The sequence below is a fragment of the Triticum urartu genome, chromosome 3A (genome assembly GCF_056163025.1).
Source record: "Triticum urartu cultivar PI428250 chromosome 3A, HENAU_Tu73, whole genome shotgun sequence".
NCBI lineage: Eukaryota > Viridiplantae > Streptophyta > Magnoliopsida > Poales > Poaceae > Triticum > Triticum urartu.
In genome coordinates, this window is record NC_141875.1 from 549,034,492 (window position 1) to 549,178,670 (window position 144,179).

The window sequence follows — 144,179 nt, forward strand, 5'->3', positions numbered from 1 at the left end:
GATGTGTTATTCTCACGATGAGTGTTTATTCACTTGTCATTGCACGAGAGTAAGGCAAAGGTATTAGGGATGCCCAGTCCCGAAATGAAAAGTGAATTTACTTTATGTTGTCAAATAATAAATTCCTTGGAAAGTGTTGGTATGGAGGGCAACTGTCGATACGGCTAGCCATGGAAAGTGAAAGTATGGTCAAAAAAGGAATAAACCTTTTTTTGTTTGGGAACCGCCTATGATATAGCTAAGCATCGAAAGTGTTGGGAACTCTAAGTCGTTTTCGTTGGTGGGATGGATACACCTCCCAAAATGTCTTTACCTCTAAGTTTTTCGCTTTGAGCTCTGGCACCTCTACAAATCCCTACTTCCCTCTACGAAGGGCCTTTCATTTACTTTATGCAATTTTTATTTTTGAATTTGAGTCTCCACCTTCTCTTATAAAAGCACCAACTTGGAGGCAATATGATGGTACTTAAGTATTCAATGTAGCTAATATGCGAGTGTGTTTCATGAATGGATCAATGTTGAGCATGATGGGCTAGGGATAACTTATTTTAGCGTTGATATTTTGAAAGACATGGTTGCTTGTTGATATGCTTGAGTATTTAAGTTAACATGTCAAAACTAGACTATTGCTTTGAACAATGTAAAAGTCCAAATATCCATGCTATAAAGAAAAGAATATGATATGACATGTTAGGCAGCATTCCACATCAAAAATTCTGTTTTTATCACTTCTCTACTCGAGGACGAGTAGGAGTTAAGCTTGGGAATGCTGATACGTCTCCAACGTATCTATAACTTTTTATTGTCTCATGTTGTTATATTATCAATCTTGGATGTTTTATAATCATTTTATAGTCATTCTATATCATTTTTGGTACTAACCTATTGACATAGTGCCAAGTGCCCATTGCTATTTTTTCCATGTTTTTTACATCGCAGAAATTCAATTTCAAATGGAGTCCAAATACCATGAAACTTTAAGAAGATTTTTTGGGACTAGATGGAACATAATGGGACCTGGCTGCGCTGGGGGGGGATGCTCCGAGGAGAGCACAACCCACCAGGGCGCGCCAGGAGGCCCAGGCGCGCCCTGGTGGGTTGTGCCCACCTCGGGTGCCCCCGGACCGCCTCTTTGCTCTATAAATACCCTAATGTTCCCAAAACACTAGGGGAGTCGACGTAATATTGATCCAGCCGTCGCAGAGTCCAGAACCACCAGATCCAATCCAGACACCATCTCGGATGGGGTTCACCACCTCCATTGGTGCCTCTCTGATGATGCGTGAGTAGTTCTTTGTAGACCTTCGGGTCCGTAGTTAGTAGCTAGATGGCTTCCTCTCTCTCTCTCTCTTGATTCTCAATACAATGGTCTCTTGGAGATCCATATGATATAACTCTTTTGCGGTGTGTTTTTTGGGATCCGATGAACTTTGAGTTTATGATCAGATCTATCTTTTTATATCCATGGAAGTATTTGAGTTTCTTTGATCTCTTTTATGCATGATTGCTTATAGCCTCATATTTCTTCTTCGATATTTGGGTTTTGTTTGGCCAACTTGATCTATTTATCTTGCAATGGGAAGAGGTTCTTTGTAGTGGGTTCGATCTTACGGTGCTTGATCCCAGTGACAGAAGGGGAACTGACACGTATGTATCGTTGCTACTAAGGATAAAACGATGGGGTCTATCTCTACATAGATAGATCTTCTCTACATCATGTCATCATTCTTATTGCATTACTTCGTGTCTCCATGAACTTAATACACTAGATGCATGCTGCATAGCGGTCGAAGTGTGGAGTAATAGTAGTAGATGCAAGCAGGAGTCGGTCTACTAATCTTGGACGTGATGCCTATGTGATGATCATTGCCTGGATATCTTCATGAGTATTTGAAGTTCTATCAATTTCCCAACAATAATTTGTTCACCCACCGTTTGCTATTTTTCTCGAGAGAATCCACTAGTGAAACCTACGGCCCCCGGGTCTCTTTCTCATATTATTTGCCTTTGCGGTCTAATTTTCCTTTGCGCTTATTTTCAGATCTACTAAACCAAAAACCCAAAAATACCTTGCTGCAATTTATTATTATTTATTTTATTTGGCATTCGATCTATCAATCTACTACAAATTTACCTCACGTCCGTTTGTCTATTGAGGCATCGTACCCCGGAAGGGATTGACAACCCCTTTAACACGTCGGGTTGCGAGAAGTTGTTATTTGTTTGCAGGTGCTGTTTACGTTGTGTTGCTTGGTTCTCCAACTGGTTCAATAACCTTGGTTTCATATCTGAGGGAAATACCTACCGCCGCTGTGTGATAACCCACAAGTATAGGGGATCGCAACAGTTTTTGAGGGTAGAGTATTCAACCCAAATTTATTGATTAGACACAAGGGGAGCCAAAGAATATTCTCAAGTATTAGCAGCTGAGTTGTCAATTCAACCACACCTAGAAAACTTAATATCTGCAGCAATGTACTTAGTAGCAAGGTAATATGAAAGTAATGGTAACGGTGGCAATGGTAATAGTAATAGTTTTTGTAGTGATTGTAACAGCGGCAATAAAAAAGTAAATAAGCGAAGATCAATATGTGAAAAGCTCGTAGGCAATGGATCAGTGATGGATAATTATGTCGGATGTGATTCCTCATGCAATAGTTATAACATAGGGTGGCACAGAACTAGCTCCAGTTCATTAATGTAATGTAGGCATGCATTCCAAATATAGTCATATGTGCTTATGGAAAAGAACTTGCATGACATCTTTTGTCCTACCCTCCCATGGCAGCGGGGTCCTATTGTAAACTAAGGGATATTAAGGCCTCCATTTTATAGAGTACCGGACCAAAGTATTAACATATAGTGAATACATTAACTCCTCAAACTATGCTCATCCAATTATTGTCACTTCAGGGTTAACGGATCATAACTCATAATAGGTGACCATTGACTTGCAAGATAGGATCAAGAACTCACATATATTCATGAAAACATAATAGGTTCAGATCTGAAATCATGGCACTCGGGCCCTAGTGACAAGCATTAAGCATAGCAAAGTCATAGCAACATCAATCTCAGAACATAGTGGACACTAGGTATCAAACCCTAACAAAACTAACTCGATTACATGATAAATCTCATCCAACCCTTCACCGTCCAGCAAGCCTATGATGGAATTACTCACGCACGGCAGTGAGCATCATGAAATTGGTGATGGAGGAAGGTTGATGATGACGATGGCGACGGATTCCCCTCTCCGGAGCCCCGAACGGACTCCAGATCAGCCCTCCCGAGAGAGATTAGGGCTTGGCGGTGGCTCCGTATCATAAAACGCGATGAATCCTTCTCCCTGATTTTTTTCTCCCCGAACGTGAATATATAGAGTTGGCGTTGAGGTCGGTGGAGCACCAGGGGGCCCACAAGGTAGGGGGCGCGCCCAGCGGGGTAGGCGCGCCCCCCCACCCTCGTGGATAGGGTGTGGGCCCCCTGGCCTTGATTCTTTCGCCAGTATTTTTTATATATTCCAAAAATATTCTCCGTTGATTTTCAGGTCATTCTGAGAACTTTTATTTCTGCACAAAAATAACACAATGCAATTCTGCTGAAAACAGTGTTATTCCGGGTTAGTTCCATTCAAATCATGCAAGTTAAAGTCCAAAACAAGGGCAAAAGTGTTTGGAAAAGTAGATACGATGGAGACGTATCAACTCCCCCAAGCTTAAACCTTTGCTTGTCCTCAAGCAATTCAGTTGACAAACTAAAAGTGATAAAGAAAAACTTTTACAAACTTTGTTTGCTCTTGTTGTTGTAAATATGTAAAGCCAACATTCAATTTTTCAACAAAGATTATGAACTAACCATATTCACAGTAGCATTTAGATCTCATGTTTACTAATACATCTCCAACGTATCTATAATTTTTGATTGTTCCATGCTATTATATATTCTGTTTTGGATGTTTAATGGGCTTATTTATACACTTTTATAGTATTATTTTTGGGACTAACCTATTAACCCAAGGTCCAGTGCAAATTGCTGTTTTTTTTGCCTATTTCAGTGTTTCGCAGAAAAGGGATACCAAACGAAGTCTAAATGGAATGAAACCTTTGGGAACATGATTTTTGGAACAAACGTGATCCAGAGGACTTGGAGTGGACGTCAAGAAACAACCGAGGAGGCCACGAGGCAAGGGGTGTGCCCTCCCCCCTCGTGGCCCCTCGTGGCTCAACCGACCTACTTCTTCCTCCTATATATACTCTTATACCCTGAAAACACCGAGGAGCACCACGAAACCCTATTTCCACTGCCGCAACCTTCTGTACCCAAGAGATCCCATCTTGGGGCCTTTTACGGAGCTCCGCCGGAGGGGGCATCGATCATGGAGGGCTTCTACATCAACTCCATGGCCCCTCCAATGATGTGTGAGTAGTTTACTTCAGACCTTCGGGTCCATAGTTATTAGCTAGATGGCTTCTTCTCTCTCTTTGGATCTCAATACAAAGTTCTCATCGATCTTCTTGGAGAACTATTCGATGTAACTCTTTTTGCGGTGTGTTTGTTGGGATCCGATGAATTGTGGGTTTATGATCAAGTCTATCTATGAACAATATTTGATTCTTCTCTGAAATCTTTTATGTATGATTGGTTATCTTTGCAAGTCTCTTCGAATTATCAGTTTGGTGTGGCCTACTAGATTGATCTTTCTTGCAATGGGAGAAGTGCTTAGCTTTAGGTTCAATCTTGCGGTGCTTGATCCCAGTGACAGAAAGGGAAACGGCACGTATTGTATTGTTGCCATCGAGGATAAAAAGATGGGGTTTATATCATATTGCTTGAGTTTATCCCTCTACATCATGTCATCTTACCTAATGTGTTACTCTATTCTTATGAACTTAATACTCTAGATGCATGCTGGATAGCGGTCGATGTGTGGAGTAATAGTAGTAGATGCAGGCAGGAGTCGGTCTACTTGTCATGGACGTGATGCCTATATACATTATCATGCATTGATATTCTCATAATTATTCGCTTCTCTATCAATTGCTCGACTGTAATTTGTTCACCCACCGCAATACTTATGCTATATTGAGAGAAGCCATTAGTGAAACCTATGGCCCCCGGGTCTATTCTCCATTATATTAATCTTCCGTTAACAAGCTATTTCAATTACCTTTTATTCTGCAATCTTTACTTTTAATCTTTATCATAAAAATACCAAAAATATTATCTTATCATCTCTATCAGATCTCACTCTCGTAAGTGACCATGAAGGGATTGACAACCCCTTTATCATGTTGGTTGCGAGGTTCTTATTTGTTTGTGTAGGTACGAGGGACTTGCGTGTGGCCTCCTACTAGATTGATACCTTGGTTCTCAAAAACTGAGGGAAATACTTACGCTACTTTGCTGCATCACCCTTTCCTCTTCAAGAGAAAACCAACGCAGTGCTCAAGAGGTAGCATTTACTCATATCAATGGCATAATTAACTAGCGAGAAAGTTGCCGGGGAGTCTACGCACAAGTCAAGACATACCAAGTACCCATCACAAACTTTTATCCCTCGCATTACATTATTTGCCATTTGCCTCTCGTTTTCCTCTCCCCCACTTCACCCTTGCCGTTTTATTCGCCCTCTTTTTCCTCCCTGCCTTCTGTGTGCTTGTTCTTTTTGCAATTTGTTGGAATCATGTCTGAAATTGGGGAGGTTATCGTTGATAAGGATAATAATATGGAAAATTTTGATGCTATCGATGATCCTCTTGAAAATCCTATTATTTTACATACTAAATTTTTTCGGATTGGTAGTGGTAATATTATTGCGAAGGGAGTTATTCAAGATTTCTTTACTTGTGCCGGTTCTTTGCCCACCATGAGCGAGTCTATTCTTCATAAAAGTAGTAGTCTCGCGGATGTTATATCCTTGCTCATAGTTGAACTTGAAAGACAATTTTTACATATGCATCCTTCCATACAAAGGATTTTCCTAGAATTTTCCAATATTGAGCATTCTTCTGTTAAGCAAGCAGCGACCATCTTTTTAGCTCATGAGTTCAGATTTATAATAAAAGAGGCAAACGAAATTTTTGTGCATTATAGGGTGGATGACGGACATCCTCCCATAGAAGCAATTCTTTTTTATCAAGACATTATGCATTTACGATCTTTAGATCATGTTGCCTTTAATGAAAACATTAGAAAAATGGTTCCTACCGATGTTCTTCTTGACAGGGTCTCTGAAGTTAATGATAATCTTACTATCTAGAATAGTGGGTTAGGTTTTTCCCTTGAACAAAGGCTCATGACTTTTTGCCAAAAGAATGGTTATAACGATGAATTGGTTGTGCAATATGAGGGGCAAAAGGAGGAACCAATACCTCCCGAGCTTGATCTTGGGGACTTTTGTCCCATTAAATTTAGCCCTTTTGATTACTTTTGCTTGCCACAAAGAAAGCTTGCTGCTGAACGTAGGGATTATGAGATGAGTTTTCGCGATTTACCTTATCATTATCATGGCAATACCTAGATCTATCCTTGCTTTTATGCCTAGCTAGGGGCGTTAAACGATAGCGCTTGTTGGGAGGCAACCCAATTTTATTTTTGTTTCTTGCTTTTTGGTTCTGTTTAGTCTCTCCTCTCTCCCTAATAATAAAGCACGGATTGAGTCTCCGGGTTCACCGTCACGGTAATTTTACAAATGAGTCCCTTCTGTTTTCACTCTTCAATCCGCAGTCCACAAATAACGTTTGCTAGCCGGAAAAAACGGTTCAACATCCCACCGACAAATGAAAGCGAGGCCCACGGGTCGTCCTATCTCTCCCCTGTCTCGTCGATTTCGATGAACTACGTGGACTCACGACCCTCCGCGTGCTTGCGAGGGTGACAAGCCCCCACCAGCCCAAGCGCTTGATGCGCCCAAGCGAAACAGCAGGTCTGTACCCGATGCCTCTCGCGATCTAGATTTGGAGGAGGGGTCCCCTCCCGTTCTGTCCTGGGCAGCGGATGTGGAGGGTTGAGAGAGAGAGGAGCGAGGGAGAAGCATAGAGGATTCTGCCGGCGGTACTGCTCAGAACGGGGACAAAGGAGGAGGCTATTTTGGTTCTTTGATTGATCCAATCCTTCCTACGCCCGTAATTTTCTTGGACACAAATTTCGCATCTAGCTGCGGCCATGGGATGGCCGGCAGGGACTCCGGTAGGGTCTCTTTTGGCCGTTCCACGGGCCGATGTGCTCACAAATACACATCTACTCCATCGACTGAAGTCCTAGCCCAATTGTTCCTTTCGTTGCTTGACATTGCAGTCTTGCCATTCTGCCAAACTCGTCGGAATCTCGCTGTTCTGCCAACCTCGCCGGAATTTCTCCATACTGCTGACTTCGCCAAAATTACGTCCGCCCGTGCTCTAGGTACGTCGTTCAAACTGGTTGAGCAATACTAATTCGAAGTTGTTTTGGTCAAACGGCTAAACTGAACCATGCTACTACAGAGTAGCCAAAAGGAGATTTAGTTTTTTTCCTGTGAACTGAAGCTGCTAAACCGAACCATGCTACTACACAATAGCCAACAATGTTGAATACTGATTTGGATTTGAAGTTTGGCTGATAAATATGAGTATCATCATATAATTTATGTCTGATGTTTCTAGAATATGTAATTGGTAATGTTATTTTCGGTTTGACAGACGTGGATGATAAGTTCTAGTACCACTTTGTGTGATGCAGTATTCTTTGCTTTTTGAATTTATTAATAGTTGTTGCCAAACTCGAGCAGTCGAGCTTGCTTCTTAATGGTGCCCTATCGAAACCTAAAAACTTCCTATTTATGGTTAATATAAATCGTGTTGTCGCTACTTTGTAAATAAATCACAAACTTCTTAATTCTTTGTGTATGGCTTGCTGTCAAAACACTAAACTTAATTCAGTCAGGCCATCATTATAGTAGTTTTTCTAATGTACGAAACTCATAACTTTGCTTGATGCATTCTTCAGGTTGAGGGTCTCATGATGGATGACGTAACAGCTGTTAAAGAGGAGAATAAAGGATGGAAGATGGCATCAGAGGAGGATGCTGAAGCTGGTAGATCAATTGAGCAAGAGTTCCTCACTCATGTGCGTTTATAATCAGTTTTTCCAAATTAGTAGATAATTTCTGTGAAGATGAATACATGTTGTTTGATTCACTATTTGATTGAAGTCCGCTCGGTATCCCCTAGTCCAAATAATCTGTCTACGTCCTTCCTCAGGCTACACCTTCAGGATTTGCGCCGCACCAGTTCGAGGGCTTCGGAGCCATGCTGCTGTTGTTGTCCTCTTTGCCGTTGCGCGCATATATGATTCTGACTCAGGGAGTAGGACTCTCTGACTCTGGCTCCTCTATCGATATAGGTATGACCCCGATGCTATTGCAGCTAATCTCTGTTTACGTCCTGATGCAATTCATTGACGAACACAAGTAGGAATGTAGACCGGCTTCCAATCTCCATTGATTTTCATTCCTACACTACTATTCTATGCAAGTCATTATTAGATATTAATGTAGCATCGAATTTTTGAAAGAAAAAAACTGCTAACTCATCAATCCTTGCTAGATGAGTCATTAATGATTTCAATTTTTTGATGTAAATAAGCAGACCCCATATTAAATAGTCTATTGCAAGAATTATATTATTCAATGAGGGATCCAGCCTTACTACACCGTATGGTATCCATATCGTACTTTTGATGAGCTACACTTTTCAAGAATCTAATGTTCAGGAGTCTGATGGTCACGTGTTAATTTGTTATTTAGTGTCGATTTAGTGCAGCTGCTCTCCTGACTTGCTTCCTAGCTCCCTCCCCACTTACCTGTAAGCTGAGCGTGTTGCTTTGCTTGATAATTTGATCTGGAAAAGATGACACACTAAGACGCACATGGAAACTTTCAGATCAGTTCGTATACATACATGATTGAATCTTCTCCATGCAAAAACTGACGATACACAGTTTGTATGAAAATTAGTGAGGGGATGAACTGCAGTCTTCCCTTACCACCCAGTAGTTCCCAATTTATTTTTGAATTTTTATTTTTATTTGGCAAGTATAGCACCTAATTTACAATGAAGTGAATCCATCAAGCAAATTAATTTACCATTAATACAGAGCTCCTCCGTGTCCATGTCGTCAACATGTTGCTCCCCGATCGTGTTGTTCTTGAGATCCGCCTTGAAGACGGGGGATCGGGCCTCCAGCACACATCATTCTTTAGTGTCCTCGCGATATGCTTCTATAGGAAGAGAGATCCCCCATACTTATGTTTTTAATCTGCATGTATAGTTCTACAAAAAAAATGAATATCCACTATTCATATGTGATAAGAAGTGCATGAACTTGGCTAATGTTTAGGGGCATAAACATGATCGTGTCGAAACTGCATATAAGCACCATGTTATTATGTTCTTACAGATAAAACATTCAGGTTAATGATTTCTCTTGGCTGAGGGATTTGACTGTTCCTCATTAGTACGTGTTAGAGCTATGGATGCTGAACTCGCTAGATTCCTTTTTGGTATGTCCGCAGGGAGGTCGCACCTAGCCTGTTCTGCAAGGTCAAAAGGAAGAATATCTCTGGTTGCACAGCCCTACAGGGGAACAAATGGATTTCTGTGCTCCGTCGGGTCAACACCACTGAGTTGGTTCACGAATTCACCAAATTATAGTTGTTGATCAGAGAGGTGCAAATACCAAATACATGCCAAGATGTCGTCTCTTCACGTTGGACAACGGATGGAATCTATATAGCGCGCTCAACCTACAGGGCAATGTTCTGGGGCTCATACTTGGGCACTTGCTCTCAAACTTTCTGGAAGGCTGAAAACAAAGTAAAAAAAATTATGTTGGCCCCTGTCGCTTGGGAGGATTCTGTCCGCGGACAAGCTGATCCGGAGAGGATGGCAAGGAAGCGAGATTTGTTCGATGTACGGTTCGCAGAAGGAGTCAACGGAGCATCTTCTTCTGAATAGCTGTTTCGCTCACCAAGTTTGGAGGAGGATCGCGGCTTGGTCTGGTTTCAAGACATTATCACCTGAAGATGGCCTCCGGGAGGGCATGGTTTACTCCTGGTAGCTGGAGCTAATGGTGTGTATGCTTCCAAATGTTGATATAAGGAAGATGTTATTCTGGTCAATTCTTTCTGATGCGAGCTTTAAACAGATGACATGCTAAAAACAACCAAATTAATGTGTCTTTAGGATAGTTGAATTCATGATACTTCTAATATCTATGCAAAAAAATGTGGTCGTGCGGATGCACTAGATTGTGGGCAGTAGCTCGTGGAGGGTGGACTTCAAATCCTAGAACATTCACTTGTGCTATTGCGGTTTATCTCATGAGCTAGCAGAGCTCGTTGCCTTGAGATTGATCATGTTTTAACGCATTATGATCAGGTAGACACTGTAGCCACCGTTGATGATGACGAGAAGGGGGATACGCCATGACACCAAAGGGCACTCTATTGAAATAGATGGAGCTAGAGGCGTGTGGTGTTTTTTTTCTCCTGTTGCAACGCACGGGCATGTTTGCTAGTAATAAATAATTCATCCAGCCTCTATTTAGATGTGGTTTTATGCTTTTAACTAGTGTTTGTGCCAAGTAGAACCGTTGGGGAGACTTGGGGAAAGTCTATGCGATCTTGCTGTAAAAAACAGAAACTTTAGAGCTCACGAGATTTGCTGCCATTTTTTACTGGAGAGTGCTATTTAGTTAATTCTTTTTTCAGATGATTAATAGATAAATTCCTCACGTCCATAATTTTAGAATTTTTGGGGTTCCAGAAGTATTCGAAACCTACATATTACTACAGACTGTTCTGTTTTTGACAGATTCTGTTTTTCGTGTGTTGTTTGCTTATTTTGATGAATCTATGGCTAGTAATAGAGTTTATGAACCATAGAAAAGTTGTAATACAGTAGGTTTAACACCAATATAAATAAAGAATGAGTTCATTACAATACCTTGAAGTGGTGGTTTGTTTTCTTTTACAAACGGAGCTCATGAGATTTTCTTTTAAGTTTTGTGTTGTGAAGTTTTCAAGTTTTGGGTAAAGATTTGATGGATTATGGAACAAGGAGAGGCAAGAGCCTAAGCTTGGGGATGCCCAGGCACCCCAAGGTAAAATCCAAGGACAACCAAAAGCCTAAGCTTGGGGATGCCCCGGAAGGCATCCCCTCTTTCGTCTTCGTCCATCGGTAACTTTACTTGGAGCTATATTTTTATTCACCAAATGATATCTGTTTTGCTTGGAGCGTCTTGTATGATTTGAGTCTTTGCTTTTTAGTTTACCACAATCATCCTCGCTGTACACACCTTTTGGGAGAGAGACACACGTGAATTGGAATTTATTAGAATACTCTATGTGCTTCACTTATATCTTTTGAGTTGGATAATTTTGCTCTAGTGCTTCGCTTATATCTTTTAGAGCACGGCGGTGGTTCTATTTTATAGAAATAATTGATCTCTCATGCGTCACTTATATTATTTTGAGAGTCCTTTAGAACATCATGGTAATTTTCTTTGGTTATAAATTTTAAATACTAAGAGAAGTTGGATGCTTGATAGTTGTTTTGAGATATAAAGGTGGTAATATTAGAGGTGTGCTAGTTGAGTAATTGTGAAATTGAGAAATACTTGTGTTGAAGTTTGCAAGTCCCGTAGCATGCACGTATGGTAAATGCTGTGTGAGAATTTAAAGCATGAGGTGTTCTTTGATTGCTTTCCTTATGAGTGGCGGTCGGGGACGAGCGATGGTCTTTTCCTACCAATCTATCCCCCTAGGAGCATGCACGTAGTGCTTGGTTTTGATGACTTGTAGATTTTTGCAATAAGTATGTGAGTTCTTTATGACTAATGTTGAGTCCATGGATTGTACACACTCTCACCCTTCCATCATTGCTAGCCTCTTCGGTACCGAGCATTGCCCTTTCTCACCTTGATAGTTGGTGCAAACTTCGCCGGTGCATCCAGACCCCGTGATATGATACGCTCTATCGCACATAAGCCTCCTTATATCCTCATCAAAACAGCCACCATACCTACCTATTATGGCATTTCCATAGCCATTCCGAGATATATTGCCATGCAACTTTCCACCGTTCCGTTTATTATGACATGCATCATCATTGTCATATTGCCTTGCATGATCGTGTAGTTGACATCGTATTTGTGGAAAAGCCACCATGTTTAATTTTTCATACATGTCACTCTTGATTCATCGCAATCCCAGTACACCGCCAGAGGCATTCACATAGAGTCATATTTTGTTCTAAGTATTAGGTTGTACTTCTTGAGTTGTAAATAAATAAAAGTGTGATGATCATCATTAAAGCATTGTCCCATGTGACGAAAGGATGATGGAGACTGTGATTCCCCCACAAGTCGGGATGAGACTCCAGACGAAAAAAGAGGCCATAAAAAGAGAGAGAAAAGAAGGCCCAAAAAATGAGAGAAAAAGAGAGAAGGGACAATGTTACTATCCTTTTTCCACACTTGTGCTTCAAAGTAGCACCATGATCTTCATGATAGAGAGTCTCTTATTTTGTCACTTTCATATACTAGTGGGAATTTTTCATTATATAATTTGGCTTGTATATTCCAATGATGGGCTTCCTCAAATGCCCTAGTTCTTCGTGAGCAATCAAATTGGATGCACACCCACTTAGTTTCTTTGATGAGCTTTCATATATTTATAGCTCTAGTGCATCTGTTGCATGGCCCATAGCCCATTGATTAGCACACCCACTCCTTGCATTGACATCAATCGGTGGGCATCTCCATAGCCCATTGATTAGCCGCGTCAATGTGAGATTTTCTCCCTTTTTGTCTTCTCACACAACCTCAATCATTATATTCTATTCCACCCATAGTGCTATGTCCATGGCTCGCACTCATATATTGCGTAAAAGTTGAAAGAGTTTGAAAAGGCTAAGTACGAAACAATTGCTTGGCTTGTCATCGGGGTTGTGCATGATGAGAGCATTTTGTGTGACGAAAATGAAGCATGGCCAAACTATATGATTTTGTAGGGATAAGCTTTCTTTGGCTATGTTATTTTGATAAGACATAATTGCTTGGTTAGCATACTTGGAGTATTATTATTTTTATGTCAACATTAAACTTTTATATTGAATCTTTCGGATCTAAACATTCATGCCACAATAGAGAAAATTACATTGAAGAATATGCTAGAAAGCATACCACATCAAAAATTCTGTTTTTATCATTTACCTACTCAAGGACGAGCAGGAATTAAGCTTAGGGATGCTTGATACGTCTCCAACGTATCTATAATTTTTTGATTGTTCCATGCTATTATATATTCTGTTTTGGATGTTTAATGGGCTTATTTATACACTTTTATATTATTTTTGGGACTAACCTATTAACCCAAGGCCCAATGCAAATTGCAGTTTTTTGCATATTTCAGTGTTTCGCTGAAAAGGAATATCAAACGGAGTCCAAACGAAATGAAACCTTCGGGAACGTGATTTTTGGAACAAACGTGATCCAGAGGACTTGGAGTGGACATCAAGAAACAACCGAGGAGGCCACGAAGCTGTAGCGACCAGACCTCAAACAGTCTGATCTCTGTGCTCCGGTGTCATCCCTGGATCAGTAATGCTGACACCACACAGTACTCGGAGGATTTATAGCAGAGTAGCAATCACACACTTATTACATCGAGTGTCTCAAAAGAGAACTTATTACAATAAATATGGCTTAAGGCCATCTGATAACAATAATAGTGGAAGGCTTGGAAGATAAGTGAATCCATCAACTCCAACGACATCACTGAGTATAGAACCACGACCTAAAAACTCCTTAATCGTCGTCTGAAAAATCTGCAACATTAAGTTGCAGCCCGAAATGGGTCAGCACATGGAATATGCTGGCAATGTAACACATAGAGAGTAATGGAATGAAACAGCTATACTATATGCATATTTGGCTGGTGGAAAGCTCTATGGTTACAGTTTTGCATAAAGTCAATTTTTCCCTACTTCAAAGGAATAAATTTAATTACTATCATGGTAGTTGTTAAACATTGAGAATGGTTGACAGCATTCTCAATCCCAATTAAGCATCATCATTAAACATAACCCAACAAAATTAATTTAGAGTAACATGTTGAGATTCACATGATAATCCAGGTACTAGATACTCAAGATGTCCATAACCGGGGACACGGCTAATCATGATTAGTTTGTTACACTCTGCAGAGGTTTGCGCACTTTTCCCCACAAGACTCGATCGCCTCCGTTTGGTTTCTCGCACTACAAGGTGTTTGAGAAGACGGATGACTCAGACATAGTCTTTCAGAAGCGCTAGCACCTTATGATCGGGTAGACCGTACCACCTACATCCCCTACATCTGCTAGTCTACCACTGTAAGAGTTCGCACGACTTAGTCAACTATGCTAGAGCCCATAATAGCTTGTGGCTGCACACGGAAGTTTCTAGTATGAATAGTCTCATGATCCCTTTGAGCCTGGGTGGCGGTCCAAAAGAAAACAGGCAAGTCCTGGAATATCCAGGTGCCTCAATCCACCCAGATGTGTGTTTAAGTTGCCACCTTAGATAAACCATTAATTAACAAACTCACATCTGTCATGGATATCACTCACCCAATCCACGTCTACTAGCATAGCATGGCATAATAAGCAAACGTAGAAGTAACTCCCAAAGGTTTGATAATAAACAGGTAATAGGTACTACCTCATCTATTTCCCATCCCACAATTTAATTAGATCCTAATCATGCAATGTGTGAGGATTGATCTAATGCAATAAAACTGGGTAGTAGAAAAGGTATGATCAAAGTGTTACTTGCCTTGCTGATGATCCCAGAAACCTAGCAATTCGAAGTAACAAGCGGCGCACTCCGGGTATTCTATCGCAGACAAAAAAACAAGCATACAATAAGTACTCATATAATGCACAGGTAAAAGTCAAATAAGAGATCTAACCAGAAGGTTCAACTTAAGAACTCCGGTTGGCAAAAAGAATCAAATCGAACGAAGCAACGAAAGTCAAACGGCGAAAGAAAACAACTTAGTTCTAATAATCTGGATCTAGGGCAAATTTTAGAGTAGCAAAATCTTGTTTAAGTTGGTTAAACGGATAGAGGGTTTCGAGACGAAACTCTAGGCGCTTGAATCGCCTGATTCCGATAAACGAGCGAAAAGTTATACTAAAACGAAAATCGGATCAGGAATCACGATCAGAAAAATCGCGGATTTAATCCGAGAAAAAGAAAAACGACGAACGTTCGTTAGAACGAACGAACGGACGAACGCTCTCTATTTAAATAAACAGGAAAAACCGATCTATTTAAAAAACCGAATCTAAAAAAATAAACCGACGAAAACCGACGAAAACCGATCGGTTTTAAAAAAACCGACGGCACGGATTTCGAGGCGCGGCGAACCTCGGGCGGCGGGATCGACGGCGGCGGCGTCCGGCGGGGCGGCGGGCGGCGGCGCGATGGCGGGCGACGGCGGCGCGGCGCGGCGGCTGCAGCGGCACAGGCGGCGGCGGCGGCGGGCGGGGCTTGGGGCGGCCTGGGGTTAGGGTTCGGCCTGGGGTGGGCCGGCTTATAAAGGGCGAGTCGGGCCGGAGTCCGGATAGGACACGGCCCGTAGGTCGGTTCGTTTTTTTTAAATAATTACGCGCAGAAGAAAAATAAAAATAAATACTAAACGGACTCCAAAAATTTTGATATAAATTTTCACGGGCTTCTAAAATCAGGCCGCACAAGGTGAACATTTATTTGGGACCTAAATGCAATTTTGAAAAACGCACATTTTTCCTAAATTCAAATAAAACACCAAAAAACTCCGAAATAAAATCTTATTTGATTTTATTATTAAATCCTCAATATTTCTTTATTTTGGGAAAGTCATTTTATTCCCTCTCTCATATTTTCGTAATAGAAATAATTGATGATAAAATAAATAAAATCAAATGATCCTATTCTCAAAATTTGAGAAAACTCAAATATGAAAATAACGAAACCCCCAACTCTCTCCGTGGGTCCTTGAGTTGCTTAGGATTTCTAGGATCAACCAAAATGCAAAATAAAATATGGTATGCAATGATGATCTAATGTATAACATTCCAAATTGGAAATTTGGGATGTTACAGAAGCAGGGGGCGCGCCTACCCCCTTGGGCACGCCCTCCCCTCTCGTGGGCCCCTCGTGGCTCAATCGACCTACTTATTCCTCCTACATATACTCTTATACCCTGAAAACACCGAGGAGCACCACGAAACCCTATTTCCATCTCCGAAACCTTCTGTACCCAAGAGATCCCATCTTGGGGCCTTTTTCGGAGCTCCGTCGGAGGGGGCATCGATCACGGAGGGCCTCTACATCAACTCCATGGCCCCTCCGATGATGTGTGAGTAGTTTACTTCAGACCTTCGGGCCCATAGTTATTAGCTAGATGGCTTCTTCTCTCTTTTTGGATCTCAATACAAAGTTCTCCTCTTTCTTCTTGGAGATCTATTCGATGTAACTCTTTTTGCGGTGTGTTTGTTGAGATCTGATGAATTGTGGGTTTATGATCAAGTCTATCTATGAACAATATTTGATTCTTCTCTGAAATCTTTTATGTATGATTGGTTATCTTTGCAAGTCTCTTCGAATTATCAGTTTAGTTTGGCCTACTAGATTGATCTTTCTTGCAATGGGAGAAGTGCTTAGCTTTGGGTTCAAAATTTTGCAGTGCTCGATCCGAGTGACAGAAAGGGAAACGACATGTATTGTATTGTTTCCATCGAGGATAAAAAGATGGGGCTTATATCATATTGCTTGAGTTTATCCCTCTACATCATGTCATCTTACCTAATGCGTTACTCTGTTCTTATGAACTTAATACTCTAGATGCATGCTGGATAGCGGTCGATGTGTGGAGTAATAGTAGTAGATGCAGGCAGTAGTCGGTCTACTTGTCACAGATGTGATGCCTATATACATGATCATGCCTAGATATTCTCATAATTATTCGCTTTTCTATGAATTGCTCAATAGTAATTTGTTCACCCACCGTAATACTTATGCTATCTTGAGAGAAGCCACTAGTGAAACCTATGGCCCCCAGGTCTATTCTCCATTATATTAATCTTCCGTTAACAAGCTATTTCAATTACCTTTTATTCTGCAATCTTTACTTTTAATCTTTATCATAAAAATACCAAAAATATTATCTGATCATCTCTATCAGATCTCACTCTCGTAAGTGACCGTGAAGGGATTGACAGCCCCTTTATCGCGTTGGTTGCGAGGTTATTATTTGTTTGTGTAGGTAAGAGGGACTTGCGTGTGGCCTCCTACTGGATTGATACCTTGGTTCTCAAAAACTGAGGGAAATACTTACGCTACTTTGCTGCATCACCCTTTCCTCTTCAAGGGAAAACCAACACAGTGCTCAAGAGGTAGCATTTACTCATATCAATGGCATAATCAACTAGCGAGCAATAATAGTAAATCTCGGATGCCAACAGTTTCTCAAAACAATCATAATATGATATAACAAGATGGTATCTCGCTAGCCCTTTCCGAGACCGCAAAACATAAATGCAGTGCACCCCTAAAGATCAAGGACTGACTAGAGATTGTAATTCATGGTAAAAGAGACCCAGTCATAATCATACTCAATGTAAACTAACAGTAATACATGCAAATGACAGCGGTGCTCTCCAACTGGTACTTTTTAATAAGAGGATGATGACTCAACATAAAAGTAAATAGATAGGCCCTTCGCAGAGGGAATCAGGGATTTGTAGAGGTGCCAGAGCTCGGTTTTGAAATAGAGATGAATAATATTTTGAGCGGTATACTTTCATTGTCAACATAACAGCCGAGAGATCTCGATATCTTCCATGCTACACACATTATAGGCGGTTCCCAAGCAGAATGGTAAAGTTTATACTCCCCCACCACCAACAAGCATCAATCCATGGCTTGCCTGAAACAACGGGTGCCTCCAACTAACAGCAATCCTGGGGGAGTTTTGTTTGCAATTATTTTGATTTGATTTGAGCATGGGACTGGGCATCCTGGTGACTAGCCATTTTCTTGTGAGTGAGGAGCGGAGTCCACTCCTCTTGAGAATAACCCACCTAGCATGGAAGATACAGACAACCCTAGTTGATACATGAGCTATTCGAGCATACAAAACATAATTTCATGTGAAGGTTTAGAGTTCTGCACATACAAATTTACCTGGAACGGCAGGTAGATACCGCATATAGGAAGGTATGGTGGACTCATATGGAATAACTTTGGGGTTTATGTAAGTGGATGCACAAGCAGTATTCCCGCTTAGTACAAGTGAAGGCTAGAAAGAGACTGGGAAGCAACCACCTAGAGAGCGACAACAGCCATGAACATGCATTAAAATTAATCAACACTGAGTGCAAGCATGAGTAGGATATAATTCACCATGAACATAAATATCATGGAGCTATGTTGATTTTGTTTCAACTACATGCGTGAACATGTGCCAAGTCAAGCCACTCGAATCGTTCAAAGGAGGATACCACCCTATCATACCACATCACCACCATTTTAATAGCATCTTGGCACGCAAGGTAAACCATTATAAACTCCTAGCTACTTAAGCATGGCATGAGCAACTATAATCTCTAATTGTCATTGCAAACATGTTTCATTCATAATAGGCTGAATCAGGAATGATGAACTAATCATATTTACAAAAACAAGAGAGGTCGAGTTCATACCAGCTTTTCTCATCTCAACCAGTTCATCATATATTGTCATCATTGCCTTTCACTTGCACAACCGAATAATATGGATGATAATAATAATAGTGCACGTGCATTGGACTAAGCTGGAATCTGCAAGCATTCAATACAAGGGAGAAGACAAGGTAATATGGGCTCTTGGTTAGATCAACAAAAATGCATATGAGGGCCACTCAACATTTTCATCATGGTATTCTCCACTCGACCCCCAAAGAACAAGAAAATAAATAAAACTATTTACACGGGAAAGCTCCCAACAAGCAAAAGAAGAACGAGAAATCTTTTTGGGTTTTCTTTTTAATGACTACTACTGCAGGAACAGAAAGTAAACTAGCTAGCTACAACTATTTTTTTGTTTTTTATTAAGGTTTTTCAAACACACAAGAAGAAAGCTTAAAACAGAAAATAAACTAGCATGGATGATACAATGAAAAAGTATGAGCACCGACAACTAGCATGAGTGTGTGAACATGAATATAATGTCGGTGAGAAATACGTACTCCCCCAAGCTTAGGCTTTTGGCCTAAGTTGGTCTATCGCCATGGATCAAAATGGTCCCCTCCAGTGTACTGAGGAGGATCCTCAGGGTGCCACTGGTTGGCGATCTCCTCCGGATCCCACTGATAAACAGACTGATGGTGAGGGTCAAGTGGTGGCTCCATCTCAGGTCCTGGAGATGATGTCAGGCTCCGATATGCATGAACGGCCTCCGCCAAAACAAGGTACATGCCTGAAAATATGTTGAACAAAGAGGGAGCAGGCAAGGTAATAGTCTCAAAGTAATTTTTATCAAATATCAGTCTATAGTTAAGCATCTTCTTCTTATTCTTAACAATAAAATCATGTGCTACCATACTCTTATAATCTAGAAAAATAGGAGGCAACAACTTTTCCTCTTTCTCATAATGCCTAATAGGTATGTTGAAGTGTGCAGCAAGGCGTGAGGCAAAGATGCCTCCAAAGACGGGGCCCTTTGTATGGTTCAGATTTAATCGTTTAGCAACAATGGTGCCTAAACTGAAAGTGGTATCACGAAACAAAGCATGGCGCAAAATAACAATATCAGGGGCACTAAGGTTTCCATAGTTCCCGCGACCAATTAAGCATCTACTAGCAAGTATTGCAAAGTAACATAGAACAGGAAAATGTATGCTAGTAATTCTTACATCAGAAACCTTCCTCATTTCCCCTACAGCAATCATATCAATAAACCTTTCCACATCATTACGATGTGGTTCCTCTATGATGCCCTCAAAGGACAACTTGCAAACCTCACAAAAGTCATAGAGTGACATCTCCTTATACTCATCATACAAATAAAAATCCACAGAAGGTGGTGACCTCCTAGCATGGAAATGAAATTTTTGCACAAAAATATTATTGAGTAGGAGATACTGTTCACGCTGGTCATGGAGGAAGTCGGTGAGGCCTGGATTCTCAGCCAAATAATAAAAATCTTCATAAATCCCGGCTTCTCTCAAGAACTCATCACAAGGTCATTCACACCGCTGAACCTCCGCAGTGCGAGGGAGATTATATTTGGCTTCTTATTTTCTTCACTTTGCTTATCCTTCGAGCTCCAGCTCGATGAGCCCCTCAACAATCTCTTCATCATTTTCTTTCTCTGAAAAATTTCTGAAATTTTTAGTGACTCAAAATAAAAGTGAACCAAACTCAACAAGATTGATAGCAACTACTCCTACAAGTGCCTAGAGACCATATCATGAATTAAAACTACTTGGGACCATATAAATTTGACATGCAAGCTCAAGAATAGTGTCACCTAAGCAGTAAAAATTTGCAATAAATAAAGCACTAGAACAAAAACTAATTGGACCACTGGAGGAGTCACATACCGAAGAACAATCCCCCAAAGCAGTTTTGCGAATGGAGGTTTGAGCAAGGAGATCGAGAATGGCAGCAAGATGAGCTAGAACTCGGGTTTGAGCTGGTGGATGATTTTTTTTGGAGGAAGACAAAGTGTGTGGGTGCAAGAATAAGTGGAGGGGGCCCACGTAGGGTCCACGAGGCAGGGGGCACGCCCTCCACCCTCGTGGGCACATGGTGAGGGCCCCTGGTGTGTTCTCGGTGCCAATAATTCTTAAATATTCTGGAAAAAGTCATATTTCATTTTAAAGACATTTGGAGAACTTTTATTTTCGGGGTATTTTTTTATTGCAAGGATAATTCAGAAAACAGACAGAAAATACTATTTTTACTTTATTTAATCTAAATAACAGAAAGTAAAAAGAGGGTACAAAGAGTTGTGCTTTCTAACTTCATCCATCTCATGCTCATCAAAAGGAATCCACTAACAAGGTTGATCAAGTCTTGTTAACAAACTCATTCAGAATCGCATGAAACTGGAGAAATTTCAAATACACTATGTTACCTCAACGAGGATATGCACATCCCCAAAAATAAGAATATCATATTTCTTGTTAGCAGTAGGAAGAGGAAATTCGAAACCTCCAATAGTAATTGTTGGAATTTTTCCAATAGAATTGATACTGTGGACTTGAGGTTGTTTCCTCGAAAAGTGTACCGTACGCTCATTACCATTAACATGAAAAGTGACATTGCCTTTGTTGCAATCAATAACAGCCCCTGCAGTATTCAAAAATGGTCTACCAAGGATAATCGACATACTATTGTCCTCGGGAATATCAAGAATAACAAAGTCCATTAAAATAGTAACGTTTGCAACCACAATAGGCACATCCTCAGAAATACTGACAGGTATAGCAGTTGATCTATCAGCCATTTGCAAAGATATTTCAGTAGGTGTCAACTTATTCAAATCAAGTATACGATATAAATAGAGAGGCATAACACTAACGCCGTCTCCAATATCACATAAAGCAGTTTTAAAATAGTTTCTTTTAATGGAGCATGGTATGGTTGGTACTCCTGGATCTCCAAGTTTCTTAGGTATTCCACCTTTAAAAGTGTAATTAGCAAGCATGGTGGAAATTTCATCTTCCGGTATCTTTCTTTTATTTGTAACAATATCCTTCATGTACTTAGCATAAGGATTCATTTTAAGCATATCAGTCAAACGCATATGCAAAAAGATAGGTCTAATCATTTCAGCAAAGCACTCAAAATCCTCATCATCCTTTTTCTTGGATGGTTTAGGAGGAAAAGGCATGGGTTTGTGAACCCATGGTTCTCTTTCTTTACCGTGCCTTCTAGCAACAAAGTCTCTCTTATCATAACATTGATTCTTTGATTGTGGGTTATCAAGATCAACAGCAGGTTCAATCTCTACATCATTGTCATTGCTAGGTTGAGCATCAACATGAACATCATCATTAACATTATCAGGTTCATGTTCATTACCAGATTGTGTTTCAGCATCATAAATAGAAATATCATTGGGATTCTCAGGTGTGTCAACAACAGGTTCACTAGAAGCATGCAAAGTCCTATCATTTTTATTTTTCTTCTTCTTAGAAGAACTAGGTGCATCAACATTACTTCTGTGAGAATCTTGCTCAATTCTCTTAGGGTGGCCCTCAGGATACAAAGGTTCCTGAGTCATTTTACCCCCTCTAGTCACAACTCTAACAACATCATCATTTTTCTCATTATTTAATTCATTGAGCAAATCATTTTGAGCTTTAAGTACTTGTTCTACTTGAGTGGTAACCATAGAAGCATGTTTACTAATAAGTTTAAGTTCACCTTTAACTCTAGACATATAGTCACTCAAGTGTTCAATCATATAAGCATTACGTTTCAATTGTCTACCAACATAAGCATTGAAGTTTTCTTGTTTAACAATAAAATTATCAAACTCATCCAAGCATTGGTTAGCAGACTTATTATGAGGAATATCACCTTCATCAAATCTATAGAGAGAATTTACCTTTACTACCTGTGTCGGGTTATCAAGACCATGTATTTCTTCAATAGGTGGTAAATTCTTAACATCTTCAGCTTTAATACCTTTTTCTTTCATAGATTTCTTTGCCTCTTGCATATCTCCAGGACTAAGAAATAGAATACCCCTTTTCTTCGGAGTTGTCTTAGGAGTTGGTTCAGGAAGTGTCCAATCATTTTCATTACTCAACATATTATTCAATAAAAATTCAGCTTGATCAGCAGTTCTTTCCCTAAAAACATAACCAGCACAACTATCCAGGTGGTCTCTGGAAGCATCGGTTAGTCCATTATAAAATATATCAAGTATTTCATTTTTCTTGAGAGGATGATCAGGCAAAGCATTAAATAATTGAAGAAGCCTCCCGCAAGCTTGTGGGAGCCTCTCTTCTTCAATTTGCACAAAATTATATATTTCCCTTAAGGCAGCTTGTTTCTTATGAGCGGGGAAATATTTAGCAAAGAAGTAATAAATCATATCCTGGGGACTACGCACACAACTAGGATCAAGAGAATTAAACCATGTTTTAGCATCACCCTTTAATGAGAAAGGGAACAACTTAAGGATAAACTAATAGCGAGTTTTCTCATCATTAGTGAATAGGGTGGCTATATCATTTCATTTAGTAAGATGTGCCATAACAGTTTCAGATTCATAGCCATAAAAATGATTAGATTCAACCTAAGTAATTAACTCGGGATCGACAGAGAAATCATAATCCTTATCAGAAATAAAAATAGGTGAAGTAGCAAAAGCAGGGTCACATTTCATTCTAGCATTCAAAGACTTCTCTTTCAGCTTAACTAATAATTTCTTAAGATCATATCTATCATTGCAAGCTAAAAAGTCTCTAGAAGTTTCTTCATCCATAACATAACCCTCAGGCACAACAGGCAAATCATATCTAGGGGGAGAATCTTCATCATCACTTTCATCAATATTATCAGTTTCAATAATTTCATTTCTCTAACCCTAGCAAGTTGTTCATCAAGAAATTCACCTAGTGGCACAGTAGTATCAAGCATAGAAGTAGTTTCATCATAAGTATCATGCAAAGCAGAAGTGGCATCATCAATAACATGCGACATATCAGAATGGATAGCAGGAGTAGGTATCACAAGTTTACTCAAAATGGAAGGTGAATCAAGTGCAGAGTTAGATGGCAGTTCCTTACCTCCTCTCGTAGTTGAGGGAAAAATCTTGGTTCTTTTATCTTTCAAGTTCTTCATAGTGATCAGTAGATATAAATCCCAAGTGACTCAAAGAATAGAGCTATGCTCCTCGGCAACGGTGCCAGAAAATAGTCTTGATAACCCACAAGTATAGGGCATCGCAACAGTTTTCGAGGGTAGATTATTCAACCCAAATTTTTTGATTCGACACAAGGGGAGCCAAAGAATATTATCAAGTATTAGCAGTTGAGTTGTCAATTCAACCACACCTGGAAAACTTAATATCTGCAGCAATATATTTAGTAGCAAGGTAATATGAAAGTAACGGTAACGTTGACAATGGTAATAGTAATAGTTTTTGTAGTGATTGTAACAACGGCAACGAAAAAGTAAATAAGCGAAGATCAATATGTGAAAAGCTCATAGGCAATGGATCAGTGATGGATAATTATGTCGGATGCGATTCCTCATGCAATAGTTATAACATAGGGTGACACAGAATTAACTCCGGTTCATCAATGTAATGTATGCAAGTATTCCGAATATAGTCATACGTGCTTATGGAAAAGAACTTGCATGACATCTTTTGTCCTACCCTCCCATGGCAGCGGGGTCCTATTGGAAACTGAGGGATATTAAGGCCTCCTTTTAATAGAGTACCGGACCAAAGCATTAACACATAATGAATACATGAACTCCTCAAACTATGGTCATCACCGGTAAATATCCTGATTATTGTCACTTCGGGGTTAACGGATCATAACACATAATAGGTGACTATTGACTCGCAAGATAAGATCAAGAACTCACGTATGTTCATGGAAACATATAGGTTCAGATCTGAAATCATGGCACTCGGGCCCTAGTGACAAGCATTAAAAATAGCAAAGTCATAGCAACATCAATCTCAAAACATAGTGGATACTAGGGATCAAACCCTAACAAAACTAACTCGATTACATGATAAATCTCATCCAACCCATCACCGTCCAGCAAGCCTACGATGGAATTACTCACGCACGCGGTGAGCATCATGAAATCAGTGATGGAGGAAGGTTGATGATGACGATGGCGATGGATTCCCCTCTCCGGAGCAACAAAACGGACTCCAGATCAGCCCTCCCGAGAGAGATTAGGGCTTGGCGGCAGCTCCATATCATAAAACGCGATGAATCCTTCTCCCTGATTTTTTTCTCCCCGAACATGAATATATAGAGTTGAAGTTGAGGTCAGTGGAGCACCAAGGGGCCCACGAGGCAGGGGCGCGCCCAGGCGGTAGGCGCGCCCCCACCCTCGTGGACAGGGTGTGGGCCCCCTGGCCTTGATTCTTTCGCAAGTATTTTTTATATATTCCAAAAATATTCTCCGTTGATTTTCAGGTCATTCCGAGAACTTTTATTTCTGCGCAAAAATAACACCATGGCAATTCTGCTGACAGCGTTAGTCCCGGTTAGTTCCATTCAAATCATGCAAGTTAGAGTCCAAACAAGGGCAAAAGTGTTTGGAAAAGTAGATACGATGGAGACGTATCACTGTGCTGCATCATCCCTTCCTCTTTGGGGAAATACCGACATAGCTTCAAGCGACATCAGTGTGCGTAGATAACAATGGGGACCCACATGTCAATAATGGCAGAGGCAAAAAATTTGGAGATATTTTCCCTGCATCAGAAGGAATCGAACCTGGGCGGAACTGCGGTCGGGTAGTGTCACTTGGCCACTAGGCTAGTTCAGTAGTTTCAGTACAAATAAGGCACTGCCTCAGGTGGCCTGATCTCGTCCTGCGCCTTTGTGCACTCGCCGCGGTGCCGCTGTCTGCCGTTGTGAACATGCTGAACAAACGAGAGAAATCTGGAGAGGACTGTACGTGGAGAAGCAGACAGTCGGAACCCATCAGGTCCATGGCCATACGCAAGCAAGTGCCTCATTGAAAAAAATACTTCCTCCTAATGTTGTACTGACGTTGGGGCCCACGGGTTTGTCAACATAGTTACATTTTTTAGGTGCTTCAATGTAGTTACTAAAGGAGATAAATTTACAACGAAGCCGGGGAGCTGGCAGGTATCATGTATTATCACTGGGGCAGCAAGTATCAGTTGGGTTGTGGGCTGCCCCGTCTAGGCTTTCTTTTTTAATGTGCGTAGCCCACGACATGCCGGTTTGTATTTTCTTGAGAGCCATCATGTATCGACCGGCCTGTGCACCTCCCATTCAAGGTTTTTATTTTTCCTGAAACATCGGCAGCCCAACTTATGTATTTTTTTAAAGAAAACGCAGAGGTCTGTTCTATTTTTCTATATAAGAATATGAATGCCTGGTACAGATTATGTTTCCTTCTAACTATATTATATATATTTAAATTATTTTATATGTTATTATATATTATTGTTATTGTCATCATATATTTAACAGATACTTACTCCCTCTGTTCCGAATTACTTGTCGCAGAGATGGATGTATCTAGATGTATTTTAATTCTAGATACATCCATTTCCACGACGAGTAATTTGGAACGGAGGGAGTACATATGTAAGAAAACAATATAAATAATTTCTTAACAATAAAACCCTAGATTTTTTTGGCAACGAAAATCCTGGTGATTGTGTATAAAAGCTTGGTAAGATATAAGGACCAATGTAATAATAAATCACTTATTGTTTAAATATATTTATAACAAAATGCTCAGCCCCTGTTTATTTTTGATGACATTGCTACGCCCAACCCAACATAATAATTAGAATCAGCCCAGCAAAATCATGTATTTCAAGAAAGTGCAAATGGCATGTAATTTTTTAGGAAAAAAATAAATGGGCCACATGAACGCTACATTATTTGTTCACCCAGCCAAGCAAATGGACTGTAATTTTTTAAAAAAAGATCAAAGTGACTGTAAATTCTGAAAAAATGGGTTGAATATGTGCCACGTTTTTGGAGGCTGAAATATGGTCCAATAGGTTGAAGCCAATGCAAGTCGTTGTCAACTTAGTCAACAAATGATTCTGACATCGTTAGCCGTTGGATTTACATCCAACGACTGGCATCCATCTTCAATCTCTCGTCTTCTTCCTTCAGCGCCGTCGGGACCACCTGCTCCCGCCTCCTGTTGCTAGCAGCTCTGCTTAGCACGCTTCGCTGTGAAGCGCTACCCCATGGTCGGCCAAGCCATCCCTCCACCCCTCCTGTTTTTCTCCATCGATTGCCGAACCACACTACACCAGAACCAGTTAACCCTCATACACCTCTCTGTCTGCGACTCCACTCCCGCATCTTCCCATCTCCGGCTCGTTGCCGTCCGGGGCCTCGCCGTCGTCCACCACCTTGGATGCGCTTGCCGCGGCGTGGTCAACACACAAAAAATGAATACTCCCCCTGCTAGCTAGGAACCACCATAGTGGGAGGCTGACTTGTGGGCCTACTAAGTTGATGGGGATGGAGGGCTTTGTCAACTTAGTCAATATGAACGATTCTAGCTCCAGTGACCGTACGATGTCCATCCAACGGCCATAGTGCTTCTTCAACCTCCGGTCTTCTTGCTCCAGCCGCCCAAACCAGCGCCGGTCGTGCAGCCTACTCATGCCTCCCGTGGCTAGCTAAGCTACCGCGGAGGCCTCACCGCCCCTACTACTACCACCACTGGCCAGGCCCTGCGGCAACGGCTGCCTCACACCGGAGCCGAACCAGTGGACTCTCATACTCCTCTCCGCATGGGCATCCACTGCCGCGTCTTCCCCAGCTCTGCGTCGTCCCCTTCCTAGGCCTCACCGTCGTTCACCTCCTTGGTGCTCTCGGCGCGGCGTGGTCAATGTGGTCAACGAATGAGTTCCATCGGAAGAGTGCTGTATGTGGAGAGGCTGACAGCTGGGTCCATGGCCGCAACAAGGAAGTGCCTCCTTATTACGCGAAAAATAATGATTCCTCCACCTGACAGCAGGGACCCACCGGACGGGCCACCGTATTTCGTGAAAAAAATGTTTCCCCTTGACTGCTGGGACCCACCAGCTACATCTTCGCGAGCAAGGAAGTGCCTGACAGTCGGGATCCACCGGTCGAAGCGTGCATAGCGTTGTCATTCTGGTCACAAATGTGTACGTACATACGATCGGTCTGTCTGCAGGCTGCAGCGATGAACCATGGCCGTGTAAGGAAGGGCACGTGTCGTAGTATAGGCGCGCACGTGTTGTAGTAGAGGCGCACACGTAGCATGTCACACAGTCCCGTTAATATCGTGTACACGTACGTACAACCAGGGTGCAAGAAAGTAAATATGGCCACGTACGTACATATGGTCGGGGTCTCGAACGCCTACTCGCGCATACGTACGGCCAGGGCTCGTGTACATGGCTGGGTCAGAACAGAGAAACTACGTCGTCGTGTTCATCGGGAGCCAACCGGCTTGGGCGGAACAGCCGATCAAAACAAGGCCTGGCGTACCGCAAAACAGAGGAAACAGACTTGTGTTGGAGCGCTACGCTCGAAACGGGGGTCCTGTTCATCGGGAGGGGTGAGGCGTACCACAAAACGGGACTCCACAGGATACGGTTCATCTCCACCGTCGACTGCCTCCACAGGCTACTATCCATCCACCGTCGACCTCCTCCAGCCTCCACCTACGACTATTCATCCACGACGTCTCCCCTCCTGCCTCTACTAGCTACTGTTCATCCACAGGCTCCTGTTCATCCAACCTCCGCTGCTCCTCCACCGGCTACTATTCAACCAGCCCTCTCCACGGGGTCCTGTTCAACCACCCCTCCACGGGATACTGTTCATCCAACCCTCCAGCGACTACTGTTCAACCAGCCCTCCACGGGGTCCTGTTCATCCAGCCCTCCACGGGGTCATGTTCATCCACCCCAACCGGGTCGATCAGGGTCCTGTTCATCCAGAGGCAATGGCCTCTACTACCACGGGGTCCTGTTCATCCAACCCCCCAACAACGCTCACTGTTCAGAGGCAGCATCGATCGGCTTCAGTTAGCCGTAGTAGCAAAGGAATCACTCGGGTTCAGTTAATAGTAAGGGATCGATCGGGGTTCAGTAATGTAGCTAGTGCAATCGCTCGGGTTCACTTAGAGCCCAACGCCTTGCTCGGGTTCAGTTAGAGCGCAACGCCTCGCACACATGCACGTACGTGTACAAGAGAAATGCGCAAACCTCCGTGCATCGCTCGGCCCCGACCACCCACCGTAACCGGGAACTCCCGATATTTTTCTCGCCCTCGCTTCTACCACATTTTTTCCGTCATGGACGGCCCAAAGAATGTCATGTAGCTGCGTCTCCAGCCCGCCCAGGACGAAAATCTTATTTTCTGTCATGATTTTTTGTCATAGAAGTAGGAGCCTGCCACATCTATGATGATACTGGGTTTTGTCACAATTATCGTCATAGAAGTGTCATAAGGATGACATAAAAATTTTTCGTTCGGCCCAAAATGTCACAGATGTCTTTTTTGTAGTGTTGCGCCCGCCCTCGCGGTGGTTGCTGTGTCGGTCGCCACCCTGTGGCTGCTGCTGAGGGGCAGCGGGAGGGGCGGGGGGCGCGGGCGGGAGGGGAACAACCCTGGGGGCGCGGGCGGGGTGGGGGGCGGGGGCGCGGGCGGGAGGGGAACAACCCTGGGGGCGCGGGCGGGGTGGGGGGCGGGGGCGCCGCAAGAGGTGTCGGCGGCGAGGGCGTGGTGCTGCACACACTTCTTCACCCCCTTCATCCAGCGCTCCTACAACCGCAAGTACGCCACAAACTTGGGGAAGAAGGGCTCCGGCATCAAGGTGAGGTTGGAGGTGGCGTCGCCGAAGTCCTCGTTGAGGCCGACGGTGAGCATGCTGAGGAGGAGGAGGTCATCAACCTTGGCGCTGATGTCATGGAATTCATCCGCCAACGTCTTCAGGCGGCGGCAGTAGTCATCGATAGACTGGTCATTGATATGTCTCCAACGTATCTATAATTTTGATTGTTCCATGCTATTATATTATCCATCTTGGATGTTTTATATGCATTTATATGCTATTTTATATCATTTTTGGGACTAACCAATTAACCGAGAGCCTAGTGCCAGTTTCTGTTTTTTTCCTTGTTTTTGAGTTTCGCACAAAAGGAATATCAAACGGAGTCCAATTGACTTGAAAGTTTACGGTGATTTTTTATGGACCAAAAGAAGCCCCCGAAGCAAAAGAGTTGGGCCAGAAGAGCCATGAGGCCTCCACAAGGGTGGAGGGCGGGCCCTACCCCCCAAGGTGTGCCCTCCGTCCTTTTCATTGCCTCGTGGACCCCTGACTTGTTCTCGGTGCCAAAAATTCCTATAAATATAGAAACCCCCAGAAATAAACCTAGATCGGGAGTTCCTCCGCCGCAAGGCTCTGTAGCCACCAAAAACCAATCGGGACCCTATTTTGGCACCCTGCCGGAGGGGGGAATCATCAACGGGGGCCATCTTCATCATCCCAGCGCTCTCCATGATGAGGAGGGAGTAGTTCATCCTCGGGGCCGAGGGTATGTACCAGTAGCTATGTGTTTGATCTCTCTCTCTCTCGTGTTCTTGATTTGGCATGATCTTGATGTACCGCGAGCTTTGCTATTATAGTTGGATCTTATGATGTTTCTCCCCCTCTACCTTCTTGTAATGGATTGAGTTTTCCCTTTGAAGTTATCTTATCGGATTGAGTCTTTAAGGATTTGAGAACACTTGATGTATGTCTTGCATGTGCTTATCTGTGGTGACAATGGGATATTCATGTGATCTACTTGATGTATGTTTTGGTGATCAACTTGCGGGTTCCGTGACCTTGTGAACTTGTGCATAGGGGTTGGCACACGTTTTCGTCTTGACTCTCCGGTAGAAACTTTGGGGCACTCTTTGAAGTTCTTTGTGCTGGTTTGAATAGATGAACCTGAGATTGTGTGATGCATATCGTATAATCAAGCCCGCGGATACTTGTGGTGACATTGGAGTATCTAGGTGACAATAGGGTTTTGGTTGATGTGTGTCTTAATGTGTTATTTTAGTACGAACTCTAGGGCTGTTTGTGACACTTATAAGAATAGCCCAATAGATCGATCAGAAAGAATAACTTTAAGGTCGTTTCATACCCTACAATAATCTCTTCGTTTATTCTCCGCTATTGGTGACTTTGGAGTGACTCCTTGTTGCACGTGGAGGGATTGTTATATGATCTAATTATGTTATCATTGCTGAGAGAACTTGCACTAGTGAAAGTATGAACCCTAGGCCTTGTTTCCAAGCATTGCAATACCTTTTCGCTCGCTTTTGTTACTTGCTACCTTGCTGTTTTTTATTTTCAAATTACAAAAACCTATATCTACCATCCATATTGCACTCATATCACCATCTCTTCGCTGAACTAGTGCACCTATACAATTTACCACTGTATTGGGTGTGTTGGGGACACAGGAGACTCTTTGTTATTTGGTTGCAGGGTTGTTTGAGAGAGACCATCTTCATCCTATGCCTCCCACGGATTGATAAACCTTAGGTCATCCACTTGAGGGAAATTTGCTACTGTCCTACAAAACTCTACGCTTGGAGGCCCAACACGAGTCTACAAGAAGAAGGTTGCGTAGTAGACATCAAGCTCTTTTCTGGCGCCGTTCCCGGGGAGGTTAGTGCTTGAAGGTATATCTTTAGATCGTGCAATCAAATCTTTTAGTTTCTTGTTTTATCACTAGTTTAGTCTATAAAATAAAACTACAAAAAATGGAATTGAGGTTGCCTCATATGCTTCATCTTTTTAATGTCTTTTGTGAAAATAAGGATTCCGATAATTGTGCCAAAGTGTTAGAAGAAGAATGCATTAAAATGTTTGGAACTAAATCTTTGAATGATGCGCATGATTGCAATGTTGTTAGTATGAATTCTTTGAATATCCATAGTATTAATGATGATTGCACTAGTTATGATAAAAATGTTTCCTACAAGCATGTCAATTTCTATGGAGTGCATAGAGTTTGATGTTACATACCAAATAGGGAAGATAGATTCTGCAAGAGGCATAAGTATTTAGAAACTAAATGGTTGCAAGAGAGGCTAGATGTTTGTGCTGAAAAGTTAATATTTTTAGCCATCCTTGTGACGTTTGCAATGAACGTGGTCGTTTAAGTCTCCAATGCAAATTGTTTCATGATCGAGTCGTGTCCAAAAATTGTGAGGACTTAATTTCCCTTGTGCATCATAATGAACTTAGTTTGCTTCTGGGATATGAAGAAATGAAACGTATAACTTGGTATATTCCAGAATATAACCTTGCGAGATTTCTAGCCTTTGATATAGAGGAAATTTATATGTATTGTGCGATAAATTGCATTGAGAATCCTTATATTGCCAATTACTTAAAGACAAGAGAACAAATAGAAGATGAAGAGAATACTAACGAAGGGGAAGAGGTATCCCAATATCCTCCTATTTTTTCTGATGATGAATCAGGTAATGAGGAGGAGGTTTTTATTCAACCAATCTCATCAATAAGGAGCTCAAAAAGGTTGATTAAACCCACACATGACATGAAGAGGAAAAATAAAAGACGGAAAAACAAAGATAAAAAGTTATCTCTCCCAAATGATGTTTCTCCTATTTTTATGCCTCATTATAGTGAATCAAAAATAGATGTGGATGATGATATACTTGATGATGATATTGATTCTTTACCTTATGGTACTATGTCCGAAGAAATTATTGAGGATGATTTCGTTATGCCTATTACTCATTGTGATGATTATGATTGGGAAAGTAATGATACTTGTTATAATCTTGAAAATCTTTTTGGCACCAACTTATAAAGGTGTGATGGTAATAATTGTTATACTATTTGTGCTATCCATACTATTAATGATGAGAGTGATTATGCTTATGATATGAAAAGGCCCAAGCTTGGGGATGCTATGTTTGATGAGAATGACATGTTTGAGAATTTATTTGCTGCAATTAATGTTAGTCACAAGCTTGGGGATGCTATGATTAATGAAGATGATATTTTTAGTCCCCCAAGTTTTGATGTGCAATTTTTTTATGATGATAGCATGCCTCCTACTTATGATGATTGCAATATTTATGAAAGTGGGTTCGGAAGAGTGTCAACTTTAGATAATAATTATCCCACTATTTTGGAGGGTGTTGAATCTTATTATAATGATAAAAGTGGATTTGGAGAGGTCATGACTTTATTTAGTAACAATTCCACTATCTTGGAAGAGGTTTCAATTGATTATAATGAGAACCAGGTTGCTACTTATGATGATTATTGTGATGACACTTGTGTTATAAAAAGTAGTGATGATTATATTTATAAAACTCGTCATAATTATGATTACCCTTTTTTGAACGTTATTCTTTTAATTTGGAAACAATTTATAGTATTCGAGTTTCTTATGATACTCCCACTATTCTGAATGAGAATTTTTTTACTTATGCAGAGAGTAGCAGAATTTCTATGTTTATGGATCATCAAAAGAATGTTTTATGTGATGGTTATATTGTTGAATTCATTCATGATGCCACTGAAAATTATTATGAGGGAGGAATATATGCTTGTAGGAATTGCAATAATATCAAGTTTCCTCTCTATATGTTGAAAATCTTGAAGTTATGCTTGTTCTGCCTTCCTATGCTAGTTGATTCTTGTTCCCATAAGTTGTTTGCTCACAAAATCCCTATGCATAGGAAGAGGGTTAGACTTAAATGTTCTAGTCATGTTCTTCAGGACACTCCCATTATGTTTCAATTCCTATCTTTTATTTGAGCATCATTGAAATTATCATGCCTAGCTAAAAAGGCATTAAAGAGAAGCGCTTGTTGGGAGACAACACAACATTTATACCTACTGTTTTGGTGTGTTCACATGATTATGCTACTTTAGTAATCATGTTTTATGGCTTTTGTTTCAATTAAATGCCAAGTAAGACATATGGATGATCTATGGTGATAGTTGATTTGATCTAGCTGAAAAACAGAAACTTTTGCGTTCAGGAAAACAATTCTCGTTTTTAACAGAAGCGCGATAAAATACTGATTCTTTTTGCAGAAGATCAATATCAAATTTCCCAGGTTGTCCTAATTTTTCAGAATTTTTGGAGTTACAGAAGTATTCGATAGTTATAGATTACTACGGACTGTTCTGTTTTCGATGTGTTGTTTGCTTATTTTGATGAATCTATGAGTAGTATCGGAGGGTATGAACCATGGAGAAGTTGGAATACAGTAGATATTACACCAATATAAATAAATAATGAGTTCACAACAGTACCAAAAGTGGTGATTTATTTTCTTATATTAACGGAGCTTATGAGTTTTCTGTTAAGTTTTATATTGTGAAGTTTTCAAGTTTTGGGTAAAGATTTGATGGACTATGGAATAAGGAGTGGCAAGAGCCTAAGCTTGGGGATGCCCAAGGCACACCAAGGTAATATTCAAGGACAACCAAGAGCCTAAGCTCTGGGATGCCCCGGATAACATCCCCTCTTTCGTCTTCGTTCATCGGTAACTTTACTTGGAGCTATATTTTTATTCACCACATGATATGTGTTTTGCTTGGAGCGTCTTGTATGATTTGAGTCTTTCCTTTTTAGTTTGCCACAATCATCCTTGCTGTACACACCTTTTTAGAGAGACACGCATGAATCGTGATTTATTAGAATACTCTATGTGCTTCACTTATATCTTCTGAGCTAGGCAATTTTGCTCTAGTGCTTCACTTATATCTTTTTAGAGCATGGCGGTGGTTTTATTTTATAAAAATTTATGAACTCTTGTACTTCACTTATATTATTTTGAGAGTCTCTAAACAGCATGGTAATTTCCTTTGGTTATAAATTTAGTCCTAATATGATAGGCATCTGTCAGGACCCCGATTCCAAGTCACATCGATCTAGCCGGTAACACCTCATATCACTTTGCGGCCTCACGCACGGTACCCCACGGGTGTCGCCTTACCATGGCCCGGGACCGTTTGCGCCTTTTGGCTCACGTATATGATAGTGTCGCTAGCATCCATATGACAGAGAACCCGGGCCGACATGGCTAGTCGTGAACCCAAAGCGGCACAGTCCTATGGAGACAGGCATACATGAATCACATCGAGCATGTCGGTCATCAGCGAGTGATTCCGGGCTGTAGCACTGGGCTAACAGGACTCCGGGGAACCCGGGCTGTAGCAGGCTAGGCGGGACTCCGGAAATCACCGCGTGACATTTCCCCGAAGGGACAGACATAGGAACGAAGTGAAACACATACCGGCCAGTCAAGTGTCCTGAACAGTAGTGCTAGGCTAGCAGGACTCCGGTGAACCGGGCTGTAGCGGACTACTATGGCTCGAGGAGCACTAGACTACATTTCCCCATAAGAAAGACTGCCAAGGATAAACAACTAGATTGTCGGATCCCACTCATACCAAGCATTTCAATCATACACACAATATGCCCGATATGAGTACATACAACATGGCATCACAACAAAACTCTACAATTCAAGTACTTTATTTAAAGGCTCCAGGGAGCCATACATAGCATGTTCATACAGATAGGGGTCACATGACCTGACACTCAAGTCATACAAACACACAAGCACATGCGGAAGCAGCTAGTCTGAGTACAGACTCTAGAAAGAAAGAAGGCTTCTCGAAGCCTGTCTATCTACATAGGGCCCTCCATGGCCAGGATCACCACCTGGGTGGCTAGTCACTCGTCGACATCAAGGTCTACATAAAACCCATCGGAGGGGGTGGTGTTGTCGTCTGAAAACAGTAATTAAGCAAACATGAGTACAAAGGTACTCAGCAAGTCTTACATCAGAACCTACTAAACATGCTTATTCTCAAGAAGGTGGTGGGGTTAATGCAGCAGGCCAGCTTTGACTCTTGGCTAAGCTATCCTACGGAACTTCACCAGTAAAATAGTTTTCGCACACGAGTCCACTACTCACCAACACAATACACCACCGTGGATCCTCCCTCGTCATCCTACGAGAGGGCCATCCTCGATACTCACACTTATCTTGAGTCTTTTAGTAGTATCCATTAACTTGTCTATGAACTGTATAGGCAACCAAGTAGTCCTTTACCGCGGACGCGGCTATTCGAATAGTTTTATACCTTGCAGGGGTGTACTTCGTCATACACGCATTCACCACTTACCGCCGTTTACACGACATGTACTCGGCAACCTTAAAGCGGAAGCCCAACAAGGGTGTCGGCCACGTCCTACCTAAACACTTAAGCCTCTAGTCCAGGTTTATCGCCTATCCAGGTTCCATCCGCAGGGAGTCCGGCCGAGGTTTCCACATACGGCCCCGAACGATGTGAACAGGGTTCCTGAGACACCAAACGGGTGACTCGGTACACCGTGCCACGGTGTATCTACCGTAACATAGCCCACCCCGAGGGTCAGCGCTATGCACGGCCGCCAACACATAACCTACAAGCACCAGAAACTATTTGCAACTCCTGGACAGAGTACTAGGGTGGTTAAGAAGCCGAGAGGGTCAATTAAGGATCCCAATGCATGGTAGTAGCTGAATCTTAAATCACACATACAGATCTCAGTTCTTAGGGAAGGCCTCAATGAAACAACCCACCATGTACTCCTACATGGCCTCTCATCGATACCTTTACCAAAACATGTTCCACGCATCCCTCACATTACCGACATAAGCATTTCACTCTAGCCCATCACCCAGATGAACCAGACCTGACACAACTCTAAGCATAGCAGGCATAGCAAGGTAGGAATCACATACATGGCTCAATCAACTCCTACACATGCTAGTGGGTTTCATCTAGTTACTGTGGCAATGACAGGTCATGCAGAGGATAAGGGTTCAACTACCGTAGCACACAGCAGTTTGAATCGCGTTGTCTTAATGCAATACACAAGAGCAGAAGCGAGAACATGGGTTTGTATCGGAATGATCAATGGTTGCTTTCCTGATGGAGTGGTAGCGGGATACTGCCCTTCAGTTGGATACTCGTGAATATCCTCGGAGGCAGAACCTACCACGGAGAACACATCGGAACACAATCAACACATGACGATATGCAACAATATGATGCATGCTATGACATGGCAATATGATTGTGTCTTGGCCTAATGCAAGTTATATTAGAAAGGAATGAACTCATTTGAATCAAAGATTCAAATATTAGCTCATTAAACATGGCCTTAATAGTGCATTTCCTTATTCTGCTTAAACAGCAAGGTGAACTTGTTTTATCATGCATGAAACCATTACAGATGGATAGATTGAATTTTTTTTGATAATTTTTCATATATAAATTATTTCATTTGGAGTTACGGTTGAATTTCTATGATTTTTAGAAGTTTTAAACATTTTCTGGAATTTCCTGTATAAAAATAAATCCAGAAAATGCATTACTGCGTCAGCAATGCATCAGGGTGACGTCAGCAGGTCAAAGGCGCCAGCCCAGGTCAAACCTGACTGGTGGGCCCCTGCTGTCAGCCTCTCAGTGCACTAACTACGTTTAGTTAGCCTAATTACTGGGAACGAGCCGCAGTGTTTGGTGGTGGTAGTTGGGCTCGGGGTGGCCGGAAACGTCGCCGGCGACGAGCTTGGCGGTCGCCGGAGTCGGGTGAGGACGGTTTCGAGGCTACGGTGCACGGTAGGAAGAACTGGTGGTGGCTACGGGTTCCTGGTGCTGCGCTGAGCACGGTGAGGCGCTCGGACTCGTGCTTGCACGGCCATAGCCACGACGGTGACATGGCCGGCGGCGAGGATCTCTCGGGTGCGGTGGAAACGGCGGCTACAGGGGCCAAAAGAGCACGGGGGCTAGGGGGAAAGGAAGAGGAGCTCACAGCGGAGTCGGGGAGGGGGTCAGCGAGCTCAGGGAGGTCCTGGCGGCGGCGAATCGACCGGAGATGGCTGGGGTGCCCGAGGTTGAAGACGAGGGTGAAGGCGGCGAAGCAGGGCTTCCGGCGAAGCGTGGCTCGGTGGGGAGGACGAGGGAGTCGTGGCGGAGCTAATGGGCTCGTCGGAGGGGCGAGGGAGTGGCTGTAGTGGCAACTACGGCGATCGGCGGCGAGGGACGTGCTCGGCCGTCGCGGGGGAGAGTGAGAGAGACGAGGGGGAGAGTGCGAGAGGATGAGAGGGAGACGTGGGGGTCGCGTGGCGTCCTCTGGGCGTCTCCCGGCATCGGCAGAAGCAGGAGGTGGCCGGCGCATGGCCGGCGCGCGGCGAGCACGCGCCCCTACCTCCTGGCGCGAGGTCGGGGGTGACTGGCCGAGCCAGTAGGCTGGGCCGAGCCAGGTAAGGCCCAGGTGGGCTTCTTTCTCCTCTTTTTTTTGATTTAGTTTCTGTTTTCTATTAAACTGCAACTGTTTAGCTTTATTTAAAATACTAAAACATTTCCAAAAATCCTGAAAATAAATGTGGCCTCTGTTTAGATTATTTCCAATAGGAAACATTTATTCCCAGAATTATTTGAGCATTTAGATTATTTTATAGCATTTAAATGCCCAAATTCAAATACTTATGATTTAATTCAATGACCTTCTGTTGACCTAGAAAATTGTGCACCAATTTTGCCAGAGGTTCTAACCTAAGACAAAGAGGGTGAACTTTTTAGAAGGGCATTTCAGGTTCATTGAAAATATTTTTAGTAAACCCTAGTTGTTTCCAGGGGGGTATTGGGGGTTCTGTCTTCCCCAATTCAAATTTAAGAAGAATTTAAACATGATGCACATTCTAATGCTTGAACTAGCTAGGGTGTGACAACTCACCCCCACTCAAAAGAATCTCGTCCCGAGATTTAGGATCCTCTGGAAAGAAGGTGGGGTACTCAAGTCGAAGACGATCCTCCCTTTCCCAAGTGGCTTCTTCCTCGGAATGGTGTGACCATTGAACCTTGAGAAACTTGATATTACGACGTCGAGTGGTACGCTCGGCTTGACCAAGGATACGAACGGGATATTCCCGATAAGAGAGGTTATCTTGTAGATCAAGCGTTTCGTGGTCCACTCCACGGATAGGATCCGCGAAGCAACGCCTGAGTTGTGAAACGTGGAAGACATCATGAACTCTGGAAAGATGCGGAGGTAGTTCCAATTGGTAGGCAACTTCTCCTGGTTTGGCAAGAATGCGAAAGGGTCCAATGTAACGAGGAGCCAATTTGCCTTTGATACCGAAACGATGGGTTCCCTTTAACGGAGTAACCCGAAGGTAAGCCTTCTCGTCGACTTCATAAGTCATAGGCTTATGTTTATGATCATATTGACTCTTTTGACGAGATTGGGCGGTTTTCAATTTCTCACGAATAATGCGAACCTGCTCTTCTGCTTCCTGAATCATATCCGGGCCAAAGAGTTGTCTTTCCCCAGTTTCTGACCAGTTAAGAGGCGTTCGACATTTTCATCCATAGAGAACTTCGAAAGGAGCCTTGCCTAAGCTGGCTTGATAACTATTGTTATAAGCAAACTCCGCGAATGGAAGGCATTTCTCCCAACTCATTCCGAACGAGATGACAGAAGCTCGGAGCATATCTTCCAGAATTTGATTGACTCGTTCCACTTGACCACTTGATTGAGGATGGAAGGCGGTGCTAAAGGAGAGACGAGTTCCCATAGCATTTTGGAAACTTTCCCAAAATCGAGAGGTGAAGAGACTCCCACGGTCTGAATTAATTTCCAATGGAACACCATGAAGAGACACTATCCGGGAGATGTATAAATCGGCTAGCTGGCTAGCGGTGATACTCTCACGAACAGGTAGAAAGTGGGCTACTTTGGAAAGTCGGTCGATCACGACGAAGATGGCATTATTCCCTCTCTTGGTCCTGGGAAACCCAGTGATGAAATCCATACTGATTTTATCCCATTTCCATTCGGGAATAGCCAAAGGTTGAAGAGTGCCAGCAGGCCGTTGATGCTCTGCTTTAACACGACGACATACGTCGCAATTAGCAATGTATTGAGAGATTTCTCTCTTCATCCTAGTCCACCAAAACCTCTGGCGTAGGTCTTGATACATTTTAGTACTACTGGGATGAATGGTGAGAGGGGATTCATGAGCTTCCTTAAGGATCAACTGACGCAGATGTTGTTTCTTGGGAACCACCAAACGGTTCTCGAAGAAAACAGCACCTCGCTCATCCATGGAGAAACATTTAGCAACTCCGCTAGCGATGTTTTCCTTAATCCAGGATATGCCCTTATCATACCGCTGGGCGGTTATGATTTGATCCGTAAGGGTAGGTTTCGCCACCAGGGTGGATAGGAATCCAGGAGGAACAATGTGAAGATTTAGCTTACGAAATTCCTCATGGAGAAGTGGTTGACTTTGTTGTAACATCAGGTTGTTACAATAGGACTTACGGCTTAGCGCATCAGCCATGACATTGGCTTTGCCCGGGGTGTAAGTTATTCCTAAGTCGTAGTCCGAGATCAACTCAACCCAACGTCTTTGCCTGAGATTCAAATCTGATTGGGTGAAGATATATTTCAAACTTTGGTGGTCGGTGAAGATCTCGCAACGATTACCGAGAAGGTAATGTCGCCAAGTTTTAAGTGCATGGACTACAGCTGCAAGCTCTAGATCATGTGTAGGATAATTTTCCTCATGTGGGTGTAATTGCCGTGAAGCATAGGCAATTACCTGACGATCTTACATGAGTATGCAACCTAGTCCTTGTCGCGAGGCGTCGCAATAGATAATAAAGTCCTTGGAGAAGTCTGGTGGTACCAGTACGGGGGCAGATGTCAGGCGTCTTTTTAGTTCTCGAAAACTGACCTCGCACTGTGGAGTCCACTCGAACTTTTTATCTTTCTTGAGGAGTTCAGTTAGAGGTTTAGCAACCTTGGAGAAATTTTCGACGAAGCGGCGGCAATAGCTCGCTAAGCCAAGGAAGCTCCGAACTTGCTTGACTGTCTTAGGTGGATTCCAATCAAGGACGGCTTGAACTCGCTCGGGATTGACAGCAATACCCTTAGCAGAGATTACATGGCCTAGATAGGTCACTTCTGGCAACCAAAATTCACACTTGGAGAATTTGGCATAAAGGCGATGCTCTCAAAGTTTCATCAATACCAGCCTTAGATGTTCGGCATGTTCCTCTTCATTCTTGGAGTAGATGAGTATGTCATCGAGGTATACTACGACGAATTTATCCAAGTACTCCATGAAGACTAAGTTCATTAACCGAGAGAAGGTAGCCGGGGCATTGGTTAAACCGAAGGACATGACGGCGTACTCGTATTGGCCATAACGAGTAACAAAGGCCGTTTTGGGTATGTCCCTGTTTCTGATTTTGATTTGATGGTAACCCAACCTCAAATCCATCTTGGAGAAGACTGAGGATCCAGCGAGATGATCATACAGATCGTTAATCCTGGGAAGTGGGTATTTGTTCTTGATGGTGACCAAATTGACAGGTCGGTAATCCACAACCATAAGATCCGTTCCATCCTTCTTCTTAACGAAGAGGACGGGGCAAGCCCAAGGAGAGGAACTAGGACGGATGAAACCCTTTTTCAAGGACTCATCGAGTTGGTTCTTAAGCTCGGCTAGTTCTAGGGGTGCCATCTTATAGGGTCTTCTAGAAATTGGAACGGTTCCTGGAACAAGGTCTATCACAAACTCAACATCCCTGTCAGGTGGAACACCTGGCAGTTCTTCTGGAAAGACATCCGGAAAGTCTCGGACTACCGGAACATCCTCAAGGTCTGGAAGGGGGTTGGCGTTTAGGGAGTAAAGTTGGCGCTTGGCCACTCGAGTTAAGACATTAACTGTCTTGCCTGAGGGGTGAGTAAGTTGAACGGTTCTAGTGGCACAATCGATCCTAGCATAATGAGCTGACATCCAGTCCATACCCAAGATGATATTTATGTCGGAGGACTTGAGAGCTATTAAGGATGCAAGGAAGACAAGTCTATCGACAAGAATTTCGTTCCCATGGCTTACTCTAGAAGTTTGCCATTTGGAACCCGGAGTTTGAATTACCATGGAAGTGGGCATGTCGCAGAATGTCGTGTTATGCAATCGAGCATAGTTCTCGGATATGAATGAATGAGATGCTCCAGTATCGAAAAGAACAGATGCCGGATGGCAGTTAACAAGGAGCGTACCAAGGACGACGTTGGGATCCTCATGAGCCTCCTCGGCTGAAACATAGTTGAGATGGCCACGTGCAGTGGTGGCCGGCTTGGCGTAGAAAGTCTTCCCCGCTGGCTTACCACGGCCAATGGACTTTCCAGTTTGATTGGGGTTGTTGTTTTGGGGACACTTTCGGCTATAGTGACCCGGCTCTCCACACTTGAAGCATGTCACCACATTGGGGCGTGGAGCAGCATTAGCAGCGGGGCCACCATAGGCTTGGGCGGTGCAAATTGTTGGTTGGGACGAGGCGCCTCAAAGGATGGCCTCGGGGTGAACCTGGGTGGCAGTGCCGTGCTCGGAATCCACACCCGGCGCTTCTGAGTTCCAGAGCCGGATGAAGAGCCAAAATCACGGGAGTGCTTGCGTGAAGCGTCATAATCAGTCTGGCCCGTCTCAGCACTGATGGCTTTATTGACCAACTTCTGAAAAGATGTGCACTCGTGCAGACGGAGATCGCGACGAAGCTCAGGGCTAAGTCCCTTGCGGAACCTTGCTTGCTTCTTAGCGTCAGTAGATACCTCTTCGGGAGCATAGCGTGCCAAATTTCCAAATTCACGACTGTAAGCATCCACGGTCAGTCTTCCTTGGGTGAAGTTGCAGAACTCCTCCCTCTTGCGATCCATGAGACCTTCCGGAATGTGATGCTCACGGAAAGCTTCACTGAATTCAGCCCAAGTAGTGATTTGGCCGACCGGGCGCATAGCTTCGAAGTTTTCCCACCAAAGGCTAGCAGGGCCTTCGAGGTGATAGGCAGCATAAGTAACCTTGTCGGCTTCGGCTACGTTGGCAGAACGTAGCTTGTGGGTGATGCTGCGAAGCCAGTCATCCGCGTCGAGGGGCTCGACGGAATGGTTAAACTTTGGTGGGTATAGCTTGATAAAATCATTGATTGACACCAAGTCATTTCGCGGGTGGCATGCGGTGTTCTGCTCAATCCGCTCCAGCAGGCGGTTAGTCTCACGCTTGTTTCTTTCCGCCTCTAGCATCACTTCGGCCAGAGAAGGCGGGTGAGGCAGATTTTCACCCCTAGCTGCACTGGCTTCCCCCTGCTCCGGGGCAGCAGGGTTGCTGCGGATGTTGACCATCCTAGGAGAAAACAAGACAACGGTTTAGACCAGGATGGCTCAAACTTAGCAAGGAAGTACGGAATGTAATGGATAACACAGAATGCCGAGATGTTCATCCGTATGTCATGGTAATATAAAACTTCCATATATATACCAACGGTCATACACATCATACATAGTTCAGTACAAGCCCAGGCTACAGTACAACTATGATGAAAGACATTACATCTCATCGGAGGCATTCCAAGCTCCTATACATTATTTATGTACACCTCCGGAATTGACTACACACTAAGTCGTATTCCACAAATCACGTAGGACAGTGGAGATACAACTACTACAGTACTAGTGGTACTACTACTAACTCAGACAGCTCCGTAGTAGTTCTCATAGAAGTCACCTCCGTAGCCTGGAAGTTCAACATGACCATCCGGGAACAGACAGTCCTGAGGAGCCTGTGGACCAAAGGGGCTAGGATGAGGTCTTGGACCAACGAACGGTGGCCTGCGGGGACCACGGGGTGGGGTGATGCCTCCCACATCGCGCCAATCCACCATGTCTGGCAGAGCTGATCTCACAGGATACAGATCCCTTGTATCCGTACATCCAGCTTGCACCGCAGGTGCAAACCGAGTCAATGTGGCCCAATGATCAGCACGGGTATTGAAAAGCTCCAGCCTCAAGGCCCGATTCTCTCGGTCCTTATCTTCGAGCAACTCGGCAGCGGTACGAGTTAATGAGTCCCCCTGAGTGGAGTCAGCATAGATAGCCTGAAGATACCCTTGCGCTCCCGGAAGTGAAGTTGGCATGTAACGGAAGTCGGTGTTCCGTAGCAGGCCAGTCTGGACTCGCAAAATGGTCATCATGGAATAGGCAGCATCCTGCACAGCCATCTCAACAGTAACCCCGAGTCCATAGGAACAGTGAAGGGGCTCGGTAGACCCAGGATAAGAAGGACATATCCTGACGGTGCAGAGATATTGGATTTGATTAAAATCACGGAACTGCTCTTCGACGGTGTATTCGGGGTACCAACGGTAGCCCGTCTCGATCATTACCCGGACTAGCATAGCAGTATGACCGGGCACGTCGAGGCACCGGGTCAGGCGAACCACTTGGTTTTGAGCATGGTTGGCCATCTGAAAGCACAACCACAATGCAAAGACATCAGAATTCCTAGGGAAAATTGGACAGCATAACAACTGTAAATGCTCAGAAAAAGATTTGAGACATCCACAACAGTTCAGAATACCACTCAACAACATCATATCAAGGTTCTGATTCAATTAGCAACATACTAAGAATAGTAGAAACTGAACTTGGACTTGTAACAACAATCCTATAAGCTACTACGGATTAGTAACACGTGAACCTGATAGAAGAAGAGAGCCTAATCCTTAACCCACGTTGAATGAGAAGAGAATGACTCAGATCAGAGACATAGGGTAAAGGAGTAAAAGAACCTTACGTTCCCTCCCACAATCAATTCCCCTACATATAACTAAGCATTTCTAGACTCGACATCGACCAGTTTGGCTCAACGAACCTACAGGCAGCCCGGCTCTGATGCCAACACTGTCAGGACCCCGATTCCAAGTCACATAGATCTAGCCGGTAACACCTCATATCACTTTGCGGCCTCACGCATGGTACCCCACGGGTGTCGCCTTACCATGGCCCGGGACCGTTTGCGCCTTTTGGCTCACGTATATGATAGTGTCGGTAGCATCCATATGACAGAGAACCCGGGCCGACATGCCTAGTCGTGAACCCAAAGCGGCACAGTCCTATGGAGACAGGCATACATGAATCACATCGAGCATGTCGGTCATCAGCGAGTGATTCCGGGCTGTAGCACTGGGCTAACAGGACTCCGGGGAACCCGGGCTGTAGCAGGCTAGGCAGGACTCCGGAAATCACCGCGTGACATTTCCCCGAAGGGACAGACATAGGAACGAAGTGAAACACATGCCGGCCAGTCAAGTGTCCTGAACAGTAGTGCTGGCTAGCAGGACTCCGGTGAACCGGGCTGTAGCGGACTACTATGGCTCGAGGAGCACTAGACTACATTTCCCCATAAGAAAGACTGCCAAGGATAAACAACTAGATTGTTGGATCCCACTCATACCAAGCATTTCAATTATACACACAATATGCCCGATATAAGTACATACAACATGGCATCACAACAAAACTCTACAATTCAAGTACTTTATTTAAAGGCTCCAGGGAGCCATACATAGCATGTTCATACAGATAGGGGTCACATGACCCGACACTCAAGTCATACAAACACACAAGCACATGCGGAAGCAGCTAGTCTGAGTACAGACTCTAGAAAGAAAGAAGGCTTCTCGAAGCCTGTCTATCTACATAGGGCCCTCCATGGCCAGGATCACCACCTGGGTGGCTAGTCACTCGTCGACGTCAAGGTCTACATAAAACCCATCGGAGGGGGCGGTGTTGTCGTCTGAAAACAGTAATTAAGAAAACATGAGTACAAAGGTACTCAGCAAGTCTTACATCAGAACCTACTAAACATGCTTATTCTCAAGAAGGTGGTGGGGTTAATGCAGCAAGCCAGCTTTGACTCTTGGCTAAGCTATCCTATGGAACTTCACCAGTAAAATAGTTTTCGCACACGAGTCCACTACTCACCAACACAATACACCACCGTGGATCCTCCCTCGTCATCCTACGAGAGGGCCATCCTCGATACTCACACTTATCTTGAGTCTTTTAGTAGTATCCATTAACTTGTCTATGAACTGTATAGGCAACCAAGTAGTCCTTTACCGCGGACGCGGCTATTCGAATAGTTTTATACCTTGCAGGGGTGTACTTCGTCATACACGCATTCACCACTTACCGCCGTTTACACGACATGTACTCGGCAACCTTCAAGCGGAAGCCCAACGAGGGTGTCGGCCACGGCCTACCTAAACACTTAAGACTCTAGTCCAGGTTTATCGCCTATCCAGGTTCCATCCGCAGGGAGTCCGGCCGAGGTTTCCACATACCGCCCCGAACGATGTGAACAGGGTTCCTGAGACACCAAATGGGTGACTCGGTACACCGTGCCATGGTGTATCTACCGTAACATAGCCCACCCCGAGGGTCAGCGCTACGCACGGCCGCCAACACATAACCTACAAGCACCAGAAACTATTTGCAACTCCTGGACAGAGTACTAGGGTGGTTAAGAAGCCGAGAGGGTCAATTAAGGATCCCAATGCATGGTAGTAGCTGAATCTTAAATCACACATACAGATCTCAGTTCTTAGGGATGGCCTCAATGAAACAACCCACCATGTACTCCTACATGGCCTCTCATCGATACCTTTACCAAAACATGTTCCACGCATCCCTCACATTACCGACATAAGCATTTCACTCTAGCCCATCACCCAGATGAACCAGACCTGACACAACTCTAAGCATAGCAGGCATAGCAAGGTAGGAATCACATACATGGCTCAATCAACTCCTACACATGCTAGTGGGTTTCATCTAGTTACTGTGGCAATGACAGGTCATGCAGAGGATAAGGGTTCAACTACCGTAGCACACAGCAGTTTGAATCGCGTTGTCTTAATGCAATACACAAGAGCAGAAGCGAGAACATGGGTTTGTATCGGAATGATCAATGGTTGCTTTCCTGATGGAGTGGTAGCGGGATACTGCCCTTCAGTTGGATACTCGTGAATATCCTCGGAGGCAGAACCTACCACGGAGAACACATCGGAACACAATCAACACATGACGATATGCAACAATATGATGCATGCTATGACATGGCAATATGATTGTGTCTTGGCCTAATGCAAGTTATATTAGAAAGGAATGAACTCATTTGAATCAAAGATTCAAATATTAGCTCATTAAACATGGCCTTAATAGTGCATTTCCTTATTCTGCTTAAACAGCAAGGTGAACTTGTTTTATCATGCATGAAACCATTACAGATGGATAGATTGAATTTTTTTTGATAATTTTTCATATATAAATTATTTCATTTGGAGTTACGGTTGAATTTCTATGATTTTTAGAAGTTTTAAACATTTTCTGGAATTTCTTGTATAAAAATAAATCCAGAAAATGCATTACTGCGTCAGCAATGCATCAGGGTGACGTCAGCAGGTCAAAGGCGCCAGCCCAGGTCAAACCTGACTGGTGGGCCCCTGCTGTCAGCCTCTCAGTGCACTAACTACGTTTAGTTAGCCTAATTACTGGGCAGGGCCCACTAGTCAGTGACTATACTAATTAAACTAACTAATTTTTAGTTAGAAACTAATCTGGATAATTAGCAAAGGGGGGCCCACTTGTCATTGACTCAGGGGAGTCAGCTGGGCCCACCCAGTCCACGTCAGTGGTCAAATCCGCCGGTCAACAGGGCTAATCCCGCCGGCGTTGAGTCGCCGGCGAGGCCGGGACGGTGGAGGGCTTCGGAAAACGCCCTCAGGCGACCAAATCGACGGCGGAGACTATCTACGGATAGCTGGGAACGAGCCGCAGCGTTTGGTGGTGGTAGTTGGGCTCGGGGTGGCCGGAAACATCGCCGGCGACGAGCTTGGCGGTCGCCGGAGTCGGGTGAGGACGGTTTCGAGGCTACGGTGCACGGTAGGAAGAACTGGTGGTGGCTACGGGTTCTTGGTGCTGCGCTGAGCATGGTGAGGCGCTCGGACGCGTGCTTGCACGGCCATAGCCACGACGGTGACATGGCCGGCGGCGAGGAGCTCTCGGGTGCGGTGGAAACGGTGGCTACAGGGGCCAAAAGAGCACGGGGGCTAGGGGGAAAGGAAGAGGAGCTCACAGCGGAGTCGGGGAGGGGGTCAGCTAGCTCGGGGAGGTCCTGGCGGCGGCGAATCGACCGGAGATGGCTCGGGTGCCCGAGGTTGAAGACGAGGGCGAAGGCGGCGAAGCAGGGCTTCCAGCGAAGCGTGGCTCGGTGGGGAGGACGAGGGAGTCGTGGCGGAGCTAATGGGCTCGTCGGAGGGGCGAGGGAGTGGCTATAGTGGCAACTACGGCGATCGGCGGCGAGGGACGTGCTCGGCCGTCGCGGGGGAGAGTGAGAGAGACGAGGGGGAGAGTGCGAGAGGATGAGAGGGAGACGTGGGGGTCGCGTGGCGTCCTCTGGGCGTCTCCCGGCATCGGCAGAAGCAGGAGGTGGCCGGCGCGTGGCCGGCGCGCGGCGAGCACGCGCCCCTGCCTCCTGGCGCGAGGTAGGGGGTGACTGGCCGAGCCAGAAGGCTGGGCCGAGCCAGGTAAGGCCCAGGTGGGCTTCTTTCTCCTCTTTTTTTTGATTTAGTTTCTGTTTTCTATTAAACTGCAACTGTTTAGCTTTATTTAAAATACTAAAACATTTCCAAAAATCCTGAAAATAAATGTGGCCTCTGTTTAGATTATTTCCAATAGGAAACATTTATTCCCAGAATTATTTGAGCATTTAGATTATTTTATAGCATTTAAATGCCCAAATTCAAATACTTATGATTTAATTCAATGACCTTCTGTTGACCTAGAAAATTGTGCACCAATTTTGCCAGAGGTTCTAATCTAAGACAAAGAGGGTGAACTTTTTAGAAGGGCATTTCAGGTTCATTGAAAATATTTTTAGTAAACCCTAGTTGTTTCTAGGGGGGTGTTGGGGGTTCTGTCTTCCCCAATTCAAATTTAAGAAGAATTTAAACATGACGCACATTCTAATGCTTGAACTAGCTAGGGTGTGACAGCATCCAAGAGGGAGATAATAAAAACTTTCATATAAAGTGCATTGAATACTATGTGAAGTTTGATTTCTTATGATTGTTTTGAGATATGAAGATGGTGATATTAGAGTCATGCTAGTGAGTAGTTGTGAATTTGAGAAATACTTGTGTTAAGGTTTGTGAGTCCCATAGCATGCACGTATGGTGAACCGTTATGTAACAGAGTTGGAGCATGAGATATTTGTTTGATTGTCTTCCTTATGAATAGTGGGCGGGGATGAGTGATGGTCTTTTCCTACCAATCAATCCCCCTAGTAGCATGCGCGTAGTACTTTGTTTCGATGACTAATAGATTTTTGCAATAAGTATGTGAGTTCTTTATGACTAATGTTGAGTCCATGGATTATACGCACTCTCACCCTTCCACCATTTCTAGACTCTCTAGTGTCGCGCAACTTTCGCCGGTACCATAAACCCACCATATACCTTCCTCAAAACAGCCACCATACCTACCTATTATGGCATTTCCATAGCTATTCTGAGATATATTGCCATGCAACTTTCCGCTGTTCCGTTATTTATGACACGCATCATTATTGTCATATTGCTTTGCATGATCATGTAGTTGACATCGTGTTTGTGGAAAAGCCACCATTCATCTTTTTTTACATGTCGCTCTTGATTCATTGCACATCCCGGTACACCGCCGGAGGCATTCATATAGAGTCATATCTTGTTCTAGTATCGAGTTGTAATTTTTGAGTTGTAAGTAAATAGAAGTATGATGATCTTCCTTTTTTAGAACACTGTCCCATGTGAGGAAATAAAAGAAAAGAGAGAAAAAAAGAAAAAAAAGAGAAAGAAGAAAGAAAAAAAGAGATAAAAATAGAGAAGGGGCAATGTTACTATCCTTTTCCATACTTGTGCTTCAAAGTAGCACCATGATCTTCATGATAGAGATTCTCCTATGTTGTCACTTTCATATGCTAGTGGGAATTTTCATTATAGAACTTGGCTTGTATATTCCAACGACGGGCTTCCTCAAATTGCCCTAGGTCTTCATGAGCAAGCAAGTTGGATGCACACCCACTTACTTTTCTTATTAAGCTTTCATAAAATTATAGCTCTAGTCCATCCGCTGCATGACAATCCCTACTCACTCACATTGATATCTATTGATGGGCATCTCCATAGCCCGTTGATACGCCTAGTTGATGTGAGACTATCCCCCTCTTTTGTCTTCTCCACAACCACCATATTCTATTCCACCTATAGTGCTATGTCCATGGCTCACGCTCATGTATTGCGTGAAAATTGAAAAAGTTTGAGAACATCAGAAGTATGAAACAATTGCTTGGCTTGTCATCGGGGTTATGCATGATTTGAGTATTTTGTGTGATGAAGATGGAGCATAGCCAGACTATATGACTTTGTAGGGATAAGCTTTCTTTGGCCATGTTATTTTGAGAAGACATAATTGCCTTGTTAGTATGCTTGAAGTATTACTGTTTTTATGTCAATATTAAACTTTTGTTTTGAATCTTATGGATCTGAACATTCATGCCACAATAAAGAAAATTACGTGGATAAATATGATAGGTAGCATTCCACATCAAAAAAATCTATTTTTATCATTTACCTACTCGAGGACGAGCAGGAATTAAGCTTGGGGATGCTTGATACGTCTCCAACGTATCTATAATTTTTTATTGTTCCATGCTATTATGTTATCCATCTTGGATGTTTTATATGCATTTATATGCTATTTTATATGATTTTTGGGACTAGCCTATTAACCTAGAGCCCAGTGCCAGTTTCTGTTTTTTCCTTGTTTTTGAGTTTTGCAGAAAAAGAATATCAAATGGAGTCCAATTGGCCTGAAAATTTACGGTGATTTTTTGAAGGAAATATGCCCTAGAGGCAATAATAAAGTTGTTATTTATATTTCCTTATATAATGATAAATGTTTATTATTCATGCTAGAATTGTATTAAGTGGAAACTTGATACATGTGTGAATACATAGACAAAACAAAGTGTCCCTAGTATGCCTCTACTTGACTAGCTCGTTAATCAAAGATGGTTAAGTTTCCTGACCATAGACGTGTGTTGTCATTCGATGAACGGGATCACATCATTTGGAGAATGATGTGATGGACAAAACCCATCTGTTAGCTTAGCATAATGATCGTTAATTTTTATTGATATTGCTTTCTTCTTGACTTATACATATTCCTTTGACTATGAGATTATGCAACTCCCGAATATCAGAGAAACACCTTGTGTGCTATCAAACGTCACAACATAACTGGGTGATTATAAAGATGCTCTATAAGTGTCTCCAAAGGTGTTTGTTGGGTCGCCATAGATCGAGATTAGGATTTGTCACTTCGAGTATCAGAGAGGTATCTCTGGGCCCTCTCGGTAATGCACATCGTGATAAGCCTTGCAAGCAATGTGACTAATGAGTTAGTTAAGTGATGATGCATTACGGAACGAGTAAAGAGACTTGCCGATAACGAGATTGAACTAGGTATGAAGATACAGATGGTCGAATCTCAGGCAAGTAACATACCAATGACAAAGGGAATGACGTATGTTGTCATCGCGGGTTGACCCATAAAGATCTTTGTGGAATATGTAGGAACCAATATGAGCATCCAGGTTCTGTTGTTGGTTATTGATCGGAGATGTGTCTCGGTCATGTCTACATAGTTCTCGAACTCGTAGGGTCCGCATGCTTAACGTTCGATGACGATTTGTATTATGAGTTATGTGTTTTGGCGACCGAAGATTGTTCGGAGTCCCGGATGAGATCACGGACATGACGAGGAGTATCGAAATGGTCAAGAGGTAAAGATTGATATATTGGACGATGGTATTCGGACACTGGAATGGTTTCGGAGTGGTTCGGATATTTATCGGAGTACTGAGGGGTTAGCGGAACCCCCTAGGGAAAGTAATGGGCCTACATGGGCCATAGGGGAGAGAGGGCAGCCCACAAGGGGTGGCCCCCCCATGGGCAGTCCGAATTGGACAAGGGGAGGGGGCGCGGCCCCCCTTTCCTTCTCCCTCTCCCTCTCCTTCCCTTTTCCCCCTCTGAAAGAAAGGAAGGGGGAGACTAGGACTAGGAATCCTAGTTGGTTCCCCCCCACTTGGCGCACCCCCTTGGGCCGGCCTCCGCCCCTCCTCCTTTATATATGGGGGAAAGGGGCACCCCATAGCACATCAATTGTTCTCTTAGCCGTATGCGGTGCCCCCCTCCACAGTTTACTCCTCCGGTCATATTATCGTAGTGCTTAGGCGAAGCCCTGCGCGGATCACATCACTGTCACCACGCCATCGTGCTGACGAAACTCTCCCTCGACACTTTGCTGGATCAATAGTCCGAGGAACGTCATCGAGCTGAACGTGTGCTGAACTCGAAGGTGCCGTACGTTCGATGCTTGATCGGTTGGATCGCGAAGACGTTCGACTACATCAACCGCGTTAACCTAACGCATCCGCTTTCGGTCTACGAGGGTACATGGACACACTCTCCCCCTCTCGTTGCTATGCATATCCTAGATAGATCTTGTGTGATCGTAGGAATTTTTTTGAAATTGCATGCTACGTTCCCCAACAGTGGCTTCCGAGCCAGGTTCATGCGTAGATGATATGCACGAGTAGAACACAAAGAGTTGTGGGCGATCATAGTCATACTGCGTACTACCAACGTCTTATTTTGATTCGGCGGTATTGTTGGATGAAGCGGCCCGGACCAACCTTACATGACCACGTTCATGAGACCGGTTCCACTGACAGACATGCAACTTGTTTTGCATAAAGGTGGCTGGCGGGTGGCTGTTTCTCCAACTTCAATTGAAGCAAATTTGACTACAGCCGGTCCTTGTTGAAGTTTAAAATGACACACTTGACGAAAAATCGGTGTGGTTTTGATGCATAGGTAAGAACGGTTCTTACTAGAAGCCCATAGGAGCCACATAAAACTTGCAACAACAAAGTAGAGGACGTCTAATTTGTGTTTTGCAGGGCATGTTGTGATGTGATATGGTCAAGACATGATGTGATATACGTTATTGTATGAGATGATCATGTTTTGTAAAAGTTATCGGCAACTGGCAGGAGCCTTATGGTTGTCGCTTTATTGTATGAAATGCAATCGCCATATAATTGATTTACTTTCACTATGCGTTAGCGATAGTTGTAGAAGCAATAGTTGGCGATACGACCACGACGCTACGATGGAGATCAAGGTGTCAAGTCAGTGACGATGGAGATCATGACGGTGCTTTGGAGATGGAGATCAAAGGCACAAGATGATGATGGCCATATCATGTCACATATTTTGATTGCATGTGATGTTTATCTTTTATGCATCTTATTTTGCTTAGTACGGAGGTAGCATTATAAGATGATCCCACACTAAATTTCAAGGTATAAGTGTTCTCCATGAGTCTGCACCGTTGCGACAGTTTGTCGTGCCGAGACACCACATGATGATCGGGTGTGATAAGCTCTACATTCACATGCAACGGGTGCAAGACAGTTTTGCACATGCAGAATACTCGGGTTCAACTTGACGAGCCTAGCATGTACAAACATGGCCTCAGAACACTAAGACCGAAAGGTTGAACGTGAATCATATAGTAGATATGATCAACACAGAGATGTTCACCATTGAAAACTACTCCATCTCACATGATTATTGGACATGGTTTAGTTGATATGGATCACGTGATCATTTAGATGACTCGAGGGATGTCTATCTAAGTGGGAGTTCTTAAGTAATATGATCAATTGAACTTAAATTTATCATGAAATTGGTCCTGATAGTTTTTGCATATCTATATTGTAGATCAATGGCCCGTGCTACCATTCCCTTGAATTTTAATGCGTTCCTAGAGAAATCTAAGTTGGAAGATGATGGTAGCAACTACACGGATTGGGTCCGTAACTTGAGGATTATCCTCATTGCTGCACAGAAGAATTACGTCCTTGATGCACCGCTAGGTGCAAGGCCTGCTGCAGGAGCAACTCCGGACGTTATGGACGTCTGGCAAGCTAAATCTGATGACTACTTGATAGTTCAGTGTGCCATGCTTTACGACTTAGAATCGGCACTTCAAAGACGTTTTGAGCGTCATGAAGCATATGAGATGTTCTAGGAGTTGAAGTTAATATTTCAAGCAAATGCCCGAGTTGAGAGATATGAAGTCACTAACAAGTTCTATAGCCGCAAGATGGAGGATAACAGTTCTGTCAGTGAACACATACTCAGAATGTCTGGGTACCATAACCACTTGACTCAGCTGGGAGTTAATCTTCCAGATGATAGTGTCATTGACGGAGTTCTTCAATCGCTGCCACCAAGCTATAAAGGCTTCGTGATGAACTATAATATGCAAGGGATGAACAAGACGATTCCCGGGCTCTTCGCAATGCTGAAAGCTGCAGAGGTAGAAATCAAGAAGGAGCATCAAGTGTTGATGGTTAAATAAACCGCTAGTTTCAAGAAAAAGGGCAAAGGAAAGAAGGGGAACTTCAAGAAGAATAGCAAGCAAATTGCTACTCCCGGGAAGAAGCCCAAGTCTGGACCTAAGGCTGAAACTAAGTGCTTCTACTGCAAAGGGACTGGCCACTGGAAGCGGAAATGCCCCAAGTATTTGGCGGAGAAGAAGGATGGCAAAGTGAAAGGTATATTTGATATACATGTTATTTATGTGTACCTTACTAATGCTCGTAGTAGTGCCTGGGGTATTTGATACTGGTTCTGTTGCTCATATTTGCAACTCGAAACAGGGGCTACAGATTAAACAAAGATTGTCTAAGGACGAGGTGATGATGCGCTTCGGAAATGGTTCCAAGGTCGATGTGATCGCTGATGGCAGCTGGAACTACGTCGGTATTTCCCCGAAGAGGGAGGGATGATGTAGCACAGTGGCGGTAGAGTATTTCCCTCAGTTATGAAACCAAGGTGTCGAACCAGTAGGAGAACCAAGCAACACAATGTAAACAGCCCCTGCACACAAATAACAACACCTCATAACCCGACGAGTTAAAGAGGCTGTCAATCCCTTTCGGCTAACGGCGCCAAAAATTGGTGCGTGACGAGAGAAAGTTGTGATAGACTAAAATAATAGATCGCAAATAAAATAAAGTGCAACAAGGTATTTTTGGATTTTTGGTTTAATAGATCTGAAAATAAAAGCAAGGAAAAAGTAGATCATGGGGAAAATATATGAGAAATAAGACCCGGGGGTCGTAGGTTTCACTAGTGGCTTCTCTCAGGAAAAATAGCAAACGGTGGGTAAAAAAATTACTGTTGGGCAATTGATAGAACTTCAAATAATTATGACGATATCCAGGCAATGATCATTACATAGGCATCACGTACAATATTAGTAGACCGACTCCTGCCTGCATCTACTACTATTACTCCACACATCGACCGACATCCAGCATGCATCTAGTGTATTAAGTTCATGGAAAAACGGAGTAACGCAATAAGAATGATGGCATGATGTAGACAAGATCCGTTTATCTATATGGTGGTAGATATAGATCTTGTCTTTTTATCCTTAGTAGCAACGATGCATACGTGTCGGTTCCCTTTCTATCACTAGGATCAAGCACCGTAAGATCGAACCCACTACCAGGCACCTCTTCCCATTACAAGATAAATAGATCGAGTTGGCCAGAAAGAACCCAAATATCGAAGAAGAAATACGAGGCTATAAGAGATCATGCATGAAAGGATCAAAGAAACTCAAATACTTTCATGGATATAAAAACATAGATCTGATCATAAACTCGAAGTTCATCGATCCCAACAAACACACCGCAAACGAGTTACATCATATGGATCTCCAAGAGACCATTGTATTGAGGATCAGGGGAGAGAGATGAAGCCATCTAGCTACTAACTACGGACCCGAAGGTCTACAAAGGACTACTCACGCATCATCGGAGAGGCACCAATGGAAGTGGTGAACCCCTCCGTGATGGTGTTTAGATTGGATCTCGTGTTTCTGGACTCTGCGGCGGCTGGATGAATATTTCGTCGACTCCCCTAGGGTTTTGGGAATATTTGGGTATTTATAGAGCAAAGAGGCGGTCCGGGGGCACCCGAGGTGGGCAAAACCCACCTGGGCGCGCTAGGGCCTCCTGGAGCACCCTAGTGGGTTTTGCCCCCCTCGGGGCACCCCCAGGTGCAACCAGGTCCCATCTGCTTCCTTTTGGCCCATAAAAAATCATCGTAAAGTTTTGTGCCATTTGGACTCCGTTTGATATTGATTTCCTGCGATGTAAAAAACATGGGAAAAACAGGAACTGGCACTGGGCACTATGTCAATAGGTTAGTACCAAAAAAATGATATAAAATGACTATAAAATGATTATAAAACAGCCAAGATTGATAATAAAACATGGAACAATCGAAAATTATAGATATGTTGGAGATGTATCAATCGCCGTCGGCACACTACCTCTACATCTACCTTCGGGATTAGTTTTAGACCTGAATAATTGTTATTTGGTGCCAGCGTTGAGCATGAACATTATATGGGGATCTTGTTTAATGCGAGACTGTTGTTCATTTAAATCAGAGAATAATGGTTGTTCTATTTATATGAGTAATATCTTTTATGGTCATGCACCCTTGATGAGTGGTCTATTTTTGTCGAATCTTGATCGTGGTGATACACATATTCATAATATTGATGCCAAAAGATGCAAAGTTAATAATGATAGTGCAACTTATTTGTGGCACTGGCGTTTAGGTCATATTGGTGTAAAGCGCATGAAGAAACTCCATGCAGATGGGCTTTTGGAATCACTTGATTATGAATCACTTGATGCTTGCGAACCATGCCTCATGGGAAAGATGACTAAGACTCCGTCCTCCAGAACAATGGAGCGAGCCACTGCCTTATTGGAAATAATACATACTGATGTGTGCGGTCGAATGAGTGTTGAGGCTTGCAGCGGGTATCGTTATTTTCTGACCTTCAGAGATGATTTGAGTAGATATGGGTATATCTACTTAATGAAACATAAATCTGAAACATTTGAAAAGTTCAAAGAATTTCAGAGTGAAGTGGAAAATCATTGTAACAAGAAAATAAAGTTTCTATGATCTGATCGCGAAGGCGAATATTTAAGTTACGAGTTTGGTCTTCATTTAAAACGATGTGGAATAGTTTCGCAACTCACACCACCTAGAACACCACAGCGTAATGGTGTGTCCGAACGTCGTAATTGTACTTTATTAGATATGGTGCGATCTATGATATCTCTTACCGATTTACCACTATCATTTTGGGGTTATGCATTAGAGACAGATGCATTCACGTTAACTAGGGCACCATCTAAATATGTTGAGACGACACCATATGAACTTTGGTTTGGCAAGAAACCTAAGCTGTCATTTCTTAAAGTTTGGGGTTGCGATGCTTATGTGAAAAAGCTTCAGCCTGATAAGCTCGAACCCAAATCAGAGAAATGCGTCTTCAAAGGATACCCAAAAGAAACTGATGGGTACACCTTCTATCACAGATCCGAAGGCAAGATATTTGTTGCTAAGAATGGATCCTTTCTAGAGAAGGAGTTTCTCTCGAAAGAAGTGAGTGGGAGGAAAGTAGAACTTGATGATGTAGTTGTACCTTCTCTCGAATTGGAAAGTAGTTCATCATAGAAATCAATTCCAGTGATGCCTACACCAATTAGTGAGGAAGCTAATGATGATGATCATGAAACTTCAGATCAAGTTACTACCGAACCTCGTAGGTCAACCAGAGTACGTTTCGCACCAGAGTGGTATGGCAATCCTGTTCTGGAAGTCATGTTGCTAGACCATGACGAACCTACGAACTATGAGGAAACGATGATGAGCCCAGATTCCGCTAAATGGCTTGAGGCCATGAAATCTGATATGGGATCCATGTATGAGAACAAAGTATGGACATTGGTTGATTTGCCCGATGATCGGCAAGCCATAGAAAATAAATGGATCTTCAAGAAGAAGAAAAATGATGCTGATGGTAATGTTAGTATCTACAAAGCTCGAATTGTTACGGAAGGTTTTCAACAAGTTCAAGGAGTTTACTACGATGAGACCTTCTCACCTGTAGCGATGCTTAAGTCTGTCCGAATCATGTTAGCAATTGCCGCATTTTATGATTATGAAATTTGGTAAATGGATGTCAAAACTGCATTCCTTAATGGATTTCTTAAAGAAGAGTTGTATATGATGCAACCAGAAGGTTTTGTCGATCCTAAAGGTGCTAACAAAGTGTGCAAGCTCCAGCGATCAATTTATGGACTGGTGCAAGCCTCTCGGAGTTGGAATATACGCTTTGATAGTGTGATCAAAGCATATGGTTTTATACAAACTTTTGGAGAAGTCTGTATTTACAAGAAAGTGAGTGGGAGCTCTGTAGCATTTCTAATATTATATGTAGATGACATATTTTTGATTAGAAATAATACGGAATTTCTGGATAGCATAAAAGGATACTTGAATAAGAATTTTTCAATGAAAGACCTCGGTGAAGCTGCTTATATATTGGGCATCAAGATCTATAGAGGTAGATCAAGACAGTTAATTGGACTTTCACAAAGCACATACCTTGATAAAGTTTTGAAGAAGTTCAAAATGGATCGGTCAAAGGAAGGGTTCTTGCATGTGTTACAATGTGTGAAGTTGAGTGAGACTCAATGCCCGACCACTTCAGAAGATAGAGAGAAAATGAAAGTCATTCCCTATGCCTCAGCCATAGGTTCTATGTATGCAATGTTGTGTACCAGACCTGATGTGTGCCTTGCTATAAGTTTAGTAGGGAGGTACCAAAGTAATCCATGAGTGGACCACTGGACAACGGTCAAGATGAAATACCTGAAAAGGACTAAGGATATGTTTCTCGTTTATGAAGGTGACAAAGAGCTTGTCGTAAATGGTTACGTCGATGCTAGCTTTGACACTAATCTGGATGACTCTAAGTCACAAACTGGATACGTATTTATATTGAATGGTGGAGCTGTCAGTTGGTGCAGTTCCAAGCAGAGCATCATGGCAGAATCTATGTGTGAAGTAGAGTACATAGCTGCTTTGGAAGCAGCAAATGAAGGAGTCTAAATGCAGGAGTTCATATCCGATCTAGGTGTAATACCTAGTGCATCGGGTCCAATGAAAATCTTTTGTGACAATACTTGAGCAATTGCCTTAGCGAAGGAATCCAGATTTCACAAGAGAACCAAACACATCAAGAGACGCTTCAACTCCATCCGTGATCAAGTCAAGGAGGGAGACATAGAGATTTGCAAAATACATACGGATCTGAATGTTGCAGACCCGTTGACTAAGCCTCTTCCACGAGCAAAACATGATCAACACCAAGACTCCATGGGTGTTAGAATCATTACAATGTAATCTAGATTATTGACTCTAGTGCAAGTGGGAGACTGAAGGAAATATGCCCTAGAGGCAATAATAAAGTTGTTATTTATATTTCCTTACATCATGATAAATGTTTATTATTCAAGCTAGAATTGTATTAACCGGAAACTTGATACATGTGTGAATACATAGACAAAACAAAGTGTCCCTAGTATGCCTCTACTTGACTAGCTCGTTAATTAAATATCGTTAAGTTTCCTGACCATAGACATGTGTTGTCATTTGATGAACGGGATCACATCACTAGGAGAATGATGTGATGGACAAGACCCATCCGTTAGCTTAGCATAATGATCATTAAGTTTTACTGCTATTGCTTTTTCGTGACTTATACATATTCCTTTGACTATGAGATTATGCAACTCCCGAATACCGGAGGAACACCTTGTGTGCTATCAAACGTCACAACGTAATTGGGTGATTATAAAGATGCTCTACAGGTGTCTCCAAAGGTGTTTGTGAAGGAAATATGCCCTAGAGGCAATAATAAAGTTATTGTTTATTTCCTTATTTCATGATAAATGTTTATTATTCATGCTAGAATTGTATTAACCGGAAACATAATACATGTGTGAATACATAGACAAACAGATTGTCACTAGTATGCCTCTACTTGACTAGCTCGTTGATCAAAGATGGTTATGTTTCCTAGCCATAGACAAAGAGTTGTCATTTGATTAACGGGATCACATCATTAGGAGAATGATGTGATTGACTTGACCCATTCCGTTAGCTTAGCACTTGATCATTTAGTTTGTTGCTACTGCTTTCTTCATGACTTATACATGTTCCTATGACTATAAGATTATGCAACTCCCGTTTACCGGAGGAACACTTTGTGTGCTACCAAACATCACAACGTAACTGGGTGATTATAAAGGTGCTCTACAGGTGTCTCCGAAGGTACTTGTTGGGTTGGCGTATTTTGAGATTAGGATTTGTCACTCCGATTGTCGGAGAGGTATCTCTGGGCCCTCTCGGTAATGCACATCACTCAAGCCTTGCAAGCATTGCAACTAATAAGTTAGTTGCAGGATGATGTATTACGGAACGAGTAAAGATACTTGCTGGTAACGAGATTGAACTAGGTATTGAGATACCGACGATCGAATCTTGGGCAAGTAACATACCGATGACAAAGGGAACAACGTATGTTGTTATGCGGTCTGACCGATAAAGATCTTCGTAGAATATGTAGGAGCCAATATGAGCATCCAGGTTCTGCTATTGGTTATTGACCGGAGAAGTTTCTCGGTCATGTCTACATAGTTCTCGAACCCGTAGGGTCCGCACGCTTAAAGTTCGGTGACGATCGTAATTAGGGTTTTTGTGTTTTGATGTACCGAAGGTTGTTTGGAGTCCCGGATGTGATCACGGACATGACGAGGAGTCTTGAAATGGTCGAGACATGAAGACTGATATATTGGACGACTATATTCGGACACCGGAATGGTTCCTGGGGTTATCAGATATATACCGGAGTACCGGGGGTTACCGGAACCCCCCGGGGGTTATTAGGCTTCATGGGCCCAAAGTGGTGGAAGAGGAGAGGCAGCAAGAGGTGGCGCGCGGCCCCCTTGCCCCAATCTGAATTGGGAAAGGGAAGGGGCGGCGGCCCCCCTTCTCCTTCCTTCTCTCCACCTCCTCCTTCCCCTTCTCCTAGTTGGAATAGGAAAGGGGGGCAAAACCTACTTGGAGTAGGATTGCCCCCCCTTGGGCGCGCCTCCTCCTCTTGGCTGGCCCCCTCCTCCTCCCCCCTTTATATACGGAGGAGGGGGGCACCCCATAGACACAACAATTGATCTCTTAGATCTTTTAGCCGTGTGTGGTGCCGCCTCCACCATAATCCAACTCGGTCATATCGTAGTGGTGCTTAGGCGAAGCCCTGCGTCGGTACAACATCATCATCGTCACCACGCTGTTGTGCTGACGGAACTCTCCCTAAAAGCTCGGCTGGATCGGAGTTCGAGGGACGTCATCGAGTTGAACGTGTGCAGAACTCGGAGATGCCGTGCGTTCGGTGCTTGATTGGTCGGAACGTGAAGACGTACGACTACATCAACCGCGTTGTGCTAACGCTTCCGCTTTCGGTCTACGAGGGTATGTGGACACACTCTCCCCTCTCTTTGCTATGCATCACCATGATCTTGCGTGTGCGTAGGAAATTTCTTGAAATTGCTACGTTCCCCGACAGTGGCATCCGAGCCTGGTTTTATGCGTTGATGTTATATGCACAAGTAGAACACAAGTGAGTTGTGGGCGATACAAGTCATACAGCTTACCAGCATGTCATACTTTGGTTCGGCGTTGTTGTTGGATGAAGCGGCCCGGACCGACATTACACGTATGCTTACGCGAGACTGGTTCTACCGACGTGCTTTGCACACAGGTGGCTGGCAGGTGTCAGTTTCTCCAACTTTAGTTGAACCAAGTGTGGCTACGCCCGGTCCTTGAGAAGGTTAAAACATCACTAACTTGACGAACTATCATTGTGGTTTTGATGCGTAGGTAAGAACGGTTCTTGCTCAGCCCGTAGCAGCCACGTAAAACTTGCAACAACAAAGTAGAGGACGTCTAACTTGTTTTTGCAGGGCATATTGTGATGTGATATGGTCAAGGCATGATGCTATATTTTATTGTATGAGATGATCATGTTTTGTAACCAAGTTATCGGCAACTGGCAGGAGCCATATGGTTGTCGCTTTATTGTATGCAATGCAATCGCCCTGTAATGCTTTACTTTATCACTAAGCGGTAGCGATAGTCGTAGAAGCATAAGTTGGCGAGACGACAATTATGCTATGATGGATATCAAAGTGTCGCGCCGGTGACAATGGTGATCATGACGGCGCTTCGGAGATGAAGATCACAAGCACAAGATGATGATGGCCATATCATATCACTTATATTGATTGCATGTGATATTTATCTTTTATGCATCTTATCTTGCTTTGATTGACGGTAGCATTATAAGATGATCTCTCACTAAATTATCAAGGTATAAGTGTTCTCCCGGAGTATGCATCGTTGCGAAAGTTCTTCGTGCTGAGACACCACGTGATGATCGGGTGTGATAGGCTCTATGTTCAAATACAACGGGTGCAAAACAGTTGCACGCGCGGAATACTTAGGTTAAACTTGACAAGCCTAGCATATGCAGATATGGCCTCGGAACACTGAGACCGAAAGGTCGAGTGTGAATCATATAGTAGATATGATCAACATAATGATGTTCACCATTGAAAACTACTCCATTTCACGTGATGATCCGTTATGGTTTAGTTGATATGGACCACGTGATCACTTAGATGATTAGAGGGATGTCTATCTAAGTGGGAGTTCTTAAGTAATATGATTAATTAAACTTTAATTTATCATGAACTTAGTCCTGGTAGTATTAGCATATCTATGTTGTAGATCAATAGCTCGTGTTTAGCTCCCCTGTTTTATTTTTGATATGTTCCTAGAGAAAACTAAGTTGAAAGATGTTAGTAGCAATGATGCGGATTGGATCCGTGATCTGAGGATTATCCTCATTGCTGCACAGAAGAATTATGTCCTTGATGCACCGCTAGGTGACAGACCTATTGCAGGAGCAGATGCAGACGTTATGAACATTTGGCTAGCTTAATATGATGACTACTTGATAGTTTAGTGCACCATGCTTAACAACTTAGAATCGGGACTTCAAAGACGGCATGGATCATATGAGATGTTCCAGGAGTTGGAGTTAATATTTCAAGAAAATACCCGAGTTGAGAGATATGAAGTCTCCAACTAGTTCTATAGCTAAAAGATGGATGAGAATAGCTCAAGCAGTGAGCATGTGCTCAGATTGTCTGGGTACTACAATCGCTTGAATCAAGTGGGAGTTAATCTTCCAGATAAAATAGTGATTGACAGAATTCTCTAGTCACCATCACCAAGTTAGTAGAACTTCGTGATGAACTATAGTATGCAAGGCATGACGTAAACGATTCCCGAGCTTTTCATGATGATGAAATCGATGAAGGTAGAAATCAAGAAAGAGCATCAAGTGTTGGTGATTAACAAGACCACTAGTTTCAAGAAAAGGGCAAAGGGAAAGAAAGGGAACTTCAAGAAGAACAGCAAGAAAGTTGCTGCTCAAGCCCAAGTATGGACCTAAGCCTGAGACTAAGTGCTTCTACTGCAAAGGGACTGGTCACTAGAAGCAGAAATGCCCTGAATATTTAGTGGATAAGAAGGATGGCAAAGTGAACAAGGGTATATTTGATATACAGGTTATTGATGTGTACCTTACTAGTATTTATAGTAGCCCCTGGGTATTTGATACTTGTTCGGTTGCTAAAAAATAGTAACTCGAAACAAGAGTTACAGAATAAATAGAGACTAGTTAAGGGTGAAATGACGATGTGTGTTGGAAGTGGTTCCAAGATTGATATGATCATCATCACACACTCCCTATACTTTCAGGATTAGTATTAAACCTAAATAAATGTTATTTGGCGTTTACGTTGAGCATGAATATGATTTGATCATGTTTATTGCAATACGGTTATTCATTTAAAATCAGAGAATAATTGTTGTTCTCTTTACATGAATAAAACCTTTGATGGTCATACACCCAATGAAAATAGTTTGTTGGATCTCGATCGTAGTGATACACATATTCATAATATTGATGCCAAAAGATGCAAAGTTGATAATGATAGTGCAACTTATTTGTGGCACTGCCGTTTAGGTCATATCGGTGTAAAGCGCATGAAGAAAATCCATGCTGATGGGCTTTTGGAATCACTTGATTATGAATCAGTTGATGCTTGTGAACCATGCCTCATGGGTAAGATGACTAAGACTCCGTTCTCCGGAACAATTGAGCGAGCAATAGACTTGTTGGAAATAATACATACTGATGTATGCAGTCCGATGATTGTTGAGGCTCGCGGCGGGTATCGTTATTTTTCTGACCTTCACAGATGATTTGAGCAGATATGTGCATATCTACTTGAAGAAACATTAGTCTGAAACATTTGAAAAGTTTAAATAATCTCAGAGTGAAGTGGAAAATCATTGTAACAAGAAAATAAAGTTTCAAGTTACGAGTTTGGCCTTCAATTAAAACAATGTAGAATAGTTTCACAAACTCATGCCACCTGGAACACCACAGCGTAATGGTGTGTCCGAACGTCATAACCGTACTTTATTTGATATAGTGCAATATATGATGTCTCTTATCAATTTACCACTATCGTCTTGGGGTTATGCATTAGAGATAGCTACATTCACATTAAAAAGGGCACCATCTAAATCCGTTGAGATGACACCGTATGAACTGTGGTTTATCAAGAAACCTAAGCCGTCGTTTCTTAAAGTTTGGGGTTGCGATGCTTATGTGAAAAAGTTTCATCTTGATAAGCTCAAACCCAAGTCGGAGAAGTGCGTCTTCATAGGATACCCAAAAGTAACTGTTGGGTACACCTTCTATCACAAATCAGAAGGCAAGATATTTGTTACTGAGAATGGATCCTTTCTAGAGAAGGAGTTTCGCTCGAAAGAAGTGAGTGGGAGGAAAGTAGAACTTGATGAGGTAACTGTACCTGCTCCCTTATTGGAAAGTAGTTCATCACAAAAATCTGTTTCTGTGACTCCTACACCAATTAGTGAGGAAGCTAATGATGATGATCATGTAACTTCAGATCAAGTTACTACCGAACCTCGTAGGTCAACCAGAGTGAGATCCGCACCAGAGTGGTACGGTAATCCTATTCTGGAGGTCATGTTAATTGACCATGACGAACCTACGAGCTATGAGGAAGCGATGATGAGCCCAGATTCTGCGAAATGGCTTGAGGCCATGAAATCTGAGATGGGAGCCATGTATGAGAACAAAGTGTGGACTTTGATTGACTTGCCTGATGATCAGCAAGCCATAGAAAATAAATGGATCTTCAAAGAGGAAGACGGACGTTGATAGTAGTGTTACTATCTACAAATCTAGACTTGTTGAAAAAAGGTTTTGACAAAGTTCAAGGTGTTGACTACAATGAGTTTTTCTCACTCGTATCGATGCTTAAAAGTTTGTCTGAATCATGTTAGCAATTGCCGCATTTTATGAAATCTAGCAATTGGATGTCAAAACTGCATTCCTTAATGGATTTATTAAAGAAGAGTTGTATATGATGCAACCAGAAGGTTTTGTCAATCCTAAAGGTGGTAACAAAATATGCAAGCTCCAGCGATCCATCTATGGACTGGTGCAAGCATCTCGGAGTTGGAATATATGCTTCGATAAGTTGATCAAAGCATATAGTTTTATACAGATTTGCGGTGAAGCATGTATTTACAAGAAAGTGAGTGGGAGCACTACAACATTTCTGATAAGTATATGTGAATGACATATTGTTGATCGGAAATAATGTAGAATTATTCTGCAAAGCATAAAGGAGTGTTTGGAAGGAGTTTTTCAAAGAAAGACCTCGGTGAAGCTGCTTACATATTGAGCATCAAGATCTATAGAGATAGGTCAAGACGCTTGATGAGTTTTTTCAATGAGTACGTACCTTGACAAGATTTTGAATTAGTTCAAAATGGAACAGTCAAAGAAAGAGTTCTTACCTGTGTTACAAGGCGTGAAATTGAGTAAGACTCAAAGCCCGACCACGGCAGAAGATAGAAAGAGAATGAAAGTCATTCTCTATGCCTCAGCCATAGTTTCTATAAAGTATGCCATGCTGTGTACCAGATCTATTGTATACCCTACACTAAGTTTAGCAAGGGAGTACAATAGTGATCTAGGAGTAGATCACTGGACAACGGTCAAAATTATCCTTAGTGCAATAAGGATATGTTTCTTGATTATGGAGGTGACAAAAGGTTCATCGTAAAGGGTAACGTCGATGCAAATTTTGACACTGGTCCAGATGACTCTAAGTCTCAATCCGGATACATTTTGAAAGTGGGAGCAATTAGCTAGAGTAGCTTCGTGCAGAGCATTATTGACATAGAAATTTGCAAAATACATACGGATCTGAATGTGGCAGACCCATAGACTAAACTTCTCTCACAAGAAAAACATGATCACACCTTAGTACTCTTTGGGTGTTAATCACATAGCGATGTGAACTAGATTATTGACTCTAGTAAACTCTTTGGGTGTTGGTCACATGACGATGTGAACTATGGGTGTTAATCACATGGTGATGTGAACTATTGGTGTTAAATCACATGGCGATGTGAACTAGATTATTGACTCTAGTGCAAGTGGAAGACTGAAGGAAATATGCCCTAGAGGCAATAATAAAGTTATTATTTATTTCCTTATTTCATGATAAATGTTTATTATTCATGCTAGAATTGTATTAACCGGAAACATAATACATGTGTGAATACATAGACAAATAGAGTGTCACTAGTATGCCTCTACTTCACTCGCTCGTTGATCAAAGATGGTTATGTTTCCTAGCCATAGACAAAGAATTGTCATTTGATTAACGGGATCACATCATTAGGAGAATGATGTGATTGACTTGACCCATTCCGTTAGCTTAGCACTTGATCGTTTAGTTTGTTGCTATTGCTTTCTTCATGACTTATACATGTTCCTATGACTATGAGATTATGCAACTCCCGTTTACCGAAGGAACACTTTGTGTGCTACCAAACGACACAACGTAACTGGGTGATTATAAAGGTGCTCTACAGGTGTCTCCGAAGGTACTTGTTGGGTTGGCGTATTTTGAGATTAGGATTTGTCACTCCGATTGTTGGAGAGGTATCTCTGGGCCCATTCGGTAATACACATCACTTAAGCCTTGCAAGCATTGCAACTAATGAGTTAGTTGCGGGATGATGTGTTACGGAACGAGTAAAGAGACTTGTCGGTAACAAGATTGAACTAGGTATTGAGGTACCGACGATCGAATCTCGGGCAAGTAACATACCGATGATAATGGGAACAACGTATGTTGTTTTGCGGTTTGACCGATAAAGATCTTCGTAGAATATGTAGGAGCCAATATGAGCATCTAGGTTTCGCTATTGGTTATTGACTGGAGACGTGTCTCGGTCATGTCTACATAGTTCTCGAACCCGTAGGGTCCACACGCTTAAAGTTCGATGACGGTTATATTATGAGTTTATGTGTTTTGATGTACCAAAGGTAGTTCGGAGTCCCAGATGTGATCACGGACATGACGAGGAGTCTCAAAATGGTCGAGACATGAAGATTGATATATTGGACGACTATATTCGGACACCGGAATGGTTCCGGGGGTTATCAGATATATACCGGAGTACCGGGGGTTACAGACCCCCCCAGGGGGGTTATTGGGCCTCATGGGCCCAAAGTGGTGGAAGAGGAGAGGCAGCAGGAGGTGGCGCGCGGCCCCCCTTGCCCCAATCCGAATTGTGAAAGGGAAGGGGGCGGCGCCCCCCCCCCTTCTCCTTCCTTCTCTCCACCTCCTCCTTCCCCCTTCTCCTAGTTGGAATAGGAAAGGGGGCCAAAACCTACTTGGAGTATGATTGCCCCCCCTTGGGCGTGCCTCCTCCTCTTGGCCGGCCCCCTCCTCCTCCCCCCTTTATATACGGAGGAGGGGGGCACCCCATAGACACAACAATTGATCTCTTAGATATTTTAGCCTTGTGCGGTGCCCCCTTCCACCATAATCCACCTCGGTCATATCGTAGTGGTGCTTAGGCGAAGCCCTGTGCCGGTAGAACATCATCATCGTCACCACGCCGTCGTGCTAACGGAACTCTCCCTCAAAGCTCGGTTGGATCGGAGTTCGAGGGACGTCATCGAGTTGAACGTGGGCAGAACTCGGAGGTGCCGTGCGTTCGGTGCTTGATCGGTCGGATCGTGAAGATGTACGACTAAAACAACCGTGTTGTGCTAACGGTTTCGCTTTCGGTCTACGAGGGTACGTGGACACACTTTCCCCTCTCGTTGCTATGCATCACCATGATCTTGTGTGTGCGTAGGAATTTTTTTGAAATTACTACGTTCCCCAACAGTTTGTTGGGTTGGCATAGATCGAGATTAGGATTTGTCACTCCGAGTACCAGAGAGGTATCTCTGGGCCCCCTTAGTAATGCACATCATGATATGCCTTGCAAGCAATGTGACTAATGAGTTAGTTACGGGATGATGCATTACGGAATGACTAAAGAGACTTGCCAGTAACGAGATTGAACTAGGTATGAAGATATAGACGATCGAATCTCGGGCAAGTAACATACCAATGACAAAGGGAATGACGTATGTTGTCATTGCGGTTTGACCGATAAAGATCTTCGTGGAATATGTAGGAACCAATATGGGCATCTAGGTTCCGCTGTTGGTTATTGATCAGAGATGTGTCTCGGTCATGTCTACATAGTTCTCAAACCCGTAGGGTCCGCACGCTTACCATTCAATGACGATTTGTACTATGAGTTATGTGTTTTGGTGACCGAATATTGTTTGGAGTCCCGGATGAGATCACAGACATGATGAGGAATCTTGAAATGGTCGAGAGGTAAAGATTGATACATTGGACGATGGTATTCGGACATCGTAATGGTTTCAGAGTGGTTCAGATATTTATCGGAGTACCGAGGCGTTACCGGAACCCCCCGGGGAAGGTAATGGGCCAACATGGGCCATAGGGGAGAGAGAGGGAAGCCCACAAGGGGTGGCGCCCCCCATGGGCAGTCCGAATTGGACAATGGGAGGGGGCGCCCCCCCCCTTTCCTTCTCCCTCTTCCTCTCCTTCCCTTTTCCCCCTCCGAAAGAAAGGAAGGGGGGCCGACTAGGAGTAGGAGTCCTAGTCGGTTCCCCCCCCCACTTAGCGCGCCCCCTTGGGCCGGCCTCCTCCCCTCATCCTTTATTTACGGGGGCAGGGGGCACCCCATAGAACATCAATTGTTCTCTTAGCCGTGTGCGGTGTCCCCCTCCATAGTTTACTCCTCCGGTCATATTGTCGTAGTGCTTAGGCGAAGCCCTGCGCGGATCACATCACCATCACCATCACCATGTCGTCGTGCTGACGAAACTCTCCCTCGACACTTTGCTGGATCAAGAGTTCGAGGGACGTCATTGAGCTGAACATGTGCTGAACTTGGAGGTGCCGTGCGTTCGGTGCTTGATCGGTTGGATCACGAAGACGTTCGACTACATCAACCGCGTTAACCTAACGCTTCCGCTTTCGGTCTACGAGGGTACGTGGACAAACGCTCCCCCTCTTGTTGCTAATGCATCTCCTAGATAGATCTTGCATGATCGTAGGCATTTTTTTGAAATTGCATGCTACGTTCCCCAACATTTTTATGGACCAAAAGAAGCCCTCGAAGCAAAAGAGTTGGGTCAGAAGAGCCATGAGGCCTCCACAAGGGTGGAGGGCATGCCCTGGGGTGCCCTGGGGTGCCCTGGGGTAGGGCGCGCCCTCCGTCCTTTTCATTGCCTCGTGGACCCCCCCCCCCCCGACTTGTTCTCGACGCCAAAAATTCCTATAAATATAGAAACCCCCATAAATAAACCTAGATCGGGAGTTCCTCCGCCGCAAGCCTCTATAGCCACCAAAAACCAATCGGGACCCTGTTTCGGCACCCTGCCGGAGGTGGGAATCATCAATGGTGTCCATCTTCATCATCCCGGCGCTCTCCATGACGAGGAGGGAGTACTTCACCCTCGGGGCCAATGGTATGTACCAGTAGCTATGTGTTTGATCTCTCTCTCTCTCTATCTCTCTTTCTCTTTCTCTCTCTCTCTCATGTTCTTGATTTGGCACGATCTTGATGCACCGCGAGCTTTGCTATTATAGGTGGATCTTATGATGTTTCTCCCCCTCTACCTGTAGGGGAACGTAGTAATTTCAAAAAAATTCCTACGCACACGCAAGATCATGGTGATGCATAGCACCGAGAGGGGAGAGTGTTGTCTACGTACCCTCGTAGACCGACAACGGAAGTGTTGACACAACGTAGAGGAAGTAGTCGTACGTCTTCCCGATCCGACCGATCCAAGTACCGAACGTACGGTACCTCCGAGTTCTGCACACGTTCAACTCGGTGACGTCCCTCGAGTTCCGATCCAGCAAAACGTTGAGGGAGAGTTTCGTCAGCACGACGGCATGATGACGGTGATGATGTTCTACCGACGCAGGGCTTCGCCTAAGCACCGCTACGATATGACCGAGGTGGAATATGGTGGAAGGGGGCACCGCACATGGCTAAGGAACGATAACGAGGATCAACTTGTGTGTCATGGGGTGCCCCCTTGCCTCAGTATATAAAGGAGGAAGAGGGGGAGGTGCGGCCGGCCCTATGGGTGCGCCTGCAGGAGTCCTACTCCAACCGGGAGTAGGACTCCCCCCTCTTGCCTTGTTGGAAAAGGAAGGAGGAAGGGAGAAAGAGGAAAGGGGGTGCCGCCCCCCCTTCCTTGTCCTATTTGGACTAGGGGGGAGGGGGCGTGCGGCCTGCCCTGGCCGGCCCTCCTCTTCTCCCTTATGGCCCATGTAGGTTCCGGTAACCCCCCGGTACTCCGGTAAAATCCCGATTTCACCCGGAACGTTTCCGATATCCAAATATAGGCTTCCAATATATCAATCTTTATGTCTCGACCATTTCGAGACTCCTCGTCATGTCCGTGATCACATCCGGGACTCCGAACAACCTTCGGTACATCAAAACACAAAAACCCTAATTACGATCGTCACCGAACTTTAAGCGTGCGGACCCTACGGGTTCGAGAACTATGTAGACATGACCGAGAAACTTCTCCGGTCAATAACCAATAGCAGAACCTGGATGCTCATATTGGCTCCTACATATTCTACGAAGATCTTTATCGGTCAGACCGCATAACAACATACGTTGTTCCCTTTGTCATCGGTATGTTACTTGCCCAAGATTCGATCGTCGGTATCTCAATACCTAGTTCAATCTCGTTACCAGCAAGTATCTTTACTCGTTCCGTAATACATCATCCTGCAACTAACTTATTAGTTGCAATGCTTGCAAGGCTTGAGTGATGTGCATTACCGAGAGGGCCCAGAGATACCTCTCCGACAATCGGAGTGACAAATCCTAATCTCAAAATACGCCAACCCAACAAGTACCTTCGGAGACACCTGTAGAGCACCTTTATAATCACCCAGTTACGTTGTGACGTTTGGTAGCACACAAAGTGTTCCTCCGGTAAACGGGAGTTGCATAATCTCATAGTCATAGGAACATGTATAAGTTATGAAGAAAGCAATAGCAACAAACTAAACGATCAAGTGCTAAGCTAACGGAATGGGGTCAAGTCAATCACATCATTCTCCTAATGATGTGATCCCGTTAATCAAATGACAACTCATGTCTATGGTTAGGAAACATAACCATCTTTGATTAACGAGCTAGTCAAGTAGAGGCATATTAGTGACTCTCTGTTTTTGTCTATGTATTCACACATGTATTACGTTTCCGGTTAATACAATTCTAGCATGAATAATAAACATTTATCATGATATAAGGAAATAAATAATAACTTTATTATTGCCTCTAGGGCATATTTCCTTCAGTCTCCCACTTGCACTAGAGTCAATAATCTAGATTACACAGTAATGATTCTAACACCCATGGATCCTTGGTGCTGATCATGTTTTGCTCGTGGAAGAGGCTTAGTCAGCGGGTCTGCAACATTCAGATCCGTATATATCTTGCAAATTTCTATGTCAACAATGCTCTGCATGGAGCTACTCTAGCTAATTGCTCCCACTTTCAATATGTATCCAGATTGAGACTTAGAGTCATCTGGATCAGTGTCAAAACTTGCATCGACGTAACCCTTTACGACGAACCTTTTGTCACCTCCATAATCGAGAAACATATCCTTATTCCACTAAGGATAATTTTGACCAATGTCCAGTGATCTACTCCTAGATCACTATTGTACTCCCTTGCCAAACTCAGGGCAGGGTATACAATAGGTCTGGTACATAGCATGGCATACTTTATAGAACCTATGGCTGGGCATAGGGAATGACTTTCATTCTCTCTCTATCTTCTGCCGTGGTCGGGTTTTGAGTCTTACTCAACTTCACACCTTTGTAACACAGGTAAGAACTCCTTCTTTGACTGTTCAATTTTGAACTACTTCAAAATCTTGTCAAGGTATGTACTCATTGAAAAAACTTATCAAGTGTCTTGATCTATCTCTATAGATCTTGATGCTCAATATGTAAGCAACTTCACCGAGGTCTTTCTTTGAAAAACTCCTTTCAAACATTCCTTTATGCTTTGCAGAATAATTCTACATTATCTCTGATCAACAATATGTCTTTCACATATACTTATCAGAAATGTTGTAGTGCTCCCACTCACTTTCTTGTAAATACAGGCTTCACCGCAAGTCTGTATAAAACTATATGCTTTGATCAACTTATCAAAGCGTATATTCCAACTCCGAGATGCTTGCACTAGTCCATAGATGGATCGCTGGAGCTTGCATATTTTGTTAGTACCTTTAGGATTGACAAAACCTTCTGGTTGCATCATATACAACTCTTCTTTAATAAATCCATTAAGGAATGCAGTTTTGTTTATCCATTTGCCAGATTTCATAAAATGCGGCAATTGCTAACATGATTCAGACAGACTTAAGCATAGATACGAGTGAGAAACTCTCATCGTGGTCAACACCTTGAACTTGTCCAAAACCTTTTTGCGACAATTCTAGCTTTGTAGATAGTAACACTACTATCAGCGTCCGTCTTCCTCTTGAAGATCCATTTAATCTCAATGGCTCACCAATCATTGGGCAAGTCAATCAAAGTCCATACTTTGTTCTCATACATGGATCTCATCTCAGATTTCATGGCCTCAAGCCATTTCGCGGAATCTGGGCTCATCATCGCTTCCTCATAGTTCGTAGGCTCGTCATGGTCAAGTAACATGACCTCCAGAACAGGATTACCGTACCACTCTGGTGCGGATCTCACTCTGGTTTACCTATGAGGTTCGGTAGTAACTTGATCTGAAGTTACATGATCACCATCATTAGCTTCCTCAATAATCGGTGTAGTAGTCACAGGAACAGATTTCTGTGATGAACTACTTTCCAATAAGGGAGCGGGTACAGTTACCTCATCAAGTTCTACTTTCCTCCCACTCACTTCTTTCGAGAGAATCTCCTTTTCTAGAAAGGATCCATTCAAAGCAACGAATATATTGCCTTCGGATCTATGATAGAAGGTGTACCCAACAGTCTCTTTTGGGTATCCTATGAAGACACATTTCTCCGATTTGGGTTCGAGCTTATCAGGTTGAAGCTTTTTCACATAAGCATCACAACCTCAAACTTTAAGAAACGACAGCTTAAGTTTCTTGCCAAACCATAGTTCATACGGTGTCGTCTCAACGGATTTAGATGGTGCCCTATTTAACGTGAATGCAGCTGTCTCTAAAGCATAACCCCAAAACGATAGTGGTAGATCGGTAAGAGACATCATAGATCGCACCATATCTAATAAAGTACGGTTATGACGTTCGGACACACCATTATGCTGTGGTGTTCCAGGTGGCGTGAGTAGTGAAACTATTTCACATTGTTTTTAACTGAAGGCCAAACTCGTAACTCAAATATTTTACTTCTGCGATCATATCGTAGAAACTTTCATTTTTGTTACGATGATTCTCCACTTCACTCTGAAATTCTTTGAAATTTTCAAATGTTTCAGACTTGTGTTTCATCTAGTAGATATACTCATATCTGCTCAAATCATCTGTGAAGATCAGAAAATAATGATACCTGCCATGAGCCTCAATATTCATCGGACCACATACATCAGTATGTATGATTTCCAACAAATCTGTTGCTCGCTCCATTGTTCTGGAGAACGGAGTCTTAGTCATCTTGCCCATGAGGCATGGTTCGCAAGCATCAACTGATTCATAATCAAGTGATTCCAAAAGCCCATCGGCATGGATTTTCTTCATGCGCTTTACACCAATATGACCTAAACGGCAGTGGCACAAATAAATTGCACCATCATTATTAACTTTGCATCTTTTGGTTTCAATATTATGAATATGTGTATCACTACGATCGAGATCCAACGAACCATTTTCATTGGGTGTGTAACCATATAAGGTTTTATTCATGTAAACAGAACAACAATTTATTCTCTTACTTAAATGAATAACCGTATTGCAATAAACATGATCAAATCATATTCATGCTCAACGCAAACACCAAATAACACTTATTTAGGTTCAACACTAATCCCAAAAGTATAGGGAGTGTGCGATGATGATCATATCAATCTTGGAACCACTTCCAACACACATCGTCACTTCACCCTTAACTAGTCTATGTTCATTCTGCAACTCCCGTTTCGAGTTACTACTCTTAGCAACTGAACTAGTATCAAATACCGAGGGGTTGCTACGAACACTAGTAAAATACACATCAATAATCTGTATATCAAATATACCCTTGTTCACTTTGCCATCCTTCTTATCCACTAAATATTCAGGGCATTTCCGCTTCTAGTGACCAGTCCCTTTGCAGTAGAAGCACTTAGTCTCAGGCTTAGGACCAGACTTGGGCTTCTTCTCCTGAGCAGCAACTTGTTTACTGTTCTTCTTGAAGTTCCCTTTCTTCTTCCCTTTGCCCTTTTTCTTGAAACTGGTGGTCTTATTGACCATCAACACTTGATGCTCCTTCTTGATTTCTACCTCCGCGGCTTTTAGCATTGCGAAGAGCTCAGGAATAGTTTTATTCATCCCTTGCATATTATAGTTCATCACGAAGTTCTACTAACTTGGTGATGGTGACTAGAGAATTCTGTCAATCACTATTTTATCTGGAAGATTAACTCCCACTTGATTCAAGCGATTATAGTACCTAGACAATCTGAGCACATGCTCACTGCTTGAGCTATTCTCCTCCATCTTTTAGCTATAGAACTTGTTGGAGACTTCATATCTCTCAACTCGGGTATTTGCTTGAAATATTAACTTCAACTCTTGGAACATCTCATATGGTCCATGACATTCAAAACGTCTTTGAAGTCCCGATTCTAAGCCGTTTAAGCATGGTGCACTAAACTATCAAGTAGTCATCATATTGAGCTAGCCAAATGTTCATAACATCTGCATCTGCTCCTGCAATAGGTTTGTCACCTAGTGGTGCATCAAAGACATAATTCTTCTGTGCAGCAATGAGGATAAACCTTAGATCACGGATCCAATCCGCATCATTGCTACTAACATCTTTCAACTTAGTTTTCTCTAGGAACATATCAAAAATAAAACAGGGGGCTAAACGCGAGCTATTGATCTACAACATAGATATGCTAATACTACTAGGACTAAGTTCATGATAAATTAAAGTTCAATTAATCATATTACTTAAGAACTCCCACTTAGATAGACATCCCTCTAATCCTCTAAGTGATCACGTGATCCAAATCAACTAAACCATGTCCGATCATCATGTGAGATGGAGTAGTTTCAATGGTGAACATCACTTATGTTGATCATATCTACTATATGATTCACGCTCGACCTTTCGGTCTCCGTGTTCCGAGGCCATATCTGTTATATGCTAGGCTCGTCAAGTTTAACCTGAGTATTCCGCGTGTGCAACTGTTTTGCACCTGTTGTATTTGAACGTAGAGCCTATCACACCCGATCATCACGTGGTGTCTCAGCACGAAGAACTTTTGCAACGGTGCATACTCAGGGAGAACACTTATACTTTGATAATTTAGTGAGGGATCATCTTATAGTGCTACCGTCAATCAAAGCAAGATAAGATGCATAAAAGATAAACATCACATGCAATCAATATAAGTGATATGATATGGCCATCATCATCTTGTACTTGTGATCTCCATCTCCGAAGTACCGTCATGATCACCATCGTCACCGGCGCGACACCTTGATCTCCATCGTATCATCATTGTCATCTCGCCAATCTTATGCTTCCACGATTATCGCTACCGCTTAGTGATAAAGTAAAGCATTACAGCGCGATTGCATTGCATACAATAAAGCGATAACCATATGGCTCCTGCCAGTTGTCGATAACTCGGTTAGAAAACATGATCATCTCATACAATAAAATTTAGCATCATGTCTTGACCATATCACATCACAACATGCCCTGCAAAAACAAGTTAGACGTCCTCTACTTTGTTGTTGCAAGTTTTACGTGGCTGCTACAGGCTTAGCAAGAACCATTCTTACCTACGCATCAAAACCACAATGATAGTTTGTCAAGTTGGTGCTGTTTTAACCTTCGTAAGGACCGGGCGTAGCCACACTTGGTTCAACTAAAGTTGGAGAAACTGACACCCGCCAGCCACCTGTGTGCAAAGCACGTCGGTAGAACCAGTCTCGCGTAAGCGTACGCGTAATGTCGGTCCGGGCCGCTTCATCCAACAATACCGCCGAACCAAAGTATGACATGCTGGTAAGCAGTATGACTTATATCGCCCACAACTCACTTGTGTTCTACTCATGCACAACATCAACGCATAAAACCTAGGCTCGGATGCCACTGTAGGGGAACGTAGTAATTTCAAAAAAATTCCTACGCACATGCAAGATCATGGTGATGCATAGCAACGAGAGGGGAGAGTGTTGTCTACGTACCCTCGTAGACCGACAACGGAAGTGTTGACACAACATAGAGGAAGTAGTCGTACGTCTTCCCGATCCGACCGATCCAAGTACCGAACGTACGGCACCTCCGAGTTCTGCACACGTTCAACTCGGTGACGTCCCTCGAGTTCCGATCCAGCAAAATGTTGAGGGAGAGTTTCGTCAGCACGACGGCGTGATGATGTTCTACCGACGCAGGGCTTCGCCTAAGCACCGCTACGATATGACCGAGGTGGAATATGGTGGAAGGGGGCACCGCACACGGCTAAGGAACGATCACGAGGATCAACTTGTGTGTCATGGGGTGCCCCCTTGCCTCAGTATATAAAGGAGGGAGAGGGGGAGGTGCGGCCTGCCCTATGGGTGCGCCTAGACGAGTCCTACTCCAACCGGGAGTAGGACTCCCCCCTCTTGCCTTGTTGGAAAAGGAAGGAGGAAGGGAGAAAGAGGAAAGGGGGGCGCCGCCCCCCCTTCCTTGTCCTATTCGGACTAGGGGGGAGGGGGCGTGCAGCCTGCCCTGGCCGGCCCTCCTCTTCTCCCTTATGGCCCATGTAGGCCCAATAACCCCCGGGGGGGTTCCGGTAATGTAACACCCTCGATGCGACTATATCTCCCACGTGTCGAGGCACGACTTAGAGGCATAATCGCATTGAAGGCATATGTCGCAAGTCAGGCAATCATCACAAACATCCCATGTAATATAGATAATGAAAAGGGATAACATAGTTGGCTTACACTCGCCACGTCAATCAAGGTATATAAATAACATTACATCATCCAAACACTCATGGCCCGACTACGGCGCCAAAATAAAAGATAACCCAACATGCGACACGGTCCCGATCACCCCCAGCTGGGCACCACTACTGATCATCAAGAAAAGAAACATAGTATCGCTGAGAGTCCTCGTCGAACTCCCACTTGAGCTCAAGCGCGTCACCTGGAGCGGAATCATCTGGACCTGCATCTGGTGTAATAGTAATCTGTGAGCCACAGGGACTCAGCAATCTCGCACCCTCGCGATCAGGACTATTTAAGCTTAATAGGTAAGGTAAGGTAAAAATATATGTGGAGCTGCAGCAAGCGACTAGCATATATGGTGGCTATCCTATTCGCAAAAGAGAGCAAGAAGAGGAGGCAAAGCGCGAGCAAGAAACTAGAGGACAACCTACGCAAACATTACTCCAACACCGTGTCCACTTCCCGGACTCCGCCGAGAAGAGGCCATCACGGTAACACACTTGGTTGATTCATTTTAATTTAAGTTAAGGTTCAAGTTATCTACAACCAGACATTAACAAATTCCCATCTGCCCATAACTGCGGGCACGGCTTTCGAAAGTTCAAATCCCTGCAGGGGAGTCCCAACTTAGCCCATGACAAGCTCTCACGGTCAACGAAGGAATAGACCTCCTCCCGAGACGTTCCGATCAGACTCGGTACCTCGGTTCTTCAAGACAATTCCGACAATGGTAAAACAAGTCCAGCAACACCACCCGCTGTGCCGACAAATCCCGATAGGAGCTGCACATATCTCGTTCTCAGGGCACACCGGATAAGCTAAGCGTACGAGAGCCAACGTAACCCAAGTTGCCAAGGGACGGCCCCGCACGGTGCTCTAGGTTGGACCAACACTCAGAGGAGCACTGGCCCGGGGGGGTTAAAATAAGATGACCCTTGAGTCCGCGAAACCCAAGGGAAAAGGCTAGGTAGCAAATGGTAAAACCAAGGTTGGGCATTGCTGGAGGAGTTTTATTCAAGGCGGACTGTCAAGGGGTTTCCATTATAACCCAATCGCGTAAGGAACGCAAAATCCGGGAACATAACACCGATATGACGGAAACTAGGGCGGCAAGAGTGGAACAAAACACTAGGCGAGAGGCCGAGCCTTCCACCCTTTACCAAGTATATAGATGCATTAAGACAACATGGCAATATAATGATATCCCAACAAGTAAATAAATGTTCCAACAAGGAACGGCCTCCAAACTTCACCTGCAACTAGCAACGCTATAAGAGGGGCTGAGCAAAGCGGTAACATAGCCAATCAACGGTTTGCTAGGACATGGTGGGTTAGAGGTTTGACATGGAAATTTGGGAGGCTTGAAAGCAAATGGTAGGCATCGTAGCATTGGCATAGCAAAAGAGCGAGCAAACTAGCATAGCAAAGATAGTAGTGATTTCGAGGGTATGATCATCTTGCCTGCAAAGCTGTCAGAGTTGACTGGATCCTCGAAAGCAAACTCAACGGGCTCCTCGTTAGTGAACTCGTCTCCCGGCTCTACCCAAACAATACAAACAAGCAACAAGGATACAATCAACCACGTGCAAGGATCAAACAATATGATGCAATGATGATATGCTATGCGGGATGCGATGCGGGATGCATATGCAAGATTTGACAAGGAAAGCATGAACCTGGCCTCAACTTGGGAATCCAAGTGTGCCACTGGAAAGATGAGATGAAATCGCTTGAAAACGATATAAAGAACGCCGGAATCGGAGTTACGGTTTGGAAATGGCAAGCGATTCAAATATGACACCAGTCTGCGATTTACAGCAAGTAGCCATCTAAATGCAATGAGATGAACATGCTACATCACCCAAACATGACAACAAAATACATGGCAGGGATGCATACAAGATGCTTAACAAAAGTCTAGCACTGAGCTACGGCCAAATCATCCATTAACAGGTTCAAACAAGCATGGCAAAAATGCATATGGTAAACAGATCTCAGACTTGGTGAAATTAACACTTGTCTGGAATTTCAGACCAAGTAGCACTCTTCGGAGCAACAAAACAACATGCTACAGGACCTGAACATGGCAAAGTAAAACATGGCATGGAGCTACTCAAATAGCTTAACAAAAGTCCCTTAGTGACCTTGAGCCAAAAAGGATCAGAAAATCTACTAACAAGCACGTGAACATAGCAAAAGCATAATCAGTTTTTAGACTTAGTGAAAACTGGCACATGCTGAAACATAACTCAAGTAGGCATGTTTACGAGCTCGATGCACTCACTACGGAACAAGTCATGATAAGCTAAGCATACATCTATCAAGAACACACAAAATGCAAGCTAGACATGGCAAGAACAATAGCATAGCATGCACAGATCAACTACAACATCATCGGCAAAATTGCAAACAAGTTGACAATCTGCCCAGATTCACAACTCGATTGACTCAAGCTAGGGTGCTCCATAATTGCAAACAAAGACATGGATGGATAGAGAACTACAAGATTAATAAAACACCCTTACTGATCATCCTCAAAACAGGCACGGATCACTAGGAAACAACATGAACATATGACAACATGAGATAAACAGCTCAAGGACTTAATGGAAATGCTATGTCCCTGAAAACAGAATTACCAAGTGCACCACTTTGCAAGCTTGCACTAGGCACCACACACATCACAAAAAAACATGGGTTGCACCTCTGGAAAGATGACAAAACCCTTAACAAAACATATGTAGAGTATCAGGGCATATCATGCACACAATAATCATGGCAAAAATGACAAAAAGCTAAATGGAGCAGCAGATCTGACAAATATCTCAAGTAGCCTCCTTCTAACAGCATTTCGGGCATCAAGATGAACTCAAATGAAAATGATGCAATGGAATGAAATGATGTACTCTCTGAGATGAACATTTTGATATGCTATATGCATGAATCGGAGCTACGGATGGAAAGTTACGAGGCTATGAACAGGAGCACTTGGATCTGCAAATCCGAGGACTTAGTGGAAAAAATCAACCTAGGGTTATTGTTCACGGCGAGATCTGGATCGGTGAAAACACTGTAGCAGCGGCACGGAAGTCAAGGATGGCCGGACTTGGCGGGCTCGCCGGCCGGAGGAGGCCGATGGGGATCGCCGGCGTGCTCTCGCCGGAGCACGGGACGGCGGGTGCGGCGTCGGGGTGGCAAGGGCGGCGCGGCCGTGGGCGATGGCGGCGGCCGGTCGGCGACCGAGGCGGAGGCGGCGGCGCGGTGCCGGCGCGGGGGCGGCGGGGATCCGGCGAGCGGCGCGGGAAGAAGGAGGAGGTCGGGCGGCGGCGGAGAAGACCCAGGCCCCGGGGGCTCTCCTCGGGCCCGGCGGGCCGCGGGCGGTGGTGGAGGCGATCTGCCACGTGGCAGGCGGCGGTTGGCGGAGGCGGAGTGTCCGGCGCGGCGCGCGGAGGCGATTTTTTAGGGTTTCGGGGAAGAGGAAGATCCGGATTCGGAGGGGTTCTTTAAATAGGCATAGAGGGAGCTAGGAGAGTCCAAATGAGGTGCGGTTTTCGGCCACGCGATCATGATTGAATGCTCTAGATGATGGAGCAGAGTTAGGTGGGTTTTGGGCCAAATTGGAGGGGTGTTGGGCTGCAACACGCACGAGGCCTTTTCGGTTCCTCGGTTAACCGTTGGAGTATCAAACGAAGTCCAAATGATACGAAACTTGACAGGCGGTCTACCGGTAGTAAACCAAGGCCGCTTGGCAAGTCTCGGTCCAATCCGGAAATGTTAAATCCCCACACACGAAAGAAATCTAGAAATGACCACCGGAGGAGAACGAAGCGCCGGAATGCAAAACGGACAACGGGGAAAATGCTCGAATGCATGAGATGAACATGTATGCAAATGCAATGCACATGATGACATGATATGAGATGCATGACAACGATAACAACACACGGAGACAAAAACCCGAACCCGAGAAAATAAAATAACTTAACGCCGGAAACGGCAAGAGTTGGAGTACAAATTGGGAAAGTTACATCCGGGGTGTTACAGGTAACCCCCCGGTACTCCGGTAAAATCCCGATTTCACCTGGAACGTTTCCGATATCCAAATATAGGCTTCCAATTTATCAATCTTTATGTCTCAACCATTTCGAGACTCCTCGCCATGTCCGTGATCACATCCGGGACTCCGAACAACCTTCGGTACATCAAAACACAAAAACCCTAATTACGATCATCACTGAACTTTAAGCATGCGGACCCTACGGGTTCGAGAACTATGTAGACATGACCGAGACACTTCTCCGGTCAATAACCAATAGCGGAACCTGGATGCTCATATTGGCTCCTACATATTCTACGAAGATCTTTATCGGTCAGACCGCATAACAACATACGTTGTTCCCTTTGTCATCGGTATGTTACTTGCCCGAGATTCGATCGTCGGTATCTCAATACCTAGTTCAATCTCGTTACCGGCAAGTCTCTTTACTCATTCCGTAATACATCATCCTGCAACTAACTTATTAGTTGCAATGCTTGCAAGGCTTGAGTGATGTGCATTACCGAGAGGGCCCAGAGATACCTCTCCGACAATCGGAGTGACAAATCCTAATATCAAAATATGCCAACCCAACAAGTACCTTCGGAGACACCTGTAGAGCACCTTTATAATCACCCAGTTACGTTGTGACGTTTGGTAGCACACAAAGTGTTCCTCCGGTAAACGTGAGTTGCATAATCTCATAGTCATAGGAACATGTATAAGTTATGAAGAAAGCAATAGCAACAAACTAAACGATCAAGTGCTAAGCTAACGGAATGGGGTCAAGTCAATCACATCATTCTCCTAATGATGTGATCCCGTTAATCAAATGACAACTCATGTCTATGGTTAGGAAACATAACCATCTTTGATTAACGAGCTAGTCAAGTAGAGGCATACTAGTGACTCTCTGTTTTTGTCTATGTATTCACACATATATTATATTTCCGGTTAATACAATTCTAGCATGAATAATAAACATTTATCATGATATAAGGAAATAAATAATAACTTTATTATTTCCTCTAGGGCATATTTCCTTCACTACCTTCTTGTAATGGATTGAGTTTTCCTTTGAAGTTATCTTATCGGATCGAGTCTTTAAGGATTTGAGAACACTTGATGTATGTCTTGCATGTGCTTAACTGTGGTGACAATGGGATATTCACGTGATCTACTTGATGTATGTTTTGGTGATCAACTTGTGGGTTCTGTGACCTTGTGAACTTATTCATAGGGGTTGGCACACATTTTCGTCTTGACTCTCCGGTAGAAACTTTGGGGCACTCTTTGAACTTCTTTGTGTTGGTTTGAATAGATGAACCTGAGATTGTGTGATGCATATCGTATAATCAAACCCGCGGATACTTGTGGTGACATTGGAGTATCTAGGTGACATTAGGGTTTTGGTTGATGTGTGTCTTAAGGTGTTATTTTAGTATGAACTCTAGGGTTGTTTGTGACACTTATAGGAATAGCCCAATAGATCGATCAGAAAGAATAACTTTGAGGTGGTTTCGTACCCTACAATAATCTCTTCGTTTATTCTCCGCTATTAGTGACTTTGGAGTGACTCTTTGTTGCACGTTGAGGGATTGTTATATGATCTAATTATGTTATCATTATTGAGAGAAATTGCACTAGTGAAAGTATGAACCCTAGGCCTTGTTTTCAAGCATTGCAATACCGTTTTCGCTCGCTTTTGCTACTTGCTACCTTGTTGTCTTCTTATTTTCAGATTACAAAAACCTATATCTACCATCCATATTGCACTCGTATCACCATCTCTTCGCCGAACTAGTGCACCTATACAATTTATCATTGTATTGGGTGTGTTGGGGACATAAGAGACTCTCTGTTATTTGGTTACATGGTTGTTTGAGAGAGACCATCTTCATCCCGTGCCTCCCATGGATTGATAAACCTTACGCCATCCACTTGAGGGAAATTTGCTACTGTCCTACAAAACTCTGCGCTTGGAGGCCCAACACGAGTCTACAAGAAGAAGGTTGCGTAGTAGACATCAGTCATCCTGATGACAGTCAAAAAATTCCTGCTGCAGAAAAACGTAGTGCTGAAGCTTGTTGTCGGTGAAGAGGCCGTTGAGCTTCACCCACACGGCATGGGCGTCATTACCATCGCTCACGACCGTGTGAAATAGGTCCTTGGAGATGGTGGTGAAGAACCACTGGATGAGCGTGGCGTTGATCGCGGTCCACTCAGAGTCGCCCACCATGGCGCGGGAATCGACGGTACCGTCAACATGATCCACGAGATTGTTCTCGCGGAAGAGCAACTAAAAGTACGTCTTCCACGCGAAGTATGTGGAGTTAGTGGCATCGAGGATGATGGGGACGTGTTCGTGGATGTTGATGTCGCGGATGTCAGCGGGGTGCGGCCCGGTGAAGGGGTTGGAGTAGGTGGAGGCGTTGGATGACACGGCGGCGACGCAGGGATGAGGAGGAGAGGCGGCGGCTAGGGTTAGGTGGTGCGGCGCGGCGGGAGAGGCGGCGCAATAGAGGAGGGGAGGCGCGGCTGCGGGTAGGAGGGGAGGCGCGGCGCGGGGAGGAGGGAACGACGGCGGCGTGGGGCGACGGCGGCGGCTGCGGATGGCAGCGGCAGCGGCTCGAGGTGGCGGCGGCTAGGGTAGGCGGAAGCATTTAGGGGAGGATCGAGACGGTATCTGATACCATGTAGGATTGATTGTGTGCATCGATAATTCTCATTGATCATGCACTAGGCACATATATAGGTACAAGGGCTGCAGGATCTCAACCGTATCCGCTATACAGGGAAAAGATCAGGAGATATCGCTAAGCTAGGAAGTAAATACAAGAGATCCTAGCCGCCAGATATACATGCAACGACAACCGTGCTCAACAGGTATCAAACCACAAACCTGAAAATATTAACCAGTGTTCTCCCATAGTTTTGATGCCGCAATGCCAAGGTTGCGATGCACGCACGCAACCATTAAAGTCATCAACCAACATAGGCAAGAGTATCAACACTGGTATTCCAGGGACAGAAAACTGAAAAGCTAGGTCGACGTCGCGAGGAGCCGAGAGTACGAATCACCATTGTCGAGGATGTAGCAGTCGTGATAGATATTGCGAGGACAATCCTCCTCACGGCGACCGTGAGAAAAAAAATCCAAAACCAATCTGGCGAAGCAAGATCTGAAGGACCATACCTAGACAAATTTAATCTGTCAACACCATCATTAACCTTGGGAAGAAGATCTAATTGTCGAACGAAAGAACAAAGATTACTTATTGTAGACGATGGCATCTCGAAAGAAGAAGCCGATTACTAGCAAAACCCTAAACTAATCTAAGGGCAAGTACAATGGTCCTATTAAGCAAGCTATAAGCGATTCCACCTCAGGGAAATTCTGAGCTGGAGGAGAGTAAAGGCAGGAGAGAGAAGGGAACAAGCGCTTCGTCAATCACCCGCATGTAGCACAAGATGTGAGAAAGTTCCACCCGCTTTGCAGCCTGAAGCAAGTGCTAGCGCTATCACTCCCGATCTCCCGCGACTCATCATCCAATCAACTGTGTTTTCCATGCATGCATACATTAATTACTCCAGCCAACCTGCAGCTTGTAATAAGCCAGCCTTATTACACGTGACTTCTTTTGCAGAGGCTATCGCTGACATGGTACTAGTATATAGCCAGTAGCCGACGCTTCTATTAACCATGCTCTAATGAAAACACTATTAACAACTTCACTAGAGACCGGGTTCCCCACCCCTCCAGGTGCCGTTCAAAGGAGCGAGAACCGATCTATGATGGAGGTGAAGGTGGTGGCGGCGGTTAGGGCTCATTCGGTTTGGAGGAAATCAAAACGTAGGAATTAGGAGTAGTATAGGAATATGATAGGATGGCACTTGCCATCCTAAGGAATTGACTTGCCTCGTTCCTACGCGTAAAATGAGCTTTGAGTGGATGTGTAGTTTCCTCCAAAAACACGGGAAATGAGTAGTATTCCTACGAAATTCCTGCACGCATTTCCTACAAACCGAATGCATACATAGGAAATTTTCCTCTGGAATTCTTATTCCTATATTTTTTCTACGAAAATCCTCCAAACCGAATGAGGCCTTAGGTTTTTTCAGGAGGAACTCTCGTGGAGGCGGGGGCGGCTAGGTACAATCAATTTTCTTGTTATTAAAAAACTAGCTACATATATATGACAGGGTTTCTCTAACTTAAATCACGTGACTTTATGGTGTCTAACCCATGAGTCCCACAAACAAATTGGTCCACGACTCACAACCACCCAAAATTACATTTATAGGCAACTTATAAGTAGAGCATCTTCCTCCCAATATATAGGAAGATCTCATACTAAATTTCAGTTTTTATACGAAGAGAAGTTATACCCTGCTAGTAATATTTTTTGCGATTATATTTAAGGTAAAAGAATATTGCGCAAAGGAATGTTGCCTTAAAAGCGAAACATGAGATTTTCCCAAGACCCAAAGCCAAGGCAGCAGAGAAGAAAAATAATAACCCTAGGCGCTGCTGTACAGCTGGGCCGCCGCAAGCTACGCCCCCTTCCCCTCCGCCCGTCTGAACCCTCGCCGAAAATATCTCCCCGCTGCTCTCCTGTACCCTCCCTGCCCTCTTTACCTCTTTCTTTCTTGTGTCCCAAGCCAAAACCTCCCCGCCCGACGCGGGTCTCGCGAGCATCGGGCCGTCCACGTACGCGCTTCGACACCGCCGCGCCGTCCGATCGCAGGCCAACGCGGCGTGCGAACGTGCCAACCGCGACCGAGCGGAAAGGAAAGCAAGCGCGGCGCGAGCTGTACCGCGGCCCTCTCGCAGATCCGCCCCCGCGATATCCAGTATTTCAAACCGTGCCCCTGAGGCCCACCCCGCGTCATTCGCCGCTGACCGTGCGAGGCGCGATTCATTTCCTGCGCGGAGGGCCGGGGCGCAAAATCGCCGGGCACGAACCATCGGTTGGTTACTCGGCTCCGCTGCTATAATTAGGCAAGCTAGGGGGCACGTCCCGTCTCGTCTCCCTCGTCCGCCGCCGCGTGTTCGGAAGCGAGCGAACCCCGCTCCCCTCCTCCTCGCCTTGGTAACCCACCCCGCCCCACCGCCGCCCCGCTCATACGCAGATCGACGCAGCGCCAATGTCGACGGGGGGAGCTTCGCTGGTGCGCCGCGCCCTCGAGGCCGTGCGCCGGACGCCGCGCTGGCAGAAGAGGCTCGTCGTCCTCACCGTAGGGTGCGTGCGCCGTCTCCCCTCCTCCACCCTCTCCTCTCCCTTTCCCGCCGCCTCCTCATGTTTTGATCCGTTGCTCGTGTTCACTTGTTCGATCGATCGGTACGTGCGACGCCGTGCATTGTGCGCGCTAGCTGTGCGGCCTGCCCTTTGCTGGTTCGGCAAAATTTGCCACCTTTTGGTGCTTGCTGAGATTTTCTTAATCTGTAGTTCCGCGGAAAGGATCCGAACCGCGGATTTAAGCGGGCTGATTGATTTGTTTAATTGACGAATTGCTCCGGTGATGACCAGCAACTCCATTACTGCACCATAGATGTTTCGCTTTTGCCCTTGTGAGTTGATAATATTACTTGTAGATCCATCTATACATTGTAGAGCCAGTAAAGTAAATGGATCTAATTGTCTGCCGCGTGCGTTGTGTTCGTGGGCGTGAGGGATTAATTATGTTGTAACTTGCAAGATCCTTCCATTTCCGTCTCCGGCCTGAAATTTCAAGCTGGCTTCATTAGGTCGTTCTTGGCATTCGGAAATTCTGTGATTTTGAAGTAGAAACCTACTAGTACATCACATTATTTATTTAGTGCTGAAGATACGGAGGCCAACACAGACAATATGCCTTGCATAGTATATAAGGCGATCATGTCTTTACATTTGTTCGTAACAAGTGGAGTTGGGTATTAGCTACAACTATACAATCCTAAATACTGTTGCCCATGTGGATACAGTAAGGTAGCAGAATAGTATGGTTAGTCTATTTATACCACAGTAAAAATAAAGTAAGGTTTTAAACCAATTTGATGTTGTAGTGCTGTGTTGCACAATCTAGTTCGTAAGATAATCTGTCCATTTTTACCTGCAAACCAGTGTCACCATTGGAACCTATTACTAAAATAAGGGATATTTTTACCATAGTAAGTTACTTCGTTTATAGTTATATAAGTTACTAATTGGTAAATGGACTAAATCTTTAGCTTGTAAGCCACATAAATGTTTGAAGTGGCATTTATTTGTTTATGAACATTATTTTATATCAGAACCCTTGACACTTTATTTCTTCAACCTCATTGCAGAGCTGGCACTTTAAGCTATGCTTGCCAGGATAACCGTGTTCTTCAAATCAGTGATGGAACGGGGGGCAAGAAAAAAGTGGTTATACTTGGAACTGGTTGGGCAGGTGCAAGTTTCTTGAGAAATATCGACACTTCTTTGTATGATGTCCATGTGGTATCACCTCGCAACTATTTTATGTTCACTCCTCTGTTGCCGAGTGTGACATGTGGCACGGTTGAAGCACGCAGTATTGTGGAGCCAATTCGCAATATTGTGAGAAAGGTACTGTTTTGATAGTATAGTACATATGTGGGTCTTACTTTTTCTATTCTGCATCATTTTGTATTTTCCTAGTATGTTGTACCTTATAGGCAAGTAAAATTGTACCAGTTTGACCAATACCATTGATATATCTGAAGTGTTGGCACGGTAAACTTGTGTATTTTGCAGAGAGGTGGTGCATTCAGATTCTGGGAAGCAGAGTGCTACAAGATTGATCCAAAAAGCAAGAAGATCCACTGCAAATCAGGTGATGGAACCAATGCTGACGCCAATGGGGAGTTTGTTGTGGATTATGACTACCTTGTTGTAACTGTTGGAGCGAAACCAAATACTTTCAACACCCCAGGAGTTGCTGAAAATTGCCATTTCCTGAAGGTCAGTACCTACCTGTGTTATCCGTCATTAGATAGATACAAATTGTACTTCCATTTTTTGATTTATCCCAAACTAAACCTTGACCAAATAACTGTGTGTGCTGCTCTGTTTAACATACCTTTATTCATCAAGTTAATGCAATACACTCCAATTGACAATTTTTTCCCAATTGTACTGACAAACTATGCCCTTATCCCCTTTAGTAGGATAGCAGCTTGCATCTATTTGCTGTGTCCTTTCATCATGATAACTATGTGTTGTGTGCTGCTGTGCATTACTTGTGAGTGCGTGCCCTTGAGCGCAAGTGTTTATAGGTTACATTCTATTGCAAAGCAGCTATATATACATTTTGTACAATTTGTCGTAATTTGATATATCTGTTATTGTGTAGGAAGTAGAAGATGCTCAAAAGATTAGGAAGAGTGTCATGAAATGTTTTGAAAGAGCTGCACTTCCTAATCTTACTGATGAAGAGCGGAAGAAGAACGTTCATTTTGTTGTTATTGGTGGTGGCCCAACAGGGGTAGAATTTGCTGCAGAGTTGCATGACTTTGTCAATGAGGACTTGGCAAAGTTGTATCCTGATGTAAAGAAGTATGTGAATATTTCAGTAATTGAAGCTGGAGAGCATATCCTTACGATGTAAGGCCCTTGAGACATCTTCAGTACTTTTCTGTAGCATTTGTAAAATATTCACTTTTGAATTTGTCATTTCTTTTATATTCAACTGAGTAGGAATTTCCTGGCAGCACTAGCACATATATTACAGATACCTTAGATCTGGTGATAATTTTTTTTCATGTTTCATGCAGGTTTGACAAAAGAATCACCAATTTTGCCGAGGATAAGTTCAAGAGGACAGGCATAGATTTGAAGACAAATTTTAAGGTCGTGAAGGTGTCTGATAAGACGATAACCATGAGTAATCCTTTAACTGGAGAGATTGCTGTTCCTTACGGCCTGGCTGTTTGGTCCACTGGAATCGGAACCCGTCCCATAATTATGGATTTCATGAAGCAAGTTGGTCAGGTATATCCCGGTCTGCATCCATAACAAATCATATTTCACTATTCACATTTAAGATGTTCAATACATTTTTTGTAGGCAAACAGGCGTGTGCTAGCAACTGATGAGTGGCTTAGGGTTCTTGGATGTGACAATGTATATGCACTTGGTGACTGTGCAACTATAAGTCAAAGAAAAGTGATGGTACGCGCATTGATCAATTTTGAAGTATCATTTTAGTTTACCATGTCAGATATTTCAACATTAGAGTTGGACTTGGAAGTTTTATATAGGAGTAACACTTTCAAGTTTTAGGGAATATTTTCTGTTATGATGCTTTAATCGACATGAGTATCCTTTCTTTCTCTCTTGAGGTGGAAAAGTTTAGCTTCTTAGATGTTAACCATTCTTCTGTCCCCCTATAGAAGAATGCTCTACATTTGTTTTAGCTAAAAAAAAACCATGCTATGCCAACTAGTATACATGTTTATACTTGATGATTTTCCGGCATTTCAGTGGTTTCTGACATCTGTGTTTGATTATTATTCATTACAGGAAGATGTTGATTCAATCTTCCGGGTAGCAGACAAGGATAATTCTGGCACTCTGTCTGTAAAGAACATAAAAAATGTTCTTGGCGACATCTATCAAAGGTACCCACAGGTGGAGTTGTATCTTAAAACCAACCAAATGAAGGGCTTCCATGACCTACTGAAAGACAAGGAGACAGAAGAACTGAACATTGAAGAATTCAAGAAAGCCCTTGCTCAAGTGGACTCGCAAGTCAAGATGCTCCCAGCAACAGCTCAGGTAATTCCTGTGTATGTCTTAGGAACTCAACATTGCCTACTATGCAGAGTGGCAAATCAACTTCAGCGTTGATGATATGCTAAGCATGTAATAATGATTATTCCATGCATCAGGTTGCTGCACAAGAGGGAGCTTATCTGGCAGATTGCTTCAATAGGATGAATACTTGTGAAGAAAATCCTGAAGGCCCTCTGAGGATTAGGGGCGCAGGGCGTCATCGGTTCAAACCTTTCAGGTAATAAATTGGACTGGTTAAAAGTAAACCTTGCATTTTTGCTGTGCAAGGTCAATAAAATGTAAATCTGATTTTTATTATCATCAAGTGCCAGTAAAGGTCTGTAGATATATGTTTGGCAGTTTAGCTATGTCACTCATCGTTCCAAATCAAAGAGGTGCTGATTTGTTGTAGAAATAGAAGAATTTCATTGTCATAGCTATAATTGATCATCCCAAATTGCACATGTACAGGTACAGGCATCTCGGCCAGTTTGCTCCGCTGGGTGGAGAGCAGACTGCTGCACAGCTGCCTGGTGATTGGGTACATGTAGGCCACAGCACTCAATGGCTGTGGTATTCTGTCTATGCAAGGTAAGTCTCTCGCTATCCAGTATGCTTTGTTCCTTCTCCACTTCAAGCACTGATTGGATGCTGGTTCTAATGGTTATTTATTTACTCTTTACCAAATACAGCAAGCAATTCAGCTGGCGCACACGGATGCTAGTTGTGACTGATTGGGGAAGGCGTTTCCTCTTTGGAAGGGACTCCAGCAGCCTATAAACTGAACTACAGATTGGGTAGTTCGTCTTCTTTTGCCATCTGAGGATCTGCTAGACTCTGATGCTGCCTTCATCATACCGCATCATTCGTTTCGTTCCACAATTTTGAGAGCTCAGTTCGTTAATAGCTTAGCAAGGTTTTGTTCGCAAATTTTGTTCTTGCCAGATACGGTTTATATCCTTTTTATGTCTTGTCTTAATACACCTGCATCGTTCAGGTGTCCCTAGTAGAGATGATCAGAGGACGACTTGTGTCCATCTCATTCATTACGAATATTTGCCCTTCTTTCATGAGAATGCAGTCTAGATTCCTCTTTGTTAGAACGATTCATTTGTCTTTTCAAATGAAACTTTGGGCACGGCCGCTGAATAGGGAGCAATCGCCCTGGTTCTTGTGCCTGATTTTATTAATGTGATTCTCGCAGAGCATAATCAATCATCGGTTGATTAGAGCAAGTATGATAAGGCTGACTCAGCTGGCTATAAGCCCTTCCACGTCAGCCAAATCACATCTGGAGGGGAGAGAAAGAGGGAGAGAGAAGCGAACGGGCGCTTCGTCAAGCGCCGGGCTGCGGCACAAGATACAAGAGCTTTGCGCCCGCTTGCAGCCCGTGGCGAGCGCTAGAGCCGGCGCTCTCGATCCCCTGCGCCTCTCCCGCCTCCCGCGCTTCTCCTTCCTCCTTCGCGCGCAAAAATCAGCCCGTGCCGTCGCCCCAAATAGCTTCCTCGTGCCAAATCAAGCCTTCCAAATTTCCCCAAATCGCCACCTCTCCCGAACCCTAGAACTGTCGCCGGCGCACATCAAGGAGATGGGTCAGCAGTCCAAACGGACGCGCGCGCCGGCACCTCGTGAAGCCCCTCCACCAGCGCCTCTGCTCACCCCGCCGCCAGCGCATCTCCTGGTCCCGCCGGCGCCTAAGTCCGCCCCGCCGCCGGGGATCCCATCGGCCTTCCCTTCAAAGCAGAGAACAAGCACTTGGATCCCCCCAAGACCACAAGAGTCTCTGGCGGCTAGTCTGCAGCAACCAAGTGAATCGGGTCCTACGGCTCAAGGTCCTTGTTGGGCACCGCCTGCCTGCATCGGTGGCTCTACATCACCTTGGTACATGGCTGGCAATATGGACTACTCTGATCCACAAGTATGGTATGAATTTTCTCCATTGCTTATCTCAACTCTGAATCGTGGTGTCATTTCTTAGAGCTGCTGACACACTTGTATGATATGCTAGTTAGATGATACAACATCAGAAATCTATCTACTACTCTACTGTCTATTTTCAGAGTTCATTTTTAGTAGCTTAGTAATGATAGAAAAAGAAAACTTTCTTCTGCTAGATGATCTTTCTTTGATGTACAGGAGCACGTGACTTCTCGTTTGCTGAATCTTGGATTGCAGTGTAGTGTAACTTTTCAGTTTCCACATGATAGTGTGTATGATATATGACTGCATAAACTATTTTTCCTTTAAATAGTTGTTGTGATCAATTCAGATTTTTCCTTTAAATACTTGCTGTGATCAATTCAGATTTTTCTTTTAAATAGTTGTTGTGATCAATTCAGATTATTTTTCCTTTAAATAGTTGTTGTGATCAACTAGTATGCATCTCAAATGTATTGTATTCAGATTTTACAAATTTGAGTATATACTTGCATTTAGTTCGGTGTTGATCGCTCTTCGTTTCTTTATGTCGTTGAGTAGGGGAGTGGATTCTCACCCACCTGGTGGTTACCTTAGTTACTTTCAGAACACGGCAGGCCCCACACAACCTATGCACAATGGGAGTTCACCGCAACCAGTCAATGCTGGCGATGACACAAATGGTGGTGATTGTGGAAGGACCGAAAAACGCTTGCTATGGACAAAACAAGAAGATCTTCGATTGGTATGTCTCTTTTTGTATTCATGCTGGCTCCATGTGTTTCATTACTAGCAAATTCAATTAACCCCTTCTGATAATATTGTAGGTCAGTGCTTGGTTGAATAATTCCAATGACCCAATCCAATCAAACTACAGGAAGAATGAACAATATTGGAAAGATGTTACTGCTGTCTACAATAGTACCACCCCAAAAAACAGGGAACGACTAGTCAAGCAAGTGAAAGATCGCTTTGGGAGAATTAAGAAAAGGGTTGCATGGTTTTGCGCGAGTTATAAGGAGGCTAGTGCTTTGTATGCTAGTGGTGAATCTGATGCAGATTTAAAGAAGAGGGCAATGCAAACTTATGAGGAAGATCACAAAAAAGATGGTCCGTTTATGTTTGAGCATTGCTGGGAGATTCTTAAAAAGGAACCAAAATGGGACGCGTATTTGGAACGCCTAGAAGGTCTGGAGCCGGACAAGAGGAAGTTTAGTGTTGATGATGAAGTAGGGAAGCATTCCACTATAGATGATGATGATGATGAAGATGAACGTCCACCGGGTGGCAAGCAAGCTAAGGAGAAGCAGAAACGAAAAAGAAAGGATGAAGTTTGTATAATAGATCTTGAAGATGGGCTTCAAAAGTTTGTAGATGCCCAGAATGCAGCAAATGAAGGCCGCAAAGAGATGTTAGAGACCCAAAGGCGTGTTTCTGCTGAGAATCTTGAAGCACGGAAGCTTGCTCACCTTGCGGCAAAAGATCACAAAGAGTCGGTCATGCTAGAAACATATCGCTCATTGGTGATGCAAGACACAACCGGGATGCCTGAAGATGTGAGATCTGAGCATGTGTTGGCATTGAAGTGTTTAAGGGAGAAGCTATTTGGCAAAATGGTCTAAGGTATTTCCTACTGTCCGTTGTCTTAATTAAAAGTGGTCATGTACTTAAATTGTAGTCAATGGTCCAGTACTCTAGTTACATTGTAGTCAATGCAGTCCAGATAACCATGCAATAGTGGAAAAACTCATCTAGTCAATAGTCAAATTATACTTAACTTCTATGCATTCCAGATAACCATGGAGTGGAAAAACTCATGTAGTCAATAGTCAAATTACACTTAACTTCTATGCAGTCCATAGTAATTATACGCCCAGGTAAACAAGACACATCCATATAATGCTCCATCTCCTCTTCAAACTCTTCCACCCAAACCCATCTTCCTTCCTCTACTTCTCATCTTCCTACCAAGCCTACCGACCCATCTTCCTCACCCACCATGTCCGATTCATCATCATACACAGATGATTCTGATGAGCTAGCCCCATCCAAAATCATGGAAGCCTATGTTGCTGAGCAAAACGTCCTAGACTCCTTTGCTGAGAGGCTCATGATAAAAATCAAGGCTAGGCTCGGATATGGATCATTGCAGCGACGATACGGTCCAAGGAAGGTCATTCGGAGGGATCATGAAGGTGCTCACGAGCGTCTGGTGGAGGATTACTTTGCTGCAGATCCACTCTACCCCGAGAGTATGTTTCGTACAAGATTCCATATGAATAGAGGTCTCTTCCTCTGCATTGTGAATGCCCTAGGTGAGTGGTCCCCCTATTTCACTTATAGGGCAGATTGTTCTGGTAGAATAGGGCTCTCGCCATTGCAAAAGTGTACAGCAGCCATGCGCATGCTAGCCTATGGCACCCCTGCAGACGCACTTGATGAGTACTTGAAGATTGGGAAGTGCACTGCATTAGAGTGTTTGGACAAGTTTGCAAAGGGGGTGATTCAGGTTTTTGGTGGGGAGTACTTGCGACGCCCCACACGGGAGGATGTTGAGCGTCTTCTTCAGGTTAACGAGTCTCGAGGTTTCCCTGGAATGCTAGGAAGTATTGATTGCATGCATTGGCGATGGGAGAAGTGTCCTCTTGCATGGAGGGGGCAATTCACCCGCGGCGATTATGGAGTACCAACGATGATCCTAGAAGCCGTTGCTTCCCAGGACCTTCGTATTTGGCATGCTTTTTTTGGAGTTGCTGGGTCAAATAATGATCTGAATGTGCTCAATCAATCCCCACTATTTTTTGATGCACTGAAAGGAGAAGCCCCTCAAGTCCAATTTTCTGTCAATGGGAATGAGTATACCACAGGTTACTACCTTGCTGATGGTATATACCCAGAATGGGCTGCCTTCATGAAGACTATACCACTTCCCCAAATAGAGAAGCACAAGTTGTTTGCCCAGAAGCAAGAAGGGGCAAGGAAAGATGTCGAGCGCGCTTTTGGGGTATTACAGTCCCGTTTTACCATTGTCCGTCGGCCTGCACGTCTATGGAAGAGAAAGAGTGTTGGAAGGATCATGAGGGCTTGTGTGATTCTCCACAATATGATAATCGAAGATGAGAGAGAGCAGGCAAAAATTCATATTGACTTGAATGAGATTCCGGGGGCTTCATTTGCTCTACCTCCCGAAGTGAATGTTGGTGGTAATCTATGTTTCGCAGATGTGTTGCGTAGAAAAGCTACTATTCGTGCTCGTCCACAGCATGCCCAACTTAAAAGTGATTTAGTCGAGCATATCTGGCATAAGTTTCAAAACAGCCATCATAATTAATCATGGTGGGATATTGATATCTGCATGTTCATATTCCTTTTTTTACTGTAACCTTGATATGTTACATGCATTTTTATTTCAGGAGTGAGCTGTGATGTGGTGATTGCGGCAGCTGTTATTTATAGGTATACTTTCTCTAATCTTAAATTGTTCTTTTCGTTAACCAAATAGTTCTGTACTCTATAGTTTAGTCAGTGTGAATATATTATTGCTCAAGAAATTTATTTGATCTGCCAACATGCTTGTATAGAGAGTGAGGTCTTCTTTATAGCTTGTTCCTCTTCCTATTGTTACAGTATTTGTTTTTACTGAACCTGTGTAGCTATACAGGATTTATAGAAGTGATTTTCTCCAGCATTACTATTCAGTGTTACTTCTTGATGTCACATGCTATAAGTTTGCATTGGCTAAATTTTTAAGCTTGACCCGGTTCCTTTTCCATACAGTGGTTGAAGGTTATTGATGCAAATGAGTGGTTGCTCCTTTCCAGCGAAGTACCCTCCATGCTTTATGACTTTTGTCATCGTCCAGATCAAAACTATGATTGTTGCTTGTGGTCGTGAATGGCTTGTTTGCCGGAGATGTTATCTATTATGTTTGCTGAATGCTTTCTTAAAGACTTATGTAATCTTAAGTAATTACTCATGATGCTATGGAGTAGTATGATGCTGTGTGACATGTTTGGAGTACTATGATGCTGTATGACATATGTTTGTTGCCTAAATGCCAGTCAGTCTTCCTATTTCCTGGTTGCATGGATGGCATGTATATGTATGCTCTTTGAAATGGCCACAAAGATGTTGTTTACTGTAGATCACAGCAGATCATATGCACCTGCAAGCAATAAATACTTCATATTAAATGGAGCCATGCTAATAGCCAGCCAAAACGCCAGACTACTATATGAGAGAAGGCTTTATGATGACGTGGCATTGCTATATAGCCAGCAGCCGGCTGTGCTATTATCTTTGCTCTTACGACAACGTCAAATCCTTGGCTCCACTCCCCGCTCCTAGGTTGTGGATCCCCATGACTAATCGGGCGTTGACAACTTGTTTGAGAACAAACCGCACTCCGTACTGACCTCCCACGACACATCCAAGCTGGTTTAACAATGGTCAGTCTTCTGTGGACCCAGAGCTGAGTTGTGGAGTGGAGTTGATCCGAACAGGCACTAATTAGCATTCCACTGATCAACCTCCTGTACCAATGAATGCATGCGGTCGTCTTTTTCGCGGACCGTGGACTCGTGTTCAGTGCCGATGGAGAGGCGACTCTTCTCGGGTGGCCTCCTTGCTCTCTTGGAAAGGTCGCGTACAGCCGCCGTTGCTGCGCAGCCGGCTGTGCCATCGCGTAGTTGCCCACGCCTCGCGCCGTTCCATCCCGGCGACGCCGTGCACGCAGCCGTCGCCGTCGCTCGTTCTTGGGACGGCCTATCTGGCCTAATTACTCTCCGCAGAGAGAAGTGCCGGTAACGTGATTATAGAGACAAAAGTAACGAACAGCGATCTCATTATTGATAACGAATAGGCATCCGTTCGGTAACAAGTCGCGACATTTGCCAAAAGCAACTGTTGGTGATTAGGCAGGGATTAAAATCTTAATTAATTAATACAATTAATTCTCAACACTTCTGAGCCTGCACCACGTGACCCGCATGTTAATGATGATAACATACAACAAGCGCTCACATTGAAAAAAAAAATTCAACAAATCATACAACGGAACGATTCTGGTAAAGGAGATACATTCCACAATAACTCATAACCATGGCCGCCTATAATAATAACATCTACTCCGTATTTTTTGAAGGATGATGGAATATATGGAGTTTTTTTTACGGGATGGAATATATGGAGTTCACCACCATTGATGTTTTATAACTTATACTTCTTCATGTACTCGCGGAATATGACTCGGTCAAAAATGGGTCTATTATCTTCTGATAAAAGCTTCTTTATTGGTCCATATGGCCTATCAAGATCATCAGTGCTCAAAAAGCATGCGATTGAGATACGTGGTTGTACGGTTGGTTTGAGCAGAACCCGGTGCTCCACGCTCTTGAACCCCCCGTTTGTAATAATCTACACAATTGTGAAAAGAAGAAATAAGAAATTTGATTTCAAACAAATCCATCATAGTGATCAATGAGCGTTGGTGATTAATTTATTAAAAATGTTTATGGTCAATTCATTTTGAAATTATTAAAAAATAAAACTATTCTTTATAAAATTACCTTTTTCTTAAATTTTGAACTTGTTTCAAAACCGTCCATAAATCTTTAATAACAAATAAAAATCAATTTTGGAAAACGTGACATTAACAACAAGAATAAAAATATGCATGTGATTGGTCCAATATCAATTGGTAACGTCATTTCATATAGTTTTTTTTCCCTATTTACTAATAGTTCAGAGTTTATGCACTATTTTGATATAATTTTAAAATTAAAGACTAGAACTTGAGATAATGAAAGATTTGAAAATATATCATATTCAATCTTATATCAACACCCATTCACAAAAAAGAGGTACTAAAAAATACATAATTTATATGTTAGATTAAATATGGATACAATTGTATACTAACAATAAAAAATAATTATTTTAAAATAAAATTTATAGTAGAATATTGTAAGTAAAAAATATTCCTAACGGATGGAGTAGAAGATAAGATAATTGACTTATGATCGGAAGTAAATAAACAATTAAATATGTTTTTCATATGAATGAATGTATAAATATATAACTAATGTATATCAATTTGGTTAGGTGAAAGTGTGACGATACCTGCATCATGTCACCCATATTTGCCAGCAATGCACCCTTGACTGGAGGAACATCGATCCAAACATCTTGATGAAGAACTTGAAGGCCGCCGACACTGTCTTGGAGGAGCAAGGTCAGAAACCCAAGGTCGGTATGCTTGGTCCCACCCATGGTCAAATGTGGCTCTGGACATATCGGGAAATAGTGACACGCCATTGACCTTGAGTTGAAGCATCTTGTGGTCGCTAGATAATCACTTCCAAGACCTAAAGCTTCTGATAATAACTCAGACAACTTCCTCATAACTCCATCGATGCCTTCCATGTACCTCTTCACTTCTTCTCTGTACACTTTCACAATGTTATAAAAAAGATCGTTTTATCTTTATTATAAACAAAAACACCCTTCACTTTAGTTATAAATTAAAGATTGATCTCTATTATATTAGAAAGAAAATTACATTTGGTTTTCTAGATTGGAGTGATATATTAATACTAAAGTAACCAAATTTAAAGTCATTTACATCCTCACAGAAAATAGAAGTCAAAGAATCATCCCCAACAGGAAGACCAACTAGAATCATATATGAAGTTAAAATTGTCATAAGTCGAAGAGGCCCAAACTCTACTCATACACCAGAATCATCATGACCGGTCTTATGCACAATTCGTGTGAGCCGTCTTTAACTTTACTAAAAAGTAGATTAAAAAATCTTTAAATATTAATATTTTATTTATGAATAGAGCATAAAATCATAAATTAACCAAAAATATAGGTTTTGATAATGGCGGATCCAGAAAAACAACAATATTATTTAGGCTAATGAGAAATAAAAAGAATCTGACCTCTTACACAAAGGATGATATGGTTAACCAAGTGCGCTAATCTTTCATATTTATTAATATTATAGTAAATTTTTGTTAGTTGTATGTACATCTGCATATATCAAAGACTAGTTATTCTATGAGTATAAAAAAAGACAGGTTATTCTAAAAGAAAACACTTTTTCAAAACCCTGAACTCAGAATGAATCAGCTAGCTAACCAAGTTTATTAATGACTTCTAATTATGTTCTACCAAAAATAAATGGGGTTCACTTTCACAAGCTATTTTTTTTTATTTTTCTAACATGGGAATGCTAATTTAAAAGTTATTTTTTTTAGAAAAGGAGGACGACCCCCGGCCTCTGCATAAAAGTTATTTTTTTGTGTGTGTGTGTGTGAACTTAGTTATAATGGATCACCTGCAGATTTGTGGTATTGCTTCAAAGCTTGCAGGGTCTTCAAGAACCTTGCAAGACAAGGTATCTCTCCAGTCGGCCGGGGTCGTCACCTTGAAATCTCCATGAAAGCTGAAGAAGTTAACCTTCTGAGCAAAGTCACGCGAGTACCACTTTGCCTTCTCCTCCTGAGGAAGCTCATGGAAAGCTCGGACACCTCTCTGGACTCCCTCGATGACGCCGAGAGGAATCCCGTGATCGACCAGCTGAAAGAATCCCCATGACTCGGCCGCTTTCTTTATCTCCTCCACGATCTCCTTCCGACTCTCTGGGCAATCAAACCCGCTGAGATCAATCACAGGGAATCGAAGGCCGCGAACCTTGTGAAGACGCTCGTCGTCTACGGGGAGTGAAGAGTTGAGGAGGTTCTCCGGAGGGTGTATGAACATGGTGGGAAGCTTGGTGACGCCGGCGTCGACGAGCCCTTTGACGCCGGCTTTGCTCTCGTCGAAGGCTTTGATCTCCGTCTCACGCTGGCTGTAATCCACAACTGGCGCCATGGCTTGTTTGAGCAAGAACAAGTTTGCAGGTGATCGCTCTGTTCTGCCCGTTTATATGTAGGTGGAATCGGGAGCAGGTTTTGAAGATACGTTGGTCTCATCGACGGCCTGTGCTACTGATCAAGCTTTGGTTTGCACGCCTTTTGGCAGCGGAGCACGCTCACGCGCTCGTGCAGTGCGAGGTAGCTATGCTTAATTTGGCGCGAACTTAAACTTGTGCGAGCCGAGCTGGAGCGTTTGCCGTTTGATGTGTAGCAGAGGCATCGTAGCTGGTGGGACTCATCTCCAGAGAAGAGGAACCTGGGTTTCCAAACGCTCCGTTCCACTACAACGAGCCGGCCTTTGGTGGCTAGAGATACAATTATTGTACAATGATTAGCATGATTTTTAGTGAAACCGAGGCAAGAGATTTGCCCCATTCATTACTTAAGAGAGAAAGAGTCCATAGTACATGGCACCGGCTCCACAGCACAGCCCGTCAGAGAAGAAACAACACCAACAGCAATATAGAAGGATTACTCTCGCGGCAATGATGATGCTCAAATGCCTAGCCCCAACGGTGATCCAAAGTCTGGCCTCGTCCTGGATCAACTTTAGGATGTAGAGGGGAGGAGGGGAGGCCTGGATTTTCTTTCTGAACACTCTAGCATTTATCGTTTCAAATAACCCAATAGACAACCATAGTGAGGGAAGCCATGGCCTTCTGATTTGCGGTATCTGGCTTTGACATATTAGTCCATCAACTCTTTGTGTTGCGCTCTGTCGCCCACCTATTTATCTCAAGCGCTCCTAGTTCCAACCACTCATTAACCATCAGCCAAACCCGCATCGTGTACAAGCATTTGTGAACACATGGGAGAAAGTTTCGTTATCCGCTTGCAAAGGGTGCAAATGCTACAATTTACCCAACTGCCTTTTCTCCAACCTATCATCCCTCCAAATCCTGTTTTGTACCGCCAACCAGGAGAAGAATTTGACTTTCGAAGCTTCAGAGTGGTGAAACAACAGCGAATCAAGTATCTCTCCCTTTGTACTGCCAACCTGGGCAGCGGCAGTGGGGCACCCTCTCCCCTTGCCGGAGGGTGGCGACGCGTGGCATTGCCCTCTGGCGGCGCGGCCATGGGACGTGGCGACACGGACTGGCGGCGGTGGCTCAGAGCGTGTGGTGGTTCCCTTTGTCGTGGCGGCGATGGGATCTGGCTTGGGACCGTCGACCGCGCTGGTGGAGGTGCTGGTTCGGGTGTCCCCTGCACTCGGGCGCTTCTCTGTGCTGCTAGCGGCAGCGAGCTCTGGTGGCCAATGACCAGTGGTGGCACGGGCCTTATGGGGTCTCGGCATTGGGGATCTGACGTCCGTGAGCCGATTGGTGGCGCAGGAGTGGCGGTGGCGGCCTCCTTCTCCTGGAGATGCGCCAACGGTGCGCGGAGCTTGGCGGGTGTCGATGGTGCCGGCTGCATGCCCGCACGTGCAACGAGGATGGCATGGATCTAGGGTTCACACTCGGGCGCTAGAACCGGGCCCCGGGCGGATCAGAGCTAGTGCTTCGGGTAGGAGAGGTCAGGATCAGCCCGGGATGTGCTCGCGGGTGGTGCTCGTGCTCCCTTCGCAGGTACGGTGCTCGATGATGGTGATCGTGATACCGTTGCATTGATGCGCAGATCGTCATCGGTGTCCATGGACATGGCGTCGTGTGAGCTCGGTGCTGGCTCACCGTCGGCCGACGGCAGCCCCCCCCCCCCCAGTCCACTGGGCATTGGCCGGGGACGCAGGTGTTGGTGCCTCCTACGGTGGAGGAACCTCACACGAGATAATCTTGCTAAAAGGCGCCATGTGGTAGACACAATTTGTGCTTGTTTTGTAATGAGGAGGAAAATGTTAAAACATCTTTTCTCTGATTGCACCGTGGTTGTTAACACTTGTCAAATAATTTCTGAAGTGGTTGATATCCCTCTTCCTTGCTCATTTGGTGATTTAGCTATCAATTGGAAGAATAATAAAGTTGTTGCTATTAGTTTGATTGTACATGCTACCTTTGTGGAGCTTATGTTGCTTCAAAATGAATTTGTGTGTAAGGGTTGCACTTGAAGAAGTTTGAAATGCATTCTAGGCATGGTGAGCTCCTTTGTACACAAGTGGAAAGTACTTTGTTGCGGCGCTCAAGCTGCTCTGCTTCTCAGATGCTTAGAGCATCTCCACTAGGCCCCCCAGGAGCACTTTTTCGGTGCCGGTGGTTGAAAAATGTTCCACTCACGCTCCCAGGACGTCAATTATCGCCGGATTTGGCGAAAAACCTGGCCGGCGCTCTCACCCCAAACTCAGGATCCCGGGGGCGGCTGGGGGAGGAGAGAGAGTGTTTTGCATGCGGTTGGGCCCGCCGCCAGCCTCCCATTCCCTCTCTCCCCACTTTTCGTCCGGGGTCCACCCACGTGATTCTCTCTTCTCTTCTCCTCTCCACCTAGGAACGGAGCAGGGCGGGCAGCGGGCGAGAGGTGCGGGGTGCAGGCCAGGGGCGCGGGGCCACGGTGGACGGTGCGGGGAGGCGGCGGACGCCCTCGACCTCCTCGTTGTCTCCTCCGGCGACGTTGTGGGCGGGCGCGGGCGGCGAGGCCTACCATGGGCAGCGAGCAGAGGTGCGGAGGCGCAGGTCGCGGCCAGCTCGGACGGGGCGGCGGCGAACCGAGCCAGGGCGGCGCGAGGTCCGCAAAGCGCGAGGCAAACCGGCGTCGACGGCGCGGGCGCTCGAGGCGAAGTAGCTCAACGCAGAAGAGGCCTCGGCCGCTGTTCGAGTCAACGTGAGCTGGGACTCGGGGATGCGGTCGTGGATGGAGCAGGGCAAGATGGGACGGCGGCTCGACCGCGGTGGAGGCCAGGCGGTCTCGCGGGAGGCCTCGAAGGCAGTTTGGCGGCGGAGGGCGAGCAGGCCGGTGCGGCGGGACAAGCGGGCGCGCGTGGGACGAGCTGCAGGGGCGTGCGGGCGCGGCGAGCTGCAGGGCCGGCGGACGCGACGAGCAGGCCGGCGGGGACGACATGGCAAAGGCCGTGGCGAGCAGGCCAGCGTGGTGGTGGTGGTGCGGTGGAGTGAGGAAGATGAGGCGGCGCACAGAGGAAGAAAAGACAGAAGTGCTAGGGTGAAAGGATGGCTAGAAAAATCTTCATTCCCAATGTAAAATTTTCGCCGGGGCCTCTCCAAAAGATCAAAAAAACGCCTTCTGGGGGACACAACGGCTGGAGATGCTCTTACGACTCCTCGATCATCACTGATGAGAACTCCTTAGGATTGGCTGGAGGTGAACCTTGTGCGGGGTGATCTACAAGTCAGTTTTCAGATGGGAAGCTCTGTGCTAGCTAGCTAATCCTATTCTCAATCTGTTTATGTTCTTGTAGCCCCTGTGCTGATCATAGTCGACTTTATGGTTGCAATAATTTTCGTTGCAGCTATTTTGGTTGTGATCGAGCGCTGTATAACCATGTTTTTTCTGTTGTTTGCCTCTTCTTAATAAAAGTTGGCGCAGCAAGGAAACCCATTTCTTTCAACAACAAAAAAAACTTGGGGACTCTTTGCTGAATATAAGAGCATCTCTAGCATCTAGCAGACCCGTATAGTGTCGACCCGCAAAATGTATTTACAATTCACGAAAACACAGATTTGTGGGCCAGCGCGGGCGGCGGTCGAGCAAACCCCGCAAAACGGACCCGTAAAAAAGGATATTCGGCCGGCGTGTGTGTGTGTGGGGGGGGGGGGGGGGGGGGTGGCCGAGCAGACCCCGCAAAGCGGACCCGTAAAAAGGGATATTTGGAAATACATTTCTTTGCTTGAACGACATTGGATACATAGTAATTCACCAATTCTTTGCTAGAATAGTAAGACCAAAGAAAATAAGAACCATAATTAGGCATTTTAGAAGATATCCAACTTCCATAACTGCTCCCACTAGTTGGACCAATATCTTCTCCATGCCTTCATTGTTGATCTACGGATTCTTAATCTTGCATTCTTCGTTCTTCTTCTTTGATTCTAAAGAAGTAGACGTTGCTTTCCCAAGTTTCTTCTCTAATTGCACATGCAGCCGCATCATTAGCCCTAATTCTACCAATAAGTGCACAGACATCTATTAATTTTCTTTCTATCAATAAATCAATGTAATCTTCTTCCCAATACCAAAATGAGCATCCACCTTTGTACACACATGACCATCTCAATAAGCTATCAAAATTGAACCGAATAGGGTGACAAGGCCAAATGAAACAAGAACATACCCCATCGTTTTTGCATTTGAAGAATACCCATCCAGGGTGTTTCGGCGTGCTAGATGTTAGCCGCAGCACTGTCTGCTTGCAGTCGTCGCACTGTATGAGCGGTATCGGCGAGCCGCTGCGCGAGCGCCTAGCCCGGGAAACGGATGGCCGAGTCCTTGCCGGCAAACCGCCGACGGCGGCTAGAGGAGGAACCAATACATGCATGCGGCGTTGGGGCTTTGCTGGGGCTGGTCGGGGTGCTCCTCGACCAATCCATGGCTTGGCGCAGCCACCGGTGGCCGGAAATGCGAAATTCGGCCGCCGCCACAAACAACCGCTAATCTGCAACTTTCCGGCCCGCCGAGGCAGGAGGAAGTGGCGGAGGACAATCTCGGGCGTGTGGTGGACCTCCCGCGTGATCCCGCCGGCTAGTAGGCGGCGGCCCGACCGCGTGGTGGGGAAAAGCGTGGGGCGGCGGTGGGTGGGGAAAAGTGTGAGCAGAAATGTCCCACCCCCCCGGCGCCAACCGCTACCGCTATATACATGGCACCGACGGGGCAAGGGGGGACCCGCGTTTTCGCGGGTTGGGTGGGAATTATGCCGCGCCCCGCAAATTTTTTACCGGTCCGACCCGTTTGAGGGGTCTGATTGGGCAACATTTTTCGCACGGACCCGTGTTTTGGCGGTTATTTTGCAGGTCGGAGCATTATACAGGGTCTGCTAGAGATGATCTAAGGGCATGTACAATGATGCTATCTTAGGAATGCCACGTAGGATAAATGATAAGGTGGAGAAGAGAACTCGTAAGAAAATGTTGTCTTCTCTTATTTAAGAGAAGACAAGAGATGATCTCTTAGTACAATATGTCTCACCACGTTTTTAAGAATAGCTAGTTATTGAAGATAAGGCTAAGACATGACCCATTGTAAACGTCTTTTTTTTGTTATCTGTAAATTACATGTAAGATTTAAGATAAGACTATTTTATCAACCATTGTACTGTACAATGGTTGATAAAATAGTCTTATCTTAAATCTTGCATGTAATTTAGAGATGACAAAAGAGTATGTCTACAATGGGTTATATCTTAACCTTATCTTCAATAACTAGCAATTCCTTAAAACATGGTGAGACAAATTGTGCTAAGAGATCATCTCTTGTCTTATCTTAAATAAGAGAAGACAAACTTTTTTTTACGAGTTCTCTCTCCTCCACCTCATCATTTATCCTACGTGGCACTCCTAAAATAGCACCATTGTACATGCCCTAAGCAATCAGCCTGAAAAATGAAAAAAAAAACGTCCTTCAGCGAATACGGGGGTGGCATTTTCTTTCTTTCTTATTTCCGTGCGTTTTTGGAAAGCTCGCGAAACAGTTCCAGCCAGTCCCTGGAGAAGTGACATTTGTCAAATGTGTGAAATAGCATCACCATTTTCCTTTCTACCTTTGAACCCTCGGCTGGATTTCAGCCCAAATTGTCGGTTCTCGCATTTGCGCGACGCTCTGACAAAGCAAGTAAGTCTGCCAGTCTTCAGAGCAGGAGGTCGTCCTGGTTGGGCTTGGGCGAGGTGAGCAGCGCGGTGTAGAGCCGCAGCTTCTCCTCCCCGAGCGAGGAGCACCTGGACAGCGGCCGCCGTGGGCGGATGAATGACAGCGAGGTGAGCGTCTTGCGGTGCCTGTAGCGGCGCCACGCGAGCTGCACGGCGACGGCGGCCCAGGTGCGCCACCCGTGCGAGTAGTAGCGCGCGCTCCGCCGCACCTTCTCGTTGGCGAAGGTGTAGCGGAAGTGCTGCGTCACGTACTTGACGTCCGCCGCCTCCAGCCCGAACGCCTCCGTGCTCTCCAGCGTCACCAGCGTCGACGACGCCGCCGGCAGCCGCTCCCGGAACGGCCGCCGCAGGCACCACGACAGCAGCTCGTCCCCGCTGAAGTTGCCCGGCCCCAGCATGCAGCAGCTCGTCCCGCCGTTCCGCAGCACCTGGCTGCTCTGCAGGTGCCCCCGCACGATGAACAGCATCCTCTGCACCGGGTCGCCTTCCCTCACGATCTGTCATGTGGTGAAAGAAACAGACTGTGATTTGCGCCATTGGTTTTTCAAGATGAATCGAGATAGATTTCTGTACGTACCACTTCTCCCTTGGGGAAGACGAGGGACTTGACCCGGTCGCAGATGTTCTCGAGCACCAGGTCGTCCATGTGGTGGAAGAGCGGCACCTGCCGGACGAGGTCGAGGCAGAGGTGGTACTTGATGTCCCGGCGGAGGCCCTCGGGGAGGTCGCGCACGATGCGGCACTCGTCCACGCCGCGCGTCGCCGCCCACCGCTGCCGCTCCTGCTGCCGCACCCGGTGCCGGAAGCTCTGCGGCAGGTTCTTGCGCTTCATCCACCACTCCACGCTCCGCAGCCGCGTGTGCATCGCCTGCTTCTTGGACGTGGTCGCGTTCAGGAACACCTTGATGTTCCCGATGAGCATGGTGACCAGGATCAGGCCGCCGGTGATGGTGATGATGTTGAACACTATCTCCGACCACTCCGTCGTGCTCGCCAGATTCCCAAACGTGCTGATCGGCGACAGATCGATGACCACACATCAGAAACAAGAGTCGGCAACTAACAAGATCGATCTCCCTGTTGCAAAGCTGTGATCACCTGAGCGTCATGAGGCCCCAGAAGATGGGGAGGAGGATCTTCTCGAGCCGGCTGGGGTTGGCCACGAGCATGACGGTCCACTTGTAGGCGCCGTACTGGTAGTTGTCGCCGCTGTCGAGGCACGTCGCCCTGGCGCTGGCGTTGCGGGCCCAGGCGAGCCTGTCCGCGCCCGCGCCGCCCCCCAGCCTGCCGGCGCCGCCGTAGTAGAGCGGCTCGGCGCACGCCAGCGCGCCGGCCGCGCACCCGCCGACGCGCCCGGCGCAGTACTGCTCCCTGAGGCACTTGGTCGCCCGCTGCGCCCCCAGCAAGTACCAGCACGCGCCCACCGCCTGCAACAAACGGCCAAGCGTCCTCTGCTGCCTCAGCAATGAAGCTCGCGTGCCAGCCAGACGGCCATGTGCGCGCGCGCGCGCGTGACAGGGTAGAGCGGTCACCACGCACGCGACGTACTAGGTACGACGAAGACGATGAAAGGACCGGTGAGGGTGGGACGTACGTGGGCGGCGACGAAGTAGGCCATGAGGTTGAGCGCGATGCCCCACCAGATGGTGCCGAAGATGTATCCGGCGACGTTCTGCATCCGGCGGAGGAAGCGCACCGAGTGGTAGATCTTGGGCAGGTACTCGAAGAGGAACGCCACCATGAGCACCGTCATCACCGACGTCGTCGACCCGGCCCGTATCATCGCCGGTATGCCCACCCACATCACCACCTGCGTCGCGCACGACGCCCATACATGCACACACACATACATCTTGCATCACGTATTCATTCACATAACTTATTATCTGAGCCAGCAGGACTGCACTGACAGATTCATTTTAGAAACTACGTACAATGATAAGCAGTACTATATGTTGTGCATAATAAGCAAAGAAGGCAAGCTGAGGAAAGATGGAAAATATCGGGCAGGCACAGCTCGCAGGTAGAGTCGCGCGTATCGGTGGGGCCTTGGCTGCGACCATTCATTGCGCAACCAACTTTGAATCTGCATTGAATGCGTCGTTGGCTCAAACATGGTAGCAATCCGACGGCTCGGCAACGGCCCCAATGTGGCTAATCCGACAAGTACGCATCATGCCTTGGCATTACACTAGAGCACCATCACCATGCACCACGACATTTTTTTTTTGAGAATATGCACTACAACATTCTACTCCTAGTACAAAGTACTGCACGTGTAAAAAAGATTTTTTTTTTGACATGGAACTGCAGGTCCTGCACCACGTCGCTGCCCGGCCCGGCTCGCAGACCGGTCCATCCATCGCTGTGCCTGTGCGTGGTCGGAGATGGGACCTTGCCAGGAGCAGGATGCGGTGGCGAAATGCAATGCTGCTGCATCACACGACGACATGCCAGGGAAGTCATTGCTACAGGCCTACAGCCTCAAAGACTCCAAATTCCTCATTCTCCGGATGTTTTGGACATGCGTTCGTTCGTTCCATCGTTCTAATCCGGCACTATGGGCCACTGCAGTGTTGTTTGGATGTGAAAGATGCTTCTTCGTCGTACCAATCAAACAAACAGTTGCTAAAACAATGAGCTGAGCTGACGGAACGCATGGACGCACCTGCATCACCGGAAGAATGACGAACACGTCCAGGAGGAGCCCCCCCTTCTTGGACCTCGGCAGCCGAGCGGGCGCCGCGCCGCCGCCGACGCGCTGCGCCTCCTCGTCGGCGTCGGCGTCGTCCTCCTCCTTCTCCTCCCCCGGCGCGCACGCCGTCCGGAGCCGCAGCAGCAGGTTCCAGGCGTGCAGGGCGTCCACCATGCACCGGAGCGCGGTGACCGCGGCGGCGAACCAGCCGTCGAGGAAGACGCACATGAGCGGGCCGCTCACGGACACGGCGTACAGGAAGAGCGGGTCGACCATGAGCCCCGCCGCGCACGCCAGGAGGTACGCCCGGTCCCACTCCCGCGCCCACCTCGCCCGCGGCCCGATCGCCGCCAGCCGCCGCCTGCGCTTGCCGCCCGGGCCCGGGGGCGTCCCCTTCTCGCGCTCGTCCCCCGGCCTATGCACGCCGCCGTGAGGGGACGCGGCGGAGGAGGAAGATGGCGAGGACGTCGAGGAGCGCGACGCCGAGAGGTCGGTCGGCATGATCGATCGATATATACGAATACGATCGTGGCGCCACTCCGTCCGTGCGCAGGCAGTGGCACAGCCGATGGCTATGGAGCTGATCGAGGGGAGAGGACGACAGCACCCGGGAGGCCCCGTGACGAGACGGGCGGATATATAGCACGAGCTATGCTATGGCGCCGATACGATACGTATACGCTGCTCTCACCGGGCACGCACGCGCGCGCTTGTCTGCTTGCGATTTAGCGTCGGCATGTACCGTGGCTGTGGGAACGGCGGGAGAACGTAGACGATGAGTACAGCAGCGGAGCGAGCAAGCGGTGGTCGCGAACGCGAAATTGTAGCGTGCTGCGACAGTGCAGAGGCCAGCGAGGTGGCCACACAGCAGCGATTCAGCGGTCTCCTCCATGTGTCAATTAATCATGCTGGTCTTCATGAACGTTGGCCCGTCGATCGGCAGGCAGGGTCGGGGTGGTCCTGTACGTGCGGCTGCCAGCCACGGTTTGCCAGTTAAAACATGCTACCACCAAATTAATCACCACAGCCTCTCCTTCAGGTGGCTGTTTCTTCAGCGTGTTACCGTGAGTAGGCACCTACTATCTCCATTTGTAAGCAAATCAAACAAAGGATGTGCAATCTCCTTGGTTCTATAATACCCAAGTTCATACTCCTTCCGTTTCTAAATATAAGTCTTCTAAGAGATTTGAATATGGAGACATATTTTAGAATGTACTCCCTCCGTTCATAAAAGAGTGTACTTCGAACTTTGTTGTTGGGAAGTCAAACATTTTTATGTTTGACTGTATTTATACAATAACACACCAATATTTATGCCATCAAATTAGTACATTATGATAAAATATATTTTCATCATATACCTATTTGGTTTCATAAATATTGATATATTTTTGCACTAACTCGGTCAAAATTTGAGATAGTTTGACCCTCCAACAAAGTTGAAAGTACAATCTTTCAAGGACGGGGAGAGTAGATTCACTCATTTTACTCCGTATGTAGTTCATATTCAAATCTCTAAAAAGACTTATATTTAAGAACGGAGGAAGTACAATACTGCGCACATGAAAGATGCCCCGGTGTAATAGGTTTTCTTAAACGGGACCCCTTTCCATTAAATCATAATGAAAATACAAAGCCAATCCAAAATTGTTCAGGAGACGAAAAAGGGAGAAAGTAAGTTCATCGCACCACTGAAAAACCCATTGTAAGATGCTCGCATTTGAAACATTTACAGTGACACCAAAACTAACCTATCAAGTTTAAAGGCAAGACATAACCAGCAAGAGCTCACCCAGGAGCAAAGTTCAAGAGGAGTATAGCTCAACAACCAGATGTAAAAACTAAGAGAGGTGATCATCAACTAAGAAACCAGCGGCACCAGACACCAGTGACAGTTGCACATTCTTCATCGTCGTGAGCCGTCGCACAGATCCTCATCATGTTCTTCGTGTTGTCCTTCAATAGCATTGCTCCTCGCTCAGGCGCAGTCTTGTCCTTGATCTTCAAAAGTCCTGCCCAAGAGATCAGGTTCACACAAGTTGCAAAAATAACATCAAAGGGGGTGCTTGGATGTTTAAACTCGAAGGTTGAACGGTTATGGCAGTTCCAAATAGTGTTGGGGAACGCAATATTTAAAAAAAATTCTACGATCACGCAAGATCTATCTAGGAGATGCATAGCAACAAGAGGGGGAGAGTGTGTCTACGTACCCTCGTAGACCGAAAGCGGAAGCGTTTGACAACGCGGTTGATGTAGTCGAAGTTTTTCTGGTTTCGACCGATCAAGTACCGAACGTACGACACCTTCGAGTTCTGCACACGTTCAACACGATGATGTCTCTCGAGCTCTTGATCCAGTTGAGGAAGAGGAAGAATTCCGTCAGCACGACGGCGTGGCGACGGTGATGATGAAGTTACCGGCGCAGGGCTTTGCCTAAGCACTACGACGATATGACCGAGATGGTAAACTGTGGAGGGGGCACCGCACACGGCTAAGAGATTATCTGTTGTGTTATTGGGGTGCCCCCTGGCCACGTATATAAAGGAGGGAGGGAGAGAGGAGGCTGTCCAGGTTGGGCGCGCCAGGGGGGAGTCCTACTTGGACTCCTAGTCCAAGTAGGATTCGCCCCCCCCCCCCCCCGCGCCCTTTTCCTTTCTTCCACCGGAGGGAAAGGGAAGGGAGAGGGAGGGGGAAGGAAAGAGGGGGGGCGGCCCCCTCCCCTAGTCCAATTCGGTTTGGGCAAGGAGGGGGGGGGGCTCACATGGCCCTTTCTCCTCTCCTCCAATAAGGCCCAATATGCCCAATACTTCTCCCGGGGGGTTCCGGTAACCTCCCGGTACTCCAAAAAAATGCCCGAATCACTCGGAACCATTCCGATGTCCAAATGCAACCTTCCAATATATGAATCTTTACCTCTCAACCATTTCGATACTCCTCATCATGTTTGTGATCTCATCCGAGACTCTGAACAAATTTCGGTCATCAAATCACATAACTCATAATAACAAATCATCATCGAACGTTAAGCGTGCGGACCCTACGGGTTCGAGAACTATGTAGACATGACCGAGACACATCTCCGGTCAATAACCAATAGCGGAACCTGGATGCTCATGTTGGTTCCTACATATTCTATGAAGATCTTTATCAGTCAAATCGCATAACAACATACGTCATTCCCTTTGTCATCGGTATGTTACTTGCCCAAGATTTGATCGTCGGTATCTTAATACCTAGTTCAATCTCGTTACCGGCAAGTCTCTTTACTCGTATCGTAATGCATCATCCCGTAACTAACTCATTAGTTACATTGCTTGCAAGGCTTATAGTGATGTGCATTACCGAGAGGGCCCAGAGATACCTCTCCGATACTCGGAGTGACAAATCCTAATCTTGATCTATGCCAACTCAACAAACACCACCGGAGACACCTGTAGAGCATCTTTATAATCACCCAGTTGCGTTGTGACATTTGATAGCACACAAAGTGTTCCTCCAGTATTCGGGAGTTGCATAATCTCATAGTCAGAGGAATATGTATAAGTCATGAAGAAAGCAATAACAATAAAACTAAACGATCATTATGCTAAGCTAACGGATGGGTCTTGTCCATCACATCATTCATTAATGATGTGATCCCGTTCATCAAATGACAACACATGTCTATGGTCAGGAAACTTAACCATCTTTGATTAACGAGCTAGTCAAGTAGAGGCATACTAGGGACACTCCGTTTGTCTATGTATTCACACATGTACTAAGTTTCCGGTTAATACAATTCTAGCATGAATAATAAACATTTATCATGATATAAGGAAATATAAATAACAACTTTATTATTGCCTCTAGGGCATATTTCCTTCAGTCTCCCACTTGCACTAGAGTCAATAATCTAGATTACATAGTAATGATTCTAACACCCATGGAGTCTTGGTGCTGATCATGTTTTGCTCGTGAGAGAGGTTTAGTCAACGGGTCTGCAACGTTCAGATCCGTATGTATTTTGCAAATCTCTATGTCTCCCTCCTTGACTTGATCGCGGATGGAATTGAAGCGTCTCTTTATGTGTTTGGTTCTCTTGTGAAATCTGGATTCCTTCGCCAAGGCAATTGCTCCAGTATTGTCACAAAATATTTTCATTGGACCCGATGCACTAGGTATTACACCTAGATCGGATATGAACTCCTTCATCCAGACTCCTTCATTTGCCGCTTCCGAAGCAGCTATGTACTCCGCTTCACACGTAGATCCCGCCACAACGCTCTGCTTGGAACTGCACCAACTGACAACTCCACCATTCAATATAAATATGTATCCGGTTTGTGACTTAGTCATCCGGATCAGTGTCAAAGCTTGCATCGACGTAACCATTTACGACCATCTCTTTGTCACCTCCATAAATGAGAAACATATCCTTAGTCCTTTTCAGGTGTTTCAGGATGTTCTTAACCGCTGTCCAGTGATCCACTCCTGGATTACTTTGGTACCTCCCTGCTAAACTACTAGCAAGGCACATATCAGGTCTGATACACAACATTGCATACATGATAGAACTTATGGCTGAGGCATAGAGAATGACTTTCATTTTCTCTCTATCTTATGCAGTGGTTGGGCATTGAGTCTGACTCAACTTCACACCCTGTAACACAGGAAAGAACCCTTTCTTTGACTGAACCATTTTGAACTTCTTCAAAACTTTATCAAGGTATGTGCTTTGTGAAAGTCAAATTAACCGTCTTGATCTACCTCTATAGATCTTGATGCCCAATATATAAGCAGCTTCACCGAGGTCTTTCATTGAAAAATTCTTATTCAAGTATCCGTATTATTTCCAATCAAAAATATGTCATCTACATATAATATTAGAAATGCTACAGAGCTCCCACTCACATTCTTGTAAATACAGGCTTCTCCAAAAGTTTGTATAAAACCATATGCTGTGATCACACTATCAAAGCGTATATTCCAACTCCGAGAGGCTTGCACCAGTCCATAAATTGATCGCCGGAGCTTGCACACTTTGTTAGCACCTTTAGGATCGACAAAACCTTTTGGTTGCATCATATACAACTCTTCTTTAAGTTATCCATTAAGGAATGCAGTTTTGACATCCATTTGCCAAATTTCATAATCATAAAATGCGGCAATTGCTAACATGATTCGGACAGACTTAAGCATCGCTACGGGTGAGAAGGTATCATCGTAGTCAACTCCTTGAACTTGTCGAATACCTTTCGCAACAAGTCGAGCTTTGTAGACAGTAACATTACCGTCAGCGTTAGTCTTCTTCTTGAAGATCCATTTATTCTCTATGGCTTGCCGGTCATCGGGCAAATCAACCAAAGTCCATACTTTGTTCTCATACATGGATCCCATCTCAGATTTCATGGCCTCAAGCCATTTCGCAGAATCTGAGCTCATCATCGCTTCCTCATAGTTCGTAGGTTCGTCATGGTCAAGTAACATGACCTCCAGAACAGGATTACCGTACCACTCTGGTGCGGATCGTACTCTGGTTGACCTACGAGGTTCAGTAGTAACTTGCTCTAAAGTTTCATGATCATCATCATTAGCTTCCTCACTAATTGGTGTAGGAATCACTGGAACTGATTTCTGTGATGAACTACTTTCCAATAAGGGAGAAGGTACAATTACCTCAAGTTCTACTTTCCTCTCACTCACTTCTTTCAAGAGAAACTCCTCTAGAAAGGATCCATTCTTAGCAACGAATATCTTGCCTTCGAATCTGTGATAGAAGGTGTATCCAACGGTCTCCTTTGGGTATCCTATGAAGACAAATTTCTCCGATTTGGGTTCGAGCTTATCAGGTTGAAGCTTTTTCACATAAGCATCGCAGCCCCAAACTTTAAGAAATGACAACTTAGGTTTCATGCCAAACCATAGTTCATATGGTGTCGTCTCAATGGATTTAGATGGTGCCCTATTTAACGTGAATGCAACCATCTCTAAAGCATAACCCCAAAACGATAGCTGTAAATCAGTAAGAGACATCATAGATCGCACCATATATAATAAAGTACGATTACGACGTTCGGACACACCATTACGCTGTGGTGTTCCAGGTGGCGTGAGTTGTGAAACTATTCCATATTGTTTCAAATGAAGACCAAACTCATAACTCAAATATTCACCTCCACGATCAGATCATAAAAACTTTATTTTCTTGTTACGATGATTTTCCACTTCACTATGAAGTTTTTTGAACTTTTCAAATGTTTCAGACTTATGTTTCATTAAGTAGATATACCCATATCTGCTCAAATCATCTGTGAAGGTCAGAAAATAACAATACCCGCCGCGAGCCTCAACACTCATTGGACCACATACATCAGTATGCATTATTTCCAATAAGTCAGTTGCTCGCTCCATTGTTCCGGAGAACGGAGTCTTAGTCATCTTGCCCATGAGGCATGGTTCGCTAGCATCAAGTGATTCATAATCAAGTGATTCCAAAAGCCCATCAGCATGGAGTTTCTTCATGCGCTTTACACCAATATGACCTAAACGGTAGTGCCATAAATAAGTTGCACTATCATTATTAACCTTGCATCTTTTGGCTTCAATATTATGAATATATGTATCACTACAATCGAGATTCAAAAAAATAGACCACTCATCAAGGGTGCATGACCATAAAAGATAGTATTCATAGAACAACCATTATTTTCTTATTTAAATGAATAACCGTCTCGCATCAAACAAGATCCAAATATAATGTTCATGCTTAACGCTGGCGCCAAATAATAATTATTCAGGTCTAAAACTAATCTCGATGGTAGATGTAGAGGTAGCGTGCCGACGGCGATCACATCGACTTTGGAACCATTTCCCACGCGCATCGTCACCTCGTCCTTAGCCAATCTTCGCTTAATCCACATCCCCTGTTTCGAGTTACAAATATGAGCAACAGAACCAGTATCAAATACCTAGGCGCTACTACGAGCATTAGTAAGGTACACATCAATAACATGTATATCAAATATACCTTTCACTTTGCCATCCTTCTTATCCGCCAAATACTTGGGGTAGTTCCGCTTTCAGTGACCAATCTCTTTGTAGTAGAAGCACTCAGTCTCAGGCTTAGGTCCAGACTTGGGTTTCTTCACTTGAGCAGCAACTTGCTTGCCGTTCTTCTTGAAGTTCCCTTTATCCCCTTTGCCCTTTTTCTTGAAACTGGTGGTCTTGTTAACCATCAACACTTGATGCTCCTTTTTGATTTCTACCTCCGCAGTTTTTAGCATCGTGAAGAGCTCGGGAAGTGTCTTATCCATCCCTTGCATGTTATAGTTCATCACGAAGCTTTTGTAGCTTGGTGGCAGTGATTGAAGAACTTTGTCAATGACACTATCATCGGGAAGATTAACTCCTAGTTGAGTCAAGTGGTTGTGGTATCCAAACATTCTAAGTATATGTTCACTGACAGAACTATTCTCCTCCATTTTGCAGATGTAGAACTTATTGGAGACTTCATATCTCTCAATTGGGCATTTGCTTGAAATATTAACTTCAACTCTTGGAATATCTCATATGCTCCAAGACGTTCAAAACGTCTTCGAAGTCTCGATTCTAAGCCGTAAAGCATGACACACTGAACTATCGAGTAGTCATCAGCTTTGCTCTACCAGACATTCATAACGTCTGGAGTTGCTCCTGCAGCGGGTCTTGCACCTAGCGGTGCTTCCAGGACGTAATTCTTCTATGCAGCAATGAGGATAATCCTCAAGTTACGGATCCAGTCTGTGTAGTTGCTACCATCATCTTTCAACTTAGCTTTCTCTAGGAACGCATTAAAATTCAAGGAAACGGTAGCACGGGCCATTGATCTACAACAACATAGACATGCAAATACTATCAGGTACTAAGTTCATGATAAATTGAATTTCAATTAATCATATTACTTAAGAACTCCCACTTATATAGACATGCCTCTAGTCATCTAAATGATAACATGATCCATATCAACTAAACCATGTCTGATCATCACGTGAGATGGAGTAGTTTTCAATGGTGAACATCACTAAGTTGATCATATCTACTATATGATTCACGTTCGACCTTTCGGTCTCAGTGTTTCAAGGCCATATCTGCATATGCTAGGCTCGTCAAGTTTAACCCGAGTATTCTACACATGCAAAACTGGCTTGCACCCGTTGTATGTGAACGTTGAGCTTATCACACCCGATCATCACGTGGTGTCTCGGCATGACGAACTGTAGCAATGGTGCATACTCAGGGAGAACACTTATACCTTGAAATTTAGTGAGGGATCATCTTATAATGCTACCGCCGTACTAAGCAAAATAAGATGCATAAAGGATAAACATCACATGCAATCAAAATATGTGACATGATATGGCCATCATCATCTTGTGCCTTTGATCTCCATCTCCAAAGCACCGTCATGATCTCCATCGTACCCGGCTTGACACCTTGATCTCCATCGTAGCATCATTGTCGTCTAGCCAACTATTGCTTCTACGACTATCGCTACCGCTTAGTGATAAAGTAAAGCAATTGCATGGCGATTGTATTTCATTCAATAAAGCGACAACCATAAGTCTCCTGCCAGTTGCCGATAACTTCTACAAAACATCATCATCTCATACAACAAATTATATATCATCACGTCTTGACCATATCACATCATAACATGCCCTGCAAAAACAACTTAGACGTCCTCTACTTTGTTGTTGCAAGTTTTATGTGGCTGCTACGGGCTTCTAACAAGAACCGTTCTAACCTACACATCAAAACCACAATGATTTTTCGTCAAGTGTGATGTTTTAACCTTCAACAAGGACCGGTCGTAGTCAAACTCGATTCAACTAAAGTTGGAGAAACAGACACCCGCCAGCCACCTGTGTGCGAAGCACGTCGATAGAACCAGTCTCATGAAGAACGCGGTGATGTAATGTCGGTCTAGGCCGCTTCATCCAAAAATACCTCTGAATCAAAGTAAGACGTTGGTGGTAAGCAGTATGACTATTATCGCCCACAACTCTTTGTGTTCTACTCGTGCATATAACATCTACGCATAGACCTGGCTCCGATGCCACTGTTGGGGAACATAGTATTTCAAAAAAATTCATACGATCACGCAAGATCTATCTAGGAGATGCATAGCAACAAGAGGGGGAGAGTGTGTCTACGTACCCTCGTAGACCGAAAGCGAAATCGTTTGACAAGGCGGTTGATGTAGTCGAACTTCTTCTGGTTCCGGCCGATCAAGTACCGAACATACGACACCTCCGAGTTTTGCTCACGTTCAGCACGATGATGTCCCTCGAGCTCTTGATCCAGTTGAGGACGAGGGAGAGTTCCAGGGATGAGCAAAACCTAGCTTCTCCATAATGGCCTTCAGATAACTCCACTCAACCATGTCGTAAGCCTTCATCATGTCGAGTTTCAATGCTGCATAACTATTATTCTTTGATCTGCTCTTCTTCATAAAATGCAGGCACTCATAAGCTGATATAATATTATCTGTGATTAGCCTTCCCGGGACAAAAGCCGACTGCTCCTCAGATATGATCTTGGGAAGAATCTGCTTCAGGCGTTTGCTAGAACCTTCGACGCAATCTTATAAAACACATTACATAAAATGATTGGTCAAAATTGAGTAAGGAGTGTAGGATTGGTCACCTTCGGAATCAGCACAATAATGATGTCGTTGATGCATGCCGCACTATCCTCTCCCCGCACAATCCCTAGCACTCCCTTTGTTACCGCATGGCCGCAACCACCCCAATGATGTTGGAAAAAATGCGCTAGAAAACCGTCGGGCCCCGGCGCTTTTGTGGGAAACATTTGAAATAACGCCCTCTTGACTTGATCATCGCTATATGGAGCCATGAGAGTCTCGTTCATCTCACTCTTGACTTTGATCGGGACATGTTGAAGCACATCAGACACCCCCGGACCCCTTCAGATGTATATAGAGTTTTGTAAAAATCCAGTGCTAGCGCCTACATCTCGGTCAGATCCTCCGTCATCTGGCCATCGGGTCATTGCAAAGCTTTTATTAGATTCCTGTTCCTAGGCGCCCTGATATGGAAGAACCGAGTATTCTTGTCCCCCTCCGATTGCCACTCCACCCTCGAACGTTGGCGCCACATCAATTCTTCTTGTAAATATAGCTTTATAAGCTTATCGTTAATCTTTATTTCGGCATGAGTAGGAGCCGTGCGCAAGGGGTCCCTTCATAGATTGTCAAGCTCTCTTTTAAGCTTTTTTATTTCACCCCTCACACTCCCAAAGGTGGGCGTGCTCCAATCACCCAGGTTTGAAGCTAAATCAGCTAACTTCTTGCGAATTTCCACAGCGGTAGGATTCTCGCTGTCTATATTCCATGCCAATCGCACCGCCCTTTTCATATCTGCGCGCGTGTCCCAATTCACTTCATACCGAAAATGCTTCTCCCGCCTCTAATTGTCCGCTGGAACAAGCCTCAAAAGGATGGGAGAGTGATTAGATGTGGCTGTTGTAAGATGCTCTAGCACGACCAACGGGAACTGGGCACACCATTCCGCCGAGCCAAGCGCCCTCGAGTAGAAGGGTGGTGCAGGTTGGCGGGCAACCTCCTTTTGCCATTTTGGGCCAGCCCTAGCGCGGGCCGGGATGCCCACTGTATTTTTTCTTTTATTCTGTTTCAGTTTTTTCTTCTTAAAATAATTTGAGATTTCAACAGAACTCGAAATATATTAGCAAATTTTGCAAAATTGCTTGAAAATCCAAAATTGTTCGTGCACTAAAAAAATGTTCGTGATTTTGAAAATATGTTCACATATTCGGAAAAATGTCATGATTTTTGGATTTTCTTTTCATGAAATAAAAAATGTTCATGAATTTGAAAAATAATGTTCGCTTATTCGAAAAGACAATCACGAATCTAGAAACAATGTTCATGAATTTTGAAAACTGTAAACAAAAATAAAAAGTGTTCATGAATTACAACAAAAGGTCATCGATTCAAAACACGTTTATTGATTTTAAAAACATTCATGCATTTCAAAAATTGTTCATCAAAACAAAAAAATGTTTCATGAATTTCATAAATTGTTTCCAATTTTTTTTAAAAATGCCGATTCAAAAACTGTTCATGAGTTTTAAAAAATGTTCATGATTTAAAAAAAATCACAAATTTGTAAAATTTGTTCATGAGTTTCAAAAATGTCCACAAACTGAATAGATGTTCGCAAAAAACGAAAATAAGGAGAAAAGGAAATAAAATAAATAAAAAGGAAAAGGGAGAAATAAAAAGGGAAAAGAAACTTAAAATAAAAATGAAAAGGAAAAATTAAAAAAGAAAAATGGAAGGAAAAAATGATGGGAAATAAACACTAAAATGGGCCGGCCCAAACTTCAAACACACAAATGAAATGGATAATATTTATATGATATGGATGCTTTAATTAATTTATTTTAAATTTCTATTCTATAAATTGCTACGGATGCATAAGTTTGAGAGGATATGTGTGAATACTATCGAAGATGAGAGGATATACTAGAAATGTGTAAGAACTCAACTACGGAACGAGGATGACCAGTGAAAATACCTCAGCTTCTTGTTGCTCTAGAATTCAGTTCAATTTCACGGAGAATGACGTACCATTATACTTTATGTTTTCCCGAGCCCTGTTGTGGTCTCTGGTTTGATAGTTGTACTTGCTAAAAATCGACTCCAAGCAGCATCCCAATCTTGATATTTGCCTTTTTGGGAGACGAATTGGGATAAGCAAGTCAACCATGTTCTAAAGAAGTAGTAGCAGTGGATGCTTATAAAGGAAGGCACAAGCATAAGAGAAAAGTTCTATGGAGCGGGCAAATCCATATATTGGAAGGTGTAGGTCACTCATCCGTGTAAACAAAACGAAATCATAGAGCATAGCTCATATGCAATGCCACTGTCCAAACCGAGAGTATTTGACAAAAAACTACCACATTAGGGGTTGCCGTCCCACAGAACTACCACATTCAAAAAATTGACTGATAACTGTCAAAATTTTCTAATTTTATGACTAAAAACTACCACTTTTGAAAAATGGCCAGTTTAGACGATTTAAACATGTTTATGACATGCGGGACCCACCCGTCAGGGCTGACGTGGCGGCAAAGTCAACTCTATTTATTTTGACCGTTAAGTTGAGCGTTATGGCAGGTGGGGCCCACACGTCATTCTTCTTCTTCCTTTCTTTATCTTTCTTTGGCATTTTTCCAAACACCTCCTATGCAGCTTTCAATCGGCGCCCAGCCGCCCCCTCATGCTCTGGTGGCCTTTGCCATCCTGCACTCCGGTGGCCTTCCATGCCAGAGGGTGCCGGAGGAGAAGCCCGCGCAGATGCACGCGAAGTCGAGGTGCTGCGAGCTCTAGGCCCTGCTGCCGCCGCCCTCGCCGGCCTCCCTTCGAGCTGGAGCTTGTGGTCAACGGCAAGGAGCAGCAGCAGTAGCTGCAAAGCAACATCACCACGGGCCTCAACCGCCTCGACGCGCTCCACGCCGCGCTCGCCGAGCTCCTGCTCATCCCGGAGCCCTCGCCGCACTACACAGCAGATCAAACACCGTCGGCTGCCTCCTCGATGGCTTCCTGCATCTTCCGACGTGCACGGCGTATTCCAGGAGTCACTCCTCGAACTCCGAGCCCACGCCACCAAGCCGCAGGCCGCACTCCACCGCAGGCCACTGCCGTGTTTTCAGCCGTCGGAGCCGTGTCCTTCGCTGCCACATCCAAAAAGACCACCACGACATCCTCCAGCATAGGAGCAGTAGCAGTGGCCGCAAGCAGCAACACCCGTCTCCGGCCTCGCTCTCGCCTCCTACGACGACCGCATGTGAGCCGGAGCTCCGCAACACCCTCCTCCCCTTCCGCTGGAACGAGACATCGAGGCTCCCTCCTGCCACGAGGCTCGGCCGCAGTGCGCGAACACCACGGTGAGCAGCTCCTGCAGCGCGCACGAGAACCATGGCGAGCAGCTCCTGCAGCGCGAGCACCTTGTCGAAGCACCTCGGGCAGGTGAGGCGCGCACCTTGTCGTCCTGGGTGCGCGAGGATGGGGCGTCCTGTGGACCATCTTCCTTGGTCAGGAGCAGCGGGGGCGTCTTCACGGCGGGCGCGTCACCGGAGTTGACCTGCCCTCCCACGCACATGAGGTGTTTGGTAAAATGCCAAAGAAAGATAGAGAGAGGAAGAAGAAGAATGACGTGTGGGCCCCACCTGTCATAACGGTCAGCTTAACGGTCAAAATAAACGGAGTTGAACTTTGCCGCCATGTCAGCCCTGACAGATGGGGCCCACATGTCATAAACATGTTTAAATCGTCTAAACTAAACATTTTTTAAAAGTGGTAGTTTTTAGTCACAAAAATAGAAATTTTTGGTAGTTATCAGTCACTTTTTTGAAATGTGGTAGTTCCATGGCACGGCAACCCCTAATGTGGTAGTTTTTTTTGTCAAATACTCTCCAAACCGACCACATGATTTAGATCACGGCATTTTCACACGAAACCTCCCATATATCATAAAAAAGGATTTTATAGTATAGGGATTTGTCTGAATAGTCCCTTCAATTTGAAGTGATCAAGTTGCCATTGATACCAGCAGCATGGAATTGGTACTACCACCTGCTCTGGCTATAGCCGAGCTCTCCAGTTCTTCTCCATGGGTGATCAATGGACGCCGGATGCCATTCAAGTATACTAGCTTCCTATTAGAGAACTATAGGAGCTTTGTCTGGCCATGAATGGATGCATCTGCTGAGGAGATATGGTGCTTTGGAAGGTCATCAGTCTACAAAATACAGGTTGTTTTATGTTTCTTAATTATCCTCACATAAGTTGACATGTCAAAGGCATTGCTGAGTGCTGACCTTTGTTGGAGGACATGGCAGCTTTACTAACAAGGTCACCGAAGTTTTGTAAGACAAGAGGAGGATGTCAAAATGGGTTTGGAGGAGAGATTGAGCTGGGGCGAGGCACGTTCCAGAGAGCACATCTTTACACATGAGGTGAAAAATGAGCATACGTGTTTTGTCACCACTCGAGTGATTGCAACAGATGTATATTTTTTTTCTATGAAAAGTGTTATTTCGTGGCAACGCAAATACTCAAACAGTCTCAGTAATAACAAAGAAAAGAAAGTTCTACGTGCTCAAAGCTTGTCTAGTCAATAATTTTACGGAATGCATTGTTTACATTGAACAACCTAGAGGTGAAACGAAAGGCTTACTTCTTTGTGCCAAAACTGCCACAAATTTAATTTCTCATAGATTCGCTCGTGCAGGTCCATTTCTTCTAGAGAAAACACAAAGCTTGTACCCCCAATGCATCAACAAGGGGAACGGCGCGATGTCCTGGGAGTCGTCGAAGAAGGGGAACGGCGATGGCGGCGGCGGCGGCGGCGACGCGCGTCCCCAGAGTTGGTGGGTGGGAGGCGATTGAGGGGCGGCGGCGACGCTGAGATACGGCACGGCGAGATCCGCCAGGGGCGGAAGGGGAAGAGTAAACAAAGGGAGAAGACGCGCTGCTATGATGACTCTCGTGGTGATTTTTTTTTGTTATTTTACTAGAAAAAGCACCCCCTTGGTCTGATACAATTCTTAGCGTAGGGATTGCATAATAAAGATGATAATTAATTTATTAGTGTGCGGATATGATAGTTTACAGCTCTTTTTTTTTTGAAGTTAGTTTACAGCTCTTTTTCTAAAAGCAATTCTAGCACATCCCTTATACTCAGGAACTGTAAACATGGCATACGAACCGAGAAAGCAGAAATTTGAGGGGCCATTTCTGCCGCGGCCGAACAGACACCGTATCTGAACCGTAAATTTCAAAAGAAAGCATTTACGGGTGAAATTGAAGAACAGTCCATTCATCATAGTTAGATCATGGCTACATAGATCGATCGTTGCTACATTTATTATACTACAATGTGATACTGGCGTACTCTAACTAGGCAAAATCAGAGCTCACCGGAGCACTTTGGGTGCGGCGGCGACCCTGCGACGGCGGCAACGCTCACTCGTCATCGTCGGAGTTGGAGGAGAAAAGATCGACGTATTTCTTGTCCTGCTCCTCCTGCTCGCGGCGCCATGCGGCCCGCATCTCGTGGAAATCACGGCCGGCGGCGAGCGTCTGCTCAAAGAGGAGGTAGCCGAGCTCGTCGTCCCGTCAGCGACGCGTGCCCTCCTCCTGCTGCTCGCGCGCAATGCGCTCGGCGAGCGCCACCTTGAAAGCGTCCGCGCCGGGCCCGACGAAGTAGTCCTTCGGCCCGATGACGCCGCGGCCGCGCGCGCGCTCCTCCTGCGGCTCGACCTTGCCGGCGGGAAGGTCACGTGACTCCCTCTCCCTCTTCACCGGAAGCAACCCGACCCGGAAGAGCTCCCCGCACCGGAGCGCCATGCATGGCGGAAGTCGTACTCCTCCGTCTCGCGGCGGCGGAGGGACTCCGACACTGGGAGCCTGTACTTCGTGTACCACTTAGCCGCAAGCTTGCGCGCCACGTCGAAGGTCATGCAACGCCTGCAATCCAGGTCTTCGCCGTCGCCGCGCCAACCGGAGTTCCACATCCTCGCAGATTGAGGGGCGGGGCACGGCTGATTTCTCAACGGCGACGACAAATTGGAGAGGGGATAGGGTGAGTCGCGGCTGCGAGGGATAGGATTTCGACCCGTATCCTCGCGCGAAACCCGTAGATATACCACGTGGGGGGGAGGGGTGTTGCGGGCCACTGTAAAAAAAATTACGGGCTGAACGACTATACAGGCTCTGGCCCGGCCCAAAAAATTGGCCAAACCCGCATAGTCACTGGAATTTTTCAGTTCTCGCGAGTATAGGGGGTCTGCTAGAGTTGCTCTAAGCCTACATAATTTTGAGAGATGTTACGCCTACGTAAATTTAATTATGGATTTAACGTAACTAGCCAAGTGAAAAGGTTAGTATCGAAGAATCAAGGGAGGAAGAGCCCCACCCCATGAAATTCTGCATGGGTGCTAATACGTCTCCAATGTATCTATTATTTATGAAGTATTCATGCCATGTTTACAACAATTTTATATGGTTTGGTATGATTTGAATGGAACTAACCCAGACTGATGTTGTTTTCAGCAGAACTACCGTGGTGTTGTTTTTTGTGCAGAAATAAAAAATCATGGAATTGGCGAAACTTTTTGACATTTTTTTTGGAAGAAAAGATAAATAATGAAGCAAAGAACCACCAGAGGGGGGCCTGCTGCCTACAAGACACCAGGACGCGCCAGCCCTCCTGGCGCGCCCTGGTGGGTGGTGGGTCCCCCGAGGCCCATCTTCGTGTGATTCCAATGCTGAAAAATCCATATATTCAGAAACCCCCGAAAGTTAACCTAGATCAGATATTCTGCCGCCGCAAACCTCAGTAGCCACGAAAAACCAATTTGGACCCTGTTCTGGCACCTTGCCAAAGGGGAAATCATCATCAGAGGCCATATTCATCATCCCAACGGCCACCATGATGAGGAGGGAGTAGTCCACCCTCGAGGCTGATGGTTTGCACCAGTAGCTATGTATTTAATTTCTCTCTCTCTCGTGTTCCTGACTTAGCACGATCTTGATGTACCGTGAGCTTTGTTAATATAGTTGGATCATATGGTGTTTCTCCCTCTCTATCTTTGTGTGATGAATTGAATTTTCCCTTTGAGATTTGTTATTATTGGGTTGAATAATTTTATGGATTTGAGAACACTTGATGTATGTCTTGCTATGAATACCCGTGGTGACAATGGGGTATCATCTTGATTCACTTGATGTGTGTTTGGCACTCAACTCGCGGATTCTCGAGGTGACATTGAAGTAATCTATGCATAGGGGTTGATGCACATTCTCGTCTTTGTTTCTCCGGTAGAAATCTTGGGGCACTATTTGAAGTTCTTTGTGTTGGATTGAGTATCATGAATCTGAAATTATTTGTCGTATAATCAACTCACGGATACTCGTGGTGTCATTGGAGTATCTAGGTGACATTAGAGTTGGTTGATGTGTATCATATGGTGTTATTTTAGTATGAATGGATAGATCGATCGGAAAAGTTAACTTTGAGGTGGCTTCGTACCCTACAAACTATTTCATCTTATGTTCTCCGCTAGATAGGAACTTTGGAGTGATTCTTCATCGCACGCTGATGGATGATTATATGATCCAATTATATTAGCATTGTTGAGAGATTGCACTAGCGAAAGTACAGACCCCATGCCTCATTTTCAAGCATTGCAATACTGTTTGTGCTCACTTTTGTTACTTGCTATCTTGCTGTTTTTTATTGTTACTATTATAAAAATTAATATCGACTATCATTACTACACTTGTATCACCATCTCTTCGCCAAACTAGTGCGCCTATACAATTTACCATTGTATTTGGTGTGTTGGGGACACAAGAGACTCTTTGTTATTTTGTTGCAGGGTTGTTTGAGAGAGGCCTTCTTCATCCTACGTCTCCCATGGATTGATAAACCTTAGGTCATTCACTTGAGGGAAAATTGCTACTGTCCTACAAAATTCTACGCTTGGAGGCCCAACACGAGTCTACAAGAATAAAGTTGCATAAAAGACATCAGGGGGCGGGGGTGGGTGGGGGTGGGGAGGGAGCATCTGCAACGGGCCAGAGGACCAGTCCGCAGACACTGATACCAGGGGCCGCTATTTAATGTTGCTCTCATACATTCGAACAATAGTTTGAGGTAGCAGGAAGGGATCTTTTGGGCAGGTGTTGTTGACGTCCTTGAAATTGACGCCATGCGCCATGATTTGTCCTTCTTTAGTACCTTGAACGGGTTGGGCACCCATTCGGGGTGCTAGATTCCGAGGATGAATCTGGCCTCTAATAGCTTGGTCTTCTCTTCGCCATTGCTTGTCTTTTTGGTTCCAAGAACCGGTGGAGCACCTGTTTAACATGCGTTAAATCCCCCGATTATATTGAGGCTCTGCTCTGCGATGTTTTGGGATTCCTCGCATGTCTGAAGGATGCTTCACGAAGATATTCCAATTTTCCTAAAGGAAAATGCATAGTGCTTCATCAAATGATGGTTCAGTCGTGCTCCGATGGAGGCTGTTTCAGAAGGGTCCTCGGGATGCACTTGAAATTTAACTATCTCATCGATCGGCTGATTTAAATTATGTAGACTTACACCTATTGTCTAGGATGATGTCGTCCCTGTCCATGGTTGCACGTCGTGTTGTCAATTCTTCGGCTACGAGGGCCTTGGCCTCTGCCTCTAAGGCGAGTGCGGTTATTTTGTTCTCGGCTTTAAGAGATCTATGTACGTTGCTGGCCATCATGATCACTCCATTTGGTCCCGCATCTTCAGCTTCATGTATGCATAGTGGGGGATGGCGTGAAACCTAGCGAATGCATCTCATCCGATTAAAGCATGATAACCACTTTGGAAGGGTACGATGTTGAACATTAATTCCTCAGCTCGATAGTTCTCGGGTGTTCTGAACACCACATCGAGTGTGCCCCTACTGCTGCACCATGCCTCCTTTCCTAGAATGATTCCCTTGAAGGTATGCGTGATTTATTGAACTGCATCTTTTGTAAAGTGTCCTCATATGAGGTTCAAACTATTGCCGCCGTCCATCAGAACTTTGGTTAGTCTATAGCCGTCAACAATGGGGTCGACGACTAGGCAGTGACTCCTCATCTGGGGTTGGATGTGGGCTGATCATCATGTCCGAAGGTGATCGGGGTGTCCATCCATCTGCTATCCGAGGTGGCCACGTGGCTAACATGGTTGATCTCTCGGAGAGCTCTTTTTCGTTGGTTCCTTGATGGGTGAGTCTCACAGATCATTAGGTTCTCGTCATCGTCGGGCGATTGCTCCTGCCAGTTTGGTAATTTTTCTCGTCCTTTCTGGGTTCTGGGGTTGTCTAGGAGGTTTATCCCTCCTTCCGCCACCTCCCCGATGACCCAACATGCTCGAAGCATGTGGGTTGGTTTTTTGTTCAATGAGACAGAATGTATGGCGCATGGTTCGTCCAAGATCACGTCCAATGCTGATTTGGGTACTTTCTCTGGTTGTTTATTTTTCTGTGCAGGCTCATCAACTCGCTTGTCAGTTCTAGAGCGTTTTGGGCACCGGTTGAGACGCGTGCATTTATCACCAGAGGCCGATAGATCCCCGGATCAAATCCCTTTGTTCCTTCTCTGCTAGCCGGGTGCACTCCATGGTGCAATATCTTGATACAATGTCTAATATCTCAGGGAAGGTTCTAACATGTCTCCGTGCCAAGACATTGGAGATGCCTTCATCGTGGCAACTGAAGCGGAATGCTGCTAGATCCTCCGCATCACATCAATCTGGGAACTTAATCTACATACAAAGATGAATCTCATCCAAAACCGTCGAACTGCCTCTTTGGGTTTTTGTTTGGAATAATCCGAACCCCAGATATCGGTCGGCCCTGAATTATCGGGGCGGTACGCGACGTGGGTAGTGGGTGCGAGAGAAAATTTGATTCTAGTCTGATCTAACATCAGTCTCCCGAGGAAATCCTGACAGGGTCCTCGGGAAAGGACCATGTGATAACCTTAACCGAGTCGTTTTGATGAGAGTTCGGATATGAGTTCCGAGCTTGGTCCGACCAGTTGTGGCCGTGATCTAATGTACATCAAACCCATTTCTGGATGGCGACCGCCTGAGGATCCTCAGCTAGATCTGAAGATCCCACGAGGGGTTCAACCACCAGGTCTGATTCATCAGGCTTCAAGTCCCGATGATGGGCAGGAGTACCAAAGTGCTCCTGATCCTCGATTGAACCAAGGGTTTGAGTTTCCAACATGAGGGGCACGCCATTATGGATCTAATTATCAAATGATGCTTCCATCGCTCCTTTGCAACCACACGGCGGGACCTGTATGGGCCACCAAAATGTCAGTGCTAAAACCGACGAATCTCGGGTAGGGGGTCCCGACCTGGTGATCTTGGCTTGATGGTAACATGAAGTAAAGGGAACACAATTTTTACCTAGGTTCGGGCCCTCTTGAAGAGGTAAAATCCTACGTCCTTCTTGTATTGTATTGATTATGGAAGAGGTACAAAGTACAGGGATCTACCTCTCGAGATCGTATGAATGTGTTATATCTAAAAAACTTGTCTCTACGGGCTAAACCCGCAGGCTTATATAGGACACCATGGGTATTTAGGATTACAAGTATGTTGGCTACAACTAGGGATACCATGTCGATCATTTGCATACGCCTTGAAGTGGACGCCAAGTATTCGGAGGATTCCATCTTGAGTACACCGAGGGTCATAGCTCATGCGGCCCATCTTTCAGTTGTTGGTGGGTACTCAGGCCGACCCATGAATGGCGAGCTGACATGGTGTTCATCCCCTCATCCAGGACACCGTCAAACATGATTAATACCTCCGTAGTAATTTTATTATGTATCTTTTATATAATGTGCTAAGTAATGCCTTTATTAGGTTGCAATTGCGAGTTTGTTAAGTTCTGTGCAGAAACAACAACTTTTTCCTTTAGTAGCTGAATTTTCATCCTTACTGGAGCGTGATAATTTCTTGAAATTTTTACACAGCAATGTCTTATAAGTTCTCTGTTACTTCGTAAATTTCCAAAACTTTCAGAGTTATAGAAGTATGTGTTACAGTTAGAGTACTATAGACTGTTCTGGTTTTGAATATTGTTGTTAATTTTTTTGAAAGGGGAATATATAATATCGCGGAGATACCAATTACACTCTACCTCTGCACCAACAAGATGTCACAAAGACATCCAGGATGCACACAACCAAAGGAGAAAATTAAAAGAAAGAAAAAAAAGATCCCACCACAGTGACCGACTCTTCCCAACACCAACACACATACCACCACCTAATACAACACCCGAAAACATAAAAGGTCTCCAAAAGCAACGCCTCCAAGAAGGGAACAATGCACAAGCGCCGTCCTTGCCCGATCCAAAACCTCAGGTTTTCACCCTGGAGAAAGTCCGCGCTCTCAAAAAAATTCCTTCAGATAGGCAATCGCCAGACACAACCAATGAAGGTACGTCAGACCTTAGGTTTTCACCCTGAAAGTCACGACTCGGTACTCGAGGAGTACCACCATAAATGAAATCCGCCAGTGTTGTCGCCACCACTTATCATTGCTGCTCCTGAGACTTATCGGACACCTGGCTAACTCCATCGCCACCAAGGCTCCGTCCGTCTAGCTGATCCTCCAATCCCGACCACCATGACCTTCTTCATCGTTGTCTCCACCATGGAAATCGAGAAGCCGACATGTCCCAAGGTGTCATCAACCAATAGAGCTTCGCGCCACATCCTAAGAACCTCATAGGCTGGTATGGATGTGCATGACCAGATTCTGTCCTATCTAGATATCCCGGGGAAGATCTCCAGCAGCAGTTCCGGAACACGTCGATGACTAGATCAAGGAGGACCGGTCTTGCAAGATGTTCCCGTGAAGCGAAAAGAGCATGATGACCACCGCCATAAGCATCACAGTAGCAGACCCCCATGCTGCCCAGATCCAGTCGGCCGCCGGCACCACCATGGTGTCTAGAAGCATGCAAGAGTACACCTGCCCGCAGACTCATACGGGCCAAGATCCGAACCAGCATGGCTGCAGGACGTGCACTGACCACGCCGCAACACCACGTGGTCACGAACGACCAACTCGCTGCCGACCAAGAGCAGCCGCACCGGCAAACGAGAAAGATGCCGTCAGGATCCCATGGAGCTGCCCAGATCTGAGCCGTCGCCACAAGATGCCCTGCCACCGCTATCATAGGACCCCGTGTGAGCTTTGCCGATGGTACCCTCAGGCAGCAGCAAGACAAGGGGAAGGAGAGGCGGCCTCGGGAGTCACCGGCGGTGGTGTTTCCCCCGTGTCGCCAGATCGGGGCGACGCGGTAGTTTTGTTATCTGTTTGTTCTCGAATTCTATAGCTTATATTGGGGGATATAAATTGCGAAAATAATAGTATATAGTAGCTAGTGTTTGAAAATAATTTTGCAAATTGTCTTGATAGTACATGATCATGTGATTTACATTTACGTGTACTAACCTCGTTGACGAGTTCTGTTGAGTTTTGCGTGAATGAAAATTTTAAAATCAATGTGAGACATCGGTATGAGATGAACAAGGAGAGGCAAGAACCTAAGCTTGGGGATGCCCAAGGCATGCCAATGTAATATCTAAGGATACTCAAGCGTCTCAGCTTGGGGATGCCCTAGAAGACATTCCCTCTTTCCTCTTCAAAAACTATCAGTATCTCTCGGTTGGATCGAAATTTTTGTGCGTTCACATATTATGTGCTTTGCTTGGAGCATCATTTGCTTTTCCTTTGTTTGCTAGTCTTTAAAATCATCATATTCTGGTTGCACATGTATGAGAGAGACACACATTGGTCATAATTGTAGAATTGGACTTTATGTTTCACTTATATCTTTGGAGTTGAAGCTCTTATAGAATTGTTCTTGCACTTCACTTATACATGTGAGAGCATGGTGGAATAAACATGCTTTGTAGAAAAGATTAGGACTCTCTTACTCCACTTAAATCTTTTTGGAGAGTTGAATAATAAATGGTAATTTGCATGAATTGTATGTTGGTCCTAAAAATAATAAGTATTGATCGCTGGTATAATAAAAACTTGCATGAACTTGTAGATCAATGAACTTGATAATTGGGTTACTTGCAATAATTTTGAGATAACTAATGGATGTGTCGATGAAAAGACTTTAGTGGAGTAGTGGGAAGGTGCCATAAGGTCATACACATCAATACTCGTCGTCATCAATGTGAAACTGATTGTAAGAGGTCTAAGTTGAAGAATGTTGTAAGTAACCACTCACGTAGAACGGGCCGGGAGGCGCAATGGGCCTCGGCTCACCAAACTCTTCTCCTAGGAGTAATCGGTCTCATGGTTAAGAAATAGTGAGATGTTTTGGGTTATGAGTTAACGTCTTCAATGCACTTCCACATATACAAATATTTTCTAGCCTCTTTGTGTTGGGGAGCGCAGTATTTCAAATTTTTCCTATGATCATGCAAGATCTATCTAGGAGATGCATAGCAACGAGAGGGGAGAGTATGTCTACGTACCCTCATAGACCGAAAGCGGAAGCATTTAGTAACACGGTTGATGTAGTTGAACGTCTTCGTGATCCAACCGATCAAGTACCGAACGCACGGCACCTCCGCGATCTGCACACGTTCAGCTCGGTGACGTCCCTCATACTCTTGATCCAGCTGAGCCCGAGGGTGAGTTCCGTTAGCACGGCGGCGTGTTTATGGTGATGATGAAGTTACCGACGCAGGGCTTCGCCTAAGCACTATGACAATATGACCGAGGTGTAAAACTGTGGAGGGGGGAACCGCACACGGATGAAGGTCAACTTGTGTGTCTATGGGGTGCCCCCCTCCCACGTATATAAAGGAGGGGAGGAGGACGCCGGCCGGCCCCAAGGGGAGCGCCCAAGTGGGGGAATCCTACTCCAAGTAGGAATCGGTCCCCCCTTTCCTAGTCCAAGTAGGAGAAGAAGGAAGGAGAGGGCGAGGGAGAGGGAAAGAGGGGCCGCGCCCCCTCCCCTAGTCCTATTCGGACTCCCCTTGTGGGGGGGGGGCGCCACCTCTTGGTTGCTGCCCCCTCTCTCCCCCAAGGCCCACTAAGGCCCATTACTTCCCCGGGGGGTTCCGGTAACCCCTCCAGCACTCTGATTTTATCCGAAACTATCCGGAACACTTCCGGTGTCCGAATAACATGGTCCAATATATCAATCTTTAAGTCTCGACCATTTCGAGGCTCCTCGTCATGTCCGTGGTCTCATCAGGGACTCCGAACAATCTTCGGTATGTCAAATCACATAACTCATAATACAAATCGTCATCGAACGTTAAGCGTGCGGACCCTATAGGTTCGAGAACTATGTAGAGATGACCGAGACCCATCTCCGGTCAATAACCAATAGCGGAACCTGGATGCTCATATTGGTTCCTACATATTCTACGAAGATCTTTATCGGTCAAACCGCATAACAACATACGTTGTTCCCTTTGTCATCGGTACGTTACTTGCCCGAGATTCGATCGTCGGTATCATCATACCTAGTTCAATCTCGTCGCCATCAAGTCTCTTTACTCGTTCCGTAATGAATCATCTCGCAACTAACTCATTAGTCATATTGCTTGCAAGGCTTATAGTGATGTGCATTACCGAGAGGGCCCAGAGATACCTCTCCGAGAATTGGAGTGACAAATCCTGATCTCGATCTATGCCAACTCAACAAACACCATCGGAGACACCTATAGAGCATCTTTATAATCACCCAGTTACGTTGTGATGTTTGATAGCACACTAAGTGTTCCTCCGATATTCGGGAGTTGCATAATCTCATAGTCATAGGAACATGTATAAGTCATGAAGAAAGCAATAGCAATAAACTAAACGATCATAGTGCTAAGCTAACGGGTGGGTCTAGTCCATCACATCATTCTCTAATGATGTGATCCCGTTCATCAAATGACAACACATGTCCATGGCTAGGAAACTTAACCATCTTTGATTAACGAGCTAGTCAAGTAGAGGCATACTAGGGACACTCTGTTTGTCTATGTATTCACACATGTACTAAGTTTCTGGTTAATACAATTCTAGAATGAATAATAAACATTTATCATGATATAAGGAAATATAAATAACAACTTTATTATTGCCTCTAGGGCATATTTCCTTTAGTCTCCCACTTGTACTAGAGTCAATAATCTAGATTACACAGTAATTATTCTAACACCCATGGAGTCTTGTTGTTGATCATGTTTTGCTCGTGAGAGAGGCTTAGTCAATGGATCTGCAACATTCAGATCCGTATGTATCTTGCAAATCTATATGTCACCCTCATTGACTTGATCGCGGATGGAATTGAAGCGTCTCTTGATGTGCTTGGTTCTCTTGTGAAATCTGGATTCCTTTGCCAAGGCAATTGCACCAGTATTGTCACAAAAGATTTTCATTGGACCCGATGCACTAAGTATTACATCTAGATCGGATATGAACTCCTTCATCCAGACTCCTTCATTTGCTGCTTCCGAAGCAGCTATGTATTCCGCTTCACACGTAGATCCCGCCACGACGCTCTGCTTAGAATTGCACCAACTAACAGCTCCACCATTCAATAAAAATACGTATCCGGTTTGTGACTTAGTGTCATCCGGATCAGTGTCAAAGCTTGCATCGACGTAACCGTTTACGACAAGCTCTTTGTCACCTCCATAAACGAGGAACATGTCCTTAGTCCTTTTTAGGTATTTCAGGATGTTCTTGACTGCTGTCCAGTGATCCACTCTTGGATTACTTTGGTACCTCCATGCTAAACTAATAGCAAGGCACACATCAGGTCTGGTACACATCATTGCATACATGATAGAACCTATGGCTGAGGCATAGGGAATGACTTTCATTTTCTCTCTATCTTGTGCAGTGGTCGGGCATTGAGTTTAACTCAACTTCACACCTTGTAATACAAGCAAGAACCCTTTCTTTGCTTGATCCATTTTCAACTTCTTCAAAACTTTATCAAGGTATGTGCTTTGTGGAAGTCCAATTAAGCGTCTTGATCTATTTCTATAGATCTTGATGCCCAATATATAAGCAGCTTCACCGAGGTCATTCTTTGATAAATTCTTATTCAAGTATCCTTTTATGCTATTTAGAAATTCAGTATCATTTGCGATCAACAATATGTCATCCACATATAATATCAGAAATGCTACAGAGCTCCCACTTACTTTCTTGTAAATACAGGCTTCTCCAAAAGTCTGTATAAAACCAGATGCTTTGATCACACTACCAAAGCGTATATTCCAACTCCGAGATGCCTGCACCAGTCCATAAATGGATCGCTGGAGCTTGCACACTTTGTTAGCATATTTTGGATCGATTAAACCTTCCGGCTGCATCATATAAAACTCTTCTTTAAGATATCCATTAAGGAATGCAGTTTTGACATCCATTTGCCAAATTTCATAATCATAAAATGCGGCAATTGCTAATATGATTCAGACGGACTTAAGCATCGCTTTGGGTGAGAAGGTCTCATCGTAGTCAACTCCTTAAACTTGTCGAAAACCTTTCACAACAAGTCGAGCTTTGTAGACAGTAACATTACCGTCAGCGCCAGTCTTCTTCTTGAAGATCCATTTATTCTCTATGGCTTGCCGATCACCGGGCAAGTCAACCAAAGTCCATAATTTGTTCTCATACATGGATACCATCTCAGATTTCATGGCCTCAAGCCATTTTGCGGAATCTGGGCTCATCATCGCTTCCTCATAGTTTGTAGGTTCGTCATGGTCAAGTAACATGACCTCTAGAACATGATTACCGTACCACTCTAGTGCGGATCTTGCTCTGGTTGACCTAGAAGGTTCGGTAGTAACTTGATTAGAAGTTTCATGATCATCATCATCAACTTTCTCACTAATTGGTGTTGGAATCACTGGAACTGATTTCTATGATGAACTACTTTCCAATAAGGGAGAAGGTACATTTACCTCATCAAGTTCTACTTTCCTACCACTCACTTCTTTTGAGAGAAACTCCTTCTCTAGAAAGGATCCATTCTTAGCAACGAATATCTTGCCTTCGAGTCTGTGATAGAAGGTGTGCCCAACAGTTTCCTTTGGGTATCCTATGAAGATACATTTCTCCGATTTGGGTTCGAGCCTATCAGGTTGAAGCTTTTTCACATAAGCATCGCAGCCCCAAACTTTAAGAAATGACAACTTGGGTTTCTTGCCAAACCATAGTTCATATGGTGTCGTCTCAACGGATTTCGACGGTGCCCTATTTAACATGAATGCAGCTGTCTCTAAAGCATAACCCCAAAACGATAGCGGTAAATTAGTAAGAGACATCATAGATCGCACCATATCTAATAAAGTGCGGTTACGACATTCATACACACCATTACGCTCCAGTGTTCCAGGTGGCATGAGTTGCGGAACTATTCCGCATTGTTTCAAATGAAGACCAAACTCATAAATCAAATATTCACCTCCACGATCAGATCGTAGAAACTTAATTTTCTTATTACGATGATTTTCCACTTCACTCTGAAATTCTTTGAACTTTTCAAATGTTTGAGACTTATGTTTCATCAAGTAGATATACCCATATCTGCTTAAATCATCTGTGAAGGTCAGAAAATAATGATACCCGCCACGAGCATCAACACTCATCGGACCGCATACATCAGTATGTATTATTTCCAATAAGTCTGTTGCTCGTTCCATTGTTCCGGAGAACGGAGTCTTAGTCATCTTGCCCATGAGGCATGGTTCGCAAGCATCAAGTGATTCCAAAAGCCCATCAGCATGGAGTTTCTTCATGCGCTTTACACCAATATGACCTAAACGGCAGTGCCACAAATAGTTTGCACTATCATTATTAAACTTATATCTTTCGGCTTCAATACTATGAATATGTGTATCACTACCATCGAGATTCAATAAAAATAGACCACTCATCAAGGGTGCATGACCATAAAAGATATTACTCATATAAATAGAACAACCTTTATTCTCTGATTTAAATGAATAACCGTCTCGCATCAAACAAGATCAAGATATAATGTTCATGCTTAACGCTGACACCAAATAACAATTATTCAGGTCTAATACTAATCCTGAAGGTAGATGTAGAGGTAGCGTGTTGACTGCGATCACATCGACTTTGGAACCATTTCCCACGCGCATCGTCACCTCGTCCTTAGCCAATATTCGCTTAATCCGTAGCCCCTATTTCGAGTTGCAAATATGAGAAACAGAACCGGTATCAAATACCCAGGCGCGACTGCGAGTATTAGTAAGGTACACAGCAATAACATGTATATCAAATATACCTTTCACTTTGCCATCCTTCTTATCCGCCAAATACTTGGGGCAGTTCCGCTTCTAGTGACCAGTCCGTTTGCACTAGAAGCACTCAGTCTCGGGCTTAGGTCCTGATACGTCTCCGTCGTATCTATAATTTTTGATTGTTCCATGCCAATATTATACAACTTTCATCTACTTTTGGCAACTCTTTATAATATTTTCGGGACTAACATATTGATCCAGTGCCTAGTGTCAGTTCCTGTTTGTTGCATGTTTTTTGTTTCGCAGAAAATCCATATCAAACGGAGTCCAAACGGGATAAAATATAGAGATTTTTTGTTGGAATATATGTGATTTTGGGGAAGAAGAATCAACGTGAGACGATGCCCAAGGGGGCCATGAGGCAGGGGGCGCGCCCCTGACCCTCGTGGCCACCCCGTAAGGTGGTTGGTGCCCTTCTGTCGCCGCAAGAAATCCAATATCCTGATACAAATCGTGTTAAAATTTCAGCCCAATCGGAGTTACGGATCTCTGGGAATATAAGAAACGGTGAAAGGCCAGAATCTGGAGCGCGGAAACAGAGAGAGACAGAGAGACAGATCCAATCTCGGAGGGGCTCTCGCCCCTCCGCCGCCATGGAAGCCATGGACCAGGGGGTAAACCCTTCTCCCATCTATGGAGAAGGTCAAGGAAAATAAGAAGAATGGGGTCTCTCTCCCCCTCTCTCCTGGTGGCGCCGGAACGCCGCCGGGGCAATCATCGTGTGACGGCGATCTACACCAACACCTCCATCATCTTCATCACCTTCCCCCATCTATGTATAGTGGTCCACTCTCCCACAATCCGTTGTACCCTCTACTTGAACATGGTGCTTTATGCTTCATATTATTATCCAATGATGTGTTGCCATCCTATGATGTCTGAGTAGATTTTCGTTGTCCTATCAGTAATTAGTGAATTGCTATGATTGGTTTAATTTGCTTGTGGTTATGTTGCTGTACTTTGGTGCCCATCATATGAGCGCGCACGTGGATCACACCATAGGGTTAGTTTATGTTTATAGGACTATGTATTGGAGGGCAAGAGTGATAGAAGCTTCAACCTAGCATAGAAATTGATGCATACAGGATTGAAGGGGGACCAATATATCTTAATGCTATGGTTGGGTTTTACCTTAATGAACATTAGTAGTTGCGGATGCTTGCTAATAGTTCCAATCATAAGTACATAGAATTCCAAGTCAGGGATGACATGCTAGCAGTGGCCTCTCCCACATAAAACTTGCTATCGGTCTAGTAGAGTAGTCAATTTCTTAGGGACAATTTCGCAACTCCTACCACCACTTTTCCACACTCGCTATACTAACTTTATTGCTTCTTTACCTAAAACGGACCCTAGTTTTTATTTACATGCTCTTTATATTCTTGCAAACCTATCTCGTTACACCTACAAAGTACTTCTAGTTTTGTACTTGTTCTAGGTAAAGCGAACATCAAGCGTGTGTAGAGTTGTATAGGTGGTCGATAAAACTTGGGGGAATATTTGTTCTACCTTTAGCTCCTCGTTGGGTTCGACACTCTTACTTATCGAAAGAGGCTACAATTGATCCCTATACTTGTGGGTTATCAAGACCTTTTTCTGGCGCCGTTGCCGGGGAGTTATAGAGTGGGGTGAATATTCTCGTGTGTGCTTGTTTGCTTTATCACTAAGTAGTTTTTATTTTGTGCTCTTGTTTTCTACCTTTAGTTATGGGTAGGAAACACACAATACCTAAAAAAATTAGTGGCACCTACTAAACCAATGGTTGAAGAACCACTCAAAATCTATCACACTACTGAAGCTTTTTACTTGGATCATCTTCGATCCCTATGTGCTCGAGCTGAAACCCCAACTAGCTTAGTTGAGGGCAAATCCTTAGATGAGCATGCTTGTTATGTGCGACACCACATATCTGAAAAAGGAAAACTTTTACTGGATCAAATTCATCGTTTGCACTACTATGCTTGGAATTTATATGAAATATATGATTGTACTTGTTGTTCTAAAGACCCTAAGAAACACCTTCCTTACCAATGTGAGTTTAGTGATAATGGAATCATATCTTCGTATACTGAGGGTGTTTATAATTACTATGATGTTCAACAAATTGAAGAATTTGTTGCTTTTAGGGGTACTTGTAAAATTGCTTCTTTTATTGAAGAGTGTGATACTACTCTCTACAAATCTGAAAATTTGGCTATACTTAAATATTGCTATGATAGTTATGCTTCTAATCCTTATATTAAACCATATATTGAGGACTCCTCCACTGTCCAAGAAGAGACTAATATTTTGCAGGAGTCTATGGAAGAACAAATTAATGACATTGCCAGCTCATTGGATGAAAAATATGAGGATGAGAGCAAACAACAAAAGGAGGAAGAGCGGATTGATCACCCATTCCCACCATCTAATGAGATTAACTCTTTATCCCATACATTGTTTAATTTCCCTTCGAATTTACCGAAGGATGAATGCTATGTTGATTGTTATGATCCCGTTGATTCTTTTGAAATATCCCTTTTTGATGATACTTGATATGCTTGTGGCCAAGATGCCAATATGAATTATTCTTATGGAGATGAACTTGCTATAGTTCCTTATATTAAACATGAAATTGTTGCTATTGCACCCACGCATGATAGTCCTATTATCTTTTTGAATTCTCCCGACTACACTATATCGGAGAAGTTTGCCCTTATTAAGGATTATATTGATGGGTTGCGTTTTATTACTACGCATGATGATTTTGATAGATATAATATGCATGTGCTTGCTGCTCCTACTTGCAATTATTATGAGAGAGGAACTACATCTCCGCCTCTCCATGTTTCCAATATGATAAAATTGCAAGAAACTGTTTATACTATGCGTTGGCCTTTACTATGTGCGCATGAATTGTTCTTTTATGACATGCCGATGTATAGGAAGAGAGTTAGACTTCATTTTTGCATGATATATTTTGCTTTGTGCTCACTACTAAATCACAAATCATTGTTAATTAAAATTGGCTTTGATATACCTTGGGATCTGGGTGGATCCATTACTTGAGCACTATATGCCTAGCTGAATGGCTTTAAAGAAAGAGCTGCCAGGGAGACAACCCGGAAGTTTTAGAGAGTCATTTATTTCTATTGTGTGCTATACAAAGTTTAAAAACAAAAAAATAAAGAGGGAAACCTAAAACTTTTTCAAAAAGAAGAGCGAAAGTAAGAAAGACAAGCATTGTTAAAGTGGGAGATAGCCTTGAACTTTGTTCACGCCCATGGAAACTTTGTGACCCTTGATTACAGAAAATTTTCAACATAAATAATTATCCCCTTGTACAAATCCATTGTATCATAAAAATAATGTGCCAAGATTTGCCTTTAGGATGTTTACATTGCTTGTTGGTTTGTGCGGTGCAAAACAGAAACTTTGGCTGTAGTGCGCGATTTTACATTTTTTACTGGTTCATCAAACAATTCTGAAACTTTTTGCACTGTCTTTATATACAAATTGTTTATTTTTTCTAATTTTTTAAGAATTTTTGGAGTAACAGAAGTATGATGAATGTTCAGATTACTACAGACTGTCCTGTTTAAGACAAATTCTGTTTTTGATGCATCGTTTGCTTGTTTTGATCAAACTATCGATTTCTATCAGTGAATAAGCCATGGAAAAGTTCTATTATAGTAGCTAAAATGCAAAAACAAAATATGAATTGGTTTGCAACAGTACTTAGAGTAGTGGTTTGCTTTATTATACTAACGGATCTTACCGAGCTTTCTGTTGAGTTTTGTGTGGATGAAGTGATCAAAGATCGAGGAGGTCTCGATATGAGGAGAAGGAGGTGAGGCAAGAGCTCACGCTTGGGGATGGCCAAGGCACCCCAAGTAAATATTTAAAGAGACTCGAGCGTCTAAGCTTGGGGATGCCCGGGAAGGCATCCCATCTTTCTTCAACAAGTATCGGTATGTTTTCGGATTCGTTTCGTTCATGTGATATGTGCAAATCTTGGAGTGTATTTTGCATTTAGTTTTCACTTTTCTTTGATGCACCATGCTGGTATGAGATAGTCCATGATTGATTTATAGAATTCTCTTTGCACTTCACTTATATCTTTTGAGTATGGCTTTATAGAACGCTTCATGTGCTTCACTTATATCTTTTGAAGTTTGGATTGCCTGTTTCCCTACACATAGAAAACCACCATTTGTAGAATGATCTTTTGCTTCACTTATATCTGTTAGAGCGTGGGCTTATCTTTTGTAGAAAGAATTAAACTCTCTTGCTTCACTTATATCTATTTAGAGAGAGGGCATGAATTGGTCATTCACATGGTTAGTCATAAAATCCTACATAAAACTTGTAGATCGTTGAATATGATATGTTTGATTCCTTGCAATAGTTTTGTGATATAAAGATGGTGATATTAGAGTCATGCTAGTGGGTAATTGTGGATTGTAGAAATACTTGTGTTGAAATTTGTGATTCCCGTAGCATGCACGTATGGTGAACCGTTATGTAACAAAGTTGGAGCATGAGGTATTTCTTGATTGTCTTCCTTATGAGTGGCGGTCGGGGACGAGCGATGGTCTTTGCCTACCAATCTATCCCCCTAGGAGCATGCGTGTAGTACTTTGTTTCGATGACTAATAGATTTTTGCAATAAGTATGTGAGTTCTTTATGACTAGTGTTGAGTCCATGGATTATACGCACTCTCACCCTTCCATCATTGCTAGCCTCTTTGGTACCATGCATTGCCCTTTCTCACCTTGAGAGTTGGTGCAAACTTCGCCAGTGCATCCAAACCCCGTGATACGATACACTCTATCACACATAAGCCTTCCTATATCTTCCTCAAAACAGCCACCATACCTACCTATTATGGCATTTCCATAGCCATTCCGAGATATATTGCCATGCAACTTCCATCATCATCATATACATGACTTGAGCATTTATTGTCATATTGCTTTGCATGATCATAAGATAGCTAGCATGATGTTTTCATGGCTTGTCCATTTTTTTATTTCATTGCTATGCTAGATCATTGCACATCCCGGTACAACGCCGGATGCATTCATATAGAGTCATATTTTTGTTCTAGTATCGACCTGTAATATTGAGTTGTAAGTAAATAAAAGTGTGATGATCATCATTATTAGAGCATTGTCCCATGTGAGGAAAGGATGATGGAAGCTATGATTCCCTCACAAGTTGGGATGAGTATCCGGACTTTACAAAAAAATAAAAGAGGCCAAAGAAGCCCACAAAAAAATAAAAGAGGCCAAAGAAGCCCACCAAAAAAGAAAAAGAGAGAAAAAGAGAGAAGGGGCAATGTTACTCTCCTTTTACCACACTTGTGCTTCAAAGTAGCACCATGTTCTTCATAGAGAGAGTCTCCTACGTTGTCACTTTCATATACTAGTGGGAATTTTTCATTATAGAACTTGGCTTGTATATTCCGATGATGGGCTCCCTCAAATGCCCAAGGTCTTCATGAGCAAGCAAGTTGGATGCACACCCACTTAGTTTTCAGTTTGAGCTTTCATACACTTATAGCTCTAGTGCATCTGTTGCATGGCAATCCCTACTCCTCACATTGACATAAATTGATGGGCATCTCCATAGCCCATAGATTAGCCACGTCGATGTGAGACTTTCTTCCTTTTTGTCTTCTCCACATTACCTCCACCATCATATTCTATTCCATCTATAGTGCTATATCCATGGATCACACTCATGTATTGCTTGAAAGTTGAAAAGGTTCGAGAACATCAAAAGTATGAAACAATTGCTTGGCTTGTTATCGGGGTTGTGCATGATTTGAATACTTTGTGTGGTGAAGATGGAGCATAGCCAGAGCATATGATTTTGCAGGGATAACTTTCTTTGGCCATGTTATTTTGAAAAGACATGATTGCTTTATTAGTATGCTTGAAGTATTATTGTCTTAATGTCAAATGATAGACTATTACTTTGAATCACTCGTGTCTTAATATTCATGCCATGATTAGATTACATGATCAAGATTATGCTAGGTAGCATTCCACATCAAAAATTATCTTTTTTATCATATACCTACTCGAGGACGAGCAAGAATTAAGCTTGGGGATACTGATACGTCTTCGTCGTATCTATAATTTTTGATTGTTCCATGCCAATATTATACAACTTTCATATACTTTTGGCAACTCTTTATACTATTTTTGGGACTAACATATTGATCCAGTGCCCATGCCAGTTCCTGTTTGTTGCATGTTTTTTGTTTCACAGAAAATCCATATCGAACGGAGTCCAAACGGGATAAAAACTTACGGAGATTTTGTTTTGGAATATATGTGACTTTTGGGAAGAAGAATCAATGCGAGACGATGCCCGAGGGGGCCACGAGCAGGGGGGCGCGCACCCGACCCTCGTGGCCACTCTGTAAGGCACTTGGTGCGCTTCTTTTGCCGCAAGAAAGCCAATATCCGGATACAGATCGTGTTAAAATTTCAGCCCAATCAGAGTTACGAATCTCTGGGAATATAAGAAACAGTGAAAGGCCAGAATCTGGAGTGCAGAAACAGAGAGAGACAGAGAGACAGATCCAATCTCGGAGGGGCTCTCGCCCCTCCGCCTCCATGGAATCCATGGACCAGGGGGTAAACCCTTCTCCCATCTAGGGAGAAGGTCAAGGAAGAAGAAGAAGAAGGGGGCTTTCTCCCCCTCTCTCCCGGTGGCACCGGAACGCCGCCGGGGCCATCATCATGTGACGGTGATCTACACCAACACCTCCGTCATCTTCACCAACATATTCATCACCTTCCCCCATCTATCTACAGCGGTCCACTCTCCCGCAACCTGCTGTACCCTCTACTTGAATATGGTGCTTTATTCTTCATATTATTATCCAATGATGTGTTTCCATCCTATGATGTCTGAGTAGATTTTCGTTGTCCTATCGGTAATTGGTGAATGCTATGATTGGTTTAATTTGCTTGTGGTTATGTGGCTGTCCTTTGGTGCCCATCATATGAGCGCGCACGTGGATCACACCATAGGGTTAGTTGTATGTTGATAGGACTATGTATTGGACGACAAGAGTGATAGAAGCTTCAACCTAGCATAGAAATTGATGCATACATGATTGAAGGGGGACCAATATATGTTAATGGTATGGTTGGGTTTTACCTTAATGAACATTAGTAGTTGCGGATGCTTGCTAATAGTTCCAATAATAAGTGCATAGAATTCCAAGTCAGGGATGACATGCTAGCAGTGGCCTCTTCCACATAAAACTTGCTATCGGTCTAGTAGAGTAGTCAATTGCTTAGGGACAATTTCACAACTCCTACCACCACTTTTCCACACTCTCTATGCTAACTTTATTGCTTCTTTACCTAAAACAGCCCCTAGTTTTATTTACGTGCTCTTTATATTCTTGCAAACCTATCCGTTACACCTACAAAGTACTTCTAGTTTTATACTTGTTCTAGGTAAAGCGAACGTCAAGCGTGCGTAGAGTTGTTTCGGTGGTCGATAAAACTTGAGGGAATATTTGTTCTACCTTTAGCTCCTCGTTGGGTTCGACACTCTTACTTATCGAAAGAGGCTACAATTGATCCCTATACTTGTGGGTTATCAGGTCCAGACTTGGGCTTCTTCACTTGAGTAGTAAC

General features: G+C 44.3%; 5 protein-coding genes and 1 pseudogene across 11 annotated transcripts; 3 read left to right on the top strand and 3 right to left on the bottom strand.

Moving 5' to 3' along the window:
- The first annotated feature begins 6,803 nt into the window (after positions 1-6,803).
- LOC125548101 (uncharacterized) lies at positions 6,804-12,488 on the top strand. 6 transcript variants are annotated; one of them, XM_048711783.2, is made up of 5 exons: positions 6,805-7,191; positions 7,300-7,404; positions 8,018-8,106; positions 8,241-8,382; positions 9,554-12,488. In XM_048711783.2, the coding sequence occupies exons 1-5, from the start codon at positions 7,173-7,175 to the stop codon at positions 9,697-9,699; spliced, it is 501 nt and encodes a 166-aa protein (XP_048567740.2). In that variant the 5' UTR covers positions 6,805-7,172; the 3' UTR covers positions 9,700-12,488. The 6 variants fall into 6 exon arrangements, 2 of the variants coding, with proteins under 2 accessions (XP_087403812.1, XP_048567740.2); XR_015619351.1 differs by having other exon boundaries at positions 6,808-7,127; XR_007300900.2 differs by having other exon boundaries at positions 6,810-7,191; positions 7,987-8,106; positions 9,554-12,485.
- A 17,075-nt stretch (positions 12,489-29,563) lies between these two features.
- LOC147980471 (uncharacterized) lies at positions 29,564-83,812 on the bottom strand. The gene is made up of 2 exons (XM_087515623.1): positions 83,645-83,812; positions 29,564-29,785 (listed from the first exon to the last, which is right to left on the bottom strand). Exons 1-2 carry the CDS (start codon positions 83,810-83,812, stop codon positions 29,564-29,566), a joined length of 390 nt encoding a protein of 129 aa, XP_087371749.1.
- A 2,771-nt stretch (positions 83,813-86,583) lies between these two features.
- LOC125548100 (external alternative NAD(P)H-ubiquinone oxidoreductase B3, mitochondrial-like) lies at positions 86,584-91,408 on the top strand. The gene is made up of 10 exons (XM_048711782.2): positions 86,584-86,816; positions 87,884-88,145; positions 88,314-88,520; positions 88,912-89,162; positions 89,333-89,549; positions 89,625-89,729; positions 90,081-90,335; positions 90,449-90,570; positions 90,804-90,923; positions 91,025-91,408. The coding sequence occupies exons 1-10, from the start codon at positions 86,722-86,724 to the stop codon at positions 91,110-91,112; spliced, it is 1,722 nt and encodes a 573-aa protein (XP_048567739.1). The 5' UTR covers positions 86,584-86,721; the 3' UTR covers positions 91,113-91,408.
- A 134-nt stretch (positions 91,409-91,542) lies between these two features.
- Positions 91,543-93,500, top strand: LOC125556386 (uncharacterized; annotated as a pseudogene). Its single transcript, XR_015619353.1, has 3 exons — positions 91,543-92,255; positions 92,811-92,994; positions 93,077-93,500. The product of XR_015619353.1 is annotated as an uncharacterized LOC125556386 (transcript).
- Positions 93,501-97,457: 3,957 nt separating this feature from the next.
- Positions 97,458-100,127, bottom strand: LOC125523097 (1-aminocyclopropane-1-carboxylate oxidase homolog 1-like). Its single transcript, XM_048688181.2, has 3 exons — positions 99,592-100,127; positions 98,370-98,691; positions 97,458-97,664 (listed from the first exon to the last, which is right to left on the bottom strand). The coding sequence occupies exons 1-3, from the start codon at positions 100,125-100,127 to the stop codon at positions 97,458-97,460; spliced, it is 1,065 nt and encodes a 354-aa protein (XP_048544138.2).
- Positions 100,128-105,624: 5,497 nt separating this feature from the next.
- CNGC4 (cyclic nucleotide-gated cation channel 4) lies at positions 105,625-109,473 on the bottom strand. Its single transcript, XM_048706417.2, has 5 exons — positions 108,581-109,473; positions 107,507-107,722; positions 107,011-107,339; positions 106,490-106,922; positions 105,625-106,409 (listed from the first exon to the last, which is right to left on the bottom strand). Exons 1-5 carry the CDS (start codon positions 109,106-109,108, stop codon positions 105,894-105,896), a joined length of 2,022 nt encoding a protein of 673 aa, XP_048562374.1. The 5' UTR covers positions 109,109-109,473; the 3' UTR covers positions 105,625-105,893.
- Between the last annotated feature and the right edge of the window lie 34,706 nt (positions 109,474-144,179).

What these genes read in the sequence shown, in the direction of transcription:
- LOC125523097 (XM_048688181.2), bottom strand. Translation starts at nt 100,127, where the DNA reads ATGGCGCCAGTTGTGGATTACAGCCAGCGTGAGACGGAGATCAAAGCC. An exon ending in GCAATACCACAAATCTGCAG is followed by an intron (nt 98,692 to 99,591) that starts GTGATCCATTAT and finishes GAAAGTGTACAG; the next exon opens with AGAAGAAGTGAAGAGGTACA. An exon ending in ATATGGGTGACATGATGCAG is followed by an intron (nt 97,665 to 98,369) that starts GTATCGTCACAC and finishes ACAATTGTGTAG; the next exon opens with ATTATTACAAACGGGGGGTT.
- LOC147980471 (XM_087515623.1), bottom strand. Translation starts at nt 83,812, where the DNA reads ATGGTGGGCGACTCTGAGTGGACCGCGATCAACGCCACGCTCATCCAG. An exon ending in ACAACAAGCTTCAGCACTAC is followed by an intron (nt 29,786 to 83,644) that starts GTTTTTCTGCAG and finishes TCAAAATTATAG; the next exon opens with ATACGTTGGAGACATATCAA.
- LOC125548100 (XM_048711782.2), top strand. Translation starts at nt 86,722, where the DNA reads ATGTCGACGGGGGGAGCTTCGCTGGTGCGCCGCGCCCTCGAGGCCGTG. An exon ending in TCATGAAGCAAGTTGGTCAG is followed by an intron (nt 89,550 to 89,624) that starts GTATATCCCGGT and finishes CATTTTTTGTAG; the next exon opens with GCAAACAGGCGTGTGCTAGC. An exon ending in TGCTCCCAGCAACAGCTCAG is followed by an intron (nt 90,336 to 90,448) that starts GTAATTCCTGTG and finishes TCCATGCATCAG; the next exon opens with GTTGCTGCACAAGAGGGAGC.
- CNGC4 (XM_048706417.2), bottom strand. Translation starts at nt 109,108, where the DNA reads ATGCCGACCGACCTCTCGGCGTCGCGCTCCTCGACGTCCTCGCCATCT. An exon ending in TGGGGCCTCATGACGCTCAG is followed by an intron (nt 106,923 to 107,010) that starts GTGATCACAGCT and finishes GTCGCCGATCAG; the next exon opens with CACGTTTGGGAATCTGGCGA. An exon ending in TCTTCCCCAAGGGAGAAGTG is followed by an intron (nt 106,410 to 106,489) that starts GTACGTACAGAA and finishes ACCACATGACAG; the next exon opens with ATCGTGAGGGAAGGCGACCC.
- LOC125548101 (XM_087547686.1), top strand. Translation starts at nt 7,173, where the DNA reads ATGGCCGGCAGGGACTCCGGTAGGGTCTCTTTTGGCCGTTCCACGGGC. An exon ending in TACGTCCGCCCGTGCTCTAG is followed by an intron (nt 7,405 to 8,017) that starts GTACGTCGTTCA and finishes ATGACGTAACAG; the next exon opens with CTGTTAAAGAGGAGAATAAA. An exon ending in TGGCTCCTCTATCGATATAG is followed by an intron (nt 8,383 to 9,553) that starts GTATGACCCCGA and finishes GTATGTCCGCAG; the next exon opens with GGAGGTCGCACCTAGCCTGT.